General features: G+C 36.5%; 2 pseudogenes; one reads left to right on the top strand and one right to left on the bottom strand.

Annotated features, from left to right (window-relative positions):
- Positions 1–41,060: 41,060 nt before the first annotated feature.
- Positions 41,061–117,789, top strand: LOC103010196 (hypoxia-inducible factor 1-alpha inhibitor-like; annotated as a pseudogene).
- On the bottom strand, positions 66,810–66,910 carry LOC114237850 (U6 spliceosomal RNA; annotated as a pseudogene).
- Positions 117,790–144,179: the final 26,390 nt, after the last annotated feature.

The raw sequence follows: 144,179 nt of genomic DNA, 5'->3' as shown, positions 1-144,179 counted from the left end.
CTTTGGGAGGTTTTTGAAATATTTAATGTACATTTGCAGATCATTTTATGATATACTACATTTCTTTGTAGCCCAGCTTAGATTTGTCTAGAAATGCTGCAGATTATTAAAAATTAAGTGAAATGCCTTCTTGAATGGAATATAAAATATATCCATTCTGGGAGCTTCATAAGTGCTAATTATGAGAAGTTCTAGAGTCTAAATTATCTACATTACAGAAACTATGACTATTCAGGTACATACAAAGAATAATTATGCCATATCTGAGTAATGCTTTCAGTTTCATAACTTGCATTTACATATCCTGTCTTATTTAATTCTCATAACAACCCTGTATTGTAGGTGACAGTATCCCCACTTTAAAGATGAAGAATTTAGGGAGCATAAGACTTACCCAAGGTCCTAAAACCTCAAGCTGATATGTCATAAGTGCTACATGTGGTGGGAAAAGTGTGTTTCTTTATTATATTATTATATATTTATTATATTTTTTATTATGATAAAGAAACATATTTTTTCCCTTCCTAGGTAAAAATTTCCCAGGACTTACAAATTTAATATTTTTTATTAGCATCTATTACTGAGCTAGTAGACTCCATAAATGGTTTTGCTGGGTACTTGTAGAGAACTAATAACCAACAGAGAAGAATATATTCTGTATAGCAATCTGTGGTTGACAGAGAACATTTATCTGCAGTATCATATTTGATCCTTCCACCAATCCTGAGAAGCAGGTTGGTCAGGTATTCTTGTCCAGATTTTATAGATGAGCTGGTTAAGTGACCTAGTAAAAATCTTGTAATCACAGATTGTAAGGGAAGAGACATAAACCCGGTTTTAGATGTCAAGTCCAGAGATCCTCCATGTGGAGTGCTGAACACATTATTTGGCATATATTAAGTTCTTAACACATGGTAGTTGCATTTTATTATTACTTTTGTTGTTTTTTTCTATACCACACTGATTTGTAAGCATATCTCTCCTTGGCCAAGTTGGCTGATGTCTACAAACCCAGCTAGTGAACCCATTCTTTAATCCTCCTGATAAACCACTCAGCTGCAAACAATCAAACAAGTGTCTGGATTCTGGAAGCTGAATTTGAGTGGTCTACTACTGAGACCAACTACTGAGTGGTCAGTTAGGAAACTTTGCAAACAGAAGTGGAGTTTATTTTACAATGTGGTGAAATGTGCAGATATCATTTTATGCCTCTTAGCCAAGATGGCCTTTAGGTTTTATTAATTTTCTCAAGGTTGCAGGGGTGGGGAAAAGATGCCATGGTGACCACTAAATATCATGGAATCTTTAAGTTGCTATAAAATGAAAGTTGCATTCATATGGAGGCAATCTCAGACAATTACTGAATTGAGTAATCAGAAAGTTATTCAGGATTGTTGCTGCAGGACAAAATGCTATGTGTCTCTGTTTAATTCAGAATTTTCAGAACTTAACTAGAAACTATAATATCTATCATTTATTGTGTGTTTACCATGGCCAATTACTGTCCTAGGTAAATTATACATAGAAAGACCATATATCCAAGTGTGTCTGGGAAAGACCAAATATTACCTATCTATCCTTGCATAGGTATATGCACACTCTCAAAAGTGTCCCAGAGGAAAAAAAAAAAGGATAGATAAATGGATATACATGATAAGAAATCTAGAAAAATATTAATTATAGCATTTGTTATATATATATATATATATATATATATATATATATATATATATATATATATATATATATGAATGATGGTGGATAAAAGTTCTTTCAACTTTTCAAAATAAAATGTTGGGAAAAAATGTCCTGGTTTGGGTGATAGATTCTATGGTTATCTAATATGTAGATGATCTCATTTAATAACTAAAATCATCCTAAATGTTAGTTAAAATTATGGTCTACATTTTACAGATGACAAAATTGAGTCACTAAGAGGTTAAGAAAGTGGCCCATAGTGCACAAATAGTAAATGGGATGGACCCCCGCAGCAGTGCACCTGCAGAACACATGCAGTTGGGAATAATGCTATACATCCCCCAAATATATGATTGTAGCAAACACCTTTTCTTGTAAGAGCTATTTAAATTCCACAGAATTAGTGTTTCCCAGAATACATTTTAGGAAACACTGCCATAGAGCAGCGCAAGGCAGGGAGAAGGAACTGACATTTATTTATTTATCTGTTTACTGCCCTTTATTGATCAACTTTCTGTTAAGCACTTTATATACATAATTTCATTTATTTCTCACAGTGATGTTATTAATAGATATTAATATCTTTATTTTATAGTGAAGAAATGGACACTTAGAGCTATTAAGGTCACTTATCTATGGTCACACGTCTAGTAAGGTTCCAAGCTGGAATTCAAATCCAGGGATATCTACTCTCCTGACACCTCAACTAATTTTTTTTTTTAACTTGTTCATTCTGCGTCTGTCATGAGCTTAGCCTAAAAATGAAATACATACCCATGTAGAAAGGCTCTGAATATTATGGGTGAATATGAATTTGAATGTGAATAGATAGTCCATTAGAATAATTCAAAAATCTTTTTAATAATACAACATTTTTAGAGAACAATAAGGGTAGAAATTAGTCATCTTTTAAGTTGCGTCACTAGATTCTTTGATGTTACATTTATCCAAATTCTTTAGCCATCATTAGTTGAGCAGTTATTTGGTGAAAGAATTGAATACTAATCACTCCTATTCCCTCTTCTTAGGAAATATTTACTGATTTTCTACTCTGTGCCAAGCACTATGCCCTTCTCTGTCTTAGTTCCCTTATCTGCAAAATGGATCTCATAGGGTAGTAGTGTGGAAATCACATAATAGCTTCAAAGCACTTAGAACAATGCTTGCCTCATATTAAGACGTCATACATCCATATGTTCATTTATTCAACCAATTCATTTATTCAATCAATTGGGTATGCAGTATGTGTCACAATTTTGGGAACAAAATATATGAAGGTCCTGCCCTCATGAAACTTATGTTTTGATGAGAGAATCAGACAATGAGAAAGTAAATATGTTTCAGGTAATATATTAGGATTGTCTAGGTTGTGCTGCAGTAAAAAAAAATAAGCTCAAATCTCTGTGGTTTACCCAATAAAGTTTATTTTTCACTTATGCTACAGATTTAAAGCAAGTTAGCAGAGGGGCTCTGCAATTCACAGTTACATAGGCATTTAGGACAGAGGCTCCACCTTGACCCATATGCCATGATCTTCAAGAGAAGCATGATGAATTCTGCAATGACTCTTAAAGCTCCTACCAAGAAGAGACATAGGCCACATCTCACTGGCAAAGGCGAGTCTTATGTCTGTGCCTAACGTCAAAGGGTGTAGGGAGTATGATGCTGGCTCATGCTTGGAAGGAGTGTAGAACTGCCCTGAAGGTGATCACATATAGTGAGAGGAGGCCTGGGAGAGAAATAAAGCAGGACAGTGGGGACTAGGGGCCACTTGTGGGGGGAATGCTGTTTTATACAGATCAGCCAGGGAGAGCCTCATTAATTGGGTGTCATTTAAGTGGAGAAATGAAGTAAGGGGGGTTGGTCTTCTAGTTGTTTGGGGGAAGAGTTTTCTAGTCCAAGAAGATAGCCAGGGTAAAGGCCCTGAGGAAGGAATATCCTTGACATGTTTGCAAAACAGCAAGAAGGTCCAAATGATTGAAATTGATGGAGGAAGAGAGAGAGTTAGGGAGATAAGGTCAACGAGAGCAGGAGGCCAGATCAGGTAGAGCCTTGTGGGTCATGGTGAAGACTTGGGCTTTAGTGCAGAGCAGGATGGGCGTTTTGAAAAGAAGAGAGATGCATCTAGTGTACACGTTAATGGGGCCGCTCTAGCTGCTGTGTGGGGAAGGAGGCTGTTGAATTATCCAGGTGAGAGATGGTACTGGCTTGGATCAGAGTGATAGTAATGGAGAAGGTGAGAAAGGGTGAGATTATAGATATATTTTGAAAATGGAGTCAAGAGGATTTGCTCACTGACCAGACATGGAGTGTGAGAGAAAGAAGGAAAGAAGTTAAGGGCAAATCCAAAGTTTTTAATGTGAGAAACTGTAAGGATGAAATTATAATTTACAAAAAGGTGCGACTTTGAGAGGGGAGCTCATAAAGTGTTGTCTTAAGTATCATGATTATTTAATCTTTACAGCAGCTCTACTAGGACATTTTCCTAGCCTCACTGAAAAAAATACAGAGCGAATGCTCAGTACTGTTAAGTGGCTTAGCCAGGGAAATAGCTCTAGATCATTTGGTTCCCAACTCCAAGAGAGATATAATAACACTGATAATTACAGGGCATATTTCTTCTATTCTGGTTTACATCATGAAGGCTAAATTACTTTAGAATGAGTAAAAATCCCAATGTAGAATTTGTAAAGGGGTTGGTGTAAAACTACTAAAGAGGGACTTGAAGCTCCTATCAATTGTATTATTAGGATAGAATTACACCAGCACCACTATTGTCTACAAAATGAAAAAATTACAGGTAAATCTGGATAAATGTATATCTGCATGCATGATCAGGGCATGCAGCCAGATCAGTGGAATAGATTGGGGTTTCATTTTAATATTGTAAATCAGTATTAAGGTAGCTATATATCTGTATCTATATCTATATCTATGTCTATGTGTATATCTACATCTATATTATATGTAGTCTATGTAATTATATATATGTTTTATATATAACCTATTGTTTTAAACCTACTGGAAAAGTTTGCTTCTTATGTATAAATCCTGGACACATCTGAATTTTGTTAAATTATGGAGGAACTTGTAGTTTCTTAATATTGTCCTTGGTTCAACATTTAAAACTTTTGTGACTTAAACCACTCCTTCTATAGACTTGTCTCAATGCCACTCCTCCAGTCTTACCAATTCTTTGCATCCCAGAATTTTCCGTTCTGGTTTATAACTTCATAAACTTACAGATGCTCTTCTCTTTCTCTAAAATGCATTTTCCTGCAACCTCCATTAACTTTCATGAAGTCCTGCTCATCCTTCAAGACTCAGACAAGGGCCATCTCTTTTTAAAAGTCTTCCAAAACTCTCTCTCTGAAAAGGGCCTGGTATCTCTCCTCTGTGTCATCACAGCACCTTTAGTATACTTCCCTCAGCACTTAGCATCCTGTACTGTAATTAGTAATTTATTTTCTATCTCTCCCACCAGTCTGTAAGCTTTTTGAGGTCAATTCATCCTAAATGCCTCCATATTCCAGGCACCTAAGCCAAGTGTTCACCACATAAAAGGAACTCAATAAATATGTACAAAATGAATGAGTAGATGAAAATTTTTGAGTAAAAGTCCTCACTAACTTTATCTATAGATGTTGAAGTAGAAATTTTAAAATAGGAATAGCAAATGAGTTTCATCCCTTCTGCCTAATCTGGTCGGTTAGTGGTATCAGCCTCAAGTGTCAAATAAAAAAAGGTGTTCTGAGGTCCTTTTATCTGCACTTGGATGAAAAGAGAGGCACAGTTAATGTGATGTCTGAGGTGGGTTTGGGAGAGGGAAGTCAAGGCATTCATTTTAAGTTATTTGACTTCCCTGGGCTAGAATATTGTGCTAAATTCATGTAACTTCAAGGACTTGTATGGAACGTTTATTTTCTGATTAAATGTCTATTATCAACTTATTTTTACACAGGGTTGCTACTGTGATTCAGTTGAGGACCTATTGCTAATTTCATTGCTGAGCAAGTTTTTCTGCTTGACTGTAATCTCTTGAAGAGAGTATTTCTAAAGAAAATACAAAGAGCTCTTGCTTTGACATAAGTCCAAGGTCTCAAAGAGTGACAGGTACATCTGGAAATATCATTTAATATTACTTTAGATTCCTCACTCTGTACTCTTGGAAGCCCGTTTAGAAGATTTCATGGGAAACGTGAAGATTTCTCTTCCATGATTTCAAACTTTTTCTGAAGTGAAAGAATATAAAATGAAGCAAAACTCCAGGAAGTTCATACATATTTTTAAATTACAACCACCTTTTCCTGATAGCATTATACCTGCTATTCCTTCCTCTACAAAAAGCTAACTGTGAAAAACCTAATTATAATAATCATTTTATCAAACACTTTCTAGTGCCAGGCACTGTGCTGTGTGTGTGTATGTGTGTGTGTATGTATACATAGAGTACATAAATATATACATAGAGTACATAAATATACATACATTTTATCTATCTATTTATCTATCCATCCATCCATCCAATCAGTATAAGTTTGTTAGCTAGCTTATCTTAAGAAAGACTGCCCTTTATTCTGAAATTGTATCCTTCACACTTTTCTTGATGTTAAAATGCCTTTTCTTTTACTAAATAGTGGAGATAGAAGACAGAAGAGTTGTTTTTTCGGTAATGTCCTTACTTGCAAAATGAGGAATAAGAAATCCTACATTTTCCTCCTCCACCATCTCATAGTCTTCTTCCTTTCATCATCATCATCATCATTATTTTTAGTTTCACTTGACTGAAAACTGAACTGTGCAACAGAAAATGTGAAAAGACATTTTCAATCAATGTGAGGTTGGGTACCCTTGTGGTTTTTCCTCACTTTTTTTCTTTCAGCCAACATGGGTCAACATATTGGATTCAGATTCTCAGGGATTATTTCTTGGCTTTCGAAGAACACATAAAAATCAGTTTTAAAAGGTGATAGCCAACATATCAGGAGAGCTAATCTGTGGATGAGACTTTGCCTATAGCTTTCCAGAGCTTTAACTGGCACTTAAACAAAATATTGTTTCTTTACTGTGATGAGAATTTCATCAAAATAAATAAAGTCGATAAAGGAGTTTTAATGATTTTCTAAAATCTCCATTGCCAAGTTGATAAAGATGTTGCCTCCATTTTGGAACCAACCAAAAATCAAACGTAGCCCCTCGGCTTCCTATTTCCGACATCTGTGTAAACTTTGGGTACATTTGTGTGTTTGGTCATAGATTAACACACAGAAATAGAGTTAATATCAACAGTATTGTAAAGGATAGCCTTTTATGTAGATACTCATAAAGCAAATACTTTTTACAATAAGCACTGTGTCTATTTAAATGGAAGCCTTAATATGAGCTGTTCGCAGACATTTAACAAATGAAAATTATTCATCAAACCATAGTTTTATTGTTTGCCTTCCAACCTGTTGTGAAAACTTCACAGAACTTTTATACTTGAAATCATTCCCAAACTATATAATGCCCCAAGTCCCTAAACTTCTTATTCTTTCATGCTGTCAGTTAAAAGATTATTTTGTTCTTTAGATGAAAAACCTAATTGAGCATGGAGAGATCTTGCTTGCCTCAGTACATTAGAGGAGAACTACTCCAACTTTCTGTTTCCAAGACCTTCTTTACACCCTTAAAAATTATTGAGGAGGGCTTCCCTGGTGGCGCAGTGGTTGAGAATCTGCCTGCCAATGCAGGGAACACGGGTTCGAGCCCTGGTCTGGGAAGATCCCACATGCCGCGGAGCAGCTAGACCCGTGAGCCACAATTACTGAGCCTGCGCATCTGGAGCCTGTGCTCCGCAACAAGAGAGGCCGCGATAGTGAGAGGCCCGCGCACCGCGATGAAGAGTGGCCCCCACTTGCCACAACTGGAGAAAGCCCTCACACAGAAACGAAGACCCCACACAGCCAAAAATAAATAAATAAATAAAAATAAATGTACTAAAAAAAAAAAAAATGTTAAAAAAAAAATTATTGAGGAACCCAAAGAGCTTTTTTTTAAAATGTGGGTCATATGTATTGATACTTTCTGAAGTAGAAATTTAAAATATACATATTATTTTAAAATAATTTTAAAACAATACTAAACATAGTACCTGTTAACATAAATAACATTTAAAAATAAAATATAGGTATATTTTCCAAAACAAAAAATATTTAGTGAGAATAGCATCATTTTAAATTCTTCCAATTCTCTCTGTATCTGGCTTAATATAAAAAGCTGGGTTCTCGTATCTGCTTCTACACTCAATCTACTGCAATACATGGTTTTAATTGCAATATAGGAAGAAGATTCAGCATCACACAGATAGTGCATTTAGAAAAGGGAAGCATACTTCAATAGCCTTTTCAGGTCATTGTGGATATTCTTGCCTAATGCCTAATGTTATTTACAAGCTCTGCTCTTGCTATACTGTTCTTCTCTTCCACTAGAGCCATAACTGGCTTTAAAGACTTTACATTTATCATTGAGGACATTCTTCTTTGATGCTCCACCAAAATTTGACAGGTGGTATCTTGCATATTAAAATCCATTGGTCTATCTTTGAGTGCATGCTTTTCTTTACCAGGCATAATTTTGTAACATCATTCAATGGTCCTGTGGAAAATATCAGTTCATTGAATTATGTAGCTCTTCTAAATGTTGACTCATTCCACTGCACAGCATGAAACATTGCACCACTTATTTCACTAGAAAAGTCTTTAAGTTTGAGGAACCTATCAAGCTCACAGTGGTGGATACAACTTTTCTAAAATTCTAATAATTGTTTGCAAGTGGAATTGTTCTCACTGACAACAGACACTGACAGTTGTTTTCCTTGAAGTGACAGGCTTGTTTCATTTATTTTTGAGAAAATGTCTGCCAGATATCCAAGTCTGAATAACCATAGTTTGCCAGTCATTATTTCAGTTAAAAATGACACTCCATGGAAAAAAAAGCAGCAAATTCAGCTGGCAGCTCAATCACACAGTACCTTTTCTTGAGACATCTTCAGTATTTAGCAGAAGTGCTTTATTCATACTTCCCCTTTTGTCACAAAGAATATTAAAAAACACATATTCAAGGGTTGAGGTTTAATAAGATTAGCAACTTTTACTGCTTCATCAAGGACATTATTAAGTGAAACTGGCCTTCTTTTTGTGAGTTCATTTGGTAAAGACTGTAATGATCGCTGGTTTAGTGTGAGTTCATTTGGTAAAGACTGTAATGATGGCTGGTTTAGTGTTTAGTGTCAGATCAAGGTGCAAGCAACGTTACTCACCATTACTTTTGCACAGTCAGTGAAAAAGCAAATATCATCTCAGTGTTGTTATGGAAACCCTTCTGACTTTGTGCCTGAAAATTTCTTGGACACCCCTGTGCGTCCACAGAACGTTCATATCTGAGGCATGATAAGATCCAGGCTAAATTTTGAAATAGGTAAGGATTGCCTTTGATATACACCCTCTCTCACTGTACCCACTCCTTTCCCAACACCCTTCGCCCACACCGTTCTCCTCGCTGCCCACCCGTGCACCACAGCACTCTTAACAGGCCAAGAGGCACTGTGTCTCAGATGGGTTCCTGGGTTGAATTCCATCTTTGAAATCATCATTTATCAGCTCCCTCCCACCAGTTCTCCATTCCAAAACATGTTTCCTGTGTATCTCATCATGAGGGATAAAATTCCACAGAAAGTACCCAGGTGTACTGATATAAGATCTCATGTAGCATCTTCCTTTTCCAGTGCTATATTTATCACTAGTAAAACTATATATGTTATGCTTACAAGGTTGAATGTCTGTTTATATATTCTAAATCACTAATGAAAAAAATGTCCAAGATCAGTGTTAAAGTGTAATTTTCAATAAATTAAAAACATGGCCCTCATACAAATATACAGTAATCACATATCCAAGATTTATTTACCTCATTAATAAGGGAACCAGCAGGATGGTAAACCTAGTTCAAAGGAGAAAATGAGAAAAAAAAAAAAATATATATATATATATAGTCAGTGGAAAAAAGAATGCTAAAATAAGGCTGCAAAATTGGATTCCAAACTGATTAATGTCCTGCAGTATAATCATATCTTAACCTTTGGAGTTATATTTCCTACTGAACAGAAATTATTCACATCTCTACTGGATGAAAATAATTTGCAGCTTATCTATCTTGTACAAGTTAAGATCTAACTTTACCAAGTCCAGGCCCTGATCAAGACAATTACAAATCAAATAGACAGCTAGTGGGAAGCAGCCGCATAGCACAAGGAGATCAGCTCGGTGCTTTGTGTCCACCTAGAGGGGTGGGATAGGGAGGGTGGGAGGGAGACGCAAGAGGGAGGAGATATGGGGATATAAGTATATGTATAGCTGATTCACTTTGTTATACAGCAGAAACTAACACACCATTGTAAAGCAATTATACTCCAATAAAGATGTTTAAAAAAAAAGACAATTACAAATCAAACACAGTTGTCTTTCCCTAGATCAAAAAATGGACACTTATGTGGGTTTGTTCAACAATAGTTCTGTGTGGCTTTGAAAGGGAGTGCAGTAACGTTTTTGCCTTATTTTCAAGTTTGAACCATTTTTCTTAAATTGGAAATAAAACTATGGAGAAGGATACTTAAGGGAAGATCTTCCCGAGCTCTTAAAATGCTACAGTATAGTTGAATGTGGAATATTTCTTAAATATTTATTGAACATTTCCTTTGTGACAAGCAGTATGCAAAGAGATTTCATGTATAGTTTTATTTTACCTTCACAACAACCTCATGAGGTAGTTATTATTTTTTCTCTTATATAGAAGAGGAAACAGGGACAGGAGTTTACAGAGTTGCATAAGGTAACACAGTAAGTAGTAGAGCAAAGATTCAGATATAAGGTCTGTCTTTTAACCTGCATAGTATGGTACTCCCTACAATGCTCAAGGGATGTTTCTACAAATTTCACATTTTGTCTCTGGCAAGCAAAATTAATTTATTCATTTTAGAAGGTAATATTTTCTGATTTTAAAAAATATTATAAGATCATTATAGAGGATGTGACAAGTAAAAAGAAAAATCAAACTCCCTCAGAATTTCATTACCCAGACACAAACCCAACATTTTGGTGTGTTTCCTTGTAATTTTTATTAAATGTAAAAGTTTATGAATATATGGTTGCAAATTATACTGTGATCTATAAGGTGGAAACACTGATCGAATTATAATACTGCATGGATAGTGTATTAGATAGATCCCCTATTATTGGACTTAGAGTTTTCAATATTTAATAATATAAATATTGTGATGAACATTTTTATATATTGTTTTTTTCATTCAAGAGGTTTTATTTTTTTTTGAATTTTTGAATTTTATTTTATTTATTTTTCTATACAGCAGGTTCTTATTAGTCATCAATTTTATACACATCAGTGTATATATGTCAATCTCAATCGCCCAATTCATCACCCCCCAACCCCACCCCCCACCACTTTCCCCCCTTGATGTCCATACCTTTGTTCTCTACATCTGTGTCTCAATTTCTGCCCTACAAACCGGTTCATCTGTACCATTTTCTAGGTTCTACATATATGCGTTAATATACGATATTTGTTTTTCTCTTTCTGACTTACTTCACTCTGTATGACAGTCTCTAGATCCATCCATGTCTCTACAAATGACCCAATTTTGTTTCTTTTTATGGCTGAGTAATATTCCATTGTGTATATGTACCACATCTTCTTTATCCATTCGTCTGTCGATGGACACTTAGGTTGCTTCCATGACCTGGCTATTGTAAATAGTGTGGCAATGAACATTGGGATGCATGTGTCTTTTGAATTATGGTTTTCTCTGGGTATACGTCCAGTAGTGGGACTGCTGGGTCACATGACAATTCTACTTTTAGTTTTATAAGGAACCTCCATACTGTTGTCCATAGTGGCTGTATCATTTTACATTCCCACCAACCGTGCAAGAGGGTTCCCTTTTCTCTACACCCTCTCCAGCATTTGTTGTTTGTAGATTTTCTGATGATGCCCATTCTAACTGGTGTGAGGTGATGCCTCATTGTAGTTTTGATTTGGATTTCCTCTAATAATTAGTGATGTTGAGCAGCTTTTCATGTGCCTCTTGGCCATCTGTATGTCTTCTTTGAAGAAATGTCTATTTAGGTCTTCTGCCCATTTTTGGATTGGGTTGTTTTTTTATTTGTTTTTTTTTTTTTTTTTTTTTCCACACACACACACTGTATTTTATTTTTACAAGAGATAGATAGACTGACACCAAGCATTGTACATGGATGACCACAACAAAAGCAACAATGATTGCAATTACCACACATGAAACACACTTATACTATGTCATAACATTGACATTCAGTCCAGTAATCCTCCACTGTAACAGCTCCTTTACTTTGCAGTGAAAATTGATTTGTATATTCTTTTCCTCTGAGTCCTTGTGGGATTTTTTTTTTTTTTAATTCAGACAGAAAGTCACAAAAATTATACTCATCCTCATCAGTTCACTCAGTCCCATGTAATTAATTTGTTATTTGTTATTATTTGTTATTTTTATTTATTTATTTATTTTTAACATCTTTATTAGAGTATAATTGCTTTTACAATGGTGTGTTAGTTTCTGCTTTACAACAAAGTGAATCAGTTATACATATACATATGTCCCCATATCTCTTCCCTCTTGCATCTCCCTCCCTCCCACCCTCCCTACCCCTCTAGGTGGTCACAAAGCACAGAGCTGATGTCCTTGTGCTACTTGGCTGCTTCCCACTAGCTATCTATTTTATGTTTGGTAGTGTATATATGTCCATGCCACTGTCTCACTTTGTCCCAGCTTACCCTTCCCCCTCCCCGTGTCCTCAAGTCCTTTCTCTAGTAGGTCTGCATCTTTATTCCTGTCTTGCCCCTAGGTTCTTCTGATCATTTTTTTTTTCTTTTTTTAGATTCCATATATATGTGTTAGTATATGGTATTTGTTTTTCTGTTTCTGACTCACTTCACTCTGTATGACAGTCTCTAGGTCCATCCACCTCACTACAAATAATTCAGTTTCGTTCTTTTTATGGCTGAGTAATATTCCATTGTATATATGTGCCACATCTTCTTTATCCATTCATCTGTTGAAGGACACTTAGGTTGCTTCCATGTCCTGGCTATTGTAAATAGAGCTGCAATGAACATTTTGGTACATGACTCTTTTTGAATTATGGTTTTCTCAGGGTATATGACCAGTAGTGGGATTGCTGGGTCATATGGTAGTTCTATTTTTAGTTTTTTAAGGAACCTCCACACTGTTCTCCATAGTGGCTGTATCAATTTACATTCCCACCAACAGTGCAAGAGGGTTCCCTTTTCTCCACACCCTCTCCAGCATTTATTGTTTGTAGATTTTTTCATGATGGCCATTCTGACCGGTGTGAGATGATATCTCATTGTAGTTTTCATTTGCATTTCTCTAATGATTAATGATGTTGAGCATTCTTTCATGTGTTTGTTGGCAATCTGTATATCTTCTTTGGAGAAATGTCTATTTAGGTCTTCTGCCCATTTTTGGATTGGGTTGTTTGTTTTTTTGATATTGAGCTGCATGAGCTGCTTGTATATTTTGGAGATTAATCCTTTGTCAGTTGCTTCATGTGCAAATATTTTCTCCCATTCTGAAGGTTGTCTTTTGGTCTTCTTTATGGTTTCTTTTGTTGTGAAAAAGCTTTTACGTTTCATTAGGTCCCATTTGTTTACTTTTGTTTTTATTTCCATTTCTCTCGGAGGTGGGTCAAAAAGGATCTTGCTGTGATTTATGTCATAGAGTGTTCTGCCTATGTTTTCCTCTAAGAGTTTGATGGTGTCTGGCCTTACATCTAGGTCTTTAATCCATTTTGAGTTTATTTTTGTGTATGGTGTTGGGGAGTGTTCTAATTTCCTTGTTTTACATGTAGCTGTCCAGTTTTCCCAGCACTACTTATTGAAGAGGCTGTCTTTTCTCCACTGTATATTCTTGCCTCCTTTATCAAAGAGAAGGTGACCATATGTGCGTGGGTTTAGCTCTGGGCTTTCTATCCTGTTCCACTGATCTATATTTCTGTTTTTGTGCCAGTACCATATTGTCTTGATTACTGCAGCTTTGTAGTATAGTCTGAATTCAGGGAGTCCGATTCCTCCAGCTCCGTTTTTTTCCCCTCAAAACTGCTTTGGCTATTCAGAGTCTTTTGTGTCTCCATACAAATTTTAAGATTTTTTGTTCTAGTTCCATAAAAAAATGCCACTGGTAATTTCATAGGGATTGCATTGACTCTTTAGATTGCTTTGGGTAGTATAGTCATTTTCACAATATTGATTCTTCCAATCCAAGAACATGGTATATCCCTCCATCTGTTGGTATCATCTTTAACTTCTTTCATCAGTGTCTTATAGTTTGCTGCATACAGGTCTTTAGTCTCCCTCGGTAGGTTTATTCCTAGGTATTTTATTCTTTTTGTTGCAATGGTAAATGGGAGTGTTTCCTTAATTTCTCTTTCAGGTTTTTCATTATTAGTATATAGGAATGCAAAAGATTCCTGTGCATTAATTTTGTATCCTGCAACTTTACCAAATTCATTGATTAGCTCTAGTAGTTTTCTGGTGGCATCTTTAGGATTCTCTATGTATAGTATCATGTCATCTGCAAACAGTGACAGTTTTACTTCTTCTTTTCCAATTTGTATTCCTTTTATTTCTTTTTCTTCTCTGATTGCCATGGCTAGGACTTCCAAAACTATGTTGAACAATAGTGGTGAGAGTGGACATCCTTGTCTTGTTCCTGATCTTAGAGGAAATGTTTTCAGTTTTTCACCATTGAGAATGATGTTTGCTGTGGGTTTGTCATATATGGCCTTTATTATGTTGAGGTAGGTTCCCTGTATGCCCACTTTCTGGAGAGTTTTTATCATAAATTGGTGTTGAATTTTGTCAAAAGCTTTTTCTGCATCTATTGAGATGATTATATGGTTTTCATTCTTCAATTTGTTACTATGGTATATCACACTGATTGATTTGCGTATATTGAAGAATCCTTGCATCCCTAGGATAAATCCCACTTGATCATGGTGTATGTTCCTTTTAATGTGTTGTTGGATTCTGTTTGCTAGTATTTTGTTGAGGATTTTTGCATCTGTATTCATCAGTGATATTGGTGTGTAATTTTCTTTTTTTGTAGTATCTTTGTCTGGTTTTGGTATCAGGGTGATGGTGGCCTCATAGAATGAGTTTGGGAGTATTCTTTCCTCTGCAGTTTTCTGGAAGAGTTTGAGGAGGATGGGTGTTAGCTCTTCTCTAAATGTTTGATAGAATTCACCTGTGAAGCCATCTGGTCCTGGACTTTTGTTTGTTGGAAGATTTTTAATCACAGTTTCAATTTCATTACTTGTGATTGGTCTGTTCATATTTTCTATTTCTTCCTGGTTCAGTCTTAGAAGGTTATACCTGTCTAAGAATTTGTCCATTTCTTCCAGGTTGTCCATTTTACTGGCATAGAGTTGTTTGTAGTAGTCTCTTAGGATGCTTTGTATTTCTGTGGTGTCTGTTGTAACTTCTCCTTTTTCATTTCTAATTTTATTGATTTGAGTCCTCTCCTTCTTTCTTGATGAGTCTGGCTAATGGTTTATCAATTTTGTTTATCTTCTCAAAGAACCAGCTTTTTGTTTTATTTATCCTTGCTATTGTTTTCTTTGTTTCTATTTCATTTATTTCTGCTCTGATCTTTATGATTTCTTTCCTTCTGCTAACTTTGGGTTTTGTTTATTCTTCTTTCTCTAGTTCTATTAGGTGTAAGATTAGATTGTTTCCTTGAGATTTTTCTTGTTTCTTGAGGTAGGCTTGTATAGCTATAAGCTTCCCTCTTAGAACTGCTTTTGCTGTATCCCATCGGTTTTGGATCATCGTGTTTTCATTGTCATTTGCGTCTAGGTATTTTTTGATTTCCTCTTTGATTTCTTCAGTGATCTCTTGGTTATTTAGTAACGTATTGTTTAGCCTCTATGTGTTTGTGTTTTTTACGTTTTTTCCCTGTAATTGATTTCTAATCTCACAGCACTGTTGTCAGAAAAGATGCTTGATATGATTTCAATTTTCTTAAATTTACTGAGGCTTGATTTGTGACCCAAGATGTGATCTATCCTGGAGAATGTTCTGTGCGCTCTTGAGAAGAAAGGGTAATCTGCTGTTTTTGGATGGAATGTCCTATAGATATCAATTAAATCTATCTGGTCTACTGTGTCATTTAAAGCTTGTGTTTCCTCATTAATTTTCTGTTTAGATGATCTGTCCTTTGGTGTAAGTGAGGTATTAAAGTCCCCCACTATTATTGTGTTACTGTCGATTTCCTCTTTTAGAGCTGTTAGCAGTTGCCTTATGTATTGAGGTGCTCCTATGTTGGGTGCATATATATTTATAATTGTTATATCTTCTTCTTGGATTGATCCCTTGATCATTATGTAGTGTCCTTCCTTGTTTCTTGTAACATTCTTTATTTTAAAGTCTATTTTATCTGATATGAGTACTGCTACTCCAGCTTTCTTTTGATTTCCATTTGCATGGAATATCTTTTTCCATCCCCTCACTTTCAGTCTGTATGTGTCCCTAGTTCTGAAGTGGGTCTCTTGTAGACAGCATGTATATACGGGTCTTGTTTTTGTATCCATTCAGTGAAACTGTGTCTTTTGGTTGGAGCATTTAATCCATTTACATTTAAGGTAATTATCAATATGTATGTTCCTATTACCATTTTCTTAATTGTTTTTGGTTTGTTTTTGTAGGTCCTTTTCTTCTCCTTTGTTTCCCATTTAGAGAAGTTCCTTTAGTATTTGTTGTAGAGCTGGTTTCTTGGTGCTGAATTCTCTTAGCTTTTGCTTGTCTGTAAAACATTTGATTTCACCATCGAATCTGAATGAGATCCTTTCTGGGTAATCTTGGTTGTAGGTTTTTTGCTTTCATCACTTTAAGTATATCATGCCACTCCCTTCTGGCTTATAGAGTTTCTGATGAGAAATCAGCTGTTAACTTTATGGGAGTTCCCTTGTATGTTATTTGTCATTTTTCCCTTGCTGCTTTCAACAATTTTTCTTTGTCCTTAAATTTTGCCAATTTGATTACTATGCATCTCAGCATGTTTCTCCTTGGGTTTATCCTGTATGGGACTCTCTGGGCTTTCTGGACTTGGGTGGCTATTTCCTTTCCCATGTTAGGGAATTTTTTGACTATAATCTCTTCAAATATTTTCTTGGGTCCTTTCTCTCTCTCTTCTCCTTCTGAGATGCCTATAATGCAAATGTTGTTGCGTTTAATGTTGTCCCAGAGTTTTCTTAGGCTGTCTTCATTTCTTTTCATTCTTTTTTCTTTTTTCTGTTCTGCGGCAGTGAATTCCACCATTCTTTCTTCCAGGTCACTTATCCGTTCTTCTGCCTCAATTATTTTGCTATTGATTCCTTCTAGTGTAGTTTTCATTTCAGTTATTGTATTGTTCATCTCTGTTTGTTTGTTCTTTAATTCTTCTAGATCTTTGTTAAACATTTCTTGCATCCTCTCGATCTTTGCCTCCATTCTTTTTCCGAGGTCCTGGATCATCTTCACTATCATTATTCTGAATTCTTTTTCTGGAAGTTTGGCTATCTCCACTTCATTTCATTTGTTTTTCTGGCGTTTTATCTTGTTCCTTCATCTGGTACATAACCCTCTGCCTTTTCATCTTGTCTATCTTTCTGTGAATGTGGTTTTTGTTCCACAACCTGCAGGATTGTCGTTTTTCTTGCTTCTGCTGTCTGCCCTCTGGTGGATGAGTCTATCTAAGAGGTTTGTGGAAGTTTCCTGATGGGAGGGACTGGTGGTGGGTAGAGCTGGCTGTTGCTCTGGTGGGTAGAGCTCAGTAAAACTTTAATCCGCTTGTCTGCTGATGGGTGTGGCTGGGTCCCCTCCGTGTTAGTTGTCTGGCCTAAGGTGACCCAACACTGGAGCCTACCCGGGCTCTTTGGTGGGGCTAATGATGGACTCTGGGAGGGCTCATGCCAAGAAGTACTTCCCAGAACTTCTGCTGCCAGTGTCCTTGTCCTCACAGTGAGACAGAGCCACCTCCCAACTCTGCAGGAGACCCTCCAACACTAGTAGGTAGGTATGGTTCAGTCTCTGTGGGGTCACTGCTCCTTCCCCTGGGTCCCAATGCACACAGTACTTTGTGTGTGCCCTGCAAGAGTGGAGTCTCTGTTTTCCCCAGTCCTGTCAAAGTCCTGCAATCAAATCCCACTAGCCTTCAATTTCTGATTCTCTAGGAATTCCTCCTCCTGTTGCCAGACCCCCAAGTTTGGAAGCCTGACGTGGGGCTCAGAATCTTCACTCCAGTGGGTGGACTTCTGTGGTATAAGCGTTCTCCAGTTTGTGAGTCACCCACCCAGCAGTTATGGGATTTGATTTTATTGTGATTGCGCCCCTCCTACCATCTCATTGTGGCTTCTCCTTTGTCTTTGCATATAGGGTATCTTTTTTGTGAGTTCCAGTGTCTTCCTGTCAATGATTGTTCAGCAGTTAGTTGTGATTCTGGTGTTCTCGTAAGAGGGAGTGAGAGCATGTCCTTCTATTCTGCCATCTTGAACCAATCCCCATGATGAACATTTTTAAATAAAAGTATCCTTTAATCTTCCTCTCATCTCAGTGTATAGGTACTATGATTATCTGTAGTTAGTTGAGGAAGGTAAGAAACTTGCACAAAGACACAGCTGGTGGGGCAGAGCTAGGATGAGCCCTTAGAAAACTAAACTTAGATTTCTTTTTCTCCACACTGTTTTCCATGGGCTCACACAAAAAGGTCATGGGATAGTCTGATATTCATTGTAATGTCTACCTGCACATTTGAAATTTCATTTACTGCCACGATCTGAGAGATCTTGATTTCTTGAGATGAAATCCATTCTCAGCCTCCATACACAGGGTTCGTCAGCATCTACTTTGCTCTTTCTAAGCCGATAAAACATACCCTGGGTGGTGGTGCTTTATACATCTGCTTGCCATGTGCTGCCACTCACAATCCACAGGTGTGTTTTTATCAGATTATTAATACTTCTCAACACACACAAAGCTTCAGTCTGCCCAATTCTGTAAAACTCTCTCCTTGAGAAAAAGGTTTGTTTGTTTATTCAATCAAAAGAAAAATTATCTTCAGTTTTGACACATACAACATATGGAATTGCACGGCATTACTAGGCAAAACAAGAACTCAACCACAGCTGTGAGCACACCAAATTCCACCAAATGTTCGGGATTTGGGGAGTGTTCAAAACTTCTTTAGTGCAAATAAGATGTTAAAAAGTATTAAACTCACCAGAGAGCTTCTACATTTCATATATTTTGTCCTCAAGCAATGGAGAGCAGAGATTATCTATATTCTGAGCCTAACATATCCTTTAATTATGTAAATTAATTTGTTTTGTTGTGCAAAAAAAGTTTTCTCTTTACTGTTTTACAGCCTTTGAGGATATAGCTTCAAACCTCTGTTCTGCCTTCTGAAATTATATTTTGTAGGCTTTTATCAATTTGACTCATTTTTGTTAGTTTATTTTTTCAAAAACATGTTTCCATAGCATGGCTAGTGTTGAGTGGATTACTGAGAAAAGTAAACAAGGATATTTTTGAAACAGGTTGATGTGTCTGCTTTGAAAGATATACTGAGGTCAGAAAGGGTCTTTTTAACAGGCTGGATGTACACAACCATCTGCTTATTAAAAGTACAAAAAAACCAATCATTATCAACAACAATAAACGTTCTTCCAGCTAACCCTCAATACAAATGTTCATTATTTTGAAAATGCTCTTCTTGCAAAGCAATAGAAAATTTGACACAATTAGTGGCAAACTCTGACATCCGTCCTCAAGGGACTCATGTAATTCTCCGAAGTATTTTCAGCTGTTTATGTCATTTTATATCTGGCCAAGTGTGAAAGGAAATCTTATATTTGGCCCCCAGTTTGGAGGAGCTATTAAAGGCAGAAAAAAGCTACATGTCTATTTCTAAATGTACTTTTGAATCTGTCTTCAGAATCAATGCAGAGAAGAAATATTTTATGGCTTTTATGATCGAAAGTAGTAAATTCCTAGTGATACTGATGCATTTATGCAGTACCCAGAACCTCCCTGAACCAAGGCAGGAAAGCTGCTTCGGGGAGGCGAGTCTTAGGACCATCTGTAAGCCCCAGTGTATCCTGGCTTAGTCTATTAAAGGGGGGTGGTGCTGAGTCACTGGCAAGTTAGAAAGCCAGGGCTGGGAGCAACAATGGATGGGTGTTCCTCTTGTTTGTATCCCCAGGCCTCGGGCTTGTAAAGAAACACCAAAAAAAAAAAAAAAAAAACACCAAACAAATAAAGTGAAGTGTTCTCCTGGCTATTCTCCCTAGAATTTCACTTGAGCTACACTAACTCTGGGCCCCATAACATCAGAACAGATAGCAAAACTTGCTAACACCTCTGTACCCAAGAAACTCAAAGAGCTAAAAAGGAGGGAATGTTACAAGGGCATCTGCTTTCAAATAGTAAAAACAGGCTTGTCTTTAATATACGGACCCTCCAAGCTCACAAGTATTTTGTGGTGTCCAATACCCCATCTTTTCATGTTAATAGACAACACAGATTCCTTCAAAAAATAAAGCCCTTTCAGTGCCCCCCACTGATTGGATCATGTGGCAGTATTCAGGTCCTAGATAATATGGCTGGGGTTGCTATTTTATGTGAGATAGAAAGAGAAGAGAAACTGATGGCACTTCCTCAGGTCTCTGCATCTCACTGAGCAATGCCGCCTTTCCTGCTGTGTACTGTGAGTCCAGTCAGGTTCTGTCTTGCAAGGAGCTCTGTGCTTCACATGGACGGGTTAGCCCATCAGGAAACCTGGGGGCCATTCCTAGCTTTGTCACTTTCCCAACTTTGGCCCTTCATTGTTCTCTTGTAGAATGAGAGGTTTCACTGAGATGTTCTTGGTAGTTCTTTCTGGATCTAGCCTCCTAACAAGGAGTGGTGCGACCATGTTCTGAGTTTCTCTTTACCTTTCCCACTTTCTGCTGAGTCATGGAGGCCATGGATTGGAGAGGCTCCCTGGGACGGGACGCTGGCTCTGCAGGTTGCCAGCTGTTGCACTTTGGACAAATTACTTGTGCTCTCCATAAACCTCAGTACCCTTATGAAATGGGACTTGTCCTCCTACCTTGTAGGTATGTAATGAAATGCGATCATACTTGAGAAGTGTTTAGAACAGTTCTGGAAACATTTTAAGTGTTATAAATGTTAGCTGGTTTTTTTGTTTGTTTGTTTTAAATGAGATAACCTCTGTTAATGTACACACCACAGTGCCTGGCACATAGAAAGGATCTAATAAACGCAACCATTTTATTATTATTGTCTTCGGCAGGAAGTGAAGATTTTATTTTTAAACTTTTCAAGAGTATTTTTGGTTTGAAGAAAGCTATTTTACTTCATCCCTCTGGAGGTATTTAAAGATGAAGGTTTTCTCCTACCTTTCTCTTGCCTTAGTAGAGAGAACGTGCTGACTTCAGAAAATAATTCTGCTAACAATCCTTTGGTGTCCACACTTTGACCTGGACACAGGACATAGTGTTCTTCCTCGTCTATTTTTCTTTTTTCCCCTTTTCCCTTTATGCACCCTCAGGCAGTAAGTAAACAGAGGCTCAGATGACTTCAATTTGAAGACAACCTCCTGCAGCTGCTGGTGGCTGCATCGGCCACAGTCTGTGCTGGGAAGGGGCTGTCACTCACATGCATGGAAGAGCAGGTCATCAGTCAACCCAAAGCAGACCAGCCCGTTAAAGTAGCCAACAGAAGAAATCAAGCAAAGGCATGGGGAATAGGAGACAAATTATATATCCAGATAGATACATACACAGTGTTTTAGTCATCTGGGGCTACCATAACAAAATACACACACTGGGTGGTTAAAATAACAGAAATTGATCTTCTCACTGTTCTGGAGGCTGGAGTCCAAGATCAAGGTACCATCAGGGTTGGTTTCTGGTTAGGCCTCTCTTCCTGTCTTGCAGACAATCACCTTCTCACTGCATCCTTACAGGGCCTTTCCTCTGTATGTGCACAGAAAGAGAGAAAGAGAGAGAGAGAGAGAAAACGAGCTCTGGTGTCTTTTCCTCTTTTTATAAGGACACCAGTTCTACTGAATTAAGATTACACCCTTACAACCTCATTTAACTTATTTACTATCTTCTGAAAAGCTCTATCTCCAAATACAATCACAATACAATTCAACATATGGATTTCGAGGGGACACATTTCAGTCTATAACATATATATAGATATATCTTCAGAGAGAGAGAGGGAGGGAGAGAGAGAGCCATTTGATTCAGAGATTTGGTCCCTGTATTCTGTGTCTTTGTGATCCCATAATTCTGACAAAATAGGCAAAGTTACTTTTTACCGTCCTTAACAATGTCTTCTGTGAATCTTCTGACTTTGTCATTTCTACCCTACCGTCTGCAGTCATTGTCCTAAGTGCCTATCTCCCGTGTAGTTTTTTTTAACTTATAATATTATTTGTTTATTATTCAATTAACATATGTCTCTGTCTTCTAGACTCTATCTGGTCTAGTCCCTAGGCTTTGTCTGACTCCTGCTTTAGAAATTAGGCTTGTAGAGAACAGGACATTTGTTACTTTGTTCACTACTGTTTTGCTCTGGTCACTGAGTACAGAGTCTGGAATGTAGGACATTCTTGATAAAATATATGTTAAATACATGAATGGACAATCATTTGTTTAGATAATCAAATGAAATTTTTTGAGTTTAGTTCTTTCAAAAGGGGAATATGGGACAGTAAAAATAGGGGATACATTAATTCTCCTCCCAAGAACAATCTTTCTCTACTTCCTTGACTACTCCTATGTATTCTTTAGGTCTCCATGAGCCTTTATGTGATCCATGAAGTTGGGAATGGGTGTCCCTTCCATTTTCCTATTTTCCTATTACAGTGAACTTCACCTTAGTACATGCATCGTACTCCTCTGAATTCTCTTAATTACTTACTAGAATATATGTTTTATGAGGGCAGGACCCAGGATTGCTGTCACAGAGTAAGAGCTCATTAAATATTTGCTGGATGTATGTTAAGTCTTTGTAAAATGGGGAAAGGTTTTCCAAGCCCTAATTAGCTCAAATAACTTCTTTTTCTACCCTAAATTCAAGGGTCTATGGGACGGTTCTCTACCACGTTTAGAACCATTTCTGAAGCTGAGTCCTCCCCCAACATTTTCTGTATTACAAGCCTCCACGTAAAAGCGTAACATGGGAGAAACCAGAACACTTTACTTTTGGGGATACATTGTGGGGGCTTCCAATTGGAAAGGAATATGTTCACTAGTTTGATTGAAAAAGACTTGGGAAAAAATCCTCTTTTTAACAAGAAAAGGTATTAAATTATTTTTAAAAAAAGAAGAAAATTCGGAATTAAGTTCTTGTTCCAGGAACCATATTAAGAACTCTATGCCCAATTTCTTATTTAAGACTTAAACCATAAAGTAAATAATATTATTAGCCCCATATAAGGAAATTGATGTTTAGAGATATTGACTCACCCAAGACCAGAGACCAACTGAATGATAGAGCCAGAACTCTGATCTCAGATTATCTGACCCCCAAACCTATCCTTCTCATCAATGCTACTCAAAGCACTGCTTTGTTTATGTGTTCTATATCATATTACACCTAAGAGAAATTATTTGATTCAACAAGCCTATGAAGCATGTCTATAAAGCCTTGGAGAAACTGTACTTAGACCTTAAGAGGATATAGAGAGCCAAAAGTAGATATAGAGTTCCTAGTAACCTCCATAGTTTATTCTTGGTTTCCTCAATAGAGGCAAAATCCAAGAGCATTAGAGCTGGAAAATGTCTTTAAAGGTCATCTTGTTTAATGTCTTCATTTTAGAGATGACGAAACTGAGGTTTGAGCAATGATAGGACTTTCCCAATGTTGTCCAGGTAAGTTGTGGCAGAGCTAGTCCAGGGTGTTCACTGCTTTGGAAAAACAAAAAAAAAAAAGAAAAAAATCTATTGGTAGCATGATATGAACACAATTTAAAATAATTATCAGGCTGGGATTAAAAATAGCCAAACATGCTTGATTAGATCTACTCTTGGGAGTTAAATATTTGTGGTGTAGCTTAGTAGGAATGGATACATATATCTTAACTTCAGTCTGTGTTCTTGATAGTTTTTTGAAACCAACCATTAGAAAAGTGATTTATTTGACCCTGGTGCATGCTAAGGTAATTTACGAGCTTGTGATAAAAAGGGATAAGGTTGTGTTAAAGAATGATGTGTAGATATGCTTGGGTAGTTTTGTTGAATCAATAGATACTTGGATCTTGCCATTATATAATTTGTTATTTGTCATCTTCATTGGGGAAATTTACTATCTGCCTACTCAGTGAACTTACAGCTAATACCAAATTTGAAATGATGTGAAAATCAGTGTTTTACATATGCTACTTCATTAAAATGGATATGATTATTATTAAGCCAAGCATGGGATCAGCTCATAGTAGAAGCCTAAGGAATGGCATTTGCTTGCCCAGTTTTAGGCTGTACTGGGAATAATTCAGATACAGCTTCTCATATCCACATTAGTTGGGGTGAGAACTAAGTAAGAAACTCTGAAAATAACACACCAAGAGAAAAATTATAGAAAATCTAAATATTCAGCACCATAATGTCAAGCAATCGACCTGAATGACATTGAGGAGGATATTCCATCAGCTGACTGTAAAATTTGTCTAAAGGATTCAATATGGCTCTTCCTCAAGTGTAAATTCACAGTAGACTAAAAATTATAGTGAATTTTCCCCTTCAATATGTACCTTGCTGAAATCCATTCATTAAATGAGTAGTGGGCTTTTCACTTATTGAACTTAATGTGTTAAATGCAGTTCAGGCTCTTTTTTTACTGTCCCGGAGTCCTTTGGTTTTGCCAGGAATAGAGAATGTGGTCCAGATGATGTCTACGTATCTCGACCACCATGATTGCATCCTTCCTTTGGGAAAGAGGTGGCTTAGCTAGATGTCAAAAGATGCTTGTTCTTGTCTTCCTCATCCTCTTTCTAGCAACTGGGGCGTCCCTTAACTTCTTTGCCCTTAGTTTCCTTAGGTATAAAATGCAGATAATGATCTCAGGGGCATTAGGGGTAAAAATGACGATAAAAATAATAGGTACAATTTATTGAGCATCTACCATGGGCAAGTGCCTGGTTTAGGGACTTTAAGTGTGTTATTCCATTCAATAATCACTAAAACTCTGGGCAGTAAGCATTATCCCATTTCATAGACAGGAAAAGTAAAGGTTAGCCTCAAAGAGATTAAGTGCTTGTCCAATGTCACCTGGCAGAATCAAGGTTTGATATGATTTCTCTGATTTCAAAGTGAATATTCTTAGTCATTAGAGTATGCTGCCTCTGGTAATAAACATATAGAGAGCATTGTTCAAAGCAAATAATGGGGAGGGAAATTACGGAATACCTTCAATATACTTAACATCGTGGAAGGTGTTTTCATAGGTAATCTTATTTAATCCTCATGACTCTTGGGGTAGCTATCTTCACATTTATTATTTATTTACTTTTTCTCTGATTCCAATATATTTCTGTACTTTGCCTACGTAGAAACCAGAACACTGGTGAAATCACACGAGGTCTATAGTATGAAATTACAATATTATAAAATTGAAATTGTCTCATTGGATGTGAAAGAATGGGTTGTGAAAGGGAATGCTGGTTCTTTGTGACGTCCATCTCAAGAGTTTACTTGAGGGCTTTGAGGATTTTCTTTGGATATACTAGAAAAGAGTAGGCTAGAAGAAAATAATTAAGGGTCAACACGACTTTTCACACTGGTAAATGTTATAGTTGCAGACATTTGCCTGATGTAGTTTTGCTTTTCTAATAAACCTGAAGTGAGAGCAATAAGGAAGACTCAATATGCTACAGTTTTATTTGGAGATGTGAATTTGCAAGTGTAAAAAATTCCTCAAATATATCTTTTATTTTTGAGGAATAAACATAGATAAAGTATTTAGGGAGGATATCTTTATATAATAGACTTCATAAACACTTCTTTTGATAAATACAAATGGTCTAAGTGGAGAATAAAAATATTATAATCAACAGGACAGTGCTACAGGTGTCTTTCAGAAGAGTGGCAGAAATTTTGATATCATGTGGTGAAAAGTATAGGATGGTTTTCAAAAGATGTAAAAGCTGAATCAGAATACAGACTATTTCTTTGCCTAAAATATTTATTTAAAAAATATCACTTGGCTTTTTAGTTCTCAAGTCTCATAAATATTTATGTGTGTGTACGTGTGTGTGTACATGTGCAGAGAAAGTTTTCAATACATTAATTCTTGTTCTGCCTAGATTCTCCTACATTTCCCTTGTCAATTTGGCTTTACCTTGAGAGAAATTGTTAATTCTAATTGATTTTGGCCAAACTGGCAAAACTCTGAAAAGTTTTCGATCAGTGCCAGCTTTTCAGGCATTTTCTCATACTCGTGGGAGATGAAAACAATTTCCAAGCAATATTTCCAAATAGATGATCTTTCTTGATACTTCTTCAGGCACACCGGATCATTGGCCTTTTGATGCCCATACCATCAAATGCACCTGTCTTACTCATTTCCAGTCACTGTACGGTTCGCCATAAACCCTCTGTCACCCTTCCCAGGCCTATTCAGAAGCTTTTGCTTCTAGCCTGAGTGTCAGGCTCAGTTCTCTTTCTGGTTTGCCTATCACGTGATTGGCTCCAGTTGTCACCAAACCCTTTTGTATCTCTTGTGAGGCACTGCTGCCTGTGTTCTCTGACTGTATCTTCACCAAGGAAGCCATTGTATACCAAGGAAGCTAAGATCCATACTATGAAACCTGCAAAGATTTTCACTTGAAGACTTTAAACATACTTTCAGAGCTAGAGTGAAATGTGCCAGCCCTGTTGGGGACTTAAAAGAGCTGGTAGGTGGAAGAGGTACCACCTTCTGTAGAATGAGCTCTGTTGACAGTGGTGGAGCCAAGCTCTGTAACTGGAGACTGAAGACCTCTTTCAGTGCTACCAGGAGAGCTGAGAGATATCCAACTCTGAATCAGCTTGACCAACAGCACGACCATGAGAAAAGAATGAAAGGCCCCAGTTACACTTGGCTGGAGTACACAAGATCTCTGTAGTGAATAGTTCATTTCCATCTAAACTTTCCCAGCATTAAGTTAAAAAACAAGTGACTCAAAACATTTTTAGGATTTACTGCTTGTACATTACATAGTGAATAAGAATGGGTTTTGTCAAACACATTTGGCAATTATGTACTGTGGGTCAGCTGTAGCTGTGACTTGATGTACCCTGAGTTAGAAGTGTTTGTTCTCTAAAACACATGGTTTCCAGACTTACAGTGTGCTATGATTTGATTTTCAAATGCCAAAAAAAGCTGCAAAATGCACTAACATAGAAACATTTATACAGGGAAATTTTCAGGTAAGGAACTAATTCCAAATGGAGACTAAGACATGGGAGGAAGATAGCATATTAAATGGTCTGTAGTTTCACATTGGTATAGAGATATAATTCTGGAACTTTACATTTTACTTAAATTTATAAACCTTTGCTGTGGGCAAAGCATGAATAAAGTTATGGTACAGAGTCCCCAGTCTGCATGGATTCTTGGTTCTCTCTTATATAACATGGGACCTCAGGGCCTATCCCATGCACACCCCACCTTTCATCCACTAACCCTCCAGCAAAACCACTGGCTTCAGAGTGTGTGAGAGACTAACCTCTATGAAAAGTTGATAGCTGATCCTTGAACAATGAGTAGAAAGAATCTCTTAAGAAAAGGGAAGACGATTCATTCTAGAGAAAGAGATTTTTAAAAGGCTGACAACATTATAGACCTGAATTAAGGTAAACCAACAAAAGCATCTCAGTATTAAGATGATGTACTAGGGTGATAAGATGAATGAGGGGTGCTGACAGCTGCAAGCACAGAAGGGGATGAGCAAGGTGGGCGTGGAGGCCTGTGTACCTGTGTGCCTGGTTACACTCAAGGGGAGATGGCAGACTGTGGTAGAAAACCAAAGTTAAATGCAGTGAACATTGACACACTGAGTTCTGAGTTTTAATCACTGATATAGTATGTTTGAGTTATCCCTTGCCTGGGGAATAACTGCCAATAAAAATCTAGTGTCAGATATTAGATAGAAAAGGAGAACTAATTTTTATAAAAACCGTTACTTTAAGCATAGAGGGCTCTGGAATCCAACTGTGATTTAAATCTTCTCAGTGCTCTGACTAGCTCTTCGTGTAGAAGACCCACCTCACAGGGTTTTTGCGATGATTATATAAGATTTTGATGCTTAGGCCCAGTATAGGCTCAATGCCTATTAAAGGTTTATCCCCTTTCAAAAATTCTCACTTTAACATAATTTTTGTTGGTTTTATAAGAACTCCTGTTAACTTAGTTTTGGGCACCATTCGAGTGTAAAGGGTGAAAAGTTACCACAGGCGAGTGGTCTTATTACCCACGCATTTTGTTTTTCAGAAAAGGTTACATGCAAAAAAGGGATTTTATTTGCATCTTCCTTGACTTACAGTCTTTCCTCCTCAGTTCACCCATCATGGGCCTTATTTTGAGGCAACTTGACCAGACTGTTGTACAGATGCCTTCTTTGGTAGAGGGTCCGTAGGGTTCCTGTTTTGAGTCATCAGATCATTTGGAATAAAATCATGAGATCCAGATTGATCAACAAGCTCCAAAAGCCTCATGAGGGTTTTGTCTAACCTCTACTGATTTCGTTTCTCCAAAGTTTATAGTTTAGATCCTCTGGTTCCCATTTTTTTCATTATAGTCTGGCCTGTCAATCTACCTTTCTCTTATTTTATAGTTACACATTTTGGAATTTCTTTAATTGGGCTGCTGGCTCTTAAATTCTTCCATGAGATAAAAGTTTTAGCAGAATCCTGCTAAATTGGTCTAAGAAAGAAAGTTATATCTTGAATAAACACCTATTGTATGAAATTGAATGTTTCCTACCATTTGTTGAGGGTACATTTCATTTTTCTTTTCACTTATCGTTTGTTAGCTTCTGGGCATATTTAAAAGAAGATCCCAATCAGCCCTGATGGATGCTGATATTTGGCCAGATCTACAACTTAGAACAAAGTAGAGGAACGGCTCAATTATCCTTACTCATGCCTGAATTATCTGTGTAATTGGGACAGAGAATTACAGGCAAAGAACGCTGCCTATTGCTATTTTTAAGCTCTGCTCCCCCTGTGTTGTTCTTCTTATGTTTCACTAGCGCTGTCATTGGCTTTACATATTTTACATATCATAATTAATGATTTGGTTGAACCCTGAGGCTTTCTTAGCAAAAGGTACAATTTGCAAATTGAATAGCAAATAATTACATAGGTGATACCATTCATGAATAGGAAATGAACAGATATATTATGTGTCTTCAGGTTTGGGTATTTAAACAGCATGTACTCAATTTATTAGTGAGAGGTTACTATTGTCAAAGCCTCAGGTGTGTGTGGGAAGGAAATTAACATTAATAGAGTGATAATTGATCTTTAATGATATAAAGAGAGAATGGTCTACTTGACCTCCAGAGTGCTTAATGGTAAAGAGGAAACACATTCAAATTGATTTTCTCATACAGGTAGAAATCTTTTTGGTCTCTGTGGGTTTTGTTTGTTTGTTTGTTTTGTTTTGTTTTCCATTTTAAAATAGAAAGTGGAACCCTAGCCCTTAGAAACAAAACATAATAAAACTCAGTCAAAAACTGGACTTTAGACAAATCTTAGTACTGTGCTTGCATGCCAGTTGTTACATAATTATAATTAGTAGGTATTTCCAATTTTAGTGAACTCTCCTGTTTACTAAGTAATGGGTTACTGTCATTGAAAGTTAGATATCTCCCTTCAAAGGGAAAACCTGCTTTAATACCCAACCTAAAAATGCACTTCCATAACCAAAGACAACTTGGCTATAAATAGACAGTCATGATGTTATTGCAGCTGAGGAGATTTCATCCCATTAGAAACTTCACTCAGAAATGTAGAGGAGTGCTTAATAATGAATGAATGTGATTTAAGGCCACTTTATACTGATGACACTTTTCCTATAAATATTACAGAGACGTTTAAATTTTTATCTCCCGTAATTCTAATGAATGAATTTCCCTGACCCTTACTGAAAATTATACCTGTAAAGTCTGCAATTTACTGATGATTGCTTGGGCTATTAAAGAGACTAGGATTTCAAAACATTTTCATTTCATTCATAGATTCCTGTAATGCCTTCGGAACCAAAGTTTAAAGAAGCTGGATTGGCTGTGCTTCCAGCATGAACCATTGGGAGAGTGTTGTAGTTTCTTCAACAACTAACTTCATGAACACAGTAAAGGTCCAACTAAAGTCGAAACATGGGGGCACACAGAGAGCCACTGTCCTGTGGATGGGGTGCTAGGAGACATATTTAAAAGGGAGAATGGTGTTGTGGCCGCTACTGCTATATTTTGAAAGAGTGTGTCCAATCCACTTGCATTTGTACTAAAGTATTCCTACTCCTGCGTTCCAGCTTGAAGTATAAAGACTAAGGGACTGGGATGTGAAAGTCTTGCTATAATTATTTCCAGGATTAACACTAACTAAGTAATAACACTAATTAATTTCTATCAAATACAAGAGTGAGCGACACTACATTTAGCTAGAATTATCCAACTTTTCAGATAACTGTAGCTTAACTCTTCTAGTAATACAGGGTTTAGATTTTATTAATTTATTCATTTTAATGGGATACTGTCTAAATTGCCAAACTTATATGGCCCAGGCCGAAAGTATATCAAACATATAAATTCATCCATCAACATATTTTGAGTATCTGTAAGTGATTGAATCACTGTGTGGGGGTAAGAGTGTGCTGTTTCAAGAAATATACACACAAAATTCACAAGAATATGGGCAGAAAAGGTACTATGAGAATAGCATAGGGAGAGATGCACTGGGGAACTTTCTAGACATGATGTTGGACTGAATTTTAATGATGAGCTCTTTCTTGTTAATGGAAGAAAATACATTTCAGGCAGAGAAGAAGTATACAAAGCATCCATAAGTAGGGAACAAAATTTAAATTCTCTGATAACATATGTGATATAGGTTCATCCTTTTCCCTCATGCCTCCCCCAGCTGAAAGTTTCCTCAGATGTTTAATTAGTCACTGTAAATTTGATCTCCTCAACATCTCCTGAAGCTCTTCCTCCCTGTCTTTTCTGCCCGTGGCCACTGATTTAGTTCAGGTCCTCCTTTTTTCTTCTATGGATTATCACAGTAGCCTTCATACCTCCAGCCTTACCTTCCTTTATCCCATTATTCACGCTTTTCTCAAAATGAGCTTCTTGAAACATATATCCAATCCCATCACTCTCTTCTTCTGACTCCACTACCTCCTGGATGAAGGTCAGACTCCAAGTTCAGGGCCTCTTCTCCTGTCAAGTCCCCATGTCCACATTCACAAATGGATTCATTCACAGTTCTCCAAATATTTCATGCTTTTTCCTGTCTCCTTGCTTTTATATTCAATATAAGTTCTTTTCTATGCCTCTATTCCTAGAACACCCTTAATTCTTCATCGCTTAACCCAATATGTCTTTCCAGACACATTTCAAGCATCCTCTCCTCTTGGAAGCAATTCCTGGTTCCTCCTGCTTCAGTTACATGTAACTTCTTTGTTTTCTCATAATACATATTCCTGTCTTCTAACATGTATCACACAGTAATAGACAATCCTCTGTGTGTGTGTGTACTTTATCTCTCCATATATGACTCCTAACACAATATTGTAGATGTTAGAAATTATCAATGAATTAATGAAATGAATAAGCTACTTCTTCCCAGGAATGCAGTGTGTTTATTATTCTTATAATATATCCTCATATCAACACCTTATAGAAAATTCAGTTATCTTGAAGCTGTCTTGATAATTTTGGCACATTTATTGCCTAGGACAGTTCCCAGCTCATAGACTTTGATCCATAAATACTTGTTGACTGAATGAATAAAGGAACTAGTGTTATGGGTTGAATTGTGTCCCCCACTCCCACACACACACACACAAAAAAAAGTTGTTGAAGTCCTATCCTCCAGTACTTGTGAATGTGACATTATTTGGAAATAGGGTCTTTGCAGATGATCAAATTAAGGTGAGGTTATTGGGGTGGGCCCAATTCCAATATGACTGTTTCCTTATACAAAGTAGAACTTTGGACACAGAGACAGAGACATAGGGAGAATGCCATGTGAAGATTGGATTTGTGCTGCCAGAAGCCAAGGAATGCCAACAACTGCCAGCTAACCAACAGAAGTCAGGAGGGGGTCATGGAACAGATTCACCTTCATAGCCTTCAGAAGGATCCTTCCTTGCCTACAACTTCATCTCAGGCTTCTAGGCTCCCAGAACTGTGAAGCAATGAATTTTTGTTGTTTCAAGGCACTCAGTGTGTGGTACTTTGTTACAGTAACCCTAGGAAACTAATACATCTAGGGACAAAGATTTAGATATTTCACTGCATCCAGGGTCTGGTATGGCTCTGTAGGTAGCCTGTAGTAGCACTAATGAAGATTATAGACATCACTAAGGCAGAAGGTCAAGCATTTTTTTCAACAATGGCTAGTGAGAGAATTACTGTAGGTATTATTTTAAAAACTGTAGGTATTATTAAAAAAAAAAAAAAAAGGTACAGATTCTTGTGGTGGAAATATTGGGGGCAGTCTACACTTTACAACTGAGAATTGAATTTTCAGATTAGTGACCAGGCATGTGTATTTTTATAAAAAGCTGCAGGTAAGCCCCAGTGTGGGTGGCCAGCTCCCTCCAGGCTGCCTTCTCTTCTCAGTGTGCATTCTGCTAATGGTTAGATTGCAGTGGGAGTGAGCCAGGCCTCCTTGTTCCTTTTCTGATGAGGCTCTGTCCATGGGTGATAAACCTATGTTTACTTTTACAATTGCAAACTTTTCTCATTTTTTTGTTTACCTGTCTTTCTGTTTTCCCAAACTCACCTGTGGTACTTAGTCCTGATAAAACTTCTGAGCTTTACCACGCTTTCCTATTATTTTTATTTAAGGAAACAAGCCTTTTTCTTTTCTTTCCTTTCCTTTCCTTTCCTTTTCTTTCCTATCCTTTTCTTCCCTGGGTCTTGCTTTTTTTTTTTTTTTTTTTTTTTAACTCTACCTTGCTCTCAAATGTTTCTCCCCATGTCAGAACGGCTGAATTCAAACATTGCCACGGAGACTAGTTAAACATAAATCTTTCCAGGTTAACTCTTGATTTATTATCTGATGAAGTCTTTTGCCCTTTTGAATTTAAAGCAAATAAAAATCCCCAGAGAATCAGAGGGAAAGAATATAGTGTTAAGTGACTGTTTTACAAGGATTCAAAAGGGAAAGATACTTTCAGAACCAGGCTAATGTGCACAGCTTATGAAGAAATACAGAGATTTAAGTGTTTTGTGTTTATTTCCATTTAAAAATATCAAAACAAAATGGGATCAAAGGGTTTGAATTTAGTGTACATGAAAGAGCTTGTAGAACTGCCCTTGCATTTAGAGCAATCAGCTAGAGCACAACTTAAGTGGAAATGGATGTTTGAAAAAATCTATATGCTCACTGCAGAATGGTATGTTTGTGAGACTTGCTAAGTGCTTACATTAATACATCCTGAAGTACTTTCTAATCAAACATATTATTGCATTACTTTCCACACTGTTGTAAGTTGGAAAGTTTCCTCATATGTTAGTGGTTTTTAAAAATGACATATTAAGTCCTCATTGCAGATCCATTTCATCATCTCCCATTATTCTAAAATGTTTTGTTAGTTTCCACCAAACTTGTGGCTGGCCATTGTTATGCCTCGACATACCAGACTATCAGTTTGGAGACGGTGCATCTGTTGTCTGAACTTTGCAAATCAGGAAGTGTTACTTCCACAATTAGACCAGTGGCTATTGGTATATGTGTTGGAAGGGAGAATACCTGCGATGATGACAAATGGAAATACTTTCTCTGTGGAAGCTCAAATCATTTTATGTGAAGCCAAGTTCAAGGCCCATCCAACATATGTCTATAGTGACTTGTGGCTGAAATTTTACACCTGTTTATATTATACATGAATTGAGCCTGGTATCATGTGAATTGTTGATGGTGAAACTTGAAACCATGTGAAAATTATCCGGTTTCAGGTTTGGTTTCCAAAGCAAGACTCAGGCAATAGTTACAGAATGTTCAACTGAACCTGGGTGAGTTTGTATAATTCTCCTGGTTTAAACCCAGGGAAATGTTTGTCGTCCTACCTAGCTATGACATAAAACTATGAAGCAAAAAGGAAACATGATCATGAATGTCTAGGGAAATGTTTAACAGGGATCGGGGATAAACTAAAGAAACTGGTAAACCCAAGGATGCTATAGAACACTGAGGGTGCAGCCATTACAGTCCCATACACTTTGAAACTTTCTGTTATTCCTTCAAGTGTCTTCTTCTTTGTGAAACTTTCCTTGACCCCACAAATTAGCATTAGATAATTCTGTCCTCTGTGCTTCCAAAATATTTTATTTCCGTCGATTATAAAAGTAGATACTTTTGGGGGGCAACTTTGTTTATTTCTTGTTCCCCTCCACTCCTACACTGTGGACTCCAGAAAGGCATAAACTTTTATTTGTATTCATCTTTGTGTTTCAAAGACCTAGTATAGTGCCTACCATGTAATAGTCAAGCAATATTTGTTGCATGAATAAATGACAGAATTGGTTGACTGTGTGTCATCATTTTTATTTAGCTGTTTGAGACATCAGTGTAAACAGAATGTCAAGCCATAAAAAGAGTGCAGAAATTCCTAAGAAATTGGCTTAGTGTTGTAAATAAGCTCCAGAACTTGGTAAATGTGGAGAAGACTTGAGGAGACCAAAGAATGAATTAAAATGAGTTGTTCTTAAAATCAAACTTTAGAAAACAGAGGCTAAGTCTATGAAGACCAAATGTAATCCAAAAGGAAACTTAGATGTGAAATGATGGGTTTTGATAAAGAGGATCATGACCAGTTATTGGTTATCTCCACTAGGATAAAGCAAGAATAAATAGAGTAAGGACTAAGCAAGATATAAAAAAGCTATTACATCTTGCGATAGGTTACTATGGGGAATCAGAATATTTTCCTGCTTCAGACTTCATCTAATAATTGTCCACACTGCCATCAAAGGAATGATTCCAAATTCCAGGACTGAAGATACCTTTTCGCAGCTGAAAACCCCTCATTGACTATTTTTTACTTCCAGTATTATTTTCTAAACTTGCCTGAAAATAATAATTTCCCCAGGACACCGATAAACCACAGATATTCCTGCTCATCCTCTGAATGAGAATCTTGGGAGGTGGGCACTGGGAGTCTGTTTTTTAATAAAACATTTGGATATTCTTATCCTTAAGCAAGTCTGGATTTATCACCAGGATAAAGTGCCTTTTCCTTAGAAAAGCATCCGAGGTCCACTCTCTTGTACATGGCCTCATTTGCCATGTACCCCATAATGATCCAGTAATGGTAACATACTGTTTCTCTTTGCTATTTCTTTCCAAATGCTATTATCTCTACTTAAATTCTTTTTTTTTCTCTTTCTACTTAAATTCTATTCACAATTTAAACCGACCTCAAATGACACTTTCTCGAAAACCTTTTTTCACCCTCCCAGAAAAAGTACTACACTTTCACATCACATTCTGTTTACTTGTTCTTCATTTATATTTTTCTATATCAGGATCTTCTTAAGATTAATAAATATGTCTAATTTATTAATATTATTGTCCAAGACCCAGCATAGTGCCTGGACATAATAGAGTATGTATATTTCTCATCTTCCATTGTGTACCAGATAGCTCTTCACCGTACATAGTTTGCCCTTTGTCAAGAACCATCCCACGTGAAGCCCCCTCCCTGATGACTTTCTGCATGGCTTTAGACTTCCAGTGATAGCTCTTCTTTACAGTCATCCATAATTACCACATCCTGTTTGCTTCTCTTTTTTTTTTCTTTCTTTTATTTTTTTAATGTCTGTCTGTCTGACTAGAGTGCAAGTAGCTTCTGAGCAGGGAGAACATATTATGTTTTATTTTCATGTACCTCTGAGTTTGTGCTATTTCATAAACAGCCTGAAACTGTATATAATTTTAAAAGTATGTGCCCCTTTTTTGGGAGAGAGAGCTCATAACTTGAATTACATTCCAAAGAGATGTACAACCTCAAATCATTTAAGAGCAACTCTTCTGAATTTGCAATAATAATGGTAAGAATAATTTACTTGTGCAGGATTTTACAATTTACAAAGAACTTCCTCATGCATTACCTATGCATTCTGTATAGCAGCCCTGAGAGGCAGCCGTGGCAGACATTCTTAGCTCTATTGATCAAATAAGGAAACCAACACTCAGGGTGGTGAAGAGCCTCCACTGGAGAGTAAGTCTCACGACTCCAGAGCTGGAGTTCTTTCCACTATATGCACCAATGGCTTCTTTCCATAAACACTGGTTTATTTAATCTTCTTTGGACACATGGAGTAGGCTAAGCTCCTGCAAGCAGCAGACAGGCAGGTAAAACTTGAATTACCCTTTATACTTAATGAATGAGGTGAGTTACTTTACTCTGCCAGTCATTTGTCTTCAGTGTCCTGCTTTTGTATAAAAGGAATTTCCTTTTCATGCTTTCATCCTAAATACAGATTAATTAGGAAAATCCCTGGACTCTCAACACCAGCATCTTCTTGTTCATCATTGAGAAACATTTGTTGAATGCATTTCATATGCAAGGCACTGCGCTTAGTGCTAACAACTGTAAATACATGAGCTGATATGTGCAGACCACTGGACAATTAATACTAAAATAAACCAGCTGGTCCAGCCAGCATTAGGAAGCTGCATCACTGAAATACTGTTTCAGTAATACTTAATGGACTGAGGGCCTTAAAGTGAACTATATATACCCTTTGAACTGGTCATTCTACTGCTAAAAATTGGTCTTATATAATTCTAAATCTAGAAAGCTCTTTATGTTCTAAGTAGCATTATTTAAAATGGTAAAAGAATGGAGACAACCTAAATCTCCAGCAATAGATCAATTGATATTTAAATTTTGATTCATTACTTGTGGATGAACAATTGATCCTTAATCTTTTTTCTACCCCAACACACTTGAGGAATGCAACATCTTTATCTATAGCATTGGCTCACCAATACAGAGATTCACAGCTGAAGTAACAAGAAAAAAGAAATAAAACTAAAAATCTTTTATGAAGGACAGAAGGTATACATTGAAATGCACCTCATAAAGTCCTGCTACTCTCCTTCTTCCTGGGATAAGGAATATTCTTACTTTGTGGAAAATTCATGGTTCCTGACATTAGAAAACACTCATCTCTTGATTGTGACTATCCACTATCCCTCCTGGCTGTGCTCTTAGAAACAGGAGCTTCCCTTTCTTTGGGAAATTGCTCTTCCCCAACTTCTTATAGTTTTAAGGGGGAGAGGGGTCTACCCCAACACAGCGACTGATCCAGGTCCACCAGCGTCCTTCCCTGGGAGCCAAGAAAGCTCATTCCTCTGGGATTCTAAGTGGGAGGATGTCGAAGTACTCTTCCTCTTCTTGCCACATTATGTGAATATTTCCTATTTGTAGTCATTGAGAAAAATACCTGATCAACCCCTGTTCTTCTAAGTTACATGAATGAGCCTTTTCCTTCTAACATTTTTTTCTCTTAAGCTTATTCAGTTTGGATTTTTGTCACTAGCAATGGAAATATTCCTGAGTATAACAAGTTAATATGGATCCTACCAATACAAACACACTTAAAACAAATTAAAATACACCAAAATTCCAGATTTTTATTCATAGGGAAAATACTGTATGGAACGGTTCCAAAGTAATGATTATTGATTTATTAGAGATCAATTTTTCTCTCAATCTTCCTACATTTCTGTATTCTCTCCCAGATTTTCTGCAATAGGTATATGCTTCATTTTAAACTGTAAACAGCAGCACTCACAATACACGTAGTCTGGCACCGTGGCAACCTCCCAGAAGAGGAAGGGGACAAGAGAGGGAGAGATGTAGGCAGTTAGGTATAGACTGCGTACTGAAAAGTATATTGTTTCCTTTTCACTTCCACCAATTGCTCCTTGAGAAAATATGCTAAGCGCCACTGAAATGTTTAAGTTACATGCTGTCAGACATCTATAGCTGTCATGAAGGTTAGTAGTGAAAAATGTTAAACCGACATTTGTTCCTGAGGAGTGCGTAGGTGTTTTGTTGGGAGTGAATATCAGATAAATAGAGGGAAAGGTTAAAAAAGAAGTCTTTCATTTTAATAGATAGCAAAGAGTAAATATCTTGGTAAATCTTAATAGACTCACGCGATGTTTTGACACCACTGGTATGAAAACCGCCAAAAGAGGTACTTACTGGGCCAGGGTGAAGATGGACCAACGCAGCAAGCCATCTACAGTCTAATCCCAGTAGCCTATTGTTAGATAATGTTTGACTACTACTTCAGGAGGAGTGAAATGGCTGTGATGATCTGTATATCCTCTTAGCTTTATCAGCAACTAACAGAGCCTTGAATATGGCAGACACGTTAGGTTATATTTCTTTATCTGAAAGGAGTCCCAGGTTCTGGAGTCCTGTGGTGTATAATAGTCATCCTCTGTAAAGCAAGTGAAGATAACAGAGCTTCCACAATAGACTGTAATAGGGTTAAAACTGGTGTTGGTTTCTGAGTAGGTAATTTGCTAGCAAAGCACAGGGCACTTAAAACTGAGCTGAGGTTATAGTATCATTGGATTCAGTCTCATTGTCAAGAGATGGATGGAGTAGGGCTCTCCAGGATAATGTAATAGTTAAAGGGATTATTAAAAACTTTAATCAGATTTTGTATCATCTTTGGAAATTTGGACAGTAAATTTAGGCAGTCACATTTAACCCAAGAATTGGGTTCTGAAAACTGACTTCCCAAAGTAGACAGGATTGAAAGATGACATGGCAAGTTGAAGGAAACATATTTTCTGGCCCCTCCCAGACCTGTGTTTCTAACACATGATTTTATGACAGATTATAATGTTAATTTGGTGGTTGCAGACATTTGCCAAAATACTTCATTATTTGGCCCTGTGATAAGGAGATTAATTTAGCATAGACTTTCATTAGACCTTTATCATGCCCCACCTGGAGCTCTTCCCTAGTTGACTGTCTGATCTCTCAGCCTCCACCTCTTAACCCTTCCAGTTTGCCTTTCCCACCACTATCAGAATGATCTTCAAAAAAACAAAAAAAAACTCTCATGAGAACTTGCTTCTATCCAAAACAAAAGAAAACAAGAACTGAGGAACCAATTCTCTCTTTTAGTTTTCTGTTGCCTAGAAAATTGTCTTCTTCTTTATCTTGATATTATATCTCACCTCAACCTACCTGTCTGTACCACCTCTTGCTGCTCTTTACATGGCTCCCATCTTCTTCAGCTACCTTAAATTTCCAAATGTTCCTTAATATGTCACAATTTTTCATGTCTCTGAGATTTTATTTGCATATGTTTTTCCTCTGATTAGAGTGCTTTTGCCTCCTTCTTCGTCTGGGGAAGGTAGTGAATCATGAGGCAGGAGAGAAACATGGAAGGGTGTAGTGGAGAGCTATTAAATATTGGTGGAGAAAAAAAAAATATTGGTGGAGAATTTGCACTTTATCCTAAGGTCAGAAACTAGAGACTCAGATGATCTTGAATCAGAACACTTGGGGTGATAGCTGTCTGAAATTTCTTTCTCTTTTCAGGGATCTGGGATCTCTGGAAAGAAAAGGACTCCATAACAGACCCTGACAACACAGTGTTATAATTCCCCTGATGAAAAAAATCTCCACTTTACAGATGAGGAGACTGAGAACCACACAGTTGTGCCTAGAATCTTGTGACTGGTAAATCCGTTATACCATGCTGCATCTAGACTACCTCAAGTATCCCATCTCAACTGCTTCTTGACACTTTGCTTGTACATCTGCTTTAACATCTGTCAAGTGGTGTTGTAACTTACAAACTTGCAATTTTTTCTTCCTCTCTAAGTTGAAGTCTACAAGAATATGTCATTCAAGTTTATTGCCACAGTGCCTGGCACATTATAGGCAAGTCAAAGAAAAAAATTGTGGCATGACTCATAAGTAGAAGAAAACTTGGTCTGAAAGCACCTTTTTAGTCATTGCATCCACAAAATATATTGTGTTCTACCCAAATTGGTACTTACAATGGCCCTATTTGCTATTTTTATTTATAATCTAGATGACAGAATGGTGACCAGCAATACTGTTACAGCCAATAATATTTTGCCTGACTCCAAAAGAAAAGGATTTATATTTAAAATATCTTAGGAATTTGAGAAATGTGAAGATGTGATTCAATACTGTTTATAATTACTATGTAAAGAAAAGAAAAATAATCTCTGAATGTATATTACACAGGACAAGCTTTAAGAAGATCCCAGAAAATAATTTGTAGATCATTTTGGATCAAAAGAAAAATATGAATTCATAATATTCATACTTTATTGGGGTTTTTTTTTCATGTTTTTTAACTGATTTATTTTTCCTATTTTTTGGCTGTGCCACACATGCGGGATCTTAGTTCCCCAACCAGGGATCAAACCCGTGCTCCCTGCAATGCAAGCGTCTTAACCACTGGATCTCCAGGGAAATCCCCATGCTCTATTGTTAATTAAGTAAGACACATGTGAATTGGTAATGAAGTATAAAGTTTTCTGGATTATTTATGGTTCTTAGATGACTGAACCTCTATATATACTCTATGACTTAAAGAACATATAAAAACTTGGAAAACATCCATTGATAAAGGAAAAAGGTGGGTAGGCAGTGATAAAAATTGACATCTAATATGGATTAGGCATGTTGTTATAAATGATTTATGCATTGTCACATTTGATCCTCACAGCAATCCTTTGAGAAAGTTGAGTAAACTGGGTCTCAAATAAGCTGCTCATCCAATTAGTCAATGGAAGAGCCAAGACTCTCATCCAGAACTGAGTCCAACTCCTATAACCTTTACCCAGTACCACACTGCCTTCAGAAGAAGTTTGATTTCTGTGACCTAGAGAAAATAATATTGCAAGAGCCTATGAATATTATAAGGAGTATATATTTATACATAATATGAGAGTCCCTGCTTCCATCAAAGCCTGGACATGAGACCACCCGGTTATAAGTTTCAGTTAGGTCATTTGAAGAGGACACTAGAATATATTGCCTTGGAAGGTGGTGGAGTCTTCTTGGGAGATCAGATAAAGAAAGTTTTAAAGGCCTACAGCTTTCTCTCTGGAGGTGAAGTAGTCATAATGATGAAAGTCTCATTTCAGCCCTAACTTTTGATTTTAGTTAAACAGGGTACTAAATGCCGATCGAGCATCTTTAGAGACTCCAGGGAAGGCAGCAATTAGTACTGCTCTGCTGTATAGGGTAGCAGGACTTCTGTTGGAACAGCTGTTTGTTGATCCAGCTGACATTCTCTTTCATCCACCCATCCATTGTTCTCCTTAAACAATAGCGAGATACAAATGTGAGTTTTACTCACTCTAATGAAAAGGGTAGAGTTTCTTTCCCTATAAATATTTTCAAAAGCCTTGATGATTCATGAGATTTGCACAAATACATTTAGAGCTGAAAGTAAGTGTATAAGGCATTTGGAGAATACTCTGCCCCTGGCATAACAGGGAGAGGAGGGCTCCTACGTTAAAAATAACTCTGCTTGTACTTTTAAGGCAAACGTGTTCTTCATTACTGTCCTCCCTACCCAACTCCCCCCTGGAAAAAATAAACATTATCCAAAACAAAACCTAACAGAAAAGACGACAGCTTCTTGGGTGGGCATAAATGCAATCTTGCCTGAAGCCAGGGGTATACACAAGATGACCTTTAAAATTTCCTTTCAACCCCATTATTCACTGGGTTTATCTAAACATTGTTTATGAAGGAAGATAAAATATGGATGAGTTTTCAAATGAAGAAAGCAGCAGAGACTTACTGACTCTGTCTTGTTGCAAAAGGGAAATTGGATTTGTACCTTCATCTCCTGCATTTCTCATTTATTTCATTCGGGCATGCGGGGGATGTTACCAAGTATCAAATTCACCTGTGAAACTCAGCTTGTACAATCAAAACATGAAGGCTTTATCTCTTTTGCTCTGCAGAATCTACATTTTCATTTCAAGTTAGTAGTCATTCTTGATACTTCTCCCTTAGAGAAGATTCCAAACTTTAAAAAAAATCTCTCTCTGGGCATCTTTCTTTTAGAAACGCTTCTGAAAAGAGGGGCTCAAAGTACATATGAGATTTGACTCAAACACCTGTGGTTTTCCCAAACATTTTCCAAGGTATCCGATCACAAAACCTAATTTTTTTTTTTATTCCTTGTCTTTCATCTAGACACTGAAACCCACTCACTTAGGGCTGTTTCTTACAATTCAGGATGCAGCTTGAATGCCACCTCTTCAAAAATCTTCCTGACCACCCCAACCTAAAGTAGCCACTCAGTCACTAACTGTCACACCCCATTGTTCCAAATCTCTACCTTGAATTTGTTACAATCTTATTTATTTAATACTCACACCTCTCAGTTGGAATGTGTTCCATAATGAGCAGAGGTTAAGTTAGCTTTACTCACCTCTCTACACCCAGCAGTTACAAGAGCTTACAAAGAGTATGTACCCAATTAATATTTGTTGGATGAATGAATGTATGGTGCCCTCAACAGGAAATACGCTGCAAATGTCCATGAATAATTTCATATTATACAAATAACATATGTGTGGAAAAATATAGATACATATTTGTTACTTGGCATCAAGTTTGTGTTGATTGATAACGATAAGAAAGGTTGAAAAAGCACAAAATTGGGGTGGATTTTCCCAAGATAGAACATATTAAGGTAAAATGTAAGGGTTTATTCTGGCATTGCCTCTTTATATCAGCAGAACTGCTTTCCTTACAGAAAAACCCAGTAAGAATAAGTTCTTGGCATCCTTGCTGGCTTCAAAGGTTGGATGATCTCTTTTGTCTCGTTTTGAGATCCCTATCCTGTTTCTCCATCTAGTTGACATCTCCTTGAACCCAGGTTTTTTTTTTTTTTTTGGCCACATTGTGCTGCATGCAGGATCTCAGTTCCCTGAACAGGGATCAAACCCTCGCCCCTTGCAGTGGAAGCGTGGAGTCTTAACCACTGGACTGCTGGGGAAGCCCCAGATTTCTTGATTTTAAACACTATTCTTGGGTCGGACCCCATTTCTTTGAACACATCTTAGTTCCATTTTTCAGTTAAAAATTGTTCATACCCCTTGAAGTGTGTCTGCTCTTAGCCAATTTGGGTAACAGACTAAGCAGACCTGCTTTGGCTGCCTGAACCCTATCTTAGCCTCCCTCTGCCAGCTACCAGAGACTGAGAGCCCTGGGTTTTTCTTAAGTGCTTACAATTCTCAAGTCTTTTAAATTATCCCTCTTCTTAGATGATCACTCCTTCCATTTTCATCCTCGCTCTCACATCTGTCTCTGCTCATTCCATTTGACTAGCTTGCCATGTTCTATCGATCGTCAGGTTTTAAATTGTCCCCAATCTGCAGGACGAAGAACAATTTGGAAATCAAGCTATAGCTTTAATATCTGTCTTAATTGGAGCCTATACAAACTGTATTTACTCTGTTTATATTCACAATGTATTTTAAAATTTATTGGCATCCACATTAAGTATGCTTGGAAGACCTCCCTGAAGATAAAGTAGAAATTTTGTATTTCTCAAACTGGGCTTCAAGTTGAACATTTCAGTAATGGTAATGATTTTTAGATTCCTGAAAAAGCTACTTGATTTTTTTCTAAAATTTATGACTGGTGACACCCTTAGCATCAACATTTAATGGAACAGAGTTACAGCCAAGTATATCTTTAGTTGCACAACCAGGATTGGTGAGGGGAAAAGTAAAATAACTTGATCATGGCATTAGAAGTCTTCCATTAGTTGACTGAAAGCTCTATTAAATTACATTTTTTAAAACTTGAATTTATGTAAGTATAGAAGTATAATTACATAACAACCCTTTGTTCATTTTAGAAAATTTAGCAAGTACAGTTAAGGGAAACACATAAACACACGCACTCCCATCTTCACTTTCAAGCAAGGTTTCACTATTCTGCTAAGATTCTTCCTCAGCCACCCAGACAATTGGCCTTGTCACAAATATATCACACTTTCCCTGTCTTTGCTCAGATCATTCCTGCAACATGAAAAACCCCTTTAAATCCCTTCTCTTTTTGAAATCATAATTACTATTCAGAGTCTAACTCAAATGCTACCTTCTTTATCAAAATTGCTCATGTCATTTCAGAAGAACCCAATTCTTCCTTCCTCCCCTCTAAACAATCAACTTAACTCATCCCTCAGACTTTTGAATTTCCTGTGAATTGGTAGTTGGACCTTGTGGTTTGAGAAGATTTAGGTTAGATTTATTTTATTTTTTGATGGGGCTATTTGGATCAGGAGGCCCATGTTGTCATTTTCTTTCTCTTTTTATAATTTAGCTGTAATTGATTCTCAATGCCTAGATCCATTAATAATTAGGGGATGTCAAATGATGCTATTCTAATTCAGTTTTTCTTCTGTATTATTAGTTGGGATACTTTTATTAAGGAAAACTTTCCTCTTACTTATCATTTGGTTACTGCATGGTAAAGTTTGATAGGAAAAGCAGAATAGATGCCTGATTTTTACTTCCCTCTTTACTTACCAGTTGTCAAATAATTTGATTCACTAGCATCCTCTGAAGATGACTCTCAATTTTAAAAGATCATTCAGTGTTAAAATTCTATCTAGATGATCTTGTACTATCAGATAAAATGAGAGAAGGTATCTAAAAAGAGACTCCTAACAGCAAACCATTGTATTTTCCATAAACAAATGTTCTATCCTTGTTTTATTCTTCTTTTTCAGAGAACAATAATTTTAAATCTTTTACATGTCTCTACTTATTGCACCTTGGAAATGTCAACCAGCCTCATTATTTTAAATATGGTTTATATGTCAATAACTCCCAAATTCCTGGATTTGGATCCTGTCTGGATCTTTTCCCCAAATTCCTGTTTCATGTACCCAAATATTTACTTGGCTCTTGACATCTCTACTTAGATGTCTAACAGTTATCTCCTACTCAACATTTCCAAAACTCAACTCCGATATTCCCCTATCCCTAAACCTTCTATGCTCAGTTTTTTCCATTTACTAGCGGCAACTCCTTTCCTTCAGTTGATCAGGCAAAAAATTCGAGTCACGTTTAAGTCCCCTCTATCTTTTATATCCCCTGTTGGCCATTGATTAAAAAATATATCCAGAATATAAATATAATATAAATATTTCTCACTTTCTTCACCACTGCCATCTTGGTTCAATCACCATCATCTCTTATTTGAATTATTATAATAGACTGCAAAGTTTTCTACCTACTTTTGTTCTTAACTCCTACAGTCTAATGCAAGATGTTGAATCATGTCACACTTACACTAAAAGCTCTGTAATACCTTCTCATCTCACTCAGGGTAAAATCCAAAGTCCTTGCAGTGGTTAATAATCTCATCTCCTACTATTACAACCACATTAAACTCCTTATTTTTCCTTTAGCAGACAAATCACCACCTTCTTGGGACCTTTACATTTTTTATTCCTTCTGCCAGGAAGGCCCTTCTTCAGATTTTATATGTGTTTTACTTTTACCTCCTTCATTCAAGTGTTAACTTTTTAGTGTCTCCTTCCCTTGTAATATCACCTTCAGTTGTCATCTTCTAAAAAAGATTTATTTACTTATATTGTTCATATTCTGTTTCCCTCATTAGATCATAAGATCCAAGAGGGAAGGAGATTTTGTTTTGTGCACTATTTTACCCCTTTCTCTTAGAAGAGTGTCTGCCAGTAGTTACTCAATAGTTATTTGTAGATTTAACACATTAATTCTGAGCTTGTTACTTCTTATGATCTTTAATTTCTGATTTTCTATTTTTCAGTTTTAGAATGTTCATTTGGCCAGTTTTTATAAATTATAATTCTCTTTTAAAATTCTCTCTCTTCTTCTACTTTGTCCAATTTTTTTGTAACTTTCTTAAGTGTATTAATCATAGTTACTTAAAGGTCCTTGTTGAATAACTCTAATATCTGAATCATCTGTAGGTCTATTTCTATTGCCTATTTTCTCTTTTTTTTTTACTTTCAATTATTTGATTCTGTGGGTTTTGTTTTTGTTTTTGTTTTTGCATGTCTCATAACTTTTGGCTTGATGGATGAAACATTTTAGGGACTCTTTTGATGGACATTTCTCTAAAGCATGTTAAGGTTTTTCATCTGGTACACAATGGCTGGCAGATTACTATAGTCCTGGTCAGACTTAGTTTTAGGCTTTGTCAAGATAGGTCTATTTAAATTTTGCCCTTACATGTAGTACGTAGTCCTCACTTCTAGAATATGACACTTAATCCTAGGATGGCACCCTTCTGAGGTGAAAACTGAGAAATACTAAAATTTTTGCAAATGCTTCTTTACTTCCATAGGGATTAAACTTTCATTTTTGTTTTCTTGGTGTGGCTGCTGAGATACATTCTTAAGCCTCCCATTTGCTTTTTTTTTTTTTTTTTTTTTTTAAGAATAAGCACCCATTTATTATCCTTAAGTTTTTTTTTAAAGTTGTTTTTTTTTTATAGCTACATTATTTATTTATTTATTTATTTATTTATTTATTTATTTTTTAGCTGTGTTGGGTCTTCGTTTCGTGCGAGGGCTTTCTCTAGTTGCGGCAAGTGGGGGCCACTCTTCATCGTGGTGCAGGGACCACTCTTCATCGCGGTGCGCGGGCCTCTCACTATCGCGGCCCCTCCCGTTGCGGGGCACAGGCTCCAGACGCGCAGGCTCAGCAGTTGTGGCTCACGGGCCCAGTTGCTCCGCGGCATGTGGGATCTTCCCAGACCAGGGCTCGAACCCGTGTCCCCTGCATTAGCAGGCAGATTCTCAACCACTGCGCCACCAGGGAAGCCCCCATTTGCTTTTTTATTCTGGGTTATTTGGACTCTCACTCTATAAATAATATAATAGAATTTACATATTATTTATATATATTTATAATATATATTATTTTTATATATTTATGTAGTTTAGGAGTCAGTCAGCAGTTGGGAAAGGGGGAGTTGAATGCAGATTTTTGGGTTTCTTCTTTGAACTTCCTCACTCTCCAGGCTTCTCCTCTTCAAATGCTAACTCTTTGGGCAGCCCTGAACTCCATCTTCTATTTTTCAATTATCTTCTGTTCTTTTACTTTGTTTCTGGTCTTTGCTTACGCTAATGAAATGCTGTTTTCATTTCAGTAACCAGCATAGTAAATTTTATATGTGGTAGGGTATTTACTCTCATCTCTTTTTCAAAAAGTTTCTTAGAAATTACTACATATTTATTTTTTCCATATGTATTTAAAAATAATCTCTCCAGTTTCTTTTTAAAATTTTGAATTCTTCATGCAATCACAGTAAATTAAGCTTACCAGTTGCTGTTTTATTTTGGGTTACTTGGACCCTCACCCTAAATATAACATATAACATAACATAACATAACATAAATGTAGTTTAAGAGTCTGTCAGCTGTTGGGAAGGGGGGATTTGAATATCAACTTTTGGGTTTTGTAAGCCAAAATTTAATGTTAATATGCATTATGTATTAAGAATGGCTACAGAGAGCAGCGACTGCAGTGGAGGCTGCGGCCTCGGGCTCTGGAGAACCCCGGGAAGAGGCTGAAGCCCCCGGCCCCGCCAGGGATGAGTCCCAACTATTCAGTTATACCTTCCCGACCCGGCCCATCCTGCATCTCCGTCAGAGCAACCCCGGGGCAGAGGAGCTTATTGAGAATGAGGAACCTGTGGTGCTGACAGACACAAATCTTGTGTATCCTGCCCTAAAATGGGGCCTTGAATAACTGCAAGAAAATATTGACAACAGAGACTTCTCTGTGTACAGTGCCAGCACCCACAAGTTCTTGCACTATGATGAGAAGGTGATGGCTCATTTCCAGAACTTTAAGCTGAGGTCCAATAGGGAAAACATGAAATTTCATGAGTTTGTTGAGAAACTGCAGAATATACAGCAGTGAGGAGGTGAAGAGAGGTCGTATCTGCAGCAAACACTCAACGACACTGTGAGCAGGAAGACTGTCATGGACTTCTTGGGTTTTCACTGGAACTGGATTAATAAGCAACAGGGAAAGCGTGGCTGGGGGCAGCTGACCTCTAACCTGCTGCTTATTGACATGGAAGGAAATGTGACACCTGCTCATGATGATGAGCAACAGAACTTCTTTGCTCAGATAAAAGGCTACAAGCGATGCATTTTGTTCCCTCTGGATCAGTTTGAGTGCCTCTACCCATATCCTGTTCATCATCCATGTGACAGACAGAGCCAGGTGGACTTTGACAATCCTGACTACAAGAGGTTCCCCAATTTCCAGAACGTGGTTGGTTACGAAACAGTGGTTGGCCCTGGTGACGTTCTTTACATCTCAATGTACTGGTGGCATCACACAGAGTCATTACTAAATGGGGGCATTACCATCACTGTGTACTTCTGGTATAAGGGGGCCTCCATCCCTAAGAGAACTGAATATCCTCTCAAAGCCCATCAGAAAGTGGCCATAATGAGAAGCATTGAGAAGATGCTTGGAGAGGCCTTGGGGAACCCACAAGAGACTGTTCCCGGGACTGCCCTGGTGGCGCAGTGGTTGAGAGTCCACCTGCCAATGCACGGGGGACACAGGCTCGAGCCCTGGTCCGGGAGGATCCCACATGCTGCGGAGCAGCTGGGCCTGTGCGCCACAGCTGCTGAGCCTGAGCTCTGGAGCCCACAAGCCACAGCTGCTGGGCCCACGTGCCACAACTACTGAAGCCCGTGTGCCCTAGAGCCTGCACGCTTCAAATACTGAGCCCACGTGCCACAACTACTGAGCACGCATGCTGCAAATACTGAAGCCTGGGCACGTGGAGCCCGTGGTCTGCAACAGGGGAGGCCACCGCAATGAGAGGCCCGCACACCGTGGTGAGGAGTGGCCCCCACTCGCTGCAACTAGAGGGGGCCTGCACACAGCAACGAAGACCCAATGCAGCCTAGATAAATAAATAAATAAACAAATAAACAAACAAACAAACAAAAAAAGAATGGCTACTGAATTTTATGATTTATTTTAATATAATCACATTAATTTTCTCCTTTAATATGTAAATTCAAGAGATTTTGACTTAACTATCAAAACAATTCATACATCCAAAATTTATAAAATTATGTTACCTTAATGAAAAAAATGTGCTTTTTAATATGCTTTTTCAAATGGGCTCATAGTGTGTTTAATATTTTTATAATCTATAATACTTTTCCACTTAACAGTTTAATGTAGGTATATTTCTTGTTTATAAATACAGTCCTACATTACCATACAGGTGACTACATAGTATAGTATTACATGGATAGATACCATCATGTGTCATGTTGGAAATTTAAGTTATGTGAGTTTCTAACTATTAAACACTTTTTAAAGACATTATTCAAGGATGTTTTGAATAATTTTGCAACCTGAAATTTACAAAGTATTTTACTGATTTAGAGAGAAAAGATTATTCACAGTCACATAAATATTTAATTTCTTCCTTTTCTTTCTCAATCATAGCATATGCAATTTTATTGTCAATATTTCAAAACTTTGCAAATTTCCTACACATCCCTAATTCATGATAGTCCATTTAAGAATTAGTAGCCACGCATGGCTACTTTTTTCCTCAGAAAATTTTATAATTATACATGTTGGTTCGGCTTGCAATGATAGAATTTCCATGTACTCTTGTTCTTAACAGAAGAAAATTGAGGGGCAGTCAGAGAGGAAGAATAAGGGGGGCTGTGGAAAACACCCTTTGTGTAAAGTAAAGTAAAATGGGGTGAGGTCACCATCAAAGAATCTTTCCTCCTTAGGAGAGTTCATCCTCTTAGAAACTGTTTGTACCTCAGGTTATCATCTCTACCTTTCACTTGTCCAAATCTTTTTATAGAAGGTCATTTCTAGAATACCTTAAGTTAGGTAGTTAAAGATAGTATGGAACTTTCTGGAAGAAATATGTATAACTTCTGAGATAAACTGAAGATAACAATTGGTCAGTGAGCACCAGGATTATAAAAACAGACTATGTCACTAAAATCATATGCTTTTGAAAAATATTTTCAGTCTTTCTCTACAATGTGGAAAGTGTATAGCCTTTGAAATCAGAGACCTAGATTCATTGTCACAGATCTGCAGTTACAACACTTAAACTCCTTGAGGTTCAGTTGCTGGAATTGTAAGACGAAGGTAATAATATTTACCTTGTTAAAGGAATGTGGAAACTAGAAAAAAAAACATATGAAAAGTTCTTTGCATAGTATGGGGCACTCTGTAGATACTCTGTAAATGGTAATCAATTACTGTGATAGCATTTTTGCTGGTAATAATAATAAGATATTTTTAATATGTATAGTTTACAGACTAGAAAATGTTCAGACTTTTTCTTTTAACTTTTTAAGAATTTATATTACTCATCTAGCTACTATTTGCTTATACTCATTAGTATTCGTCCTGGAGACTGTCTTGCCATAGTAGATTATTGATGACAGTGCTTCCTGTTCTACTTTTTGTCTGGGAGCAAGATTAATTTATATGCTGATTAATCTGGGGGGCTGCTCACCTTACTCCTCTGCCTTTGTCATAGATCTCATTTGTTTGTAATCAATTTTTCTTAACCTTTATATACCCAAGGAGATGGCACATGAATACATTACTTACTTGCTTCATACTTTCACTCATAAGACAAACAGCTAATGGATAGAATGTTAAAAAAAAAAAAAGATAAATTATGACTTCTTTTGGTATCAAAACAGTTTCTTTCAAACTTGGAAAGATTAGTTTTGTGAAAATTCTTACCACTGCTATCATGTGTATATAAATAAAAATATGGATGCAATGTATATTCATGGGTCATTAAATAAGTATGTATGAAACTAAGAGGAAGCATAGCATAAAAAGTATTTTTCCCTGAATAAATTGTATATATAAATTTAAGGTAAAGAGAGGTCCTCTCAGAATGAATGTATATTTTTTTCTAGCTCAGACCTACTACTTAGCTTGTCTAAGTTCTGGGATGCATTCCTATCATGATACCTTTCAACCCTGAAATCTATGATTGTAACACTGTTGAAATTATTTTTTAAAGAGTAATCTTATTACATGAGTTAACAAACAGTTGTCCTTGAGTGGTAGGGCAAGGGTGTGGTATTACAATAACTGATATCTTGAGAGGCTAACATATTTCATAGTGGGAATGTCTGTAGCTCAATACTGACCATGATTCTGAGCTTTTAAAATTACATTAGAACATCACAATTTTTCCTAAGTCATCCAGTAGTTCGGTGAATAATTATCAACCATTCTCAGAATTAGTGTATTTCTCCCTATTTTTGTCACTAAAGTTTTATTACTAGATGCAATGACAAAAGACCATTCAGGGAAGTGGAAGAGTTACTAGATGGTAATTAAGAAGAAAGAATTAAGAGTAAGGAAAGGAAGAAAGAAGAGAGGGAGGGAGAAAGACAAAGATGAAGATGGAAGGAAGGAAGGAAGGAAGGAAGGAAGGAAGGAAGGAAGGAAGGAAGGAAGGAAGGAAGGAAAGGAGAGAGGGAGGGAGGAAGGAAAAAAGTAAAAAATGGAGAGGTAAAAAAAAGAATAAAGGAAGGAAAAATATTAACAACCATTCTTTACTATGTCTCAGTCTAAGGGTTAACACGTGACATTGGATCCTCACATCATTCTGAGCTGGGAATTTCCACCACTTTATAGATGCATACCTGTGTGGTGCCCATAGAAGGAATGTTTGATTCCAAGGGGTCACAGATACACTGAGCATGACGTTATGCCAAAGCCTTCATACCTTGTTTCTTCACTGGTTTGTGTTTTGGGCTTTATTTCCTGTCTTTGCTCATCAACCATCATGAGCACACTCTGTGGTCTAATTTTAGCCGCAAGGGTTTAATGTTACTGTTAACTACAGACGGCTAGGCAATTAGGTAATTTTGTTTCTCTAGTGGCAGCCTGTCAGGGTAGTGCTGATAAAGCCACTTTAGCTGGAGGTCACTCACTCACCAAGGGCTCCAATCATTTATCTTGTTGTGTACAAGCTACTTTAACTGAAAACACAAAAGCAAAGAAACAGAGTACCATTGTGTGTGAGACTCTGGCTCAGGACCTAGACTGACTGGGTTTGAATCTCAATTCTGCTACTTTTACTAGATGGGATATCCTTTGGGAAATGGCTTAACCTTTCTATACCTCAGGCTTTCTCTTCTCTAAAATGAGGATCATAATAATATTTATATCACAGAGTGCTTCTAAGTATTCAAGGAGTTAATATGTAAAAATGTCCAGGCACATAACAAATGGTATATAATTATTGCTGTTATTATTGCTTTTATTATTATCCATGAAGTTAATTCTAGCTTTGAATTCAGTAATTCTAGATGATGTCCCATCCATACACTTACTACTACCTTCTTGAACCTTCCCTGAATTCTAAGCACATCCACCCCCTTGTTCTTGCAGGAGGTCACTGTCTTTGCGTGTTGCTGCTCCTTATGCTGGGAATTAATTCCTAAATCATATTCGGCTCAGTAGAAGTCTTCTCCATATAGTTAGCTATGTCCTCCACCCCACCCCAAAGAAGGCAGATTAGTCTCTCCTATACATCCCTATCATGACTCATCGTTGTATACATTATAAATACTGTCAACATCCCTCCGCCACTGGCGCCTTCTCATATATGCATCTGAAAGCTTTTTGTGGACAGGAACTATATCTGGCTCTTTCTGCCTTCTGGGCACATATCACAGTGTTTGGTACACAGAGGGCTGGCAGTAAATGTCAAAAGAATAAATGAGCTTACCACTGGGAGGGCAGCAATCCAGGGGAGATAAAGTGAATAAAGCCTAGGTACCCAGGGAATGTAGGTATGCAGCCATGGCAAAGGTTCATGAGAACAGTTATTGGCCTATTCAGCTATCTGTCATCTAGCTATCTGATAAAACTAAAACTTTTTAAGTGCCTTATCCAAAATAAACTAGTAGGCACTTTACATTTGACATCTCATTTAATATTCACAACAAGCTCATGTAATATATACTATTATTAGTCCTATTTTATTGATGAAGAAAGAGGCTCAGAGAATTAAGTAACACAGCTATGACTTGCTAAAGCAGGATTAGAGCCTCAATCTCTGTGACTTCAAACTTTATGCTCCATGTTCTAAATTGATCCTATATACATACTGCCTTTCAAAGTGATAGATACAGAGATTTTTTTATAAAAATATTTTATCTTGTTCAAACAAAGAGTTGAAATGTCTCCCAATAGTGGAATCTCTTTTATAGCCCAGAATAGTCCATCCATCTTATTATTTCTGGGGCAGAATGCAGGAGTTTAGGTGGGAAAAGTTCAGAGAAATATGATTATCTCTTTTCTCTCAGTTTTTAAAAAATCTTGACCACAGTTCAATATTTGCATATTGCTTTTTAATATCCTCTTTTATTAAAAAAATTTAACAGATATCTCTAAACTCAGGGAGAAAAACACATTTAAACTTTTAAAAATTGGGACAACTCCGTTTGGTTTAAAAATGCCTTGAAAAACAAATTAAATTGAAGACACAAATTGACAAGTGCCATCAACTCCTTTGAGAGTCATGTTGGAATGAGCAGATTGTCATCCTCTAAATCCTTAGCAGTTGGGTTAAGATGGAAGCCCTGTCTCACTTGACCACCCTTTTTTTCTTTCTTTCTTTCTTCTTTTTTTTTAATGGCAGAGAATCAATCCAAATGCTGAACAACCAGAACTGCATCTTCTAAGATACTCAATTTGACATCTTATTCTGTGCAAATGAGTATAAGGTAGTGAACAATGTGAACAGATATCTTAGTTTGAATATTTTCCAAAAGTAGAATTTATGAGGCTATTGAAATCCTGCTAGACAGGAATTATTGCCTATGTATTTCCAAGCTGAGCAATTTGAGATAGATTAGAATGAAACCTCTGTGATCAGAGCTGCTAACAAGGAGGCTTCTTACCAATAAGCAATATATTATGGTAGTCTTGGTGGGGAGGCTGTGGCAGCCAGTTCTTTCTGGCATAATAGGAAGTGGATCCAGCATTTTTATTCCAAGTTACCACTCCTTACCAAAGTAGGGTACTTTGCAAATGCTATCAACTTTTTACTCATTTCACTTCGGAAATCAATGTTGAGAGAAAGGAATTATCTTCAACTACCAGGTAAAGAAGAGTGGGAAATAGAGGTGAAATTCAGGTCATCATGATGAGTTAGGAATCTGGGCTTCTGGATGCCCAGTATTTATCATTTTACACCCTTCAGCATAGTCTCTGATGTGAAATGCTGATGACTTCAGCATTGGAGAATCTATGAGCCTTCTACATAGCTTGTGAAATTACAGCTTGCTCCTCTGGGAAGTAGACAGGGGTTTCTGAGCTTGGGCATTTACCTTTTGGGATCAATAAATGTCCCCGTTCATTCCTCTCTTTATTGAAGAAAGATCTTGCAAGAGATCATGGCAATATTCTCCAGTTATATTTCTCTCACAATTCATGAAGAACAAAAAAACAAAAAACAACAATAAAAAACCCTACATTTATCCTATAGAAAAATCATTTCATTAAAACCCTCTTTTGAGATACCCTATTTCTCATCTTCAAATGTAAGATATTTCTTAATATTTGAGCACTCACTGTTTTCTCAGTTTTTTGTGAAATTATTCATCTATATATTACTACACTTTCATACAATTTTATGTTTGTTTTTGGTAGTGATGGTTTATTGCTTTTGCTTGTTTTTTTATTTCTTCTTTTGTTTTAATTTCAATGTTTAGCTTTGCTTTACTTAACTGATGTTAGTGACATATTCTATAATTTCAGGTAGAGTACACTGAGCTTTACTGAAAACAACTCCATATCAAACTGACCCTCTTAGAGAAGGTAAACACAACTCATGGGTTTAATCATTGCATTCCATAAAAGGAGATGTCACTTAACCAGCTTTCCTCTCAGTGCCAAGAAATCAGCTCAAAGTATTTCTATTCAGATAAGTGAACATGCTTGTCATAGCTTACTTATGCCTGTTAAATCTTTCTATGAAATATTTTACAGGAAAATATGTAAATATTTTGACTGCTTATGCCATTCTTTTCAGACTGCTTTGCAGATTACACATGAATCTCTATATGAAAGAGGAAGGAAAACCAAGCAGAAATTTCTTAATGTAGCATTTTTCATTAATGAAGACAGAAAAGCTAAAGGAAATTTTTTTTTAATGGAGTCTTAATGTAAATAGCCAAGAAGAGTAATATATACTCTATGAATTGGCCTCAAAGTGATACCAGCGTGATGGAAATACATTATGAGTTTCCAGGACAGCATGTCCTCTTACCTTTTCTTACTGACAGCAGATAAGTAAACCAGGGCTTAGGAGTATAGTATTTGCCAAAAATACATTAGCGCAGACTTTGTACGTAGCAAGAGTTTTATGAGTTTGCTACATCTTACATGAACAAAGGTCTATAAACCAGCCTTTAATCTTAGAAATACATGTTCTTTACAGCCTATAGTTAACAGATGTGATATATTCTGAACATAGATAGGGTAGAGAAAAGTAAGGGAATTTTTCCCAGGCAGTTCTCATTAAGTGTAGAAAGTCTTTGTTTCATTTCAGTTATTTAATTTTTGCTTTTTTTCATGATTATTTTTGAAAGAATAAGATGATGCTGATGAAACTTGAAGATCAACACCATGGAATAATTGTGCTGTTTCCACCATCTGAGATGACATGGTTGTAGATGTTTTTAATTGTCAAATGACCGTATTTTCCATTTTTTTTCAATGGAACACATTTTCTTTAATTTTGGAGGTTATATGTGTAAATGTATGACTTGACTGAGGAAAGCATTCCATCACTGATACTTCCTCATGACTGTGGAGCTGAGTAAAACATCATTCAGAGTCCCTGGTTTGAAGCAACAAAAACCATCTCTGGCCTTAGCCAAAAGGAGATGCATTGGACAAATAGCAGGGATGCCCATAATTGACAATTGGCTGGTAGCCTTAGGCTTAGAAAGTGGAGCTTTGCAGGCCAGGCTGCAGGAAGCACAGTCCAAGTCATACCACAGCAACTGTATGATTCATGGGCTCTTGTGATGGTTGGAATCATCTGATTTCCCCTACATTTCCTCAGTTTTTGCACTATCCATCCAAGATTCAGAGTTCCAGAACAAAGGCCAGATCAACAAAGCCTAACTCATTGGCTTCTTCTGTGGTACAGCCAGGAGTGGTAGAGGAAGGTCCCAGCTTCTGTGGTTTGAGAGAGGAACAGCAATGGGAAGCAAGCACTGGGAATTGTCTTCCAACTATGTTGGCACACAGCAAGGAACTGATAAAAATAGTGGGAAGTGGATTATGGTCAGCTGAGGAATGACAAATGTCCAAATAAATATTGGCTTTGAAGTCATGATGGGTTCTTAGATTGGACTTTTTTATCCTTGAATACTGTGAGACCTTGGATAAGTCCCTTTTGCTGCCTGTTCCTCAGTCTTTAAAATGACAAGTTTGATTTAGAGCAAGATAAGTTCCATTGTCTTTATGCTAGTTTCCGTAGCAAACATCATTAATCAATCACTGTATTCTTTTCTCCTGAGACCAGACATGACCTCAGAATCCTTCTCAATACAGTGTTTTGGCAGCAACTACTAAATTGAGTCACAAATGAGATAAACCTTTCAAATATCTCTGAACTAGAGGTTAATTACATTTTCTTAAAGTGTTAATGTTCTTTGAAGTTCCAGGACTGAAAAGTATTGTTAGTTGAATTATTTTAGAAAATTAGAAAGAACCTAGACCAGATGGGAATAGACTCATAAAGCAGCAAATCCAGTAAAATCTGATTGAAGTGAAAGAAAATATTTTCAAATTTGACTGGCTTTCATTATGAATGTTCAGATGTAGAAGGATCTCTTTGTTTCATTGTAGAATGTGCTGATCACCCTCTGTCATCAATCCAAGAAAGTCCTGAGCTCATAAAGACTATTCTTTGAACAATAGAAAAACATGATATCAGTCTGAGGTTTAAAACTGTGAATTATATTATAGAGGGTAAATGAATATAATATTATATTGTTAATGGTAAAGAAATTACCATTAACCATGAATTATATTGTTAACAGTAAAGGAACTACTATTTAAGTAGTCTTTTAAAATTTATAGAATACAGGATCCTAAATGGGTCAAAAATCTAAATCCGTTAGGGTATGTTACTAAACCTAATAGCAGGTTTAGCTGTTGTGACCAAATAAACATATTTCTTTAGTACTGTTTTGTTTTTCTATTTTATTAGTGAGACTTTGTATTTAGATCTTTCTTTAACATCTCAAGCCTAAACTAGATGGGTTCGCAATGTAGGGCAAGTGACACCAGATGGAAAGACTACAGTCCAGGAGTTGCTAGGCTCCAACTAGCTAACAGCATCTCTTCTCTACCCAGGAGATTTCCATTGTCTTCCATTGGGCTATGTTTGTACTCATTTACACATCAAAGTTTCTTTTTGGAAAGATAATGACTTGTAATATGTCCTGAATCACAGTAGGAAAATATCTTTCTAATTCTAGAGTAATCTCCAGTACCAAGAAACAACAAAAAGTCTTCTAAAACAATTTTTGGACACTGGCTTTCTGTAGGGTACCTAGAATGAGGTCAGTTTCACAAGCCGTCCTTCCTCTGTTGTTCCTATGGTAGATTGCCAAAGGACCCCAAACTTTTCTCCTTCCTGTATGCATGCCTTTAACAATGCAACTTTTATCAAGACAGGTGGAGTCTATTTCTCTACCCCTTGCTTCTGGGTTGGCCACATGTCTTGCTCTGGCCAAAGGGTTCTTAGCAAATGCGACGCAAGCAGAGTCTTGAAAAGTGCTTGCACTTTGGAGTTTATCTTCTTGCTATTTTGGGGAGCACTGAGCCCACCACCACATGAATTAGCTTGTGTTAGCCTTTTGGATGATGAAAGATACATGACCAAGTTATCTCCATCACTGTAGTTAACATGGATTCAATCATCAGTCATGTCAGTGAGGCCATCCAACACCATTCAGCCCCATCTGAACTGGCCCACTATGAATTGCCCAGTTAACTCTCAGAATTATGACAAATAACAAATCTTTCTTGTTTTAAGACATTAAGTCTTGTGGTGGATTTTTAAATGGCAAAATATGTCCCAGTAGTTGTATCATCATTCACCCGGTATTGGTTTGCTTACCCTCAGAGGGTAATCTATAGAAACTCCTCAGATTTACCCACTCATTGTCAATGAATTGAATGAACCTTTAGATTCACTGGAAAAGACTACTAACACCCTTTCCATGGTTGTTAAAATAAAACCGACTTTGGACTTTTTGGTTTTCATTACTTTAGATTCAGGAATTATTTTTTTTAATGAAAACATCAGAAGATGTTGACATTCTTTTTTTAGATCTAGCAATGATACAGGTGTTAAACACCTTAACATATATAGTGAAAACTTCATAACATCAGTGAATTTCAAACTTGCAAAAGAAATAATTTCTCAACTGTTCAGGGTTAATCTGCCACATGGATTTGATATGGCATTGAAGAGTGAAAAATGCAAAAGAGACCAAAATTGTCTAAGAGAGGGAAGGAACCTCATAATATTTAAGCTACACAATATCTTCCTGATGGGAGCTGAAGGTCAATTTACTTTTAGAATTTATAAAGTTCTTTGTTTGAGACATTTTGCTCTAAATCCTACCATTCTCAGCTGTATCTTATCCTACATCCCAGGGCCAGTGGATTCACGTCTTCTCTCCTCCACCTTCAGGCTATTTCTAACAACTCATCATCTGTTTTCCCTGGGAATTGTCCTCACATACAGAGTTCTCTCCAGAATTTTCATCTGTTTGACTGTGTTACCTTGTCCCCTTTCAAAGTTAGTTAGTTTATATATGTACATACACATGCATGTATTTATGTCCTACTTCTCTGCTGTTTCTCCTTTGTGCCTTCGAAAGGGTTTTCTGGTGGAAAATTGGCCAGAGACATGTTTGGGAAGAATGGCAAAGCACGGTAATCTATGGTCAGAAAGATCGTGCCTAATTATATATCATATCTGTACTTGTAAAAAATGCTTTTTTGTTTTTATCATCATATTTCAGTAATGTGATAGTGCTTTGGGGTACACAAATGTGCTGTTTATTCAGTTCTGGAGTTCTTTGGTCTGGTATCGTGATGTCAATTATTTCAATTTTCACATCTTAGGAACTGTGGAGAAATTGACAGAAAGTGCTAGTTCCATGACTAGGCATAGAGCAGTACTGGTGTTGCATTCTTTAGAAGCAAATATCCAGATTCAACAGAGAACCACAGTGTTCCCTGCAAGGGTGGGAATAGGGTCACAGTGGCTCCTATGGCAGCTGGTTTTGAATAATTACTGGTAAGAATTCTCCATAGATTGAAAAATTTAAACTATCAAGAATAAGACTCAGGCAAATGTCTCATCATTTTTAGTTCAACACCCCTTGGATATGATACATAACATGCAGTGTTTTCTTTAGAAGTCAGTAGACTCTGTGAATCCCTTTATTCTGGGCAATTCAGTTCAAATTCTCTCCAAACTTTTCCTTCCAAAATAAGTGTATCAAGCATTTATTGAAAGTGCTACTGGCTAACTCTGGGCAACGTCTTATGAAATCCATTGACTTCTGAAATAGAGGTGGCAGGAAATAGAGATGTCTCAAGGAAATATATTGTCTTAACTCTTTCTCAGTTGGGACTGCCTGTATCAATAGGGGAAAGGGGTAAGAGAAGGATATTCTGTTTTAACTGTGGATAAAGCAAATTTTGACCTGTAATTAGTAACTTACAGGTTAAAATTCCTGTAAAATTCCAACTTCCCTTCTGCTTCTCAGAGGGAAGGCATCTGGAACTTTGGAATGAGATAGATTCCAGCTGACTATAATGAGCTGATAGGATGTGTAAGAAGAATAACTCTTTTCTGCCCATTGCTAAGAAGACACTCCAAACCTGGGTTCTAGTGATGAATGCTCTCTTTTCAGTGTCCAGTAAAAACTGGTTAAAGCATCCAACAAGAGTCTTGACTGTGCCTGGTGTGGTAGCTCAGAATAAATTTCTCCTCTTCCCTCTTTCACCAGTCAATGGGAACAGCCTTGGATTTCAACATGATTTGTAACCTTCAGTGGGATGTTTGCTTATAGGTATCTCTAACTGTATACAGTCAAAATTAGACTTATGTTATCATTAAGCCTCTCCAGTGTTTGTGTGGGAATTATGAGGACATGAGCTGCCCTCAAAGAACCTTTCAGCCAGGGCCAAAGTTTAGAATTACCTTCTCCCCACCTAACTGTCTTACAGGCAATCATTCTATTTCAGTAGCTCCTAAAATTATAACAATACCAAAAGTGTATTGGTGATTCCATTTACTTTTTTCCACATGTATTTACTGAGTATCTTGTGTAGTATATGCAAAGCACTGTTCTGGTGCAGCTGTAGGTTCAAAAGGAATAAGACCAAAGCTTTAACCTTAAAGTGGAATCAGGTGAAGATATGGAGTAGAACCATCTTTTAGCTCTCCAGGAGGGTCTAGTTATTGATTAAGTGGGAATATGGTATTTGTTAGCCTTGAGGATCCAAACTAACTCATCTTAAGTATAGACCACTTCTCAATCTTGCCTGTTGGCATGATGCATTCATTCAAAACACAGTTGTTTTCTTGACATCTATCATCATTCATTCAGTTATTTGTTCATTTAAGAAAGTTTATTGGGTGTCTATTATGTGCCAGACATTGTACTAGTCTCTGGGGAGAGAACAATGAGCAAAATGGAGAAAAATCCCTGCCCTATGGAGTTTTCATAACAGTGGGAGAAGACAGATGATAAAATGAAGAAGTTAAAATACAATAAGTTAAATGAAAAAAAAAAAAACTATGGAGAAAAATGAGGCAAAAAAGTGGGTTATTGTGTGTGTGTGTGTGTGTGTGTTAGGGGTAGCAGTTTGAAATAGTATAGTGACAGACAGTTGTGTTAGATTTTGGAGAAAGGGTAATAAATGAGACACATACTCATAGATCTTAGACTGGTGGAGACAAAAGATGATTATACAGGTAATTATATTAAATTGTGACGTTAGGATAAGAGGTATATGTAATGCTATGGATGAGGACACAGGCAAAGGAGACTTTGAATAGTCTAGGGGGTCAGGAATGGTTTCATGGGTGAACTGATGTTAACATTGAAACCAAAATATAATATAAGCCAGAGGAGAAATGAAGTGGGTTGAGGGTCAGCACAGGAAAAAATAAGTTCAAAGATTCAGAAGGAAGTGAGAACGTGGTACATTCAAGGAAGTGAAAGTTTAAAATGGCTAAAGTGTGGATTGGAAGAAGGAGAGTAATGTGAAATGAGTCTCTAGAGTAAGCACTAGTAATGTCACAAGACCACTGAATGCCATGTTAAGAAATTTGGACTTTATCCTAACAACAAACAGAAACCATTAAAAGAATTTAAAGGGCTGGAAAAGACTTGAGGTTGATCCCCAGGGGCCTGTAGGGAGGCCGGATGGAGCTCTGTTCATTCAGAATCTTGATCCTGAATGGCCCCTTAACTCTGTTCTTTGATTCAACTAATTACCTTGCCTTTCCTAATAATAAGGTACATTTATTTGTGACTCACCCATTCATTCATTCATTTATTCTCCAACAGATATATAATATTGGTAACTTGTATTCTGGTCATATCCAAATAAATCCTTTTAATTCAAATATCTGATAAGATTTGTTTCTCTTAGGACCCAAATAATTAGAGGCCAGCTAAAAATCCTGGGCGAACAGTATCAAGTTCAAGACTGCAATTTTGATTTTAATTTTAACTCACTTGAGCTTTTATTGCATTTGACTGCTTTGATTGACATTTACAAAATACAAGAAGTTAAGTATTTCATAACTAACTCCCTCAGCATATGTTGTTATCCAAAAATATAATATATGTGTGTCATTCTCAAGAACATTCCATAACATAGACATGAACTTTTATAGTTAGAAAGGTCCACAGGGATCAAAATTATTTTACAGATGAGGAAACTGCCACCTTCAGAGAGAATATCACTTAATTTATATTGTATACAAAGCTTACTTATAGTATTATTACTTGTACTTTATATTTTTTATGTTTTATGTGTTTTAATAAATTGTTTTTTTAAATTGTTAATTCATAAATATGGTGCAAAAATCCAAAAGTTGTAAAAGGGTCTACAGTTAAGTCTCTCTTCCACCTCTTTTGCTAGGCCACACTGTTTCACTCCCCTGATGCTATTTTTATATAATCTGTCAAGATACATCTTACATATATGCAAATATATATTACCTATGTGTGTACACATTGTGAGACATAAATGTTAGCATTATCTACATATTTTACCTCACCTTGCTTTAACATTGAACAATATATTTTTGAGATTATTTCATATGGATATATATAGAGAGAAATGCCTCATTCTTTTTATTAGCCATATAATATTCCATTGCATGGATGTGCCCTCATTAAATTAATTAATTCACTGTCTAAGGGATTTTATTTTTTTCCAAACATTTTCATGATAAAAATATTTCAATAAATATCATTTATACAATATCATTTTTACCATGTGGGATTTTATCTACAGGATATTCCTAAGCATCGAAGTACTGATTTAAAGAGTATGTAAATCTTGAAATTTGTAATAAATATTGACAAGTTATCTATATAATGCTATATATTTCCATTAACAGTTAAGAAGAGTACTGTTTTTCCCATGCTCTTTTCAACACAATGCCTTACTGAACTTTTTGATTTTTGCCAAAGATCAAAATGGTAATTCATTATTATTTTAATTTATACTTCTCTTTTTAAGGGTAAAGATGAGCATTTTTTCATATATTTAAGATTTATTCATTTATCATTTTCTGTGAACTGTTAATAGCATTTGACTACTTTTTGCATTGTTATTATGTTTTATATTGATTTGTAGATATTATTTACATATAAATAATTGAAACTTTTGTGATATGAGTTACAATTTTTTCCCAGTTTGCAGTTTACTTTCTAATTTTATTTAACGTGTTTGTTTTACTATGCAAATTTTTAAAGTGTAGGTAAACTGACCACACTTTTCTTAAATCACCTCTTAGTTTATGTATCTTACATAGAAAGGCCTTTCTCACTGAGATTATTTTTAAAAACCCTGTGTTTTATTCTAGAGAATTTATGGATTAATATTTTAAATGAAAATATTTTGTATAAACATATAATTTCTATAATAATTGATATACAAATCCAAGTCTATTTTCTTCCATATTGTCCCAACATTAATTTTTAATAATCCAGTCTTTAATATATCCTCTTATTTGAAGGGCCAACTTTATCTAAATTAAATTTCTAAAAATGTTTGCATCTATATTTGGACTTTCTATTATAATTCCATTGATCTGTGTGTCTATTCATGTACCGTTATTGTTCTATTTCAATTATTGTAGATCTAAAATATGTTCATAGCTGGTAAGTCTAATCCCTCATCATTGGTCTTCATTTCCAGAGTTATTTTCGACAAAATCAGTTGGTTTATTTTTTCATGTGAATTTGGAATCAATATAGCTCCAAAAACTCTTGGGAACTTTTAAGGTGATTTAATAATATATATAGATTCATTTAAAGAGAATTAGCTTCATTTTGAAATTGAATCTTTCTGTCCAAGAGAAGAGGATGTTTTGGGTCTTCCTTTGTGTAAAACAGCCCATAGACTGATCCTGGTCTCTAGTAAGATAAGAATAAAAATTAAAAGCAAACATTTAGAAACTGTTAGAGCAATTTGACATGTTTGTGACATCCATTGTTGTTGTGACACTCTTTTAGCAATTCATTTTTATTGTATTGTTTAAAATTATCTAACCATGATAAAGGGAAGATAAAAGATTGGCCTTTCACCAGTACAGTTTGAGAAGCATTGCTAGAAAACATGATAGCAGTTTCTGTGGTTATTATTATTATTTTTTGAGGATAGTTTAACTTGATTATGTGTATGTATATATATATAGATAGATAGATAGATAGATACATAGATATGCTGATACATGTTTACATAAATATAATCATATGCATGCTCCTTGTAGATTAAAAAAAATTTTTTTTTCTGTTTGCCTTTTTCCCCCTTTTTTCTCCCCTATTCCACAGCATCTCTCCACCCTAAATAACCCATGTTAACAACCCATTATGTATTCTTCCATATTTTACCTAGAAAAATGTTAAATAATAGTGGGCAAAAATTTCTTCTCCCTGAACCTTAAGGAGAATACTGGTAGAGCTGCATCAGTAAATATGATCTTTATTTTGTCAGATATGCATGTTTATGTTAACAAGGTATTCTTCTATTCCTTTTTTATTAAATTTTTAAAAAGAATATATTTTAAACATTACCAAATATATTGTTAGCATCTGTCCTGATGTTTTATGATATTCCTTTTGAGTGTATCAATCCCAGGTCGTGGATTATGGTGTATTCATCTTTTTTACCCCAGCTTTATTGAGCTATAATTGACACATAACATTGTTTAAGCTTAAGGTATACAATGTGATGATTTTATACACATATATATTGCAAAATGAATACCACAATAAGGTTAGTTAACACAACCTTCACCTCACATAATTACCATGTTTCTGTTGTTTTTATGGTAAGAACATTTAAGATTTACTGTCTCAGCAATTTTCAAGTATATAGTATGGCATTGTTAACTACAGTCACGGTGTTGTACATTAAATCCCCAGAACTTATTCCTCTTATAACTGGAAATTTGTACCCTTTGACCAACATCTCCTCATTTTCCCTGCCCCTAGCCCCAGGAATTGACCAATCTACTTTCTGTTCCTATGAGTGTGGCTTTTTTAGATTCTATATAAAAGTGATATTATACAGTATTTGTCCTTCTCTGTCTGACTTATTTCATGTAACATAGTGCCCTCAAGGTTATCCAGGTCACAAAGGGCAGGATTTCCTTTTGTTTTACGGTTGAATAATATTTCATTGTGTGTGTATATAAACTTATTATATATATAATATTTATATCACATATACATGTACAAATATATTTTATATATTTTAAATTAATTTATGTATTATATGTATACATATATATATAATGTATACATATTTTCTTTATCCATTCCCCTGTCAATGTTTTGCCTTTAGCTTTGTTCTTTCTCAAGATTGTTTTGGCTATTCAGTGTCTGTTGTGGTTTTGTATAAATTGTAGTATTCTTTTTTCTATATCTGTGAAAAATGCCATTGGAATTTTCATAGGGATTATTGAATCTATAGATGGCTTTGGTGTAGGTAATATGGGCATTTTAACAATATTAACTCTTCTGATCCATGATCATGGAATATCTTTCCACTTATTTGTGTTTTCTTTAATTTCTTTCATCAGTGTTTTATAGTTTTTGATATGTAGATCTTTCACCTTCTTGGTTAAATTTACTCCTAAGTATTTTCTTATTTTTGATGCTATTCTAAGTGAATGGTTTTCTTTATTTCTTTTTCAGATAGTTCATTGTTGGTGTGTAGAAATGATGCTGATTTTTGTACGTTGATTTTGTATTCTGTAACTTTACTGAGTCTAAAACATTTTTTGAGGAATCTTTAGCATTTTCTATGTATAAGATCATTTCAACTGCAAACAGACACTTTCATTCTTCCTTTCTGATTTGGATGTCTTTCATTTCTTTTTCTTACATAATTGTTTTGGCTAGGACTTCTGGTACTATGTCGAATAGGAGTAGGGATAGTGGGCACCCTTCTCTTGTTCCTGATCTTAGAGAAAAAGCTTTCAACCTTTCACTGTTGATATGATGCTTGTCATATATCCATTCAGTCATTCTATGCCTTTTGATTGAAGAGTTTAATCCATTTACATTTAAAGTAATTACTGATAGATAAGGACTTACTAATGCCATTTTAGTAGTTGTTCTCTGGCTGTTTTGTAATTCCTTTCTCTCATTTTTCCTCCCTTCATGTCTTTCTTTGTGAACTGATGATTTTCCTTACTGGTATGCTTTGATTCTCCTCTCTTTATCTTGTGTGTAACTACTATAGGTTTTTGCTTTATGGTTTACCTTACATAAAAAATCTTATAGATATGTTTATTTTAAGCTGATAATAGCTTAACATCGATTGCATACAAAAACTCTTCTCTTTTACTCTTCTCTCTCCCTTTTTTATGTTTTTAATGTTACAATTTACATCTTTCTATATTACATATCCATTAACAAATTATTGTAGCTATATTTATTTTTAATACTCTATCCTTTAACCTTTAGGCTAGAGTTAAGTGATTAACACACCACCATATTGGAGTATTAGAATATTCTTAATTTGTCTATATACTTACTTTTAACAGTGTGTTTTATATTTTCATATGTTTTCATGTTACTAATTAGTGTCTTTCATTTCAGCTTGAACAACTCCTTTTAGCATTTCTCGTAAGGCGGGTCCAGTGTTGAATTCCCTCATCTTTTGTTTGTCTGAGAAAGTCTTTATCTGTCCTTCATTTCTGAAAAACAGCTTTTCTGGTAAAGTATTCTTAGTTGGCAGTCATTTTCTTTCAGCACTTTGAAGGCATCATCACACTTTCCCCTGGCCTGCAAGGTTTCTGTTGAGGGATTTGCTGATACACTTATGGGAGTTCTCTTGTAAAAGAAAAATATGGAATGCTTCATGAATTTCCATGTCATCCTTGTGCAGTCACCATGCTAATCTCTGTATGTTTCCCATTTTAGTATACATGCTGTCAAAGGGATCCTATGTTAATTTTTTAATGTTCTGTTGGATTCTGTTTGTCAGTATTTTATTTAAGACTTTTACATTGACATTCACAGATGAAATTTCCTTGTAGCTGTTTGTGTGTGTGTGTGTGTGTGTGTGTGTGTGTGGTCTTGATATTAATGTTATGTTAGTTTTATAAAAAAATTGAAAATGTATCGCTTCTTTTTCTGTGTTCTGGAAATGACTTTGCCATTAATTGTTCTTTAAATAATTGGTAGAAATCTTCCTTGCAACTTTTAGTCCTGGCATGAGGGGGTGTGTTGGAGATGATGTTGCTCTTTGACAGCTATATTTTCCCATGGAATAAGGTATAAAGTCAGTTTTGGTAATTATTTTTTCCTAGAAAATTATCTACTTTAAAGCTTATATATATGAAGTTTATAAATTAGTCCCTTTATGACTCCATTAATTTCCTCTTCATTTGTGGTTTTCTCCCCATTACTGATTTTATGCATTTGTGTTTGCTCACTTTTTGATCAGGTTAAGCAAAGTATTTTTAAGAAAAATTATTAGATATGTTATATTTTCTGTTCTTCATTTATTAATTATTGGTGTTAATGCCTTCACCTTGTTTTCTTAGTTTTATTTTTTTTATTTATTTTTTTTTAAAGGATTTTCTTATTTATTTATTTATTTATTTATTTTTGGCTGTGTTGGGTCTTCGGTTCGTGCGAGGGCTTTCTCCAGTTGCGGCAAGCGGGGGCCACTCTTCATCGCGGTGCGGGGACCGCTCTTCATCGCGGTGCGCGGGCCTTTCTCTATCGCGGCCCCTCCCGTCGCGGGGCACAGGCTCCAGACGCGCAGGCTCAGCAATTGTGGCTCACGGGCCCAGCTGCTCCGTGGCATGTGGGATCTTCCCAGACCAGGGCTCGAACCCGTGTCCCCTGCATTAGCAGGCAGATTCTCAACCACTGCGCCACCAGGGAAGCCCTCTTAGTTTTATTATGTTTCTTTATTTAAAACATTCTAAGTTGGATGATTATTATATTTATTTTTATCCTATACTGTTTATAAATATGTTTTAAGGCTATGATTTTTCTTCTAACACTTCTTTAGCTATAACCCATATCATTTGATATTTACTATATCATTATAATTATTTTGAAATATGTCATAATTTTAATATTATCTCTTTGACAGAAGAGTTGTTTAAGAAACAGTAATAAAATGTCAAGATAGTATTTTGTTATTATTATTATCTGGTTTGTAATTTCATGGTTGATGAGGTTTTCTTAAATTTATTTTTATTGAAGTATAAATGACTTACATTATATTAGTTTCAGGTGTACAACATATTAATTTGATATTTTTATACATTACAAAATGATCACCACAATAAGTCTAGTTACCATCTGTCACCATAAAAAGTTTTTACAATATTATTGACTGCATTCACTATGTTGTACACTACACCCCCATATTTATTTTATAACTGAAAGTTTGTACCTCTTAATCCCCTTCACCTATTTTGCCCATCCCCCCACCCACTTCCCCTCTGGCAAACACCCATTTGCTCTCTGTATTATGAGTCTGCTTCTGTTTTGTTGTTTGTTTGTTTATTTTGTTTTTAAAGATTCTACATATTTTGTTTTAAGATTCCACATATAAGTGAAATCACACAGTATTTGTCTTTCTCTGTCTGACTTACTTTACTTAGCATAACTGTCTTAGTACTATTTAAAAAAATTCTTTATAGGTTTTTTTATTACTAATATATAGGCAAAATTTAGGTGTGTGTGTTTGAATATTCCATGAGCACTTAAAAATGAGGCCTTAATTTTAAGAGCACATACATTTTTCACATCTGCATGTGAAGTTTGCTTTTGATCATCTACTTTTTAACTTATATATTACCTCATTGATTTATCTCAGACAAGGTGAAGTAAATTAAATATTCCTACTTCTAAGGTACTTTTGACAATTATCCTTACATTTCTTAAGTTTTTATTTTATGTATTTGGATCGTATGCTATTAGGCAAATAAATATTCCAAAGTACTTAATAGAGATTGTACTCTTTATCATTTTATAGAAGCTTTGACTTGTTTTTTACTGTTTACCTTGAACTGGTATTAAGGGTAACCCATGCTTTTTTTTGGGGAGGAGTGGTTTTTGTTTTCCAGATATGCTTTTTATTTTCAGTCATTCTGCGTTACTCTGTTTTAAGTGTCTCTCTTATAGACAGCAAAGGGCTGGCTTTTGTGTTATTTCAAAGCCAGGACTGTATTCTATGCTAGGAAGTATTTAAACTTAACTTCCCCAAGACAGAGCATTGACCATTAGTGAGTTCTTTAAGCCAGTATTCCCTCTCAGTCCAAAGATACTGGCTTAAAGAGTATCTAACCTTCACTCTATTGACACTGTTTTGGGCAAATAGTGGGAGTAGTTTTGAGTTCTCTTTCAGCCCGTCTCCCTGTGCTTTAGGTTGGTATCAAGTTGAGCTTTTGGGGATTCCACTGCCGACTGGTAAATTTCATTCCTGTTGTATGAAACAAGGAGTCATTAGTTTCATCCCCTCATGGTGTGCCATCAACTTTGGAGAATTATATTCTGATGCCTTTGTTTTTCTGAAATCTGCAGCTGCAGGTACAGTTTTCTTACCTGTTTGATCTTCACTGCATTTGCAACCCTTTTTTTATATACTGAGAGTTATGAATTTGTTTTAGTTTCATTAAAGATGAAATTACAATTCTATTTTTTCTTATTGTTTTTGTTTTGGATGGTTTCTTGGGACGATACATCATGATTTTTACATAACACTTTAAAAACTAACATTTAAACATCACCTTTTGATAGTGTTAATCCTACTTAATTCAAATTATTGTCCTATTGGCACAAATTTTATTTTCAAAAGATTTTCCTCTCGGACTCATGTATTTCTCTTTTCTCACCAAACATTAAAAAAAATAGGAAAATGTAAATTTTGTATTTTTTTTCAGTGAATTTAAGAGAATAGATTCTCTTGTAATGATTTTCTTTTATTCAAGTTTAGGTCTTCATCTTTAGATTTATCCCAATAATGATTTTAACTGATATCAGCCATTAACTAAGATGTGCAGATCTCAGAGCGATTTGAAAATTACTATCTCAGGCTTCAAAGAGGAAAATAGTGTTTCTATAAAAGGAGTCAATTATGTATAATATATTTAGACAGGGAGAAGTAAATAATGAGAAATGCCCATGTCACAAAGCCCTACTTTAGTAAAACAATAGCCTCTATATTAATGTATTTTTAAATCATGCTATGTGGTATATCATATGTGTAAGTAACATAATAATGAAGGATGTCCATTGGAAACTAAAGTGGAAATTAAAACAAACCTTCATGGAGCTGCTCTTTATTTTTCAGAGAAGCTGAGAAATAATTTGAGAACTAAGAGCAGCAAGAGATGATTACCTCCTTTTGCAGGTGCACCTCAGTTTATGCCACTGCTGCACATATGTTTTATAATGCCACCTCACTGACCCCAGGAACTCAAATCCAAAAGCTTTTGCAATTTGGGGATACAAAGTAAAATTCTGGTAAAATATACAGGGGAAAAACTATGGCAGAGTTTTACAAATATCTCTTAAACATTCAATTCACCTTGGAAATTCAAGCCATTTGATTTCAGTTCAAAACTTAAGATGTTCTGATTGCTTTTGGAAAATGTTTTTGGATTACAAAAGGGGTTATCTATGCATTGATGACCCAATTTTTGTCTCTGTTAATATTCTAATTTCACTCATTCCTTACTGTACTAAGGAGGTAGAGAGAAACTTATCTCATAAATTACATTATTTAAACACTCAGGCCTTTAAAAAGCCTAGCCTAAACTATATAAACAAAGCACATAGTTGATACTTGGGACCAAATATTTTACTGTACAACTGACTTAAAGTTGGATTTTTTCAAAACATGGAAAGTATCATTGAAACCCAAATTGGGGAGCTCACATAAATGCTATATTAAATGCTGCAAGTAGCTCTGAAAACCAAGGTGGCAAACATGAAAAGCAGTCAGTCCACTCATAATTACTATGCCACTTGAATTCTAGTAATTTATGGGGAAGGAAAACAAATCTAGTTGCTCATCCTCTTCGTGAATGAAATGTGCTCTGCACTACAAATGCAAATTATTATCCCTCATCTAAATCATTGACTTAATGATATTCTATTTCCAATCTCACCCTCATGTCACTGAGAATGAGCAGGCTTAATCTAATGATTAAAAAGTATTCTCTGTTATATTTGAACTGGAGTTTATTTCAGAGTTGTGTGCTTTAAAATCATATAAAATAGGAGTTTTATGTTTTTATATCTCTGTAAGAGAATATTAAAAAATAAACATTTCTATACTTTCTCCTAAAGAGAAAGGATATAAATATATATTAGTTCCTGCCCAGAGAGCTCAAAATCTAATTCAGAGAGCCAAGCTATAAATACACAGGAGAGCAGTAAAAATTCAAAATGATAAGGTAAGCTCAAGGCAGTATATTAAAACCCCCTTTTTGTGGAAAATTTGGGAAATAATCTCCTAAATATTATAAGTGATTTTTATTATTTTGAGTAGTGAAGTATTCTTAATTTTATAATAGTTTGATGGCATTCTAGCTGAAGTGTTATACACATACCTCTCCCTTACTTTGTAACCATAACAATGACCATAAGTTACATTTTCCTCGGTGATTCAAAATTGTGGTTGTAAATGTCAATGTTATAAAACAGGGACTGGTATGTCCTTTATCTTTAGTAATTCCTAATGACAATATTTTAGTGGTTGTGTCTCTTTTTGTTGTTGCGGTTTTTCTGTCTCCTGATGTGCTCCTTGAGTATTTTCTACTTGTTCTTCTTTGGACTAGGAAATAAGGTATGGTGTGGGAGTGGGTGTGTATATATAAATGTGTGTGTGTGTGTGTGTGTGTGTGTGTGTGTGTGTGTATGTATTTGTATATGTCTGTTGGATTCCTTTAGTTCAAGGAACTGAAACACTTGTTATACCTAAAATTCTAGAGGATTTTTCATTATGTGCATGTGAAAATAACAAAGGCAGAAATGTCTCCCAGATGATCATGCCCAAGGGAATCTACCAACAATTGTTCAATAAAAGACGCGAAAGTGGCTTAGGAACTAGAAAGTCATTTATGATATAAAACAATTCTGGGAGCTAGGCTACCTCATCACCTTCTCTTCTACAGGAATCCTGCAAAGAACTTGGCCAATTCGACCCATCACTTACTCTCTCCTTTTATTTGTCTTAGTATTTCCATCAACCGCTTATACAAGTTCCAGTTAGTTCACTTAGTTGCTATGACTTAAGTGGCACTTTACTTCCCAACCATTTTAGAAGTCCCTGGCCAGCCTGTGAATTGGCTGCTTATAAGGCCAGTTATATTTGGTGTCAACTGGGCTATTCATTGAAACAGAAACCCTTAGAAAGGGACAGCATTTGAGTATTATTAGATACCATGAGTTTTCGCCAGTCCAAATTTCAAGTGAACCAGTTACTTATGACTGTGTTTAACATAAGACTAAATATGCTTGGAGTAAAGCTCTCAGGAAATGGAATCATATCTACAATGAATGTGTTTTCTAAGTGTATATTTTGACTCTGCAGTGTCTTTCTCTATAAAGTCAAGTGCCCCTTTTGTATGTTTTATATCATATTTCATAATCCATTTTATTTTAATCTTTTTATGAATATGTCACTTTTCTCCTTAATTGGTCAACCCACATTCCTCATAATGCCTGGCAAACTCCCTTGTTTAAAACTGACAATGAATATATATTCATTGGTTTGAAGAGAAGTGCTAATAACTATGGTTGTCAATGATGAGTTATAAGGAATCAGTGCCATGAAGTCAGAAAAGAGAAATAATACTTGGAACTGACATCATTGGGCAAGCTTTATGGAAGAGGTTGTTCTGATTCAACATCTAATACTTGAAGACAGATAAATTCATAACATGGCCAACTATGCAAGGAAGATAGCATATCAATCTGGCCATTTTCCCCCTAGAGTATGAGCCACTATATTAACAGGCTGAGGATATATAGAGAGAGTTCATGGTATAGTCAAGTTCCCCTCTCTTGACAACATTTTTTAGTGAGCTTGTCTGCAAGATCTAATAACTCAGTGGAGACAGCAAATCTATTTCATACAGAGATGAAGAAAATGAAAAGAATAGTAGTGGGAAGTTTTGAAATTCTTCATATTCAGAACTGAGTAAAGGAATACACTGACCCCAAGAAATTACAGGATATGTAGATGATAGATAAATGGATAGATCAATCTTCATAAATAACAATTGCTTTTTCTCCTCTGACCCAAATCTGTTCCCAACCCACCTCTTTATTTTTTATTGGTCTGTGAACTTGATGTTCTCATAAAACAACTAAACAGAAATAGTAAAGTTAAACTTATCTGGGCTGAATCAATGTCATTGGGGAAATACGAAGTTCCCTTAGCAGTACTGGGTTATGTATGGTCATCCGCTAAGCCCAGAATTTACACAAGCGCATCAACTTTCAGTCAATAATACTCCTTCACCACTTTATCAATATGTTACATAAGCTAAAGTGAGTTGCCCACCGTGGTTGAGGAGACCATGCTTTACTCATTTCTGTATCCTCACTAACTAGCATATAGTCTAATGGCATGTGTTCAATGTTTGTTGAAGGAATTTATGAACTAATAAATCAGAGACATACAAATAATCTGTAGCATTCATTGTAGTCAGTGGCACAACCTTTGAAGAAGACAAGTTTGATCAGTGAAGAAATTAAAAAAAAAAAGAAGGAGACAAACTTGGGTATGGCTTTAATCTGTAGATACAGCATATAATTTTTCATATGTAAATGTTCACTTGGTCTGTATGGGTACTGGACTAATGACATGGGACTCATTTGCAGTACACAATCCCCAGCTTGGGTAGCCAATCCAAAACAGAAAGATCTTTGAGTTTTGTATTCTTTGTGTGAAAAATTCTTTGCGCTTGGTGTAAGTGCTTCAGTGTTAATCTGATTTTGTTATTCAAGCCTTTGCTCTAGCCTTATGGATTGAAAGGCTTTGAAATACATGAATTAGACTAAACGCTGAGTGATCCTCACCTTTTACATTGGGACACAAGTACTATATGTCTTCCTGTTCCACCATTCCTAGCCTTTGTCTCCATGGCCACAAAATGACCACTGTGTCTTCAGCCATCACATCCATATTTAGAGCAAAAAAAGGGAGAAGGATGAAAAAAACAAGCTGAAAAGGTGTGTCAGCAAAGATTGTCATTTATAAAACCAGCACTGGGACTATGCAAGATGAATATTTTAATGTTTCAGCTTCTATAATTGGGAGAGGCAAAGGAGAAGTAGCCAGTTCACAATATGGCATTGAAACTTGGTAGAAAAAGTCAGGAGATAGACAACAATAAATGAGATTGCCAAGGGAGAGATTACAGAGTAAGAGCAAAAGACTGAAGTAAGAGCCTTAAAGATATCAGTAGAAAGATTGCTCTTTTATGAAAGTTGAGGGGGGGGGGTGCCTGAGAGAGCAAAGATGAAGAGCCAAGAGGAAATAGTTCCAAGAGAAATGTGTGAGCAACAGTGTGAAATGTTATGAAATAGTGATTAAGGAGTAGAAATAAAAATAATAACCAGGAGGTCATTGGTAAACTTGAGTAGAAAAATTGTGTAGAAAATTGAGAAAAGGAAACAGTTGGCAAGAGCTGAGAAGTGAACACATTTTGAAGAAAACAAAGAATAGGGACTACTCTTTTCAGGAATTTGATAGTGAAAAGAAAAGGAAATGGAACTGAGTCAACCAAAAAGTTGTCAGTGTTAAGGAAAACTTATGAATGTACTTTAGACTGGAAAGATCTGAATATTTATTTAGGCAGGGAATATATAAAACAATATCTAACAGATAGCAAATACCTAAGGAAGGGAGATTTCTTTGATTCTGGTTTCTTTCTTCTTTACACTTAATGTTGTTGAATGACTTTTATGGTGGAATCTTTAATTCTTAGTGCTTGGGTTACAAAAATGAATATGGTATAGTCTTTACCCTTAATAATTTGCAACCTAGAAAGTGAGAGAGACAAATAAGCTGAACTGAAGTTTTAAATTCTGATTTGTGAAACCTAAACCTTAGGGAATATCAGGTTTGAAGATCTTGATAAGGGTGCTAAACATACAAAACCCTTCAAGAAAGACCTCCCTCCTTCACCTTATAACTCTCTTTCCAACATTCTATTTGGGAAGTGATGTTTTATACAGCACAGACCAATGGTGTTTAAAAAACAGAAGACGCCTGGAAAATCCTTCTGAGCTTGGGAAAAGTTGTTGAAGCTTCAGGGCTCTTGGTGACGAATTTGATCATATGCATGTTTCATTAAGAATCAAAGCATGTGCATCCTTCCGCATTGAAGCCAACAGCAGAAGCGCAACAGTGTTCCCAAGGTGCGGTGACTAATACCTTGAGAAAGGCCTCAGCATTCCCTTTATAGATCAGGTGTTAATATACACTGCCATTCTTGCTCATAGCACTGAAAATTAATATGAACACAGTGGGCTAAATAAAGTGCCACTCTGAAAATACAAATGCTTTTGGTAGAATGGGAAACATTTTATGCTTTTCTTTAGAAATATTCTCTCAGTTCCTTTGAAGATAAAAATAAACTGCTAAAAATCCTATTAAGGCCTTTTTAGGGGTGGTTGTATTTTTCCTTCTACATCTTGTACTGAAGTGGAACTTTTGACTTATGTTAAAATAAACATACTTCTAGAAAAGACAAGCTGGAATTAATTCATGACCAAGTATTTTTCCAATGACAAATCATTTTTATCCTTTGGAACAATGATATTTTAAATTAAGATTTTTAAAAATGTTTCTCCTGGGTAGATTAATTATAGATTCAGTGGCCTGGAAAGGATAGAAGTGGTCAGTTAAAACATCTGGACATACAAGAGTTTTATCTCCTTGGATAGGGAACTTTGACCACCCAACATCTTTGAGAGCTGACAGTGACCATTTTATAGGCTCATTGAGCCTGTAAGGACCTTGGAGATCAACCTAGCAGGGATTATTTAAAGATCTCTGTGATTCTGAAAATGTTTTCCTTAAAGTGGGTTTAGGTGAAAAAGATAAAGAACTCTTAAGTTCAGACATAAGGAACTTTAATAATGCAGCTAGTTATACTCTTTCTATGGGTACTGGCCCAAGTTTAACGCAGTGGTTAATAGCATGGAGTATGCTACCAAACTTTGGTTTAGAATCCTCCCTTTGTTACTTACTAGTTATGTGACCTTGGAAGAGTTACTAAACACCTCAGTTTCCTTTTCTGTAAAATGTGAATAAAAATAGTCCCTACTTGATAAAGTTTTTGTTAATATTAAGTGAGTTCATAGATAGAAAGAGCTTAGAACACTCCTTGGCACACAAAAATTACTCTTTATGTTTAAGTTGTCATTATTATAATTTAATTCCTGTAACATTATTAATGGTAACTAATGTTTTAATTTTACGGATGGGAAAATTGACACTTACAAAAGGCAAATAACTTGCACAATGTCATTCAACTAATAAGCAGTACGGCCAGGCATAGAGCACTATGACTTTCACTCCAAAGTATGTATTCTACATGATACTGTTTTGAAGTTTCTCCCGTTGTTAGCATGTGCCACCTATGTCATTATACATTCAATGCCACTTGAATTAATGTTCAAATTTTAATTTTAAAAAATCAGGTCATGGTATTAGTCATTTATTTATAATTTTTATACTGTTACAAGTTTTATTTCAACACACTTTTTAAGAAAAAACATATGTTAATTTTTTATTGTTGCTATAAAACTTGCCATAAACTTAGCAGCCTGTAAGAGAAATTTATTTCTCTTGCAATTCTGGAGGCCAGAAGTCTGGAATCAGTTTCACTGGGATAAAGACAAGGTGTCTGCAGGCTGGATCCTACTGGAAGCTCTAGGGGAGACTCTGTTTTCTTGCCTTTTTCAGTTTCTTGAGGTCATTTGCATTCCTTGGCTTATGGCCCCTTTCTCTGTGTTCAAAGTATATCACTCAGATATTTGCTTTCATTATCACATTGCCTTCACACTTTCTGACCCTCCTACCTCCTTCTTATAAAGATCCTTGTACTTATACTGGGTCTACCTGAATAATCCAAGATAATCTTCTTGTAGCAAGATCCTGAAGTTAATCTCATCTGCAAAGTTCCCTTTGCCATGTAAGGCAACATATTCACAGTTTCTGGGGATTAGAACATGGACATCACCAAGGGGGCATTAGTCAGCCTACAATACAAGGTTTAGATTAAAAGATACTAAGTCATGTTATTTTGAAAACGTTCTAAATAGCAAAAATTTAAAGGACATAGAGAAAATTTCTATAAAACTCTTGATACCCTTTCATCTTTCACCCTCTCTACCCACATACTTGCTTACCAAGGCTGCTGTAAGATCTGATATTTGTTAATTACCAATTTTATTGCCAGCAAGATGCCTACTTAGGATACAGTACTCATCTAAATATGTCAAGGGATTCAAGACAACAAATGTTTGACTGTAAGTATTACTGGGTTAAAGGAAAACCATGATAAGAACTTTAAGGTGAAGAATAAATATTCCTTAACGTTTTTGGCTGAATCAGATTTGAGCTACATTTTTCAAAGCGTTGTTTTGAAAAATGTACTCAGATGACCACTTATCCTCAACCCCATATTTTAAGTTTTATTTTACAAAACAATGAGAGTAAAAAGCAATTGTGCTTCAGCTTAGATTCATTTTATATAATGACATCTTTTGGATAAAGAAAGAAAGTGCATCAGATTAAGTTTATAATCCAAGGTTGCAGGTGCCATAACCACTCTAAAGCCAGAGTTGAGATAAAGCATGACTGTAAAGAGATCATCTTGCACGGGTGAACATAAACTAGTTAGGGCTGGGATTTCCCTGGTGGTCCAATGGTTAAGACTCCGTGATTCCACTGCAGGGGGCACAGGTTTGATCCTTGGCCTGGGAACTAAGATCCCACATGCCGCAGGGCGTGGCCAAAAATTAAAAACAAACAAAAAACTAGTTAGAGCTATTCAGTCAGTAAAAATAAGAACTGAGAATGGATATATGATTTATCTCTATAAAATCACTTTTGTTATGTATAGGGGCCCTATAAATATTATTGACAAATATTATTATATGAGTAAAGGCACCATCCTCACTCCTAAAATTTTAAAGAAGTAATTTTAGGATTTTTTTTTTTTTAAAGGGAACTCTCAACAGGCTAGCATTTTCAAAGAATGGGTTGGTGGAATTAAGTAGCATCGTCAAGTAAGTTCCTCCAATTTTCGAAGACCATTGAACTATTTAATATTAAAGTACCTATTCATCAATCAAATGAAAATATTTATATTGAGTTCTTACTCTGTGTCAAGCACTCTGGTAAATGTTTTGAAATGCAAATATAAATAAGATACCACTCTTGCCTTCTAAGACTTTTGAGAGTCCAGTTGAAAATCATATAAATAAACAAACAAACAAAAAAGAGTATACAATGATAATATGTACTATGGTGGAGGAATATATATAGTATGAGAACACCTAACTTCAAAATGGACAAGAAGGTAGGGCTTCCTGTGTGTACTGCTTGGCCTGAGACTTCAAGGAAAAGTAGCAATTGCCTCTATTAAGAAGAGTTCACATCACTGTCAAAAGTATAGACTGGCATAATTTTTCCAGGGAACTATTTCACATGACAGGATAGAGTGATAGGCTGTGAGGCAGACTAGCACTAAGTTGTGAATGACTTTTTATGTTAGAGAATTTGACTTTCATTCTGAATTCAATGAATTCAAGTATAAGGAATAAAATAATATCTGTGATTTGAAAAAAAATCAATCTGGTGGCATATCAAGACTGGATTAGATGGTAGAGAGATTACATACAGGGAAAACAACTAACTAAAATACTGTTTCAGTAGTCCAATTAAGTAATAAGGATACTGACTAAGAGAATAGAAATAGGAATGAGTATGTGTGGCAAAATAAAGATAGGGATGTAGGTTCAACGAAACGGGAGAAGTGAAGTAAAAGAGAAGAGTCAAGGATTTATTTCAGGTAGATGATAATGTAGTGACTAAAATGGGGAATATAAGAAAACAGGCAGTTTTTGTAAAAAGGGTGATGAATACGTTTTTGGACCTATTTAGCTGGTAGTACCTATAGGATATTGCAATGGAAATGTCATCTATATAGTTGGATATATTGGCCTGGGGGTCAGAAGAGAAGCCTGACATAGAGATATATATTTATTAGATATTCACTAAGAATTGAGGCCATAGGTATGATTAGATATGTCCAAGAGAAGTAAGAAGAGTAAAATAGTTTAAGATGAATGTCTACAGGATACTACTCTTTAGAGGAAAAAAAATTAAAGATAAAAGGAAGACATGCAACTAAAAGGTCTAAAGCCTGGTAAACTAGTAAGAAATAAGGGAATAGCTTTAGGATATGAAGCAAACATTGCAGCAACTGCTACTCTCGTTTTCTAACCCTGAAGTAGCAAATTCAATGACCCATAGGAACCAGGCATGTAATTTAATGAGCAGAGAAGCTTGGGTGTAAGATAAAGATGGGGACTGTCAGATGGCAGAGAGCACCCTGTCCACAAGTGGAAGCTGCTATCTAGGTCCTGCCTATTATTGCCCTGTGGGAATTTGTGTCAATGTTGCCAGATATCGATATGTATTTTATATGAAATCTGCCAATTTTAAAATATTCCAAGCTTCACGAAAAGTGTCTGTGGATATTTTTCAGCTCACAGGCTGCCAATTTGCAACATCTGCTTCAGCATCCATGATGAGAACAATCCTGGACCAGGAAGATCGCTGGTTGGACCCACTACTGTAATCTTCCATTTCCATATTCATGAGTAGATTCTCCCCATAGATTCCTGGATGAGTAATTTTGACATTCTTTGCTACTATACATAAAGGTTAACAATTGAAAAAATGAAGAAGTGGCTCATGAAAACATCTAATCAATGCCTAAGAATGTTTTCTAAACTTTGTTAGCTACTGTCATGTAAGACTTCGGTATCTGTAAACAAGCTGACCATATATTTTAGCAATCAAACATGGGAACATTTGGGGAGAAAAGGGGGTGCTCTCGGCAGGAGGTGTAAAGTGAGTTGTTTGATCTCTCTAACTATAAATGCATATTATCAGTGTTGACCTATCTACATTTTATTTAGACCCTGTGAATTTAATGTTCCTAAGTTAAATGGGACTCATTTTCTCAAAGTTACTTGATCTTCAGTGTCTATCTTGAGAGTACACCATGAGCATTTCAGTATTTTTAAGTCTCGCTTGCTAGTCATATAGTTTATTTGAAGCAAGAGTAATTTTCCTGTGTATCAATTAGTGGTTTCTTTTGTTTAGGAATATACAGTCTAAGTAACCTTCGAATAGGAGAAAAATTGGGTTGTCTCTTCACAGGTTGTACATATAATTTTCTCATTTATAAATTGAGCATCAAGTGTTGCTCTACTTCTGTGTGTCAAAGGCCATTCAATTAGCAGGACTAATTTTCTCTGGCTTTATGTCAAGTTCTGCTATTTGGCTTTGGGTTCTGAAGCAGATGACAAGTACATAAAAAAAAAAAAGACTCTTTTCTTAGGGGATGAAATAGAATGGTTTTTCAATACATTAATGATAAGCCTTTTGTGCACCTTGATTCCTAAGATGGCTGTTATGGGCCTCCACAATCTTTTACTCCACAGTGAAGATGCCAAGAAAACACCCACTCACATGGGCATTGCTGGTTATTCTCTACTAAATTACACTGGAATGGCCTTGTGGGGAGGAAAATAAAACATAATAATCCCATATCTGATATGTTCCAAGGAATTTGATACCAAAGTGTTTCTGAGCTGGTTATAAGGAAAACTCCTTTTAAGATACTTTATTTGAAAGGATTAGCCAGCAGTAGGGAAAGAAAATTTACTTGGGAAAAAAATAAATAAATAAATAAGTAAAAAGAATTATTACTACCGTGTTGTTACTGTAAATGTGAGTCATGGAATTTATCAGATGAGGAGGTTTTAAAGTGCATGTATGGGACAACTTCCGCAGTCTCATAAATATTGACATATTTCAAAATATGATGTTTGAGTATTTCCAAGATAACTTTTGGTATAAAGTGTTATCAGTCGCCTTTTAGAGCAGAAAATGGCCTTTGCGATTTTTTTTTAATTAATTAATTTATTTATTTATTTATTTATTTTTGGCTGTGTTGGGTCTTCGTTTCTGTGCGAGGGCTTTCTCTAGTTGCGGCAAGCGGGGGCCACTCTTCATCGTGGTGCGCGGGCCTCTCACTATCGCGGCCTCTCTTGTTGTGGAGCACAAGCTCCAGACGCGCAGGCTCAGTAGTTGTGGCTCACGGGCCTAGTTGCTCCGCGGCATGTGGGATCTTCCCAGACCAGGGCTCGAACCCGTGTTCCCTGCATTGGCAGGCAGATTCTCAACCACTGCGCCACCACGGAAGCCCCCCTTTGCGATTTTTGAAGTTCAATTCTTCCTCTACTTTTCAGAGGAGGAGTTTGGTAAAATCAGAAGGCTAGTTAGTGGAAGCGTTAGAAGTCACATCCCGGGCTCCTTATTCTAAGCCCAGGGCATTTTCGACTCTACATTTTATGTTTCCACCATTCTTTATAGTATAAACATCATTTCAATATCCAGGGAACCAAGGGAAGAAATCTTAGGATGTTTAAATTGGCTTGACATACCATGAAAAATTAAATCATTTTAACATGGTATATCTAGATGGAATTAAGACTTTTAAATGACCATTAAAACACACACCCGTAAATATACACCCGTAAATATATACATGCACACTTTATCCTGTATTGTTCATCCTCAGCATATCCTCTGAACTGCAATAGCTATTTGGTTACTATTTGGTGTTATTTCTATTTTTAGTAATACCTGGAGGGATATTTAACTTAGCGCTTGCCCTGGTAAGAGGTTTCTGGGGACAAATATTTTTTTAGAAGTCCTGAAACTAAAATCCTCTCTCCCAAGAAAATACCTCTTTTTAACAAAAGGTCTCATTTATTTGGTCATTGGATTCTCCCCTGAATTATTTTAAAATTCTGGACTTCAATATAGAAACTAGCAGTTGCAACTTGATCGTCACACAGCAGTTGGCATTTAGGCACAAAAGTTATGTTTGAAAGGTATGATTGAGACTGGTATGTGCCTACATGTTTGCAAGAGACTGTGACCTTTTTTTCCTTTTTTTAATACATCTTTATTGGAGTATAATTGCTTCACAATACTGTGTTAGTGTCTGCTGTACAGCAAAGTGAATCATCCATATGCATACATATATCCCCATATCCCCTCCCTCTTGGATGGACCTAGAGTCTGTCATACAGAGTGAAGTAAGTTAGAAAGAGAAAAACAAATACCATATGCTAACGTATATATAGAGAATCTAGAAAAAAAAAAATGGTACTGATGAACCTAGTGGCAGGGCAGGAATGGAGGTATAGACGTGAAGAATGGACTTGAGGACACGGGAAGGCTGGGGTGGGAAGCTGGGGAGACTGTGAGCTTCTTGTGTCTGTATGGTCCATCCCTGAAATGCCAGGCTACTTCTGAACTACACCTACGTGGACCCATTAAGGAGCAGCCAAATAATTATTTCTCTCAGAGATGAACCTAGTTTGTGCTCTTTTTTAAAAAAACTAATTTAAGGGAGAAAATTACCTGTTTATAGCTCCACACCAGAAACTATAAAGTTATTTTTCATTAAATTAAAAAAAATTATGAATAGTAAATGTAAATATAAAGTATACATATAAAAATAAAACAATTATAGATTAATACAGAATTTTATTATAGATTAAATCTGGTTAATAATGATTTCTCTGTCACACTAAGGAATGAAAACTGGGTACTGTCTGTATCTAAATTAAGCATGATTATCCGCACTGATATGAGCCTTTTAGCTTGTTTGGTTTGGGATATCTCTGTTTTGGCCTGGTTTAGGTTCATTATGTTGAATTATTCAGACTCCAGAATCATCTCCTCTGGCCCATGCTGTTCCTTTCCCAGGGAGGCTGTGACAGAGAGTCTCTAGGGTGGTCCCATGATTCCTATCTCCTGATGGTCACACTCTTGTATAATCCCCTCCTCCAGAGTATATGCAGGACATGACTTGCTTCTAAATGGCAAAGACAAAGGGGTGTATATGATGACGTGTACATAATTACATTACATAAGACTGTAACGCCTACCTTGCTGAGACATTTTTTTATTCCTTGTTGGCTTTGAAGATGCATGCTGCCATGCTTCAAGCTGCTAAATGGAGAAGGTCCTGTGACAAGGGACTGAGGTCTGCCATTAGCTGACAACCAGCAAGAATCTTGAGATCATCCATTAACAGCCTGCAAGGAACTGGATTCTGCTAACAATCATGTGAGCATAGAAGTGGATCTTTTCCCCATTTGAGTCTCGGATGAGACCACTGCCCTAGCTAATACCTTGATGGCAGCTTTGTGAGACCTTGAAGCAGAAGACCCAAATAAGCTGTGCTTGAACTCCTGACCCATAGAAACTGTGAGAAAATAAATATGTATTGTCTTAAACAGACAAGTTTGTAGTAATATTGCTACTAGTAATAGATCACTAAAACAGTGGCCTCTATTAGAATGTTTGTTCCTTATATCAGGGTTCATTTGTTTAGTCATTTATCGCACAAATGTTTATGAAGGTCTTGTGATGCATAAGGCTGCAAGGTGTCCTGGTCTAGAAGATGAGAGAAATACCATCATGTCATATAGGTACTATGAACGGAGTTTGGGTGTGTCCAGTATCAACACAAAGAAGGAAGTGAACTGTCCAGTTTGAACAATTCAGCAAGAGGGAGTAATAGTTATAGGCTGTGATAAATGCTAATAATAATCAAAGCCAATAACCATAGGCTTTGATAAATATTATAAAGCACATAATAGGATATGGTGGTAAATAACAGTAATAATAGTTAATAATCATTGAGTACTTATGTCGAGTGCTTTTTTCAAAAAATGTATTAATCTGTACTCTGTTTTAGGAATGTAAATTAATTTCTAGCATTTTAAGTAAATTAATACTTTTTTTTTACAGTATTTCTATTAGCACTTTCATCTTATAGATGAAGAAACTAAGGGGCTGACAGATTAAACAACTTGTCCAAACTTTCCCAGTGAGTCAGTGGCAGACCTGAAACTTAAACTTTGGCCATCTTGCCCCAGAGTTTATGTTCTTAAACAGGGGGACCTACTTTGGGTGGGGTGATCAGGAATTCTTCCCTGAGATTAACTTTAGTTATTATGTGATAGATGAGAAGAACCCAAAGTTGCAAATAGCCAGGGGAAGTGCAGTTCTGGCAGAATGAACAAAAGGGAAAAATTCATTAATAGAGAAAAAGTTGGAATATTCTAGGAGCCAACAGAAGGCCAGTGCCACCAGACTTCAATGAGCACTGGTGATAATGGAGCAGGATGTGAGGGCCGGATCATTCAAAGAGGTTTACTTTATTCTTAGTGAAATACAGAGGTGTTTTACACAGGGAAATGAATTGACTGCTGTGCAGAGAATGGTTTGAAAGGGATAGAAGTGGATAAGAAGAGACCAATGAGGGGGGAATTGCAGTATGCCGAGTGAGTGACAATGATGGCCTGGACCAGGGTGGAGACAGAGGAGATAGAGTGATGGATAGACGACAGGTCTATTGTGGAGGAAGAATGACTGGATGTGCTGAAACAGCTGGGATAAGGAAAAGGGAGGGGTTAAAGATAAGGAACACATTTCTGCCTTTAGCCCTGGATGGATGATGGTGCTTCAGTAATTTATTGAGCATACATTATGTGCCCATGACTGTGGTCGGTACTGTGGTGGTAGATACAACACCTTCTTGTCATTGGCTTTCTCAACCGAGAGAGAGAAAAAGAGAGAGAGAGAAATTGATTAATTAACAACAGACTATAACATGATGTGATAAAACATAGAAGCATCTTAGTGCCATGGAAACATGGAAAAGTAAAAGGGAATGAGTCATTCTGCCTGGTTTTCCAGGGGCAGTGTGGGCTAAATATCAGGAAAAGCTTTCACAGAGAAGAGGGTATCTGAGCTAGACCTTCAAGGTGAGCAGAGAGAAGGAGGGAAGGAAAGCAGAGGAAATGGCTTAACAAGGGCACCAGTTTATCTAAATAACTTCACTTACTTATTTATATTCCTCATTCCACAAAGACTCTGAAGTAGTTCACAGAAGGACATAAAAGTGTGAAGAGTTTAGAGAATAATAGCCTAGTGTGGCTAGAAAATTAGAAGCAGGATGGGAAGTCAAAGTTTGCAGAGGCTGGTTCAGGATGTGTTCATGAAGATTTACATGCCATACTAGGAGGTTGTTTTTCTCCTACTAGGACTTCATGCAGGTGTGATGAACATCTTGGTAAGTACAAGAGGTATTAATTGTATTTCAAAGACTAATAAAATCCCAAAACAAAAATAGAAGCAACATACCATATGTTTTTTTCACTATTTTGCAGAGTCAAATTGTACATATATTTATTCATTCAATAAATATTTAACAGTATATTGGAATCTCATTAGTCATAACAAGCTAAATATGATTATTGCACTTTGGGTGCAAACAATCTAGTAGGAAAGATAATTTATTAAACTGATAATCTAACAAAGTAATTAATTAGATCTGTGTAAATTGCTAGAAAGTAAAAATGCAGTTTGCTATGACAACATTTAAAATGGGAAACTTAACCTAGTCAGGGAGGTCAAGGAAGTGATAAGGTAAGTAGCTCAAATGATAATAAGTGCTCTGTGGTGTGTGAAAATGCCTGTTTATAGGAAAAGGTAAACATTTATATATATCTGTTTGTTTATTTATCCAACATGTTAAAGTTCGAGGTTTGAAGCACTATGAGAGAAACAGAAACAAGTAACATAATACCTCCAATAAATTAATTTTTCACTTAATAGTTTATAAGCCATTTTTAAAAAACCAGATACTAGTTCAACTACACCAAAAAACAAGACTCTGCAAATAGATATCCTTAAACATATATTACATGGATGATAAGGACTGTCTTTTTGGAAACCATGGCCTTTGGGGGAACTAGAATAAAGGCAGAGACCTCTCTGGCTTATGTAGGATAAAGCAATTTTATTAACAGTCAACTGAACCATAGGAACTAAGTTAAGAATTCACCTTGCCCAGTCCAAAGGCTCAATTATGAACAAAGCATATGTGATTAAAACAATTGCAAGAACAATAGGAACAGCAATTTCTCTCATTGTAACATTCTTTGGTCTTCTCTGAGTTTTAGTTGTGTCCTATCAGCATTACAACCAGAAGTAATAGGGCTAAAGGCCTTTCACTAGGATGTCTGCCAGAGACATTCTTCCCCAGACATCTTCTCTGATACTGTCTCCTTGGGGATTCATCCTGTGACCACCAGCATACACCACAAAATACTAAGGAATCCAGGTTTTAATTCATATTTAATTATATCATGTAAAAGGTATAATTGGGTCTTCCACCATGTCCGGTAGCAACAGAAGAGTATAGATTATATAGGTCAACTTAAAAAAAAAAGGTAAGTCAAGATATTCTAATGAAAAGTGAATGCAAATCACCACTGAGTGGTAAGGGACACCAGAGCAGCTCCCCCAGTTCTGACTAAAATAACCTATAACAGAAACAGGATAAAGTGAGCCTCAGACATCCCAATGATCTTCTGAAGACTAAATACTCAGTTAATTGTTCAGCCTAGTCTCAAAAGTGTCTCTTAAGCATACAACCAAAACTATTTTTCCATCACAACTATCACTCTTTAGGTCCCTGTGCCAAAAAGGAAGGTTAAGTTTAACAGGAGAGATAAGACATAATATAAATAACCAAAGTATAAAGTGCAGTATGGGAGACACAGATAGAGTGATGTTATACTGACTTGTTTTCAGTGGAAACTCATAGAGGCCTTTACGAACGAAATGGAATTTGTTACACTCAGCCATCCCATTCATGGCAAGGGAGCAATTTCTTTAGGCATAAAGCATCTTTCAGTATTTGAACCTCAGAGCAGATGGCATAAAGCTAAATAAGTGCCAAGGATGGTTTTGCTGTTTTTACTTTATTTACTTTATTTTTAAAGATTTTATTGGCAGTTAAGCTCAATTCTGAGACTTCTACTTGACAAGAGTACTACTAGCTTAGCTGCATTTGGGACAATTTACTATGTGATAAAAACTGTCATTTGTAGATGCTTTTCCTGTCAATAGAGACTAAGGATTGCATTACCACCAAAATGCCTGTCTCAGTGTAAAGGTCAGAAGCGTGTTGGGGAAAATGCTCGTATATTTCACTGTCATGAAATTGTTCTCTTCCCACAAACTCTAGAACGGGTACTATCTGAGGGTTCACCATTTATTGCACGTAGAATGAATGTGGGCACTTGGTTATAGAAGATACTAACATTTTAAATTTGATGGTGTCTTTCATCGGTGGAAAGAGATGGAGAGGGAGCTGTAACTTGCACATTCGAGATGCTTATGGGAAAAAAAGAGTGGGCATGTGTGTGAAGTGAGGGGCAGGAACGGGATCGAATGTTTCTGCTCAGGTCATTTCCTGCCAAGCTTTTTATTCAACCCAACTCAAGAGATGGTACTTTGTGGAACCTAAATGATTAATAAGGCTTCCCAACAGGACCACACACCAACCTAAACCATGACAAAATGTTACAGGTTACTGTCTAGAGTAAGAACAAACATTCTCGGGGGGCTATAATGACAATAAGAAAGATCATAGAGGACTTAAAATGACATCAGTGAGATACTGCACAGAAGGAAAAGAAATGAGTCAGCGCGCTTTGTGCGGATATCCAGTTTGTGCTGGGATAGGTTGGATTTTAGGTAATCAGAACAAACAGAAACAGTTATTATGTACCTAGATGTTGCAAAATTCTCGCAGCCCCTTTAGCTCTCCTAGGGCCCCCTTATGAAATGGGATAGAGAGTCTGAGCTTAGTTGTGCACTCTACCAAGGTGTGCTTTAGTTTGCCATTTTCCCTCCAGTTTCTCTGGACACTTGTCCTCAGGATGGAATGGGAGTAGGCCAGTCAATTTAGCTTCATGCACATGGTAATAAAGCATGACCTAATTTGGGGACATCTCTTCACATTATTCTATATACACAACGGATTCCAATTATTCCAGGAATTGTTTTTTAGAGCCAAACAAAGAAAAGGCCTAGCTAGCTAGAAAATGGCTTTGATGTTCAGCTAAAAATATGGATTTTGATTTGGAGATAGTGAAAGAATTATCCAAAAACAGCAAGTGAGTTAGTGATTGCATATACAGCAAAGAAAAGGATACTATTATCTGGAATCAGCATAGCCAGGTCCTCAAGTTTAGATTCAGTGTTACAGATAAGGAAGAGAGGAGGATTCTGGATAGGTAATGGCCAACCATTGATAAAGGAAACACACACACACACACACACACACACAAATTGCCACCTGTGGTGCAAATTCTTTTTGAGATTCTTCTACGTGATTAACTTTGTAAATCAATTAGTAATACAGGAAATGACTATTTTCTTGTCTTTAGGTTTCCATCAAGCATTACCATTTAGTTACATTAATGTGGACTTTACTGTCTGTATTAGTTACATATTGTTGCTGTAACAAATTACCACAAATTTAGTGGCTTAAAACAACACACATTTATGATCTTTCAGTTCTAGAGGTCAGAAGTCTGAATGGGACTCAATGAGCTAAAACCAAAGTTCCTTCTGGAAGCTTTAGGAGAGAATTTGTTTCTTTGCCTTTTTCAGCTTCCAGAACCTAACTGCATCCTCTGGCTTACAGACTCTCCCCCAACCTTCAAAGCCAGCAGCACAGCATCTTCTAATATCTCTTTGACTCTGACTTCCTTTTCTATCACCTTCTTTCACTTCAAAGGACACTTGTGATTATATTGGGCACATTGAATAATTCAGAATAATCTCCTTATTCTAAGGTCAGTTGATTAACAAACTTAATTTCATCTGTCAATTTAATCTTTTCTTGTCATGTAGCATAACATATTCACAGGGCTCAGAGATGAAGACATGAACATCTTTCAAGAGAATTATTTTGACCAGCACAACATCTAATTTAATATTAAATTAACTTATTTACATGCAGAGCATTTTTAATTCAAATGTGTCTTGACAGAGGAGACCACATCATTCAAGCTTGAGAACATGTGCAGATGCTGCATTACTCTATGATTCTCAAACTTTAATCTACCAACCAATCAACCAACTAAACCTCATCTATTAATAACTTTCTCAAAAATATGCCTGCTTTTCGTGGAATAATATCTGAATTCATTAGTTTTGAATTCTTAAGGGAGATTTTGCTTCTTAAAAATGGATTCAATTGCCTCAGTAATTTTAAATTCATGTCTTCACCCTTCCTCCCACCCTATCCCTATACATTCATTCTCATGTTCAACAAGTCCACCATGTGTCAGATACTCTGCTAGGTACAGGATATTCAAAGATGGATAGAACACATAGTCACTACTGCTTAAACAGGATCTGAAGACAGAGAAGAGGACATAAAATTAAAGAATAACAATATGGGGACTTCCCTGGTGATTCAGTGGATAAGACTCCGTGCTCCCGATGCAGGAGGCCCGGGTTCTATCCCTGGTCAGGGAAATAGATCCCACATGCATGCCGTAACTAAGAAGCCCACATCATGCTGCAACTAAAAAAAAGAAAAAAGAAAAAAAGGTCCCTCATGCCGCAACAAAGACCCAGTAAGACCTGGCACAACCAAAATAATAATAAATAAATAAATAAATAATTTTTAAAAAAGAATAACAATGTAGTTTAAAGTAAAGTACTATGAACTATGAAATTAGAGAGACAAGCCCTAACTCTGGTTGAGAAGGTGAGAAAAACTTCACTGCAAATATAAACTTTGGATGTGATGGGTAAGGGCAGGGTGGGGATGGCATTTCAGTTAAAAATGAAGAAAAGGTAGAAAGGGGAGACCCCCATGTCTCGTTGGCTCTTGCTGTTTGTTCTTCCTGGAGTGTCTCCCCACCTTCTGCCATATCTGACCCTTCTCTCTTCCTGTCCCCATTCCTAGGCCACCTGTCAAATCTCCATTTCTGTTTTATTGAAAGAATAAGATGAGGACAGAATAAAGTCTTCTTACATGATGTATAAACTCCTTATGATTTTCCTTGCTTGCTTCTCCAAATACATCTCTTAACCACTTGCCCACATAGACCTAAATTCTAGATATTCCAGGTTTTATTTCATATCTCTTTTTATTGATTCCACTGTGTAATGGGAAAAGAAGAGAATCGGGAATAAGAAGGACCTAAGTGTGAACCCTAGAGCAATCATTAACAAAGCATGTGACCTTGAATGAATTTCTTTATTGCTTTCAACCTTATGTAGTAGGGATGTTGTAAAGTCAATATAAGGTAACACATGACTGATTTATTGAGTAGGCCGAATATGGTTTGGATCAACCCGGAAACTATCAATGTTTTATTTTTCTACAGTCTTCAGACGTGCTCTGTTGTACTTCCCTTATTCCAACAATATTTAGGCAAGACTTTACAGCTTTAGCTCATTTTAGTAGGAATCAATTCCATTTTGATCATAAAGATTAAATTTCAGGCATTTAAAATGTTTCATCTAGATTTAAGTCTAAATTCTAAACTTCAGTCTCAATTCCATTCCATCTATATTGGGGAGATAGCATGGTTTCTCCTTTTAGTATTCCTCAATATTTCTTTCATTCCCTAACTCCCCCACTTTTCACCCTCCAACTCCTCCAGGGTTAAGAAGAAGAGGAAGAAATTGGTCAAAGTTATATTTATTTATCTTGTCCTGTTTGAAGTTCTATCTTGGCTTATATTACTTGTCATTCCCTTTGTCTTGGCAAATGTTTAAATGCTCCTGTTTTTGTAAGGCACAAATCCTTGAGTGGTTAAATGCCCATCCTAGACTTCCATACTGGGCAGCTACTGATGTAGATGATGCATTTGACACCTGGCCTGTCATATCCACTAACCAGTCTACCTCTTGTACAGCAGTTCACCCCAAGATACTTATAGTACCCCTTTGTCTTGGGGAGTCTCAGTAACACAGCTCAAGCTGGCTATCTTCTGTGGGATCCAACTGACCCAAAGAGACTCCTTCATTTCTTCCATGACAAATTGTGGACACGTACAATCACTGCTACCCTCTCTTCTTGTCTTAGACTCTAAAGCATCTCTAGTCATCCTCCCACGGTCAGAATTTTCTGATGGAAAGAAGATACTAATCTTGATTTAGGACAAAACTCTAGAGGATACATGTCAAGATCCTAAGGCATTTAACCCCACACTGTACTCTCATGACAGCACTAAGCTGGGCCTAAGGGTTTATCTAGGTCATCAAGCATCCAGTCTTGGAGGGAGACGTCCATCTTTTCTTTTTTTCCAGTGTTCTAGATGGCTGTGAGTTTTCATTTTGTTGTTCCGCATCTCTTAACTGGTGGGCATTCGAGAACCACCTACCTCCTCTCTCCCACTAGGGAGAAGCAGTGGACACACTCCCAACTAGCCTGGCAATTCTCCTCCACCTGACCTTACATGAGTTGGATGGAGTGATAAGTTGAAGGTTGAAGGGCTGGTGTGGCCACTATCTAATATGCCTCCTTTATTGCTCCCTTCAGAATGCAGAGGGACTTGTCTCCCACTATCTGTTACTGAATAGTATGTAATTTTAGCCAAAATGCTCAGATAACAGTAAACATTCCATTTTACACTCAGGCTTATATGTGAACTTCATAGCACAGTGCCTGGCATATTATGGGACTCAGAAATGTTCATTGTATTGGGTTTTTTTTTGTTTTTACTTTTACTTGCAAAGTCTCAATTGGGTATTCCTGTAATGCAACTACTTATATAACTTTTTAAGGGGTTATTTAAATCTAACACTCATATTCTGGCATTTTTTAAATGAGTAAGAAAGCTAAAAGAGGGTAAAAAAAAGTAAATCTAAATTTTAAGAACTGCTTGGGGGAATGGAGAAAAGTAACACCTTTCTACATTAAAATACTTTTTTTTCCTTCAGTTCAGAGGACGGTGGGCCTCATTTACACTTGCCTTTTCCAGAAGCTAACTTGTAGCTCAGCTCACCTGCTTTTAGGAACAGGTTGATTCATTTTACTAGCATACAGCTAGTGCATTTGAAATTGCTGATGAAAGGTACTGTCAAATCCCTGGTCTATTTTGATAATGATTTGTACTTGTAAGGCAATCTGCCCATTAGTGTAGGAAAGGAGAATTGGGACAGCACCTTATAAAATGATCTCTGAAAGCAAGCACGGAGCCCCAGAGTCTGCTGGGCAGGAATTTATATCCCCATAGCATTTTGACTCAGCACACAAATGTGGGATGTATGGGGGTGTTTGCATCAGTGCCAGATTGTTTGCCTACACCATAGGCTGTCCTAAGAGATTTGTTGTATCTGCCTTTGCTTGCAGATTGGAATTTAGGGAGGCTTTATTTCAATGCTAAGTTATAGCACAGGGTTTCTCTCCATTTTATCTATGACTGCCCAGATATAATCACCCACCAATAATCATGATATATCAAATGTATCCAGTTGTTAGCCAATTAGGTGGAATATAATCCATCACTAACCTTCTCTTGTTAATGTTCCCAACAAAGGGATTACTAAACAGGAGGCTATTTGTCTACTGTAATATGCAATATAATCCTCCCCCATCCATGCTGTGAACTCTGCCATGCTACCCCAATATTTTACCTCAGAAAATGCAGTTGTATTGAGAAAATGTAAAAACTATAACCTGGAGTAAATTAGGCATGAGTTTAAATTTTAACTTGTGTCAGTTTGAGTAAAATAAATCTTACTTTTTCTGAGCTACATTTTTAAAAGACCTATATCTTAAGTTTGCTGTGAGGAGAAAATGAGATGATATGAGCATAGGTGGTCAAGAAATAGTCGTGCTCTTCTCTCCTCAGTGTTAAAACTCACTTGTTACTCTTGCAGCCAAAACTGCCACTGAGCATCCAAGAAAGTCTTTTGATAGCAGTCGCCCCAGCCTTGAACTTTGGGGAACTAGCATTATCTTGAACTGGTGTGCCTCAGGGAGACAGGAGAAGGTCATTCTGCTGTTGTCGTCACCTCTTGTATAGTCTTACTCTGAGGTGTGTAAAAGGAAGCCCCTTCTCCTTTACAGTCATGTTAGGAATTTGTGTGCATGAGGAAACCACATTAATGGCTGTTTGTTCCTCTTGGTCAGTTGTAAAAGTGAAGATTTTTGTTGGGATCACTGTTGTCTATTAAGGTTTTTAGGAGGTAAACTTATGAGCACTCAGAGGTTTAGGATTATGGTCCTTTTACTCCCTACCACCCTTGCCTGGGATCTAGTTCAGTTGGGGACACAGTGAAGGAAGAGCATGGATATCAGAGCCCGGCAACCTGGGTGTCTCCCACTATGTTACGTATCTTAGCGCCTTCAGGCAAGTCACTCAGCCCAGAGCAGACTTCTTCCAGTTCTTCGAACAGGCAGATTCTTTCCTGTCTTAGGTCCTTTGTCTGCTCCGTTCCTTCTCTGTAATGCCCGCCACCCCTCTTCTCCTGACTGACTATTTCTCACCTTTCCAGGCTCAGCTTAAGTATTACTCTTTCAGAAAGACCTGTTTCAGGTTGACCTCCCTTCCTCCTTCAGTTAATTACTGCTCTCTGGCTGCTTTCTTCACCTATCACAATTTGAATGAACATATTTATTTGTTTATTTGTTTGTTTACCCTCCAAAACTCTACACTAAGACAAACTCCTTGAGGACAGAAACTAGGTCTGTCTCACAACCCTAAACCCAATGCCTCTCATAGTGATATATGGAAGGGGCTCAAAAATATTAAAGGGAATTCCCTGGCGGTCCAGTGGTTAGGACTCTGTGCTTTCACTGCTGAGGGCACAGGGTCAATCCCTGGCTGGGGAACTAAGATCCCACAAGCCACATGGGGCAGCCAAAAAAAAAAATATATATATATATATTTGTATATATATATATATATATTTGTATATATATAAATATATAAATATATTTTTATTGGAGTATAATTGCTTTACAATGTTGTGTTAATTTCTGCTGCACAGCAGAGTGAATCAGCCACACACATCACCTCCCTCTTTGACCTCCCTCCCACCACCCATCCCACCCAACTAGGCGATCACACAGCACTGAGCTGAGCTCCGTGTGCTATACAGCAGGTCCTCACTAGCTATCTATTTTACACATGGTAGTGTACTTATGTCAAACCTAATCTCCCAGTTCATCCCACCTTCCCCTTCCCCCCCAAGTCCACACGTCTGTTCTCTATGTCTGCCTTTCTATTCCTGCCCTGCAGATAGGTTCATCTGTACCATTTTTCTAGAGTCCACATATATGCATTAATATACGATATTTGTTTTTCTCTTTCTGACTTACTTCACTCTGTATGACAGACTCTAGGTCCATCCACATTGGTACGAATGACCCAATTTCATTTCTTTTTATGGCTGAGTAATATTCCATTATACATATGGACCACATCTTCTTTATCCATTCATCTGTCTATGGACATTTAGGTTGTTTCCATGTCTTGGCTACTGTGAATAGTTCTACAATAAACATTGGGGTACATGTGTCTTTTTGAATTGTGGTTTTCTCAGGGAATATGCCCAGTAGTGGGATTGCTAGGTCATATGGTAGTTCTATTTTTAGTTTTTTAGGGAACCTCCATACCGTTCTCCACAGTGGCAGTATCAACTTACATTCCCACCAACAGTGCAAGAGGGTTCCCTTTTCTCCACAGCCTCTCCAGCATTTATTGTTTGTAGATTTTCTGATGATGACCATTCTGACCGCTGTGAGATGATATCTCATTGTAGTTTTGATTTGCATTTCTCTAATGATTAATGATGTTGAGCATTCTTTCATGTGTTTGTTGGCTATCTGTGTATCTTCTTTGGAGAAATGTCTATTTAGGTCTTCTGCTCATTTTGGGATTGGGTTGTTTGTTTTTTTGATATTGAGCTGCATGAACTGTTTGTATATTTTGGAGATTAATCCTTTGTTGGTTGTTTTGTTTGCAAATATTTTCTCCCATACTGTGGGTTGTCTTTTCATCTTGCTTATGGTTTTCTTTGCTGTGCAAAAGTTTTAAGTTTAATTAGGTCCCATTTGTTTATTTTTGTTTTTATTTTCATTGCTATAGGAGGTGGGTCATAAAAGATCTTGCTGTGATTTATGTCAAAGAGTGTTTTTCCTATGTTTTTCTCTAAGGGTTTTATAGTATCCAGTCTTACATTTAGGTCTTTAATCCATTTTAGTTTCTTTTTGTGTATGGTGTTAGGGAGTGTTCTAATTTCATTCTTTTACAGGTAGTTGTCCAGTTTTCCTAGCACCATTTATTAAAGAGGCTGTCTTGTCTCCTTTGTATATTCTTGCCTCCTTTGTCATAGATTAGTTGACTATAGGTGAGTGGGTTTATCTCTGTGCTTTCTATCCTGTACCACTGATCTTATTTCTGTTTTTGTGCCAGTACCATACTGTCTTGATTACTGTAGCTTTGTAGTATAGTCTGAAGTCAGGGAGCCTGAGTCCTCCAGCTCCGTTTTTCTTTCTGAAGGTTGCTTAGGTTATTCAGGGTCCTTCATGTTTCCATACAAATTGTATAATTTTTTGTTCTAATTCCGTGAAAAATGCCATTGGTAATTTAGTAGGGATTGCACTGAACCTGTAGATTGCTTTGGGTAGTATAGTCATTTTCACAATATTGATTCTTCCAATCCAGGAGCATGGTATCTATCTGTTTATGTCATGTTTGATTTCTTTCATCAGTGTTTTATAGTTTTTTTAGTACAGGTCTTTTGCCTCCTTAGGTAGGTTTATTCCTAGGTATTTTATTCATTTTGTTGCGATAGTAAATGGGATTGTTCCCTTAATTTCTCTTTCTGATCTTTCGTGGTTAGTGTATAGGAATGCAAGAGATTTCTGTGCATTAATTTTGTATCCTGCAACCTTACCAAATTCATTGATTAGTCTAGTAGTTTTCTGGTGGCATCTTTAGGATTTTCTATGTATAGTATCATGTCATCTGCAAACAGTGACAGTTTTACTACTTCTTTTCCAGTTTGTATTCTTTTTATTTCTTTTTCTTCTCTGATTACCATAGCTAGGACTTCCAATACTATGTTGAATAATAGTGGCGAGAGCAGATATCCTTGTCTTGTTCCTGATCTTAGAGGAAATGGTTTCAGTTTTTCACCATTGAGAATGATGTTTGCTGTGAGTTTGTCATAGATTGCCTTTATTGTGTTGAGGTGTGTTCCCTCTATGCCCACTTTCTGGAGAGTTTTTATCATAAATGGGTGTTGAATTTTGTCGAAAGCTTTTTCTACATCTATTGAGATGATCATATGGTCTTTATTCTTTATTTTGTTAATATGGTATATCACATTGATTGTTTTCTCTATATTGAAGAATCCTTGCATCCCTGGGATAAATCCCACTTGATCATAGTGTATGATTTTTTAAATTTGTTGTTGGATTCTCTTTGCTAGTATTTTGTTGAGGATTTTTGCATCTATGTTCATCAGTGATATTAGTCTGTAATTTTCTTTTTTTGTGATATCTTTGTCTGGTTTTGGTATCAGGGTGATGGTGGTCTTTTAAAACGTGTTTGGGAGTGTTCCTCCCTCTACAATTTTTTGGAAGAGTTTGAGAAGGATAAGAGTTAGTTAACTCTTCTCTAAGTGATTGATAGAATTTGCCTTTGAAGCCATCTGGCCCTGGGCTTTTGTTTGTTGAAAGATTTTTAATTATAGTTTCAACTTCATTACCTGTGATTAGTTTGTTTGTACTTTCTAATTCTTCTTGGTTCAGTCTTGGAAAGTTGTACCTTTCCAAGAATTTGTCCATTTCTTCCAGGTTGTCCATTTTATTGGCATATAGTTGCTTGTAGTAGTCTCTTATGATCCTTTTTATTTCTGTGGTGTCAGTTGTAATTTCTCCTTTTTCATTTCTAGTTATATTGATTTGAGTCCTCTCCCTCTTTTTCTTGATGAGTCTGGCTAATGGTTTATCAATTTTGTTTATCTTCTCAAAGAACCAGCTTTTAGTTTTATTGATCTTTGCTCTTGTTTTCTTTGTTTCTATTTCATTTATTTCTGCTCTGATCTTTACGATTTCTTTCCTTCTACTAATTTTGGGTTTCCTTGTTCTTCTTTTTCTAGTTACTTTAGGTGTAAGGTTAGATTGCTTGTTTGAGAATTTTCTTGTTTCTTGAGGTGGGCTTGAATTGCTATAAACTTCCCTCTTAGAACTGCTTTTGCTGCATCCCATAGGTTTTGGATTGTCATGTTTTCATTGTCATTTTTTTCTAGGTATTTTTAAATTTCTTCTTTGATTTCTTCAGTGATCTCTTGGTTATTTAGCAGCACACTATTTAGCCTCCATGTGTTTGTGTTTTTTACAGTTTTTTCCTGTAACTGATTTCTGACCTCATGGCGTTGTGGTCGGAAAAGATGCTTGATCTGATTTCAATTTTCTTAAATTTTCCAAGGCTTGATTTGTGACCAAAGATGTGATCTATTCTGGAGAACGTTCCGCGTGCACTTTAGAAGAAACTCTATTCTTCTGCCTTTGGTTGGAATGTCCTATAAATATCAATTAAGTCTATCTGGTCTACTGTGTCATTTAAAGTTTGTGTTTCCTTATTTATTTTCTGTATCGCTGATCTCTCTATTGGTGTAAGTGGGGTGTTAAAGTCCCCCACTATTATTATGTTACTGTCGATTTCCCCTTTTATGTCTGTTAGCATTTGCTTTATGTATTGAGGTGCTCCTATGTTGAGTGCATAAATATTTATAATTGTTATGTTTTCTTCTTGGATTGATCCTTTGATCTTTATGTATTGTCCTTCCTTATCTCTTGTAACAGTTTTTATTTTAAAATCTATTTTATCTGATATGAGTATTGCTACTCCAGCTTTCCTGTGATCCCCATTTACATGGAATATCTTTTTCCATCCTCTCCATTTCAGTCTGTATGTGTCCCTAGGTCTGAAGTGGGTTTCTTGTAGACAGCATATATAAGGGCCTTGTTTTTGTATCCATTCAGCCAGTCTGTGTCTTTTGGATGGAGCATTTAATCCATTTACATTCAAGGTGATTATCAATATGTATGTTCCTGTTACCATTTTCTTAATTGATTTCAGTTTGTTTTTGTGGGTCTTTTTCTTCTCTAGTGTTTCCTGCTTACAGAAGTTCCTTTAACATTTGTTGTAAAGCTGGTTTGGTGGTGCTGAATTCTCGTAACTTTTACTTGTCTGTAAATCTTTTAATTTCTCCGTTGAATCTGAATGAGATCCTTGCTAGGTAGAGTAATCTTGGTTGTAGGTTTTTCCTTTTCATCACTTTAAATATATCCTATCACTCCTTTCTGGCCTGCAGAGTTTCTGCTGAGAAATCAGCTGATAACATGTGGAATCCCTTGTATGCTATTTGCTGCTTTTCCCTTACTGCTTTTAATATTTTTCTTTGTCTTTAATTTTTGTCAGCTTGATTAATATGTGTCTTGGTGTGTTTCTCCTAGAGTTTATCTGTATGGGACTCTCTGTGCTTCCTGAACTTGGGTGGCTATTTCCTTTTCCATGTTAGGGAAGTGTTCATATATAATCTCTTCAAATACTTTCTCACACACTTTCTGTTTCTTTTCTTCTTCTGGGACTCCTATAATTCGAATATTGTTGCATTTCATGTTGTCCCAGAGGTCTCTGAGACTGTCCTCAATTCTTTTCATTCATTTTTCTTTATTCCGCTCTGAGGTAGTTATTTCCACCATTTTATCTTCCAGCTCACTTATCTGTTCTTCTGCCTCAGTTGTTCTGCTATTGATCCCTTCTAGAGTATTTTTATTTTCAGTTATTGTGTTATTCATCACTGTTTGTTTGCTCTTTAGTTCTTCTAGGTTCTTGTTAAACGTTTCGTGTATTTTCTCCATACTATTTCTGAGATTTTGGATCATCTTTACTATCATTACTCTGAATTCTTTTTCAGGTAGTTTACCTATTTCCTCTTCATTTATTTGGTCTTGTAGATTTTTACCTTGCTACTTCATCTGTAACATATTTTTTTGTTGTTTCTTTTTTTTTTTTTTTTTTGATGGGTGGATCTGTATTCCTGTCTTACTGGTTGTTTGACCTGAGGCGTCCAGCACTGGAGTTTGCAGGCAGTTGGGTAGAGCCAGGTCTTGGTGCCGAGATGAGGACCTCTGGGAGGTCCCTGGGGTCTGAGGCTCTCTGTTAGTCCAGTGGTTTGGACTTGGTGCTCCCACCACAGGAGCTCAAGCCGGACTCCTGGTCTGGGAACCAAGATCCTGCAAGCCGCATGGCATGACAAAAGAAAAGAAAAAAAAAGGAGCAGTACAATAACAAAGAATAAAAAATAAAATAATATTTGAAAGATAAAAAATATATTAGGAAGAATAAAATTATAATTGAAACTACAACATGGTATAACAGAACCACAACAGAAAAAAGAAAGGAAAAAAAAAGGGAACATGCCAAAAATAGCAGACCAATAGCAAAGTATAAAGAATAAAATAAAATTAGAAAAATAAAAGATTTATTGGAAAAAATAAAAATATAAATGAATCAACAACAACAAGGTAAAACAGAACCACAACCTAAAAGAAGAAAAAAGAAAAAAAAGCAAGGCCAGAAAAGTCATTGGCTGTGGGGGGCGGAGGTTAGGCAGGGGGTGGGACTTAGGTAGGGGCGGGATTTAGGGTGGGGATGAGGCCTAGGCGGGGGTGACATTTAAGCACGGGGCAGGGCCTAGGCTTAGGACTTGTATGGCAGGGGAAAGGCAGCACATTGTGAGGGGGGTGGTCTCAGGATTGTGGAGTTCTTGAGTTTGGAGGTAAGGCCTTGGGTGAGGGTGTGTGGGCGGGGTTTAGGCCCAGCACTGTTGGAGAGGTCTCAGAGGGGGTCTTAGAGTGCTGCCTGTAGAAATAAGGCACTGGGTGGGTGTGTAGGGGCGGGGCTTAGGCTCTGCAATTTTGGAGGGAGCCTCTGAGGGCAGAGGATTAGGCCCAGATCCCCAAGAGGCTCCCCAGTGCCCAAGTGGCCAGGGAAAGTGCTGGCTGTGCTCCCTTCTGTTCCTCCACTTTCCCGAGTGTCTCCCCCGTCACCGCTGAACTGTGGGTGGGTCCCACCAGGTGTGGGAACTCTTCCCCTCCCCCTGCTGCCCCTCAGGGGTGCCGATCCTGTTGGTCCAGCCTTTAGTTTTGCTCCCCCTCTCCTCCCTCCCACTCTCTCAGGACCCCTGCAGCTGGAGGGGACCTCAGTGGGCAGAGGATCAGGAGACCATCTCAGCAGGCTTCCCAGGGCCCAAGTGAGCAGGGTAAAAGCTGGCCATGATGCTCCTTTCTGATCCTCTGCCCTCCCAATGGTCCCCCCACTTTTCCCCTCCAGGCATGGGATCCCTTCTCCTCCCCCAGCTGCCCCTCGGGGGCACCAGACCTGTTCCACCTCATGTCCATTTCTCCTGCCCCTCACTCCCCCCAACATCCTACCCAGTCACTGGGGGTTCCTCCCATCCCCTTAGGTGTCTGTGGTCCTCCGCCGGTGCCTGGTAAGTGCTCTAGTTGTGCGGATACCCGAATTCCACAACCTCCTTGTCTGCCATCTTGACCCCACCCCTTATATATATATTAATGAAATCACTGGACAGTTGCATTTCCCAGCCTCGCTTGCTTCATCTGTAAAGGTGATAATAATAACACTTGGAGTGAGATTTAGGTGAGAAATTATAGAAATGGGAAGGATCTGGCAGAGGGCCCAACCCAGGCTTGATGTTATCATTAAAAGTACATGAAATGGGCTTCCCTGGTGGCGCAGTCATTAAGAATCTGCCTGCCAATGCAGGGGACATGGGTTCAAGCCCTGGTCCGGGAAGATCCCACATGCCACGGAGCAACTAAGCCCGTACACCACAGGTACTGAGCCTGCGCTCTAGTGCCTGCGAGCCCCAACTGCTGAAGCCCGCATGCCTAGAGCCCATGCTTCGCAACAAGAGAAGCCACCGCAGTGAGGAGCCCACGCACCACATCAAAGAGAAGCCCCCGCTTGCCACAACTAGAGGAAAGCCCACACGCAGCAATGAAGACCCAATGCAGCCAAAGATCAATCAATTAATTAATTATAAAAAGATAAATTAATTAATTTATCTTTAATTATAAATTAAAGATAAGATAAATTAATTAATTAATTAATTTTTAAAAAATGCGAGCATTAGGCTATTTCATGTGAAGAGTCCGTTTTACCTATATAATTCTCTGTTAGCATAGAGAAAAACTATATCTAGATTTTTTTTAGCATATAAGACACCATCTTGACTAGACAATGAAATTATTATGCTACAACATGGCCAAATATTTGAGTTATTATGTAGTGAGAACAAGAAATTACTCCTTTTCCACTGGGAAATTCATTACCACCCAAGAGAAATGGGGAATGTTTCACTGGTTGTAATTCTGTGAGGCTTACTAGCAATAAAAAGAAGAGCTGGAAATAACATGATTTCTCTGCTGTGATAAAACATGTATAAAATTCACTGCAGAATTAACAGCTTTTACCATTTATAAAAACTGCAACTTCTTCTCCCATATTTCTAGATTTTTTTATTCTGAAGGAGGAGGTTGGGAGTGTCCAATATTCTGATTTGATCTATTTAATTAAAATTGTGGACTTGCTTCAGAGGTATTACCAGGAAAGCTCTCCTTTGCCTATGGTGATATGGCTCATCCCATCACCCGGTAGTGGGGAAGTTTTGCCTCCTTGCCCCCATGTGACTTCCTGTTACAACAAAACATAATGCACTTCCCAATTTGCAGGCCTTGTTTCAAGCAGTCAACCTGATCCACACAACAAATCTTCCCATGATGACTTGGGGAGATGTGTTACGACAGTAGATAGACTCACTTGAGTCATCTTTCTCCTTTATTTTCCATCATTCTGTGACTTGGTACATTTGCCTCTATTTTCTACAGTTAGAACAATAATGAGCACAACAACAACAACAAAAGCTAATATTTAATGAGGGTTTACTTTATCTTGGGTGCTGTTTAAAAACTTTACATGTATTAGCTTATTTATTCCTAATGTTGTAGGAATTATTTTCTTCTACCCTTACAGAGGAATAAAGAGGTTAAATAACTTGTTCTGAATGACAAATTATTATGTAATAGAGGCAGGATTTGAAGGCAGGCAGTATGGCTCCAGAGTCCATGCACCTAACCACTATGTTTATAAACATCCATCATCAGTGTGAACACCTGTGGTAAGCAACATCTAAAATGACCCCCAATGATCCCTGACTTCTGACATTCAACCCTTCTGTAATTTCTTCCCTTTGTGTAAAGACTGGACCTAATGACTTGCTTCAAATAGATAGAATACGGTAAAAGTGAGGAGATAATCACTTCTGAGATCAGATTACAGGAGTCTGTGACTTCCATCTTATTCTCTCTCTCTGGCTCTTTCCCTGGCTCTTCTTTCTGATGAAGCAAGTTGTCATGTTGTGAGCAGTCCTATGGAGTAGCCTATTTGGCAAAGACCTAAGGATGGCTTACAGCCAACAGCCATCAACAAACTAACGTTTTCAGTCCAATATCTAGAAGAACTAAATCTTGCCAACAACCATGTGAGTGAGCTTGGAAGTGGATCCTTCCACAGTTGGGCCTTGTAAAGACTGCAGACTAAGCCAACACTGTAATTGTTCTCTCGCAATTGTTCTCTCCTGTGGGAGAACCTGAGCTAAAGGACCCAGATACATGGTACCTGGATTCCTCACCAAAACTGTGATATAATAGATATATTAAGCCACTAAGTTTTGGAGTGATTTGTTACACAGTCATAGATAACTGATACAACACTCTAGCACTTTTATTATTTATTATTTTCCTTTTTTTTTTTTGGCCGCACCGTGCTGCATGTGGGATCTTAGTTCCCCTATCAGGGATCAAACCCATGCCCCCTGCATTGGAAACGTGGAGCCTTAACCACTGACTGCCAGGGAAGTCCCTATTTTCCCTTTCTTTCTTTCCTTTTTGTCAATGCTTGCTATAAGTCACACAATACTTTCACATACATTGTCTTATTTAACCCTCATTCAGCCCTATAAAATATATTATAATTTTCATTTTACAGGTGAGGAAACAGTCTCAGAAAGTTTATGGTACCTCATAGCTAGTAAGTGGGAAACCCAATGTTAGTACCTGGGTGTCTGTGATCTCTTCATCTTTTTAAAATTTATATCCCTTCTTCCATAAACTATTCCCTGTTTGATTCAATCCCCAAACCCTAATCTTACAAAACAGAGCTAATCACTTTCTTGTCTATGATACCTCTCTCTGCATCATTTAAAATAATTACTAGTAATAGATATCATTGTTGAGTGATTTTAATGTGCCATGTACTGTGCTAAGAGCTTTATATAAATTATCTTACTTTGTTCTCATAAAACTAATCTGAAATCGGTTCTACTACTTTCATTATTTTGTAAATGAGTAAATTGAGGATCATAGACGTTAAACAACTCATAGTCACAGAGATGATAGAACATTTTGTATTACTTATTAGTTTTAGTTGTAGTTCACCTGCCTGATTTCCCCAATAAACTTTAAGCTCTAACAGGGCTTGCATCTTTGCACACCATGACACTCAGCACAGACCTTCCCATATGGGTGCTGAATGAATGATTATTGAACTGAATTTCAACCTTAAGTCCTCCATTTTGTGCATATGGACAGTCAGATTTATTCAGAGTGATACAAATACCAAGAAAACTCATTCAGTACTATATAAGTTCATGATATATATATATATATATATATATATATATATAATATTTTTTCTACAAAAATCTGATGTCATTGACTCCCATGACTCACATAGCATAGAATCACTCAAATCTCTTTCTCCTTCACAATTTGTATCTTTATCTCATATCATTTACAACTAAAAGTTATGGCCAGAATAGTGAATTCTGAGAGTCTACAAAATTAGTAAATACCTTAATACATTGTTCTTGCTTGAAGAGTTCAAGGCAAGAAAGCAGGATACAAAAAGACTTTCTAAACTGGGATTCAAACCAAATGATATTTAGAAATTAGAATGATGAGGTAGCCAGAAAACTCCTTAAACTCTACATTTCAGTAAATTTAATAATTAATATAGTTTATCTTAGGGATTCTTACTGAATTGCTTCATAAGAATGCAGCTTTAAAATTATCAACTTGATTAATTCATCCACTGAGTTAAGAAATATTTAATGAATGCTTACGATAGCAAGACAGTGTTTTTGTAAACAATAATATAGAAGTGAATGAAACATTGTCTCTGTGCCAAGGGTCTTTCAGTATAGTAAAAAAGTTAGATGTGGATAAATACAGTATCATCTAAGTGCAAAGATAGGTTTAGGTTTTAGGAACACAGACAAGGGAGTTTCTACTCTGTGTTAGGAGTATATCAAAATAGTATGTGGTGTATAAGACTTTAATCCTTTCATATTTCCATGTGATTCCATATTCTCTTAAATTTTCTTTAAATGAAGAAATATAGAAACTACCAAATAAATATAGACATTCTGGAAAGCTTTTGCTCTCTACAACAAATTCCTAGCAGCTAATGGGTCACCAGAAACATGGCACAATTAATGTTATATCTCTGTGTACTAACGTTAGAACAGAATCACTGCAGGAGAAGGTAAGAGTCTGAGAACCACAGACACTTTGTACTCCCCAAACGTGTCTCAACTTCAGTAGCACCTGTGCTAAATAACTTTGTGAGTTTTTGCTGTGATGACTCAAAGATATTATAAGTACGTGGGACTTTGCATTGCCAGATTTTCTTCATTATGATTCAGAGGGAAACGTAGCCCTGTGCTATAGAATATAGAATTTATGAAGTCCAAATAGAATTACCCTTATCCCTCTAGGAGTGTCTAATCTAATAGAATTATAAAACAGACTGACTTTGAGACTTACAATTGTTTGGGTCATATGGAGACTACATTTTTAAACCAGAATCATAATGTATTTTGCATTAAAATACAATATTTTTTGAAATAACAATTGTTTTGTTAAATTAAACAATAGCTCCCATATTTGTCTTACAGACCACAATTCCTTCTTCCTTTTGAAACGTATAATATTTGAGTATACAGCCCTCTATTTCTCATTATCACTAGCATCTAGGCACCATCTTGTCTATTGCCCTCTTTCTTTGAAGGCTCTTTTACTTGCTGCATGAGGTTTGTATTTTAAGTTCGGCTATCATCGTAGCTAACTTACACATCTACATAAACAGCATATCTAATACCCTGAACTTGTTAAGAACGCTCTACCACTTCTGAAACACACTGTATCCGAACTGGTTCTCATGATCTGCTTTTCTTCCCGGTTCCTCACACTGGTTTTCTCCCACTCCATACTCCAGTACATCAGGGAGAAGAAATACTTGCGGTCATCTTAGACCTTTCTCCCTTTCAGTCTCCATTCTATTCTCATAAAATTCTATCAATTCTTTCTCAAAGATGCTTCTCCTTTTCACTTCCCCCCTTCTTTTCTTTCTTAGTTCTTGCCACAGCTGTACTCTTGCTGGCATTTCATACTCTGGTCTCTTCCCCCTTGGGTTCACCACACATACACCCTTAGATGATCTTCCTACATCACAGTTTCTGTTCATCATTCATTTTGGGCAGAGCACACAATGAATCACAACTGTATCTCACTGAGTTATTTTTCCTTCAGTATAGTTATCACTTTTCTTTTATTATAAGAGTTTTGCCTACTCATAGAAAAAGTAAAAAGTACTGACGTGATTGTAATTCAAAACTTTTTCTTTTGCATTTCCTAACTGGTTATCATTGTTTTATATAAAAATGTAGATATCTGTTAATTTTAAAATATTTTTACATGCTCAACTCTCACTGATTCTAGGAATTTTAAGTCTATTTTTCTTGGAGTTTCTGGGCATATAATCTTATAGTCTTCAAAAAATGATAATTTTTCTACCCCTTTCTTTTCAACATTTTATTAAATTTGGATAGAACTTCCAGGAAAATGCTAACTAATAATGGAAATAGTCCACATCATTGTCTTGCTTTTGATGTCAGTGGGAATGACTCCAGTGTTTCATTAAGTATCATATTAGGTATGGTTTTATGATTTATGTTCCTAAGTAAGTATCCTTTTCTTTGCTTTCTAAGAGTTTTAACCAGGAGCAGCTGTTTAATTTTTATCAAATGCTTTTTTTGCCATCATCTGAGAAGGAAAAATATGTTTTTTTCCTTTTAATTACTCTTACAATGTAATCTTTAATCAATTCCCTAATGTAAAATGTGTGTTCCTCATTTTCATGAGCTTGTGAGTATGATTTAAGATATGTTCATATTGATAATCTAAAGGTTGATGGCTCATTGATCAGGAACACTGCTCCACTGATAGTTCTAACCTGATACTACCCTACCCCAAACTTTAGTGATTTCTTGTTTTCAGAAGGTATTTAGTGGGTGTTTAGGAAGAATTAATCTCATGGCTTTCCTCTCTGGTCTCCTTGCTGATGTTGAGAAAGGTGTGTGGTCACCCTCTCTCTTCTACTGGCAGTTCCTTTTATAGGAATGATACTCTTGAAAGAGATAAAGTTTATTATGGATTCATACCACAGATGCCTACCGATGAAAGCCCTCAAGACACTAAGTATCTCTGTGAATGTCTGAAACTTTTCTACACTACCAGTTTTATATTGAATTTCATGAAGAAATAGGGATTCTTCTGAACACTGTCTCTGGGACACTGCAGCAACATTGCTTACAGCCTGAAGTATAACAATGCATTTCAAGTCAAAGGGATGTCTGGGAACCACCAGTTTGTGGGCTGGACAGGTTCGGCTATATTCTGAACCTAGCTTAGATTCAGATAGGTCAGTCATATATTAATAATATTGATTACTTAATACTAAGCAATTTAGTCAAGTTTATCCAATTCAATCATGTTTTCCATTACGTGAAATCCCCTCCCCCTTCTTTGGGCTTTTTAAGCTCTAGTCTTGCTGCCTACAGTTTCCCAGCTATGTCTTCCTATATATTGGTTTTATCCTTAATTTTCCTGGAGTATATCCTCAAATACACACAGATAAGAATCGTGGGTGCTCAAATTTCTGAACCTTACATGTCAAAAATACCTTAATTTGCTCTTTTTCTTGAATGATTATTTAATTGAGTATAAAATTCTAGAATTCAAAGGCATTTCCCTCATTCCTTGGAGCCATTGCTCTGTTATCTTCTAGCATTTTGTGTAACTGATTTTTAGACCTTTATAGTTGACCTGCTTTTCTCTCTCTTCCCTGTAAACTTTTATTGTCTTATGTTTAATTTTGAAAATCTGAGGCGGTGTCTAGTACTTCACTCCCTGGACACATTCATTCTAAATAATAATGCTTTCCTTTAACACTTTTGAATTTGCTATTGTCACTGTTGTTGATGTTGTTTTTCTCCCCTTCATTTTCATCTACTTTTTCTTGTTGGAATGACTGTCAGTAGGATATTGAACATCCTGAATGGTCCTTTATGTCTCTTCCCTGTTTTTTCATAGTTTAGTTATTTTTTTGTTTTGTTTTCTTTACTCTGAGATCAGAGATTTAAAAAAAAATTATCTCTCAGGTCTTTGGTTTTTGGGGTTTTTTTTTTTACAATTAATCTATTGACTTCCAAAAGGTCTTTTTCTTTTCAGATTGATAATTTTTGTTAGCACTTTATTTATATTTTATCGGTGCTATAACTTTAAATTTCTTTTAGGACGCATTAAAAATTGTTCCCTTAAACTATATAAATTATATTTCGTCTGGGATTTATTGTTATGTTTATTTTTAATTTTATATTATTCCTTTGTGCTACTACTTTTTCTCATATTTTCTTTTGGCTCATGGATATTCATATTTAAGAATAAAGGACTTGTTTAAATATTCTCAGTAGCTAATCTGAGTTTCTTCTATTGCTGGGTATGGAGATCAATTTTAACCATAGCCTTTTCTCCAAAATGGGAAAGTTTACTGAAAGTTCATTGTTGGTGGACAGGGTTTATGGATGGGAAGGCTTTCAGGTAGGGTGTGTGGATAGGAAGTTGGCTTCCAATGCTGGAATGAGAGTCTCAACCTCAAGTCTTAGCTATCCCAGGGTGGTTCCTTCCTTCCTTCCTTCCCTCCTTCTTCTTCCCTCCTTCTCTCTCATTCTCTCTCTTTCTCTCCCTCCCTCCTTTCATCTTTCTTTTCTTTTGAGTAAAGCCTTTTGATTTTCATTCAGACAGAAAATAATGGGTTGACAGTCCTTCATTTTGAAGTGTGGGTTATGGGCAATGGGCAGAGGGCTGAGTAGCATGGCAGTTTTGTTTTCAGAACTATAACAAATTCTCTTGTTTAACATTTCCCTCTCACATCTCCTCTTATCTACTGACTCCATGGTGTTCCATTCTCAACTTTGAACCTCCCCCATGTATTTATTCTGGACTGCAAGTACTTCAACTGTTTTGTCAACCCACTTCAACTACAATCCATTTTCCAGTAATTTATTGCGTTCTCTTATGCTATAGATCTTGACCTGTTGATGTCTCTGACGTGATTTCTTCTGTGTTATGAATGTATTACTTTTCAAAGTTGTACACTCTCATTACAATGGAGTCTTGAGAGGGAGAGAAGACAAATGCCTGTGTTCCAAATATCAGCATTTGCACAATAAAAACTATGGTTTTTATAAAAATGATACATTGTAATTATAAAAATTTTACACAGTGAAAAAAATAGTGTATAGAAATATGCCAAAATTCACACAGAATTCAATGATCCAGAAAATACCAATATTAATGTTAGTCAAACCTGGTTTCAGGTACTTTTTATATATAAGTTTAAAAATGGATGGCTTAGAGATATGGTGATGGAAAAATATAGAGAGAATTATATTGAAATATCCTTTATATTAGAAAAAATTGCATTTTATTTTCAGAATTTCATCTTGAATGAGATATGCCCCCATGCTCAAATTAATTTCAGTATTATCAACCAAATCAATCAATGTTTATGAACAAAGCCACCAAAGAACCATTTCTCAAATCACCTTGGCTCCATGTTGCAATTTATTCACAACTGTGATCCTTCCAAGTCCTTCCTGAATATTTCTGGGAATTCCCAAAGGATCTTCATACATCTGGGTTTCTTCTACTGGCCTCTGGGCCTGGCTGCTCATAACTCCTCCATGATATACTATACAGGCTCTGAAGATGAGAGAACAAGTGTGGTTTACAGTAATTCTTTGTAAATTAAGAAAAATCCCACATCTGTTGTTATATCTTGGCTATTTAAATTTTTATTTTGTACTGTTATTAGATATGTTTGATTTACATATTTTTATAATATTTAAGATAAAACCTTTAAATTATTGTTTTTATAACTTTTTTTAAACAAATTTCTGTTCTCCTTATTTTCTTAACTAGACTTTATTGTTCTCATAACTTTCTGTAATGTGAGAAGTTGAAGGGTAGGAATTTGCTGAATAGTGAAGTTTTTCCCATATATAAGATTTAAAATATATGTATAATTTTCCTGTACATTATTAAATACACCTTAGTTTTTAGTTGTGTTTTCTTTATGCTTTTACAGCAATATTTATCCAGGATAGCATACTTTAAAGTTTTCCCTTTTTAGACTTTTATTTAAAATTTTTGGTTTTATAATGGCATGGCCAGATAAATTATTCTGTAAAATTTGTGATTTAGGTGATCAGTTAAAATTTATTTGAGACCTATTTTATTTTGTAAATTTTCCAAAAATAAATGTGATACATATATTCATATATGTATATTTTATTGTAGTAAAAAACACATAACATGAAGTCAACTCAAATTTGTAAGTATACAGTACAGCATTGTTAACTATATGCAAATTGTTTTACAGTAGATCTCTAGAACTTTTTCCTCTTGCATGACTGAAACTCTATATCTATTGACCAGCAACTCCCATTTCTCCCCTCCTCAAAGTCCCTGCTGACTACCTTTCTACATTTTTATTCTATGAGTGTGACTACTTTTAGATATCTCATACAAGTGAAATCATGTAGAATTTGTCCTTCTGTGACTGGCCTGTTTTACTTAGCATGTCTTCAGGGTTCATCCATGTTGTAGCATGTGTCAGGAGTTCCGTCTTTTTTAGGGCTGAATAAATGAAAATTACATTCTCTTTATCCACCCATTGATGGACATTTATGTCGTTTCTACCTCTTTACTATTGTGAATAATACTACAATGAACATAGGAGTGCAAATATCATTTCAAGATTCTGTTTTCAATATGTTTGGATAAATACCCAAAATTGGGATGGCTGGATCATATGGTAGTCCTATTTTTAATTTGAGGAAATTCCACACTATTTTCCATAGTGGCTGCATCATTTTTCATTCCTACTAACAGTGCACAGGAGTTCCAATTTCACCACATCATCACGAACACTTACTATTTCCATCTTCTTTTTTTTGATAATAGCCCTTCTAACATTTGTGAGGTGATATGTCATTGCTCTGATTTACATTTCCCTGATGATTAGTGATGTTGAGCACCTTTTCATATACTTGTTTGCCATTCTTATGTCTTCTTTGGTGAAATGTCAATTCAAGTCATTTGCTCATTTTTTAATCCATTTATTTATTTACGCTAATAAGGTGTAAGAGTTCCTTATATACTTTGGAAATTAACCCCTTATAAAATATATGGTTTGCAGTTATTTTCTTTCATTCTGTGAATTGACTTTTTACTCTTATTTCCTTTGCTGTGTAGAAGCTTTTTAGTTTGATGTGGTCCCACTTGTCTATTTTTGCTTTTCTTGCCCCTGTTTTTTGTGTCATATTCAAGAATTCATTTCTAAGACCAATGTTATAAAGTTTTTTCCTTATGTTTTCTTCTAAGAGTTTTATGGTTTCAGGTCTTACATTTAAGTCTTTAATTCATTTTGAGTGTATTTTTGTGTATGGTGTAAGAGAAGGGTCCAATTCCATTTTTGGCATACAAATATTTAGTTTTCCCAACACGATTTTTTAAAGAGACTATCCTTTCCCCATTGGGAAGTGTTTGCACTCTTGTCCAAATTTCGCTGCTTTTTAAAAAAATCTGTGGGCAGGCAGGGGAGTCCTGGGATGAGAAACACCTGGGGGTAGGAGTGCTAAGGCCCCTCCTCCTCCCAGACTCCTGTATAAGGAGTTTAGCTCACATCACCTATCACACAGTCCCGAGTGTTGCTGCCCACCCCCTCCCCCCCTTCCCAATCAGAGCCACAGGGCAGTAGCTCCAGGCCCCAGAGGCCGGACCAGCTGTGCGAAATGTACGTCTCAAACACCCAGAACGGGCCGGGCCTCAGACGCAGACGTCAGAGTGAGGGAGTGAATTGCGCATGCGCGGGCAGCAAATCTCTAGCTCCTCAGGAACGGAACCAAAGCGCCTGGCGTAGCGCTGGCGCTTCTGGCCCGGCCACCTAGGGCTCCCATGCTAAGTCTGTCAAGGTCAAGACTACAGCAACTCGACAAGCCTTTCCACTATCCTCAAGTCAAGCAGTTTTTGCTGGGAGCTTGGAGGTATCTAAAATTCGTGCCAGAAGGCCAACTGTGCGTGTCCCTCAAACATTTGCCTTTAAGGGCAGCTTCAGGGCATTACTCTCTGTTTCTGAACCAGCCCATCTGGCAGCAGCCTGGGGAAGCTGCCTCCTCCACTCAGTCTCCTCCATCAGGAGCTATTTTCTTCTTTGAACACCGTCAGGGACGCCCGCGGCAGAAGCTGGGGGCCTGGTCCAGGTGAGTGGAGTGTGGAATTTCCCAGGAAGCCACAGGGCACAGAGTCTGCAGGGTGTGCTTCGTGACTTCGGGCTCATGTCCTTTGTTCACATTTCTGGGCTCTCTATAGTGTGCCATGATCTATAGATCTGTTTTTATGTCGGGGCCATATATATATATATATATATTTTTTTTTTTTTTTCTTTTTTCTTCAGTAGTTTTGTAATATGTTTTGAAGTTAGGAACATTGGGTGCCAGCTCTACTCTTCACTTTCTCCCCAGGGAGAGGCCTCCAAGTTGTGTCCTCTCTGCCTGCTATACCGCTGGTCCTCAGGAACAGCAGGGAGGCTCCCAGCCCTTTTTGTTCTCTGTGGCACCCAGGCACCTAGAATATTCTGGGTTCCATTAGGGCCTTGAGATAGGCAAAACAGAAACCAGGCTCTTGGGCAGCCCTCAGGAAAAAGCTAGAACATTGGCTGCATGTTCCGACTCTCCCTCCTCAGGGAGAAGCCAGGAGTTGGGGGTTTCTTCCTGCTCCTTCTGTGCTGAGCTGGGGGGGAGGGGCTATGGCGAGTGAATAGGTGCTAAATTGTCGCCTTTGTTCTCAGCAGCTCGCAACTTGACACCTTTTCCAGTTAGTGCTTAGATTCAGGCAAGACAGAAATCAGCCCCTTGGGTACTTTCGCCAAAAGTCTGAATGTTGCATGAATATTTCAGTCTTTTCTTTTCCTCCCCAGGGAGAAGCCAGGAACTCGGAGTTTTCTGCTGATTATGCCGCAGGGCGCCAAGGGGAGGACTCGGTGAGTGAGTGCCATGAATTTTCCTACCAGCTTAGATACAGCTAGTTTTGCCTTTCCACACAACTATGTGGTGGGAACCTCTTAACTGGTTTATGGGTATCTCACAAAGGGAATTTGTTCATGTATTGCTGTTGAATAGATGTCTCCTTAGGTAAAAGAGGGTCTGGGGCTTCCTATTCTGCCATCTTGTTGACGTCCTGTCGTGTGTGTGTGTGTGTGTGTGTGTGTGTGCATTTTGTATTTTCTTTCAGTTTTTGAGATATAATTGGCATACGGCACTGTATAAGTTTAAGGTATATAGCATAATGATTTGATTTACATATATCATGAAGTGATTGTCACGATAAATTTAGTGAATATCATCTCATATTTATATATAAAATTAAAGAAATAGAAAAAAACTTTTTTCTTGTGATGAGAACTCAGGATTTACTGTCGTAACAACTTTCGTATATAACGTAGAGCAGTGTTAATAAATTCATCGTGTTGTACGTTACATCCCTAATACTTATTTACCTTATTAATTAGAAGTTTGTACCTTTTGACTGCCTTCTTCCAATTCCCCTTCCCCCCAACCCCCTGACCCTCGTAACTACAAATCTGATCTCTTTTTCTGTGAATTTGTTTGTTTTTGAGGTATAATTAATGTACAATGCTATGTTAGTTCCTGTTACACAACATAGTGAGTCAATGTTTCTATACATTTCAAACTGATAACCACAATGTCTCGTTACGTTACCGTATGTCACTATACAAAGATATTATATAGTTGTTGACTGTATTCCCACACTGTACATTTCATACCTGTGACTCATTTGTTTTGCAACTGGAAGTTTGTACCTCTTAATCTTACTCACCTATTGCTTTCCTCCCCCCACCCCTCTAGCAAACACTTGTTTGTTCTCTGTATCTATAACTCTGTTTCTGTTTGGTTATGTTTGTTCATTTGTTTTGGTTTTTTGGATTCCACTGGTTTAGCTGAACTGGTTTATGAATATCTCACAAAGGTATTTGTCCATGTATTACTGTTGAGTAGGTTTCTCCTTAGGGAAAGGAGGATCTGAGGCTTCCTATTCTGCCATCTTGGTACAAAATTCAATATATATGCGTTAATTTGACATTGTTATTTTATCATTTAAATTACCTATGCCCTTATTTATCTTTTCAGATATTTTCTTTGGTAATGTATGAAAGAATTTTGTTAAATTCTCTCAGATATTGAGTTATTATTATCTCCTTTCATTTCAAGCTATTTTTGATGTACATATTTCAATGTTATGGGCTTTTTTTTAACCTTGTGAAAGTCCATGAATGTATCAATTTATGTTTAAAAATAGATTTGATCCATGTAAAAATTTTTCAGTTTGCTTTTTGCCTTAGATTCTAAGGACTTTGCCTTAGATTCTACTTATTTAATGTATATATTTCAACTGCTGCTTTACTTTATTTTTGCCTAAAACATATTTATTCATTCTTTTATTTTAACCTTTCTGTATGATATTGTTTAGCTGTGCCTCATAAGATTATTTATTTTTTGACCTAATTAAAATCTTGTCCTTTTAAGAGAGGAGTTTAAACCATTTGTATTAAAATAACTATATATATTTTAACATTATATATTTTAAAATATTTTTCAATATTTTCAGTGTTTTGTAAAGCATATTTTATGGTTTTAAATATATAAGTGGTTTCCTTAGCTTTCAAATTGTTTCCTAATCATTAAAGTCACAGGGTAATGTTCTCTTTTCTTTCTTCTCTACAGAAAGCAAGAGATTTAATAAAACTTTGTTTTGTCCACATCTCATCTTTAAAAATATAACATTAGTTTGTATCCTCATATTATTGTAATTGATTTTTTAAATTACAAATGTTCCCTTCCAATCTTAATTTTGTCATATTTGAATTTGGTATTTCATTTAAATTAAAAACAGCATCAACTCAGGTATTTATTTTTACTGCTCACTTCCATTCTCTTCAATTCAAAAATTTCTATTTTGAAATACTTAATTTTGATTACTCTCTGGGCCATCTCAAGTCTCTCTTCGGGAAGGGTAAATGGGTATATCTTCTTAGTCCTTGTTTCCTTGATAGTGTCTTAGTCTTGTCTTTACATTTATTTAAGTCAAATTGACTGAGTTTCACATTTATGTCTTTCAAAACTCCATTTTGAAATAGAGCTATGTAGCTTCATTTTTTTTCATATAATATTTCAAAAGGATCTGAAAAAAATTCTGACTTTTATTCTTATCTAGACATTCTGTTTATTATTTTGATGTTGGATTTTATTCAATTTTATTTTTTATATCCTGCTTTTACTAATTCTGTATATATTAATTCAATTATTTGATTTTTAATTTCCTCATTATTTTCCTTATCAATTCCAGCTCTCTTTTTATCTTATTCCATTGCATTTCGTTCTCAACATCTTCTATTTTCATGACTTTCTGATGTTGTTTCAAAAGGTCATGGCTTTTTGTCTCACAATGGTAGATCTATCTAGATCAAATTTGGGCTGGCATCCAAGTATAGACATTTTTATTGGTATACCTTTCCATCCCGGTGATGGGTGACTCTCTTTCCAACAGATACAGTTGGATGGGAACTTCTTGTGCAGTACTAGCCCACTTCTGCTTTTTTCTTGCTTCACAGTTTGGTTCTCTAGAACTTTGAAAGAGGTGGTGCATATGAAAAAGAGACTAGAATCCTAAGTATGTAACACTTCTTAGTGCTTCTCTTTCTATATTTCCCTATATGCTCCTTTATTTGTAGGTTTCACACCTCCCAGGGTGTCATGTTCCAAAAAAATACCTTTCAGTACCTTTCTCGTATTTGAAATCTCCATCTGAATGTAAAAAGTAATATACTGTGATAGATGGGATATGGTGAATTTCTGGATACACATTTTGTTTTTTTGAGCCACTGGAGAAGAAGGTAGAGAAAGACAAAAGATATGCCTGCCTACTTTTTGCAGGTTTAGTGTACTATTGATTGCCCTTCCAGTAAAATTTTTCATTTTTGTAATTTATAGAAATTGTCCTAGATTTTGACAGGAGTTGCATAAGCAGTAGTCTTGCTATGAGATTTTGCTTTTATTTTTACTGTCTTTAGATATAGTTTAGTGGGAAATTGAGAGTGGCTCTGTCATGGAGAACTAGCCAGTTACTTTTATACCTCTCTCATAATGTAATAATTTTGAATATCAAGGTCCTCCATGAAGTAAACTCACTTGCCTTATCAAATGATGCTTTTCACTGTTCCCCAGTAAAAACTTAATGCACCAATAAGGAGAAACACAGTGTGCTGATTTCTCTGTTGCTTATATCTTCCTGTTTTTTTCATCCACATCCTACTAATCCATCGAGGGTCAAATAATATATCATTATGAGGGTTTCCTTTATTGAACTCTCAAAATGTATTCTTGATACCACAAATTGATGCTCTAAGTTACTATTTTTGTCTTCTGATTGTTCCATAGGTCTAATCTTAATTCCATGACTGGAATTCTTTGGCAACAGGGCAGATGTATCATGCCATGTTTACTTATTAAGTATTCTTTGAATATCCTCAGTACGTTACAGTAGAGTTTGTAAGGATATTTAAGATAAAAAAATCCCAGTTTCAGAGAGTTTAATTCCAATAAAGAAAATTCTTTGTAGATATCTCCACGAAGACTCATATTACTGCACTATGGATAACAAATTACACATTCCATATGATGTTATAAAATCAAAGGAGGGATAAATGGCTTTTTCTAGTATCAATTTGGCAGTGGCCTTAATGATGTATGAGGGAGGTGAAGGGTTCAGAAGTATTTATGGACTGATTATTCTATTGAGAAAGCACCGTGATCAGTTGGTTGCAGCATCCTAGGCACATGCTTGGTGGGTGAAAATAAAATAATCTTGAAAAGTCACTGAAGGAAAGATGAAAAAATGAGGTAAGGTTTGGCAGTTTACTAGATGTTTTTACTAGGTTTATGAAGGGCAGAAATGATTATGTTCCCTGAGCTAACGTATTTTAGATGTAAAGACAACCAAACTGCTAGCAGCAATGTATTTTCCTCAAAACTACCTTTGCCTGCTAATTAAAACTTTATGATAATACTGTTCAATTAAGGGAATAAAGTGATGCTGAGTCATGTTTGAAATCTGAATGTTGCTCACCTGGTATCAGATTTTCACCTAAATTACAAATTTGTAACTGGATTCCATCTTTCCTTTCATTGCTGTCTTATTCTTGCCTATCTGAGTGACACATGATAATGTGATTAATTACTCTAATTTGTCTTCAGTGAATCTTAATTTCATAGTTCCAAAATGTATAGGTTGTCATCTTCTAACAGATAACATCTAGTTAATAAGCACATGTGATATGCTGCATTTACTATAATGATCTATGCAGTGAAATCAGGGTGTATCAAATTAAACCACGAATGCTCAAATAACATTTGCAAGGACTAAAAGTGGTACTTCCCTTTTAGACTCCTTTGAACGGACAGCATTTGAATTTAAATGTTAGATAAAATTTGACCATCACATTTATGGTTAATTCCATGCCTATTTATATTTCATTTGGAAGTCTTATCTCTGTATTTATTTTTTAAATTCAAAGGATCAGACTAAATGTTGTTTATCACATTTATTGACACCGATAGAACCAGTATTTCTTTTTTCTGTTCTTGACAAATAGAGCACTTAGCAACTTTACAAGCCTTGAGGCATTACATCTTGGAATCTAAGAGCTGGCATTCATTGGACCCTTCTGCTATACCTCCTTCATTTGTGTTTTTTTTTTTTTTTTTAGTTCTGAGAAATGAAGCATAGATTTGTTAAAGGACTTGCCCATGTTCATGTTTGTGTTTTATATAGAATCCATATTGAAACCTACATGTTTTTTGATGGTGCTATCCAGGGGTTTTCCAGGGGTCAATGTTGACTTAACTGATAATGTAGTTTTTAATATTCACTATTATTAAAAACTAGGGAAATATTTTCCTAACTCCAATCTTTTTGTTCTTATAGATCTCTAATCATGGCTTTGAAATGTTTCATTTCCAAATTTACCGCTATGGAACATAATTCATTTGGGTCAGGACACTCAAACAACAGGGCACTCAAACTCGTTTGGTTTCTTCTATCTTCTTACGTACTTTGGGCAACAATTATCTTTTAAAGTTCCTTTCTGACATTAAAAGCCAATGAATATTCATTAAAACTATAGAATTGGTGATACCTGTGTTTCAATTGAAGGGTGTTAAAGGGCTCTACTTTTGGAAGTAGGTATACCAGTGTTCAAGTAAAGTTTAGCCACTTACTAGCTGTTATTATTTGTTTTTAAATATTTGCATGCTTTTGGAGCTACCTCATATTGAGGTAGCTCCTCATAGTTCTCATATTGAGGACTAACTATAAACCACTTGCTATTCTAAGTTCTTTATGTATAATAAATTATTTAATCCTTAATCATGACCATTTGAAATAACTACTACCATTATTTCTATTTAATAGAAAAGGTTATTAAGACACAAAGAGGTTAAGTAATTTGCCAGTAATCACAAAGTAAATAATTGGTAGAGCCAGAATTCAAACTCAGTCATTCTCAATACAATCTGTACTTTTTACCCTCATATTCTATCATAACATCCCTAGTTCTTTGTCACTAAATTGCAGATGATAATAATTAATTTAATCTCATTGAATTGTGATTATTATATAAGACAGTAGTACATGTAAAACAGAAATAACTAAGGACCTATTATGAACACACCCAACAAATGTCCACTTCTTCCCCTCCAACTTCTTCCTTCTCCTCTCTTTCCCTTCTCCTTTAAAATATTAATCAAGGCTAAGTAAAAGAGAAAGAAGAACTTGCAGAAATACAGCTTAAAGTTGCTGTACTTTTGCTGTTGTTGTTCTTAGTACCTCACAAATTATAAATTTTATCAAGATTTCTCTGAGTCCCTTCCCCTCCATTTGATTATTCTCTACCTTTTCCATGAATAGCCATTTCACATGTGGGATTGAGTCCTATACACAAAGGAATTTAGGAGGTTGTGCTGATAGAAAGTTGAAAGTGAAACCATGAATGGTAATTTTTTCTTTATATGGCCTGCAAAGAAAGTAAGTTATCTTCTTATATTTCAGGTTAAAAAAACATGTCAATGAAATGGTCAGGGTTAGCACAACTTGGTTTCTCAGCAGAAGTATCATTTTGATTGTTTGGTTTTAAAAATAATTAGGAAGTTATTGTCAAGTGTTAGTAAGATGATTAGCATCATTGTAATATTTTGGTTAGATATCTACCTTTAAAAAGTATGGTTCATTTTCTCAGAAGGAAGAGTGAGAGACTACTGGAAATTTCTCTGACATACTTTGAAATATGGAGAGCAAGTGGTTCAGATTGTATTGATTGATGCCTTCTGGTCATCTTGACCAGATTTGCAAATAGCCACATATTCTTGTTAACGCACTCAACATCTGCTCAATGAAATGAGAAAAATCAATTATTTGGGTCATGAAAACAGTTTCTGTGGGAGGAGAGTGGTTTAAATGATTTTTTTCCCCCTACCTTTTAACTAAGTGCATTGGCAGCCTTCGGAGACAATGTCTCTTCTGGGTAGGAGGTAGGAGTAATCTGGTTATCAAGGCTGTGGGCATCTCACGCCAATATTTTAATAGGAAATGGGGTCTTGGGTCTGAATGAGGTAAAGAATTAAAACTAAGATGGCTGAATAGGCTGAAACCTCATCAAAAGGTAAATTGACCATAATTTGCCACAGCACAGAGAACTGGCAAGAAAGCTTCTATATCTAGGCCTGGGCTCCTGACTGGGGTGGGGGAAGAGTCACCTGAAAAATTGAAGACTTGAGTCTGTATTCACAGAAGTTTAAAATTTGAATTTGTACTATTAAAAGGTTTTGAAATCCTTTGTGCTCAGGAGTGACCATAAAAATAGGTCTGGGTAATGAAAAACCATTCTGGAAGGATACTTTCACAATGTAGACCATTGGGAATCTCACACATTAAAACAACCACTAATGAAGATCAGCTGTCAGTCGGAAAGTTGAAAATGTGTGATCAGCAGTTCAACATGAGTGAGACTTGGAGGAAGCCAAAACAAAATAGAAGATTGAAGCTCCCTGAAAATTAGAATAATACTCTAAAAAAGAATATAAAATAATTATGTTTAAATGATTAAAAACATAAAAGAACATAAAAGGACTTGAAAAATTAGCAAATAGAACTTTGAAAAATGAAAAAAAATAGCTACTGATACTAAAAACTAAACAGATTAAGTAGATTAGGCATATCTGGAAAGAAAATTAATGAATAAGAATGATACCAAGCAAATTACCTGAAAGTGAGAAAAGAAATTCAAAAATTAAAAACAACAGAAAAATAGTATATAGGCAAAGAGAACAGAATGAGATGTTTAACATATGCATAATAAAGATTATAAAAAAGGGAATGGGAGGATGGGGCATAGATATTTGAATAAAGAATGGTTGTGGATTTTCCTTTATGAAAGATATAAATCCTTCAGTTAAGAAGTTATAATTCATTTTAAGCCATTTTTTAAATTGAAGTAGAGTTATTTTATAATGTGTTAGTTTTGGTTGTACAACAAAGGGATTCAGTTATACATACATATATACATATATGTATGTATATATATACATATATTGTTTTTCAGATTCTTTTCCATTATAGGTTATTACAAGGTTATTCTTTTTCAGATTCTTTTCCATTATAGGTTATTGAATATAGTTCCCTGTGCTATACAGTAAGTCCTTGTTGTTTATCCATTTTATATATAGTAGTGTGTATATGTTAATCCCAAACTCCTAATTTATCTCCTCCCTTCCCTCTGCCCCTTGCTATCCCCTTTGGTAACCATAAGTTTGTTTTCTATGTCTGTGAGTCTGTTTTTGTTTTGTAAATAAGTTCATTTGTATTGTTTTTTTAGATTCCACATATAGGTGATACCATATGATATTTGTCTTTCTCAGATTTGCTTCACTTAGTATGATAATCTCTAAATCCATCCATGTTGCTGCAAAAAGCATTATTTCATTCTTTTTTATGGCTGAGTGATATTCCATTTTGTATGGAATATATATATATATATATATATCTACACACACACACAACACACACACTCACACACACATGAATACCACATCATATTTATCCATTCATCTGTTGGTAGACATTTAGGTTGCTTCCATGTCTTGACTATTGTAAATAGTGCTGCTATGAACATTGGGGTGCATGTATCTTTTCAAATTAGAGTTTCCTCTGGATATATGCCCAGGAGTAGGATTGCAGGATCATATGGTAACTCTGTTTTTAGTTTTTTAAGGAAACTCCATACTGTTTTCTGTAGTGACTACACTAATTTACATTCCCATCAACAGTGTAGTAGGGTTCCTTTTTCTCCACACTCTCCAGCATTTATTATTTGTGGACTTTTTAATGATGGCCATTCTGACTGGTGTGAGGTGATACCTCATTGTGATTTTGTGCACTTCTCTAATAATTAGTGATATCAAGCATCTTTTCATGTGCCTGTTGTCCTTCTGTATGTCCTCTTTGGAGAAATATCTACTTAGGTCTTCTGCCCATTTTGAAAATTAATCTGTTGTCGATCACATCATATGCAAATATTTTCTTCCAGTTCATTGGTTGTCTTTTCATTTTACTTATGATTTTCTGTGCTGTGCAAAAGCTTTTAAGTTTAATTAGGTCCCATTTGTTTATTTTTTTTATGTCAGTTACTCTAAGAGGTGGGTCAAAAAAAATATTGCTGTGATTTACATCAAAGAGTGTTCTGCCTATGTTTTCCTCTAGGAGTTTTGTAGTATTCAGCCTTATATTTTGAGTTTTTTTATATATGGTGTTAGAAAACATTCTAATTTCATTCTTTTACATGTAGCAGTCCAGTTTCCCAGCATCACTTATTGAAGAGACTGTCTTCTCCATTGTATATTCCTGCCTCCATTGTATATTCGTTGTCATAGATTAATTGACCATGAGTGCGTGGGTTTGTTTCTGGGCTTTCTATCCTGTTCCATTGATCTGTATGTCCATTTTTGTGCCAGTGTCATACTGTTTGATCACTGTAGCTTTGTAGTATAGTCTGAAGTCAGAGAGCATGATTCCTCCAGCTCCATTCTTCTTTCTCAAGTTCGTTTTGGCTATCCAGGGTTTCTTGGGTTTCCATACAAATTTAAAAATTTTTTGTCCTAGTTCCGTGAAAAATGCCATTGGTAATTTGATAGGGATTACATTGAATCTGTAGATTGCCTTGGGCGGTAAGTTCATTTTAACAATACTGATTCTTCCAATCCAAGAACATGGTGTATCTTTCCATCTGTTTGTGTCATCTTCAGTTTCTTTCATCAGCATCGTATAGTTTTCAGAATACAGGTCTTTTACCCCCTTAGGTAGGTTTATTCCTAGGTGTTTTATTCTTTTTGATGTGATGGTAAATAGGATTGTTTCCTTAATTTCTCTTTCTGATATTTCATTGTTAGTGTACAGAATGCAACAGATTTCTGTATATTAATTTTGTATCTAGCAACTGTAATGAATTCATTGATGAGCTCTAGTAGTTTTCTGGTAGCATCTTTAGGATTTTCTATGTATAGTTTCCTGTCATCTGCAAACAGTGACAGTTTTACTTCTTCTTTTTCAATTTGGATTCCTTTTGTTTCTTTTTCTTGTCTGATTGTTGTGGCTAGAACTTCCAATGCTGTGTTGAATTAAAGTGGCTAGAGTGGGCATCCTTCTCTTGTTCCTGATCTTAGAGGAAATGCTTTTAGCTTATCACCATTGAGTATTATGTTAGCTGTGGGTTTGTCATACATGGCCTTTATTATGTTGAGGTGTGTTCCTTCTATGCCCACTTTCTGAAGAGTTTTTATCATAAATGGATGTTCAATTTTATGAAAAGCTTTTTCTGCATCTATTGAGATACAGAAAAAAAGGTATAATCAGAACAAGAAAACAAATAAATAAATAAACAAAAACATTGTACGTAATCTGTAGAACAAAAAGATAAAGGTGATAAGGTGAAAATCTAAATGCAACTGAGGACAAGAAATAACAATTAGACCAATTAAGCTAGGTATCAGTAATAAAAAGATAATAGAAAACATATAAATGTTTGAAAATAAAGGAATAACATGTATGTGTTGCTTTTTTTCATAATAGCTTTATTGAGATATAACTCACATACTACACAATTCACACATTTAAAGCACATAACTTAATGGGTTTCAGTATAGTGATAGAGTTGTGCAACTATCATAACAGTCAATTATAGAACAGTTTTATCACCTCTGAAAGGTACTTCACAACCTTTAGCTATCATCCCCAATTCCTTGTCCCACACTTTCGGCCTAAAGCAGTTACTAATCTACTTTCTATCTCTATATATTTTCCTATTCTGGAAATTTCATTTAAGTGAAATCATATGATATGTGATATTTTGTAACTGGTTTCTTCCACTTAGAATAATGTTTTCAAAGTTTATCCATGCTGTAATATAATCAGTACATCAATTCTTTTTTATGGTTGAATTATATTCTGTTTTATGGGTATACCACTTTTGTTTATTCATACATCAATTGATGGACATTTGGGTTGTTTCCACCCTTTAGCTATTCTGAATAATGTTGCTATGGACATCTGTGTACAAGTTTTTGCATAGACAAACATTTGCATTTCTCTTGGGTATGTATCTAGAATTTGAATTGCTGGGTAAAGTGGTAATTTTATGTTTAATTTTTTGAGAAAGTACCACACTGTTTTCCAAGGTGGCTGCCCCATTTTACATTCCCACCTGCAGTTTTTTGGTTTCTCCATGTCCTTGCCAACACTTGTCATTACCCAACTTTTTGATTATAGCTATCCTAGTGGAGGTGAAGCGGTATCTCATTGTGGTTTTAATTTGCATTTCTCTGATGATTAGTGATGTCAGCAGCTTTTCATGTACCTGTTGGCCATTTATATTTCTTCTTTGGAAAATTGTCTGTTTGGTTCCTCTGTCCATTTTAAAATTGGAATTGTTTTTGTTTTTGCTGTTGAGTTCTGAGAGTTCTTTATTTATTTTTAATATTAACTCCTTATCAGATATATGATTTGGAAATATTTTCTCCCATTCCATAGATTGCCTTTTTATTTTATTTTTTGATGGTTTTCTTTGTTGTTCAGAAGCTTTTTAGTTTGATGTAGTCCTACTTGTTTATGTTTGCTTTTGTTGCCTTTGCTTTTAGTGCGAAGTACAAAAGAATCATTGCCAAGACCAATGTCAAGGAGCTTACCTCCATGTTTTCTTCTAAGAGTTTTATGGTTTTAGGTCTTAAATTTAAGACTTTGATCCATTGAGAGTTGATTTTTGTGTATGGGGTAATATAGGAGTCCAGTTTTGCATGTGGCTGGTCCATTTTTCCCAACACCATTTATCGAAGAGACTATCCTTTTCCCATTGTATAACTTGGCTGCTTTTTCATGTATTAATTGACCATATATGTCTAGGTTTATTTCTGGGATCTCTTCTGTTTCATTGATCTATATGTCTATTTTAATGCCAATACCATACTGTTTTGATTATTATAGCTTTGTAATATAGTTGGAAATCAGAATGTATAATGTTTCCAGGTTTGTTCTTCTATCTAAAGACTGCTTTTGCAATTCAGGGTCTTCTGTGGTTCCATATAAATTTTAGGATGGTTTATTTCTGTGAAAAACAGTATTGAATTTTTGATAGAGATTTCATTACATTTATAGATTGTTTGGAGGTGGTATGGACATTTTAACAATATTAATTCTTCCAACCCATAAGCATGGAATATCTTTCCACTGATTTGTGTCTTCTTCAGTTTTTTTCATCAGTGTCTTATTGTTTTCAGTGTACAGATCTTTTACCTTTTTGGTTAAATTTATTCATAAGTACCTTATTCTTTTTGATGCAATTATAAACAGAATTGTTTTCTTAATTTCTCTTTCTGATAGTTTGTTGTTAGTATGTAGAAATACAACTAATTTTTGTATATTGACTTTGTATCCTGTAAATTTACTGAAATCATTTAGTCTCTATTTATTTTGTCTCTATTTCATTTATTTCCACTCTGATCTTTGTTATTTCCTTCCTTCTGCTAACTTTGGTTTTAGTTTGTTCTTCTTTTTCTAGTTCCTTGTAGGGTAAAGTTAGATTGTTTATTTGAGAGTTTGCTTTCTTCTTAACATAGGTATTTATTACTATAAACTTCCCTCTTAGAATTGTTTTTGCTACATCCTGTAAGTTTTGTATGTTGTATTTCCATTTTCATTTGCTTCAAGGTATTTTTGGATTTCTCTTTTGATTTCTCTTTTGACCTGTTCTTTGGGGCCTGTCTTTGGGCAGCGGCCAGAAAAGCTGGAGCACCAGACGTGTATAAGCTCCTTCCCAGGGAGGTGTTCGTGATTCAGAGTAGGCTCAGGTGAGAAGGCAGAGGCTGTGTCTGCTGGCTTCCCTGTTCTCTGGGGCTTGCAGTTAGCCCCTAGATGCATATTAAATTAGAAGACTGACCCTCAAGCAGAAGCTTTTAAAGTATGCAAATAGGCTTTTTCCAGGGAAAGCCTGGGAGATACGGGTTTTTTTTTTTTTGCCTGTTTTCTCTGCACTGAGTCCCGGGGAGGGGTAGCCACAGCCAGTCCTCATGAACCCCTTAATAACTGTGTCTTTGTTTGCAATAATCTTGTGGGTCTCCTGGACTCAGGCCTCATTGGCTTTCAGAGCTGGCTGTTCTGGGGTCTGTCCTCAGGTGGGAATCTTAAAAGATGGAGTGCTTGACGTGGGGACCAGACTCTTTGCTCCTCAGGGTGAAACTATGAGTTGGGAGTTCCCCCTAATTGTACGATGCTATTTTTGGGATGGAGTTTATGGTTAGAGTGTGTCTCAGCATTTCCTTCGTATTTTGATGTGGGTGATGTGGGTGTTCTTTGCCTGATGTGTAGCAGTCACTCAGCTAGTTTCTAGATTTCTTTCAGAGGAAACTGCTCTGTGTGTAGCTGTAGATTCCATGTGTCCATGGGAGGAGATGAGTTCAGGAGGCTCCTATGTTGCCATCTTGGCCTGGAACCCTCCACAGGGTCTTTATATTGCCTGTTCCCTCTGCCTGGAAAGTACTTCCTCCAAATATCCCTTAAGCTCACTTCCTACTCTTTCACCTCTTTCAAATTTTTACTTTAATGTCACCTTTCAATTTCTAATTGCCCGCCCCAGCTCTGAATCTTCCTTATTCTGCTCGATTATTTCATTTTTCTAGAGCATTAGTCACTCACTGAATATAAAATGTATGTATTAATTAATTATATTTGTTGATTATAATCTGTCTCACCCATCTAAATGAGCTGTGAAAGGTCAACAATCTTTATTTCTTTAGTTTACTGATGTGTTCCAAATACCCAAAATAATGTCTAGCACATAGTAGGCATTCATCAAATATTTGTTGAATGTGTAAATAAATGAAATAACATCAGAATATTGGTTATTCTTGGGGAGGGAGAGAAGAAGGCAAAAACGGATGTAAAAGGGTGAATCTTTAGCTGTAACTATACTTCTTGAAAGAGTGGTGGGGGAGAGAAAGCAGATACGATGACATGTTAACATATATTCTCAGTGGTATGTGCACATAAGGGTCTATTAAAATATTTGTACTTTCAATATGCCTAATTTTTTTAATAATTAGAACTAAATATGGGGATAGTATTTAAACTTACAGTAAAGTCATAGACCCAAGGATAACAGGCATTCATAGTGTTGGTAAGAAATTAATCTGTGGATTATATACTTGAACACTTTCTAGATCAAGGGTATGTCTTCAATATGGCAGATATTTAGACATATTAGAATCATACAGAAATGTGTTTAAAAAGTCCTCAAACCATTCTTGCTTCTTTATTACTGTTATATTTTTCTTCTCGCTTTCATCGTATTCTCAGGTGCCCATCCTGACAATAGTCATTCTTTCAATAATATCATTTGAGTTTCTTGGGATGGAACCACCTCTACTTGAGGGCAGGGGCCATGACTCTTTCTCATTATTCTATCCCCAGTCATATAAAATGTTCCTGGTATATATCAAAGAGTAAATACTTGCATGAATAGATGAGTAAACTTCAGCAAGGTGTTATATCAAATGTCACAGTCTTAGGAGGTAACATATTGGAGTTGTAATAGGTAGACTTTGAGGACATATAATATATATTTAGTAAAAAGAAGAACTCTTCAAATGCTCCAATTTTAGATGCTGTGATGGGGCATATCACAGGGTTCATGGGAGTAAGGTACATTTTAGGTGACTGAACATCACACCAATGAGATGACTGTCAACTTTACTCACTTTACATGGCTGGTTTTTCCAGCTAAAGGGTGGGACATAACTAGTATATGCCAAGTTACCATGGATTGCTTATAGGTAGTTAACATATTATAGACTGAAGGTTAGTTTTTTGCTAGGTCATTTTTCCCCTATAAATCTAAAGTAGGTTTCTAACCCCTAAAATACTTCAATGTAAGTGAATCTGGAATTGATGCATTGCTATATTATTTTAAGTAGAATTTAATATGTCTGTAAAATGCCTTTCCATTAGTGGCATCTGGTGATAACACTCATCTGTTTGAGAAGTGTGATAATGCTTAAAGTAGAGGGCAGTTCGAAACTCAGCTATTTTTCTATGTGTGATGACTCTGAGCTTCTTTGATTTTTTACAGAAGTGACATAATTCTTCTGGGTAGAACAAAGGCCACTGTTGAGATCTGCAGACCTTACTTCTCTCTCTCTCTCTTCCTCTTTCTCTTTCCTTCTGTCTTTTCTTCTCCTTCTTTTTCTTCTCTGCATGTTTATTTCTCTCTTGCTTTTGCATTTTGTGCACTTAAAGTACATTTTCTGAAACAGCGGGATCAAGGAGCTTCATTTCCATCCTTAATGAAGTTATGCTGTCTGGTTTCTCAGGAAATCACTGGAGGCTTTATAAACTGTGCTTTTTAATTCAGATTTATATAACCTACTCCACTTAATGTCTGACCCAAAAATTGAGACATGAGAATATCATTCTTTGAGCAAATATACTATAAATCAGGGTTAATTTCCTCCTCTTGCCTAAATTCCTTGGAGGAGGGGGACAAAGAATGAGTTTGGAATTATAAATTTCTAGTCATTTTGTGTGCTTCAGGCTTATTTGGAAAAAGAAATTCATTTTAGAGATGGCTTATGCCGTTGGCTGTACTACTGATGCAACCGTGATAATTTAGAAAGGAATGTTATAGTAGTCGAAAGGATAAGATAACAGTAACATTCCAAGACAACTGATGCCTGAAAGAATCCTCTCCTTGAGGATTGACGTCTATCAGTTAATGAGCATTTGGTACCTACCAGGCACTATACTTTGTGCTTTACGTACATCATTTCAAAAAATCCTTGAAGACAGAAAACATTTTAAGGATTGTATATGTGCTATCATCTTCGTTTCATAGATGAAATTCAGGAAAGTTAAGTAACTTGTCAAAGGTTTTAAAATTAATTAGTAACAAAGTCCTAATTCAAATCCATTTTTCATGACTCCAAAGCCCACACTCTTAATACTTCAAGATACTGCTTTCTTTTATTTCCATCCACTTTCACTGTCTTGACAGTAGATTACAGAAAACTGTATGTATTCTATTTTATGAGCATAAAAGAGAAGATTTCTCTTCCCTTTTATATAAAAATCTATGGTGACCTACATTCTTTGGAAGGGAATTTGTCCTCAATTGGCAGTATAATGTCACCAGAAAAAAGAATAGGAGATTGGAAAATTATTAGCTCATTAATTGATTATGTTAATGTCCTTCTGAAGATTGATTTCTTCACAGCTTAGACAAGGAGAAAAAATTTTGACAGAGAAGTTATTGAGATACTGTTTCAAAAATCACAATTATTTTGTTTTGGATTTTCTTAATGATTTTTGGTGGTCAAATACTCTGGACAATGCAAGAATACCATTTTTAGATTCTCTCACTGTATGTAAGAATTTTTCCTAATATCACAGGAAATGGACATAATTGGCGTTTGAAAATTTGTTGTTCTCAAGCACAAATAAAAGTCTGTATAACTTTAAACATTTACCATAGGATCATATTGGATCACAGTGTTACTGAGGGAAAAAAATTCCCTTTAAACAAAAAATGTGTTAGACAAACTATGTATCCTGACTCTGATATTTTTAACTTTAATAAATGCATTCCAAAAGGAGAATAAAAGATGATTTTGTCACGGATGAAATTCATCTGAGCCAAAGTGATCCCCAAACAGATTGAGCTTTATCATTATGGTGTAAAAATGATGCTCTCAGGTAGCATCATTTGAAGGATGCCTGCAGGTCTCATATGTTTCTACACCTATTAAAATGCATAAAAGTCCATTTTTACACTATTAATTTGTATTGGATAATTGAGGAGAATTATTTTAAAACTGCATTAAATCAAGTCAGGGTAAAGTCATTTATTTGGTTATTATTCATTAAGTGTGCCTATGTTAATTGATTATATCATTGATTATTTTTTTAGAGTTCAGTAGTACTTTGAAAAATTTGAGGCATCTCATAGTGAAAGACATACAGATATCAAAAAGGCTTCTTTCTATTGGAAGTTACATGCGTCAATAACAGTAGCATCTCTGAATAATGAATAGGAGGTAGCCAAACAGAAGTAGTCATGGAGGATACTTCATGTTGACACAGAAGAGCAGATCTCAAATTCATGTTTTTTTCTGGAGGAAGAAGGTACTTTTTTTGTATAAAGTCAGGAAGCCATTAGCCCACTAAAACCCACCTTATCACCAAGCATGGTGGAACACAGAGGTCGAAAAAAGCAGAAGGTCATTGGACTGCGAACACAGAGAGGAGGCATTCCCGGTTAATAAGCAATGATAGCAGATAATTCATAAATTACATTGAAGAAACTAACATGCTTATCGCTATCATTGGTAAGTACTTAAAGACAATTTAAGCCATGGAATTTGCAATGATAGGTGATGTTCTGCAATTCAAATTCAGACACATGCACAGATGATTCTAATGTGTGTGAGAAAATATAATAACTTATGCTTGGTCCTGTGGTAGAAGAGAAACAGGGATAAGGCAATCTGATGGAAGTGTAGGGTAATAAAGAAATCTTTCTGGAAGGAGCAATACCTGAGATAGATCTCGAGAACTGAACAGAATTTACAAAGGCAAAGAAAGAGCGAATGTTTTTCAGACAAAGTGAATTTTGTGTGTAGAGGCAATGAGAGAGCATGGTGCATTTAGAAAAGTGAAAGTTGTTTAGAATGGTAGGAGTCTTTCTTGGGTGGAGAGGGTTGGAAAGATATGAGCTCCAGAAGTAGAAAAGGGTCAGATTTGGAAGGACACTGAGTGCTATGTTAATGTGTTTGATTTTTTTTCCCTGAGTATGATATAGGTGTATTAAAGGATTTTAAGCAAGAAAATGGCATAATTATGTTTTCCATTTTAGAAAACTTTTTTTCCAGATGCATTGAGAAGAATAGATTGAATAAGGTTTGTACAGGTGTAGGGAGAAATCTTTTGAGTATCCTGTAAACATTTTGGAGCAAGATGATGAAACACTGAAGATAGTAAGTGGGAGGCGAGAAGTGGAGGTAGAATGGAAGAAAAAGATACACATGTCAAAATGGCAGAATGTAAAAATCAAGTGATTGGATATTGAGGGTAGAAAAAAAAATGTCTTGGAGAACCAGGCTGCTGTTTGTGGTGCTCAGTAAAATAATTAATGTGCGAAGGGAACTAAGTGGTTGTGATGCAAGGAACGATGGATTCAACTTGAAAGGTACTGACTTGAATTGCTCTGGCACAGCCAGGTGGGGATGCCTAGTATGGAACCTACAAATATTGCATTCACGAGTGAGACTTACACAGAAAATATAGGTTTCTGAGATGCTTCATGGGCATGAATTAGATAACTCAGAAGGATAAGAAGAAAATGCAAAAGTCCTTGGCAAAAATTGGAGAATAAAGGGAGTGGGCTGGAGGAAGAAAAGGTTGGGAACATCACTGAAAATCAGACTGTAGGGAAATTGGTTTGCACCTAACAGAAGGTTGTTCCTGTCTCCGGAATTCACGTGTGATGCATTTTTAATTTGTCATTTTCAAACTAAAGGAACAAGAGCTGAAAGTAAATTGATTGGTCCTGAGTCACCAAGTATTTGAATGTTAGAACGATATTAACATTCTGGGTATATTAGCCAGCAAGATTTTCAGGAGCAGCAGATGTTGCTGGGATTAAGGACATGGGGGAAGAGATGAGCACAAGGTGAAGGGCCCGTAAAAGCACTTTTGAAAGATGAACAACAGGAGTTGGTAATAATTTAAGGAACAAGAGAAAGGCATGGAAGCCTTGGGGCCTGACAGTGGTGAAAAGACTTGATTTCCCATTACATTAGCCCAGCAAAGATGATCCTCGTGGTCCAGCACCACACTCTGGCCCCTTTGATAGCAAACTGCATCCAAGGGCGTTTGAAATTGTTGTTTGAAAAAAATTATGGAGAGAAAGCATACCATTATTACTCTAAGAGGCAAATTAGAATAATATGCCTGATGTCTTAAATCTCTGGAATCTTATGAAATTGCTACATTAACTAATGTGGTGTCCAAGTAATAGACAGATGGAAAGGTTTAGGATTATGGCTACAAACCAGATCAGCAATGATACATTGTTCTAAATATTGATGCTCAGTAAGTTATGAAACATGTTTACAAATATAGAGGAGTAATTAAGAAGTATTAAAACAAGAGATGCTAAATGTAGCAATCCCAAAGCAACATTATCATGTAGTTTTCGTGAATAATGTGATTGATGAGCAAAGAGCCAACACCTATACTCTGATCTCTGGCCGTGAGTCAGCAATGACTGACTTTCTTCCTTTAACAGGACTGTGTCCTTAGTTTGGATTAGTGGGGAAACTAACATGTGCTTCTTCTTGAAATTTTATACAGATGAGCCTCAATCTACCTAGTCAGGAAAACTAAGTCATACAATACTTTAGAGAGTTATGTTTTGGGAGTTCTCAGAAGGTGTTTCATATATGTTCGGGAAGATATCAGCCAACAGTTTGGTTAGTTACCTTGTGGTACTACTGATATTCCACTTGTCTCCTGCCTGGGCCCTCATCACTGTGTATCTCTACACTTGCTGGACACTGCTAGGAACCTCCATGGCTTCTGCAGAGTTCTGCAGTGTGAGGCTGGAGGGCACGGCCAACTCTTGCCAGACTCATGCTCTGTTGGTATACAAAAAGTGATCACTGGGCTGCATGATTTTCTCTTGTGAAAGAGGAAGGAATGTCTCTCATTCTCTTCTGACATATCCTGTTAGAAGGCGCTAAAGCAGCTCTCTTTGGGCCCCAAGATCCATGTAGAATGTTGACTTATTCTAGGCAAGTCACTTGGTGTTGAGTATGAAATAATGGGCAAAAACAGCCACTTTCGTAGAGGAGCCAGACCTTACTCAAATAAATTCCAATAACGACACATGCAAGTATAAGACTACAATCATGGAAAGGATTCTAAAAGGAGGGCTACTATGCGATTGCAGGGATCAGTAAAAAGTAACTAGGTAAAGTAGAATGGATAGAGTGGGGATGAGGGGTAGATTATTGTAGCAGAAAGAACTGTCCAAAGGCTGTGGTGGTTGAAGCATAGTGATTCTCAGGATCTGAAGAAATCCAAGGTGGCTAAAGTACAGAGAGTAAGGAAGAGAATGTGCAGCCTGATGCTGGATAAGTCTATAAGGACCAGAGTGTGCCTTGTTAAGGTCTGTAGTCTTCATTCCAAGAGTAAAGTGTTACAGTGTGTCTTTGTCACAGTTGTGGACTGCTGTGGAGAGTTGATTAAAAAGAGGCAGGACTTAGTTTAAGTGAAATAAGACTTTCATGTTTTATACAAAGCCCACCTCCCCTCCTTCCCTCACCCACATTCTCAACAGGACAGAGCAGTGAGTCTAAAGAGGGGGCTATGGTTAGAGTTAAATCTAAGGAACAACTGTGTTGTAGTCAGATTTGTTTCTCTCCTCTGACAACTGTGGATTTCTGGTTGAGTCCACCTTTTTGTGGCTGGCCTTGTAGAAACCATCTCATGAAAATTAACTTTGGTTAAGACTGTTCTAGCAATACACCAAAGATGCCTGGCCATTTCTGAGTCCCAACACATTAAATTCCAGCTGGGATTCCCCACTCTATCAGGATAGAGAAAATGCATCTCCTTCAGTGCTCTGGGTTCACTGTCCTTAAAATCGCCTGTATTAATCTCTCAGTCTCCCTAGTCAGGGAAGATAGTTATTCTGATTTTATTACTTTTTAATTTCACCCCATAAACTGGGATCCATGATTCAAATAATAGAGTAGTCATTTTTTATTGAACATGCAACAGCTAAACTAATATATATATATATTTTGTGGTTTCAAATATTTGTTTCCAAACAAATATATATGTTTTGTGGTTAACTAAATTAACTATAAAATTTAAAGGCAGAATAGAATAGAGATTTCAACTGATGTTAGACAGATGTAGATACAGATTCTAGCTCAGCTACTTAAAGCTCTGAAACTTTGGGCAGATTTCTTTAATCACTGATACTCAGTCTCCCCATGTGAAAAATAGTTGTACAGTAGTTGTGAGTATACAGTAAAATAGTACTATATGTAAAGTGCTTAGAAAAGCACCTAGTGTATCACATTCGAAAATTATGATTATTGCTGTACCATTATTATTAATCAAGTTTAATGGTGAATAGTGCAGTATGATAAAGATAAATGACTTTCTACCAAGTCTTCTTTTTCTTGTTATTTAGTGAAGACTTCATGCCAGTAGATATTAATAATATCTTCCCTTAATAAGCAGCACGTGAGATTATTTTTTTACAAAGCTTCATAAAAATGGAAAACTTAAGTTTTGCATTCTACTCCAAAAGCATATGGGAAAAACAGTTTCAGAGGCTTTAAAAATTAACAGGAGGAACACAGCATAATGATACAGGGAAAAAGTGCGAGCATGAATGCTCAGAATTGCTTTTAGTGGGAAAAAGCAGCCAGCATTTGTTGAGAGCTAAAGATTTTTTTTTAAATAGATCCGAGTTTAATTGGCAGGACTTGGCATCACTTACAGGAAAATATGTTTTATTTATTTCAGTTTAAATATATTTCAAACACTATTTTAAAATACATTTCTGCCAAGTGATGGGGCAGCTGTTAAGTGGTTCAGGATTTAATGCCCTCGTTAGCCTTTCACCTCTGAGGCCCTTGATCTATCTCCATGTAATTAAGCTCATACATTAAATGAGTTTTATGGAATAAGGGAGCCCCAAGTGGAAATATGGATGGTTCATACTAGGAAGCCATTTTGGATAATTGGCACTTCAACTGGAAAACCACTTGGAGTGAGGTTGAATGGGTGTTGCAAGTTTACATCGGTATCAGCAAAAATAAATACCAGTGGTGAAACTGAACTCTTTCCTGTTTTTAAGCAGGTCCAACCTGAGGCAAAATTATAAAGTAGGTGAAGAGTATCTTCATTGGGATTCCATCTCTACCAGTGTTTTTTTCTTCCCTCTTTCTCCTCTACTCTCAGGGGGAATGGACATGCATACATCTGTGAGATGTAGTTTCTCACTGGGGCTCTGCTACCGCAATACCACACTGAAGACTTAACTACCTGCCAGAAGTAACTACTTGTGATTCTCTGTGTCATGCAGATTCATAGCTCATGCCTTTCCTTGTGCTGTTACCTCTGCTTCGAATGACAGTCTCTAGCCCCCAAACCTCCCAGGGCTCCCTGGTGAACATAACAATTTATCTTTCAAAACTGAAACAAGAGCATCCCCCAGGCAGATACTCCAGGTAGCATTAGACAATCCAAGCAGAACTGCCTCCTCTCTGCCCCCTCTGTATCCTGTAGAAACTTCCATTACAATACTACGACAGTAGTTTCAGGGTAATAGTCAGGATAGAGTAAGTTATGGCAGGTGGGCCCTAAATCTCAGTGACTTGGCATAGCTAAGCTTATTTCTTACTCTCTCACATGTCTGGTGCAGTTAGTGGGGGACATTCCTCAACAGAGTGGATCACTCAGGGACCTGAGCTGAAAGAAGCTCTACCATCTCATGATGATGCCATATTTACAGCTGGCATCTAGCATTACCTTGATAGGAAAAGAGCAAGTATGGAAAATTCACACCAGCTTCTAAATGCCCTGGACCGAAGTGACCAGGTCACTTCTGTTTTTGGCCTATTGGCCACAATCAACCTAACTGCAAGGTCTGCAAGTTAGGACAAGGCATCAGCTGAACTCTAAGGAGGCTGGGTGAACATTACTTTCTTACACATAACCGGTAACAAGTTAGCACTCTTGCTTACATGACTGCTTTCTCTATAACCCACATTTTTATGTTCTCAAGGACTGGAAATTTGTCCTAACACAATATTCAAATATTGTGCACTAGCAATGAATTCATGGTAGAGAATTAGTATGTTGGTCCATAAGGAAAGAGGTAGAGAAACAAAGAAAATACTTCACACACACGAGCTCATTAAATTCTCACGGAAATGGAAGGCAGCATTTCTCTCTTCATTTTACAGGTAGGACTCTAAGGCTCAGATTACTTAAGTGAATTATCACAAAGTTGGAATTCCAACTCAGGCTGACTCTTAAATATATGCTACATTTAAAATTTTGAAATGTCTCGTTTCCAAAGGAGATATCTGGAAAGACTAAAACAGAAAGGAATGAATTTCTCATGTGAAGTTCTCATGGCTTAATTTACTCAATAAGTAGGGGTAAGTTTGGTGTATGTGACAAAGAACATTTGGGGAAGCTTTGAATCGTAAAATCAATGTGACCTTGCCCAGGATTTGAATGCTATAGTAGATCCCGTGTTTAGTGCTCTGACAATCTGACCTTTTGGTCCATCTGATAGGAAGTACAACCTCATGGGTTTTTGGAGAGGATGAAAGGAGACCTAAGGTTTGTAAAGTGCCTTGGATTATGTCTGGCCCAAAGCAAACACCCCAAATTATTGGTCCTGTGCCTGCCTGACTTGTACCTCTTTTTGGCTGAATAGACCCTTTGCTTATTCCACAGAGTATTGCTTCTAAAGTCACAGACAAAAATATCAGAGGTGGCTATTTTATTCGAATGGGAGTATGATAGAATTTTAGATATGTAGGGGCTTTAGTTTACAGGGAAGAAAACAGGTTCAAAGAGAAGGAAGTGGCTTCTTCAAGGTCACAAATGTGACAGTAGCTGGAGTAGTCCCAACTCCTAACTCAGTACATTTCCCCTTTCTGAGCAGTGAGAAGGTGCTCAGTGGTAAATACTTGTCAGTGACTGAGTGATTAAGAATATTAAATTTCTTCCACTTGGTTGTGTGCGTGTTAGGGGTAGTTGAAGTCTGTGTGCGGCGAGGAGGAATCTCACTGAAGTCATTTCAGCCTGTTTGGTTCCTATCTTTAGAAAAATACTGTCCCAGCCAATGTTTTCAATAGAATAATTGCATTGTATTCATAACCAATTCAAACTCTTTTCAGCAACAGTTTCTTTCCCATGTGAGAATCATGGTGAACATTTCCATTCCATCTTAAAATAGTATTTTCATTTTCGGGTCTAAACATAGTAACTAGGGTAAAGACTTAGTCTAAACTTAGCCACTAATAGCCCAGACTGTTAAATTTGTCATTACAGTAATTCTTTTTTTCCTGAGTACAAAACTATCGCAGAGTCAGATGAAACAGTCTTTTGTTAGTCTCTGAAGCTATTGCTTTTAGCCATGTAATTTCCAGAAAATAAAGAGGGCAGTACAGCATGGTTTTCCTCTTATTAATAGATGACACAGTCACAATGTGTTGCATGAGCCTTTCCAGTTAGAGGGATGGCGGGGGTAGAGTGGGCAGAAACCACATTAGGTGATGGGGTCCATAACCAGGAGCCTCAGCATTTATTTCCAAGGTGATTGATACCCTCGTGAGGAGGAGGGTGTGATATGGTGCATATTCTATCACCCACCATAATGTGGGAGGAAAGGAAGAGGCTTTCTTGATATTATTTTCTGCCTTAACTCTGCTCTCTAAATGTGAGTCCAAATTCACAATTAAATCATCTTCAAACATAATGTTTTCTCCTGTTTCCTTAAACTTGTGTACATAAAAAAAGGATTAAAGTGCAAACATAAACATCAGAAAGGAAGATAATTTAAAAGTTTGTCTAATTTATTCTTTCAGTTTGTACCTGGATCACATTTAAGTCATCCCAGGCGAGTGACATTTTCCTTAAACTTAAATAGCTCTCACCTCTTGTGATAATGAAGTGACAAGCCTTGTTACCTTGTGACAAGCCTAACTTATTCCTATATGCCTCCATCCTACATGCCTGATTAAGCCTCACCCAGATAAACCCAACAATTTTTCATCTGTCCCCAAGCACATAAATAGGTCTGGAGAAAAAGATACAACCGTGTGGACCAACTTTAAATTCACGATCACCAAGCTCAAAAGGGTGCCACCTTCTCCTACTGTGCTTCTTGGGGTGTGCTCTCTGGGATTCTCCACATTTTCTACTTCTCCTCTAGTATCAAAACACCAGGACCCTTTTCTCTTACTTCACAGTTTAGTGAGAAAGATCTAGACGATCGCGCTTCATAGTTTGGTGAGAAGGAAATACACATCTGGTAACGCCTTCATCTTCCCACCACCAAATGTGTAGAACTATCTACACCCAGACGCACACTTTCTCCTTTCCCTTTGGTTAGAGAGGTGTCCCCTTCCTCATCTGTACCATTTTGCTCTTGATCTCTTTCAGTCTTGCCTTCTTTTTTTTTTTTTTTTTTTTTTAGTTTATTTATTTATTCATTCTGGGCTGTGTTGGGTCTTCGTTTCTGTGCAAGGGCTTTCCCTAGTTGCGGCAAGTGGGGGCCACTCTTCATCGCGGTGCGCGGGCCTCTCACTGTCGCGGCCTGTCCCGTTGCGGAGCACAGGCTCCAGACGCGCAGGCTCAGCAGTTGTGGCTCACGGGCCTAGTTGCTCCACGGCATGTGGGATCTTCCCAGACCAGGGCCCGAACCCATGTCCCCTGCACTGGCAGGCAGACTCTCAACCACTGCGCCACCAGGGAAGCCCCCAGTCTTGCCTTCTTAAGGACTTTGTTTCTGCCCTGTAACTCTCTTTCTCTGGCACCATCAATTTTTCTCTGTTTACTGGTTGATTCTCATCAGCATAACAATATATGTATTAGAGGCAGACTAGCATAGCGGGGGACAATTCAGAGTAGAGATTAAAATTACAAACTCTGGAGTCACACTGCCTTGGTTTAAATACTGGCTCTAGCATTCACTAGGTGAAGCACATTACTCTGTCTGTCTCTGTCTTACTCCCCTCATCTATAAACTGGGGATTGGATTAGTACTTCCCTCATAGGGGTTTTGTGAAGTTTTGTAAATAAAATCAGGGAATGCATTTAGAAGAGCACCTTGCATACAGTAATCACGAAGTGGTAGGAACTAATAGTATTTATAACTTCCATCTCAAATAACATGCAAGCAATCCAAAAAACTCTTTTGACAGATCTTCTTCTAGATCCTACTCCATTTCTCTGTCCTCCTTCAACATCAGAATCATAGTTGTTCATATCTGCACTTCCTCATGTCCTGTTCTCTCCTCAGGGCACTCTGGTTGGGCTTCATTCCCTACCTCTTTACTCCTTGCCAAGTCATCTTTGAAAAGCCACCGATCCATCTCCAAATCCAGTGGCATTTTTCTGCTGCTTTGCAGGATCTCTCAGCGTGTTCTGACAATGATCACACCATCTTCTTCAAAAACAGACTAACACTGGGTTTTTTTGTTTGTTTTTTAAAAATTTTATTACTGTAATCCCCCCACTACCTGGTTTTCCAGGCACCTTTCCCATGGCGCCTTCTCTGATTCCTTTGCAGTCTCCTTTAACTATTGGTTTTCCTCTTGACTTAGCACTAGGTTCTTCTACTTTTCCTCAGTTATACTGTTTGTTTTTTTTTTTTTTTCTAGGTGATCTCATCTGTCCTTGTGGTTTTAAATGTCATCCTGTGGGCTTTTGACTTCCAATTAAAAAATTTCCCGTCCTGGCCTGTCTACTTAGTTATAAATATGTGTGTCCAATGACTTACTTGTTATCCCCACTGGGGTGCCGAAAACAAACTCTTCATTTTCCTCTCTACTTAAACCTGTTTCTCCTCCAGTCTTCTCCATTTAGCAAATGGTAAAATCTAGTTATTCAAATCCCAATCAAAAGAATCTTATTGATTCTTTCTGTTCTATCACACTTACATCTAATTTGTCAATAAGTTCTGTGTTTCCAAAATATAGCCTCAAACAGTCCACTTCTTTGCATCTCTACCACTTCTGGGCAAGATATTAATTTACTTGCTTAGAATCCTGGAAGAGCCTCCTACTGGGTGTTCCTGTTTCCATACTTGCCCCATTAAAATCTATTGCCACCTAAGCAGTCATACAGATTTTCATGCAAATTAAGTCACTTCCTTCTTTTTTTTTTTAAAATTAATTAATTAATTAATTTTTGGCTGTGTTGGGTCTTCGTTTCTGTGCGAGGGCTTTCTCTAGTTGCGGTGAGCAGGGGCCACTCTTCATCGCAGTGCGTGGGCCTCTCACTATCGCGGCCTCTCTTGTTGCGGAGCACAGGCTCCAGACGCGCAGGCTCAGCAATTGTGGCTCATGGGCCTAGCTGCTCCGTGGTATGTGGGATCTTCCCAGACCAGGGCTCGAACCCGTGTCCCCTGCATTGGCAGGCAGATTCTCAACCACTGTGCCACCAGGGAAGCCCAGTCATTTCCTTCTTAAAATAGTCCAACGAATTCTCATCCCAATAAGAATAAAATCTGAACTTCCTTTCAAGCTTCCTTTCTCTACTCTTTTTCAGGCATATTATAGTTTTCTTTTTCTTGAATATGTAATCTCATTCTCACTTTATGGCCCTGGTACTTGCTTTTCTCTCTGCCTGGAGCACCCACTCTCCAGATCTTCAGTAGTTCATCATTTCTCAACTTAAACATCGCCTCCTCAGTGAGGCTTTCCCTGACCACCTATTCTGATGCTCCCCTACCCACTGTCAATATAAATCATATCATCCTTTTAATTTTACTTCTAATGTTTATCTTCATCTGGGATAATCCTGTTTATTTTCTCATTTATTGACTATTTTTACCATTAGAATGCAGGTTTCATGTAAACAGGGTCTTTGTCTTGTACACCAGTTTCTCCCTTGCATATGATAAGGGCTCAAAAATAGTTTTCAAATGCGTAAATGTAAACGCTAGTCTCTCCATGCCTTAGGCCTGATTCTCATTGCAGCTCAGCTCATCTCTCGCTATCTGGATATCATTGTTTGTTTCTTTTGTTAAGATTAGATTTTGATTCTTAATTATTTCCCCCCCTCCCCCGTACAATCTTAGCACTTCATGGTTCAGAGTCTCCCTTTTAACATAGTTGTAGATTGTCTCTATAAGCACCTTTCCTGTTTCACTCCAATTTGGAGGTTTTTCCTACAAGGACCCTTTCTTAGGCCTCACTCCACCAAATTTGCTGTTTCTCAGAGAGTCACAGAGGGGTACTAATTCTCATGGCTTGAGGTAGTAGCTTTTGCCTTGGGGTTCCCCAGAGCACTTCAATGTCAATGAGCTAGTTAATGAGAGAGGAGATGCTCTCCTCTATCCCCTAGTTTTAAAGTCAAACAGTTTTTACATTTTGAGAGTCTGCATATTCATATTGTTAAAGAAGAACTGTTATGTTTGTTTGTTTTATTTGTATAGAAAGTGACCGTCCAGGTACATTCTCTTCAAAGTTCCTATGACTGAAGTGTTTGCAGTGTATCCTAAAATGGCATTATCTATTCTGAAACAGTTTATTTCCAAGTGATAACTTTACTATAGGTTTGTTTAACAATTACCTGGGCCAACTCAATGATATTTGCTGCTCAACAGCATTTAAATGACATTCATCATCTGAATTTAGATTTTAAAGAAGTCAATGGAGAAACGATTTTTTACCACATTTGTAATCTATTTGCAGGTTTTATTAACTGTTAAATCATGTCCTTGTTTACAGTTAATCACATGGATATCAGATAGGTGGAGTTCAGGCCCTATCTGCCAAGGCTTCAGGGCAAGTAGTCTAACCTTGATGTTCCAGGGAATCGAAGGCCCCAGATGTTCCAGGGAATTGGAGGCCCCAGATAGCAGTCTTCTCTTTTCCATGGCTTCTATTTCATTTTTTTTTTTTAATTGAGATATAGTTGATGTACAATATTATGTAAGTTACAGGTGTACAACATAGTGATTCACAATTTTTGAAGGTGATACTCCATTTATAGTTATTGTAAAATATTGGCTATATTCCCTGTGCTATACAATATATCCTTTTAGCTTACTATTTTATACATCATAGCTTGTACCTCTTAATCCGCTACCTCTATCTTGCCCCTCCCCCTTTTCCTCTCCCCATTGGTAACCACTAGTTTGTTCTCTGTATCTGTGAGTCTTTTTCTTTTTTGTCATATTCACTAGTTTGTTTTATTTTTTAGCTTCCACATATTGTACAGTATTTGTCTTTCTCTGCCTGACTTATTTCACTTAGCATAATGTTCTCCAAGGCCATCCATGTTATCACGAATGGCAAAATTTCCTTCTTTTTTATGGCTGAGTAGTATTCCATCGTGTGTGTGTGCGCGCGCGTGTGTGTGTGTGCTCGCGTGTATATCACATCTTCCTTCTCCATTCATCTGTTGATGGACACTTAGGTGGCTTCCTAATTAATCAACATCATGATTAATGATGTTGAGCATCTTTTCATGGGCCTGTTGGCCATCTGTATGTCTTCTTTGGAAAAATGTCTCTTCAGGTCTTCTGCCCATTTTTTAATCAGGTTGTTTGTTTTTCTGATGTTGAGTTGTATGAGCTGTTTATGTAGGTTGGAAATTAACCCCTTATCGGTCATATCATTTGTAAATATTTTCTCCCATTCTGTAGGTTGCCTTTTGGTTTTGTTGATGGTTTCCTTTACTGTGCAAAAACTTTTAAGTCTAATTAGGTCCCATTTGTTTATTTTTGCTTTTATTTCCTTTGCTTTAGGAGATGGATTAAAAACATTATTGGTACGATTTGCGTCAAGGGGTGTTCCGCCTATGTTTTCTTGTAGGTGTTTTATGGTTTCTGGCCTTACACTTAGGTCTTTAATCCAGTTTGAGCTTATTTTTGTATACGGTATGAGAAAATGTTCTTATTTCATTCTTTTACATGTAGCTGTCCAGTTTTACCAGCATCACTTATTGAAAAGACTGTCTTTTCTCCATTGTATATTCTTGTCTCCTTTGTCATAGATTAGCTGACCAAAAGTGCGTGTGTTTATTTCTGGGCTGTCTATTCTGTTCCATTGATCTATGTGTTTGATTTTGTGCCAGTACCACACTGTTTTGCTTACTGTATCTTGTAGTGTAGTCTGAAGTCAGGGAGCATAATTCTTCTAGCTCTGTTCTTTCTTAAGATTATTTTGGCTATTCTGGGTCTCTTGTGTTTCCATACAAAGTTCAAAATTATTTGTTCTAGTTCTGTAACAAATGCCATTGGTATTCTGATAGGGATTGCATTAAATCTGTAGGTTGCCTTGGGTAGTATGGTAAGTTTAACAATATTAATTCTTCCAATCCATGGACATGGTATGTCTTTACATCTGTTTGTATTATCTTCAGTTTCTTTTATCAATGTCTTATAGTTTTCCAAGTACAAGTCTTTTACCTCCTTGGGTAGGTTTATTCCTAGGTATTTTATTCTTTTTGATACAATGGTAAATGGGATTGTTTTCTTAATTTCTCTTTTGATGGTTAGTCGTTAGTGTATAGAAATGCAACAGATTTCTGTATAAATTTGTATCCTGCAACTTTACCAAATTTATTGATGAGCTCTAGTAGTTTTCTGGTGGTGTGTTTAGGATTTTTTATGTATAGTAGCATGCCATCTACAAAGAGTGGCAGTTTTACTTCTTCCTTTCAATTTGAATTCCTTTTATTTCTTTTTCTTGTCTGTTTGTTGTGGCTAGGACTTCCAATACTATGTTGAATAAAATTGGTAAAAATGGCCATCTTGTCTTATTCCAGATTTTAGAGGAAATTCTTTCAGCTTTTCACCGTTGAGGGTGACGGTAACTGTGAATTTGTCATGTATAGCTTTTATTATGTTGAGGTGTGTTCCCTCTATGTTCATGGCTTCTATTTATAATGTTCATGACTCATTTTGTGAGTTTCTTGGAGGTTCTTGGTAATTATAAACACTCTTAGACCTTGTGTATGTTTACTCAGTGCTTACTTCTGGTAGTGCCCTTGTTTTCCACACTTAATACCAGGCAGCACATTACTCTTTGTTTCTCCAGTTGTGGTACTGTCCAGCCACTGTGGTTTTTTAAGTGGAGGGTCAACTCATCTCCCTGTGGAAAACAACCATTTTCCTTGTTATTAGGATAGGTAATTCATTTGCCCTGTGCATTTCTGGCATGAAAGATTAGCTCCTGGGGAAGAAACATGAAATCACATCTTTTAGGGAAGACCAAACAGATGCTTTCCCAGTTATCATTTTAACTGTTGGCTCAAGCACGCCCTCACTCATAACCCAACTGTACTGACAATGATAATAATGATTATCATTATAAAAAAATATAAAGCAATTATTGATAATTCACAGTGTGCCAGGCAATATGCTATGTCTGTTACATATATGATTTAATTTCATTCTCAAACAACCCTATGAAGAGATTCCATTATTATCAACTCTGTTTTGCAGATTAAGATAATAAACATATTCATTTTAAAAATAAGGAAATTAGCCTTAGAGAGGTTAAGTGATTTACCCAAGCTCACAGAAATAGTAAGTGGATGCAAACGAAATTTGTATATAGATCTGTCCAGATACTAAATCCATATTATTTCTACTATATTAAATAGGAGTATTTTGAAAATATGGCACTGAAGAAGAGTTTGAAATTATGGAAAGTCCAGTAGATGGAATCTGGGAAATAGCTATAATAACAGTAATGTCAATAACAGCGTCCATGGATATCATTGGAAGAAGAACAGGTGTCTATGGCTTTTCTGAGAAAGCTGATGGCCATCGCATTGTAGCCTGCCATCCGTCTGGGTAGTGCTGGTTAGTGAGGATTCTTTATCACATGTGTTTGCTGTGTATTTTCATTTTATTTATTATCTGCCTAATATAATGCATCTTACTGGATCTCCTTAAGGACATTTACAAAAAGTAGACTATATCTCCAATTCAAGGGATAGTTATATGCTAGCCATAGTAGTGAGATTTTTACAAGACTCAAAGCATGACACAGAAATAAACATAT

Source organism: Balaenoptera acutorostrata, chromosome 9, assembly GCF_949987535.1.
Source record: "Balaenoptera acutorostrata chromosome 9, mBalAcu1.1, whole genome shotgun sequence".
Classification (NCBI taxonomy): Eukaryota; Metazoa; Chordata; class Mammalia; order Artiodactyla; family Balaenopteridae; genus Balaenoptera; species Balaenoptera acutorostrata.
This window is presented reverse-complemented; position numbering and strand designations above follow the sequence as displayed.